Here is a 106,008-nt window from a genome sequence, read left to right on the forward strand (position 1 = left end):
TTCATAGTGTTGAACTTGACTTCGCACCCCAGAATGCCTCACTCTTGGTGAATGATTGTACCATTGTAGTTATCCAGGTCATTAAGGTCTTTTTTTGTGTAGTTCCTCTGTGTATTCTTACCACCTCTTCTTAATATCTTCTGCTTCTGTTAGTTTCATACCATTTCTGTCCTTTATTGTGCTCATCTTTGCATGAAATGTTCCCTTGGTATCCCTAATTTTCTTGACGCTATCTCTAGTCTTTCCTCTATTTCTGTTGGTTTTCTCTAGTTCTTGGCACTGCTCACTGAGGAAGGCTTTGGTATCTCTCCTTGCTATTCTTTGGAACTCTGCATTCAGATGGCTATATTTTTCCTTTTCTCCTTTGCCTTTAGCTTCTCTTCTTTTCTCAGCTATTTGTAAGGCCTCCTCAGACAACCATTTTTGCCTTTTTGCATTTCTTTTTCTTGGGGATGGTTTTGATCACTGTCTCCTATACAATGTTACAAACCTCCGTCCATAGTTCTTCAGGCACTCTGTTGATCAGATCTAATCCCTTGAATCTATTTGTCACCTCCACTGTATAATCATGAGGGATTTGATTTAGGTCATACCTGAATGGCCTAGTGGTTTTCCCCACTTTCTTCAAGTTAAGTCTGAATTTGGCAATAAGGAGTTCATGATCTGAGCCACAGTCAGTTCCAGGTCTTGTTTTTGTTGACTGTAGAGAGCTTCTCCATCTTTGGCTGCAAAGAATATAATCAATCTGATTTTGGTGTTGAACATCTGGTGAGATGCATGTCTAGAGTTATCTGTTGTGTTGGAAGAGGGTGTTTGGTATGATTGTGCGTTCTCTTGGTAAAATTCTGTTAGCCTTTGTCCTGCTTCATTTTGTACTCCAAGGCCAAACTTGCCTGTTACTCCAGGTATCTCTTGACTTCCTACTTTTATATTCCAGTCCCCTATGATGAAAAGGACATCTTTTTTTTTTTTTTTGGTGTTAGTTCTAGAAATTCTTGTAGGTCTTCATGTTCAACTTCAGCTTCTTCGGCATTAGTGATTGGTGCATATACTTGGGTTACTGTGATACTGAATGGTTTGCCTTGGAAACAAGCCAAGATCATGTTGTCATTTTTGAGACTGCACTCAAGTACTGCATTTTTGACTCTTTTGTTGACTATGAGGGCTACTCCATTTCTTCTAAAGGATTCTTGCCCACATTAGTAGACGTAATGGTCATCTGAATTAAATTCACCCATTCCTATCCATTTTAGTTCACTGATTCCTCAAATGTTGATGTTCACTCCTGCCATCTCCTGTTCGATCACTTCCAATTTACCTTTATTCATGGACCTAATGTTCCAGGTTCCTATGCATTGTTGTTCTTTACAGCATCAGACTTTACTTTCACCACCAGACACATCCACAGCTGGGCATTGTTTCTGCTTGGTGTTCATGCCTTCTGGAGCTATTTCTCCGCTTGTGGTCCATTGGAGATGGGAAGGAAAGTTAAATGAGCTCCATTCATTTTAATCCTCTCGGTTTTTGTTCTTGTATTCTCTACAGGAACCACTAGATGGCGCCACGTCATAGAGGAAAAAAAAAAATCCCACCTTTCATCTAAGTTCTTATTAAACTGGGCTAAACTTATACGAACTTAAGCACTGTAATTCAAGTCTTTCAGTGGATTAACCCTTGGAGTAAATTTTAAGAAGAATATACATCATACTAAATTGAGTTTATGTCTGTATTATGTGGGTTTTTGCAGAGCAATAAGCAAGGATTTTATGAGAAACTGAAAGATGAACTAAATTCACCTTCAGTTCTGCATATTCACTGACTGGTGAATTCACTGACTTCTGCTGATATTTAAGGAAACAGTCAAGTGTGTGGACAAAAGTTTCCACCAAGAATGCCTACCAGAGCATGATTTATAAACCTGAAAACAACCTAAGTGGCCAACCACAGAGAGATCATCCATCAGGGCATGTCTGCCCTTGAGTGAATGAACAAATAATTCATGAGCCTCCACCCCATGCCAGGCGCTGTGCTGAGTATTGAAAACACAGTGCTGAACACAATGGACCAGGTCCTCACTGTCCTAGAATGGAATTGTTAAAGGTGTGTTATTTTCAGAGTTGGGAAAACGTTCATTATATCATGCTGCTGCTGCTTCACTTCAATAGTGTCTGACTTTGTGTGACCCCATGGACTGTAGCCTGCCAAGCTCCTCTGTCTATGAAATTCTCTAGGCAAGAGTACTGGAGTGGGTTGCCATGCCATCCTCCAGAGGATCTTCCCGACTCAGGGATCCAACCCAGGGCTCCTACATTGCAGGCAGATTCTTTACTACTGAGCCACCAGGGAAGCCCTCATAATATCATAATCAGAAGCAAAACAAAATTTTTAAAATGTTTATGCAGCATGCTGCAAACTTATTTAATGTACATTATGATAGAGTATGAAATGTTTCAGTCCCCAAATTCATGTTTGTAAAAAAGTGAACACTTCTTTATTTTTCATCAATTCAGTTCAGTCACTCAGTTGTGTCCAACTCTTTGCGACCCCATGGACTGCAGCACACCAGGCCTCCCTGTCCATCACCAAATCCCAGAGTTTACTCAAACTCATGTCCATTGAGTCAGTGATGCCACCAACCATCTCATCCTCTGTCATCCCCTTCTCCTCCTGCCTTCAATCTTTCCCAGCATCAGGGTCTTTTCAAATGAGTCGGTTCTTCCCATCACATGGCCAAAGTATTGGAGTTTCAGCTTCAGCATCATTCCTTCCAATGAATATTCAGGACTGATTTCCTTTAGGATGGACTGGTTGGATCTCCTTGCAGTCCAAGGGACTCTCAAGAGTCTTCTCCAACACCACAGTTCAAAAGCTTCAATACATCAGCGCTCAGCTTTCTTTATAGTCCAACTCTCACATCCATACATGATTACAGGAAAAACCATAGTTTTGACTAGATGGACCTTTGTTGGCAAAATAATGTCTTTGCTTTTTAATATGCTATCTAGGTTGGTCATAACTTTCCTTCCAAGGAGTAAGCGTCTTTTAATTTCATGGCTGCAGTCACCATCTGCAGTGATTTTGGAGCCCCCCAAAATTAAGTCTGTCACTGTTTCCACTGTTTCCCGTCTATTTGTCATGAAGTGCTGGGACCAGATGCCATGATCTTAGTTTTCTGAATGTTGAGTTTTAAGCCAACTTTTTCAGTCTCCTCTTGCACTTTCATCAAGAGGCTTTTGAGTTCCTCTTCACTTTCTGCCATAATGGTGGTGTCATCTGCATATCTGAGATTATTGATATTTCTCCCAGCTGTCTTGATTCCAGCTTGTGCTTTATCCAGCCCAGCGTTTCTCATGATGTACTCTGCATATAAGTTAAATAAGCAGGGTGACGATATACAGCCTTGACGTATTCCTCTCTCTATTTGGAACCAGTCTGTTGTTCCATGTCCAGTTCTAACTGTTGCTTCCTGGTCTGCATATAGATTTCTCAAGAGGCAGGTCAGGTGGTCTGATATTCCCATCTCTTTAAGAATTTTCCACAGTTTGTGGTGATCCACATAGTCAAAGGCTTTGGCATAGTCAATAAAGCAGAAATAGATGTTTTTCTGGAAGTCTCTTGCTTTTTTTAATGATCCAATGCATGTTGGCAATTTGATCTCTGGTTCCTTTGCCTTTTCTAAATCCAACTTGAACATCTGGAAGTTCATGTTTCACATACTGTTGAAGCCTGGCTTGGAGAATTTTGAGCATTACTTTACTAGCATGTGAGATGAGTGAAATTGTGCGATAGGTTGAGCATTCTTTGGCATTGCCTTTCTTTGGGATTCCAATGAAAACTGACCTTTTCCAGTCCTGTGGCCACTGCTGAGTTTTCCAGATTTGCTGGCATAATTAGTGTAGCACTTTCACAGCATCATCTTTTAGCATTTGAAATAGCTTAACTAGAATTCCATCACCTCCACTAGCTTTGTTTATAGTGATGCTGCTTAAGGCTCACTTGACTTCACATTCCAGGATGTCTGGCTCTAGGTGAGTGATCATACCATTTTGCTTATCTGCATCATGAAGATCTTTTTTATATAGTTCTTCTGTGTTTTCTTGCCACCTCTTCTTAATATCTTCTTCTTCTGTTAGATCCATACCATTTCTGTCCTTTATTGTGCCCATCTTTGCATGAAATATTCCCTTGGTATCTCTAATTTTCTTGAAGAGATCTCTATAATCTTTCCCATTCTATTGTTTTCCTCTATTTCTTTGCACTGATCACTGAGGAAGGCTTTCTTATCTCTCCTTGCTATTCTTTGGAACTCTGCATTCAAATGGGAATATCTTTCCTTTTCTCATTTGCTTTTGGCTTCTCTTCTTTTCACAGCTATTCGTAAGGCCTCCTCAGGAAGCCATTTTGCTTTATTGCATTTCTTTTTCTTGGCGATGGTCTTGATCCCTGTCTCCTGAACAATGTTACGAACCTCTGTCCATAGTTCTTCAGACATTCTATCAGATCTAGTTCCTTAAATCTATTTCTCATTTCCACTATACAATCGTAAGGGATTTGATTTAGGTCATACCTGAATGGTCTAGTGATTTTCCCTACTTTCTTCAATTTAAGTCTGAATTTGGCAATAAGGAATTCATGATCTGAGCCACAGTCAGCTTCCAGTCTTGTTTTGCTGACTGTATAGAGTTTTTCCATCTTTGGCTGCAGAGAATATAATCAATCTGATTTCAGCGTTGGCCACCTGGTGATGTCCATGTGTAGAGTCTTCTCTCGTGTTGTTGGAAGAGGGTGTTTGCTATGACCAGTGCGTTTTCTTGGCAAAAGTCTATTAGCCTTTGCCCTGCTTCTTCTTTACACCAAGGCTAAATTTGCCTGCTACTCCAGGCGTTTCTTGACATCCTAGTTTTGTATTCTAGTCCCCTATAATGAAAAGGACATCTTTTATGGGTGCTAGTTTTCAAAGGTCTTATTTTTCATAAATCAACTTAATTTTACCTCTAAGCCCTAGTCCTGCAAAGACCTTAAGAAATTTGGCTTTGGTTGGGCTCAGCCCTTCCTCCACCTGCCATCTAGGGTTTAGTCAAGGTTTTCACCCAGAACCCCATGGTCTTTGCTCATGTGTGCACAGCATTATCCCAAAATGCCCATTGCCAAGGCCCTGTTTTTCTGCCAGGTCAGGTGCTCTGGTCTTTCTGACCAGAAAAGTTACAAGTCTGGGTGACACTTATGCCAAAATTCTCGAAAGTAACCTTGACACCTCGTAGGCCCCACCTCTCCAGGTGTGGTCTGAACCAGCAGCATGACCATCATTTGGGTACCACGGGATCAGAGTCTGCATTTCAACCAGATCCTTAAGTGATTCATGCGCATATTATGTTTCGGGCCTTAGGGCTTCCCCATGGCTCAGATGGTAAAGAATCTGCCCATAATGCAGGAGATGCGGGTTCGATCCCTGGGTGGGGAAGATTCCCTGGAGAAGGGAATGGCAACCCACTCTAATATTCTTATTCTTGCTTGGAGAATTCCATGGACAGGGGAGCCTGGTGGGCTACAGGCCATGGGGTCACAAAGAGTCTAAAACAACTGAGCAACTAACAAGAGGCCTTACCATACCTGCCTGGTATAGCCCAGGTAGAGCTCAGGTTGGGGTCATTCTGGGAACCCCAGGTTAATCATCACTAGTCTGAAGAAGTCCCTCTTTTCTTCCATCAATGAAATAAAGACAGCAAAGGAAGGGTCTTGTAGGCAACTTAGCCAGCCTCCCTGTCCCGGCACAGGGCCCTTCCCCAGTCACAGAAGATCAGGGCCCTGTACATGCTTTAATGTAGGGAAAGCAGGAGAAAAACTTAGGGAGGGGGTGTAAATTCTAGTCACAAACATATCTTGTTTTTCATAAAATCAAGACTAAAATGAAAATATCATAAAGGAGGTAGCAGTACTATCACTTATTTTATTTCTTTCTTAAACTTTTCTGTATTGTTTTCTACAATGAATATAATTAAGTTTACAAAGAGAAAAAAATTAAATATCCTTCAAGCAGGCAGGCAAATGTATGGGGGTGTTTATTTCAAGGAAAACTGACGAATACCAAAGCAAGTCGGCACATTTGGCCAACTCATTCTTCCTTTGTTCAAGTCATTGTTAATAAGTTGAGAAGAAAGAGAGCTTTTCAGATTCTGGCCCTGCCTGAGCCTAGCAGATTTCCAGCTCATAAATGTTTAGCTTCATCATCCTACATCATCCACTGAATTAACGTTTCTTTTGAGCCTCTACTGTGGAGTGTAAAACCTCCCCATTTTCCGCCATCTCACAGGAACTTTCAATGAACAACATTCTTAAGCCTCTGAAACCCACTTCATAAAGTCAGAAGACTTTCATGAATGAAAACACATTCTCGGGCACAGAAATCAAGACGAGAGCTATAGCTTCAGTTTATGCTCTTGCTATCAAGGTGACATTGAGGCTGATTAATGATGGCTTTAAACAAATAGAACAGTTCTTGCTCTCAGGTAAAAGTCCAGAGGTGGCCAGGTAAGGTGGCTCTGTGCCCATAAGTCCTTAGAAATCCAATTTCTTTTCAGATTCTTATCCCTGAACTACAGCACTAGTACTCATGGTCCAAGATGTTGGCTGGAGCTCCAGCCATCACAGTTATCTTCAGAAAGTAGGGTGGAAGTAAAAAACAAAGGGCATTCACCAGGGAGTGTTGTTGGAAGCTACCACACAAAGCTTCCATTCCCATCCCACTGGCCAGAATTTAGCCACAGGACATACCTAGCTGCAAGGAGGACTGAAAACAGAATCTTTGCTCTGGGTCGCCATGTGTAATCTTTTTATTATTATGGCATGGTAGAGAGTAGATATTGAGGAAGGCAAACCAGCAGTCTCTGCAATCGTGTGTCTGTTTGAACTTAGATGATTATTAAGAAAGTATTTGATGAATTAAAACATGCTCATCACTTTAGTCCCTGCATTCTGAGAATCATTTAAAATTTGATGGTGACTTCTCACATTCCATTCCCTCCCCACCCCCTGGGTATAAGAAGCTTTGTTCATGGTGTCACTCACTGGCTACTTCTGCAGCCAAGTCCTCTTGAAGTTTCCCAGCTGGAAAGATTCTCAGGGCTGCAAGGAGCCTTGCCTGCTGCTCTTGAACAAATTTAGCTATCAGTGGAGACTGGGAAACACAAGAATCAGTGAATAAAAGGGAATAGCAAAGTTAGCAGAAGCAGCAAGAAAAATCACAGGGAGGCCATGGTTCATTGGAAAGTGTGAATCACTCATCTCATGAGCTTTTTCTCAAAGGGAAAAGCTTCAATTTCCTCAAGGTTTAATTACAGCAAATCCTAGACCTGAGGAATATTTGATCCAAGAAGTTGAATCAGTACATTACCACCAGGGCATCTAGAAAATTAGCAAGTCAAAGAGGAAACACGGCATCTTTGGGGTCCTATTAGGCATCCGTTACCTGCTTTATAGGAATTCCCAGGTTGTACTCTGGCCATGTAATATGAACAGCCAACTCATTGGAAAAGACCCTGATACTGGGAAAAGATTGAGGGCAGGAGGAGAAGGGGGCGACAGAGGATGAGATGGTCATCACCAACTCAATGGACATGAGTTTCAGCAAGCTCCAGTAGATGGTGAAGGGAAGCCTGGTGTGCTGCAGTCCATGGGGTTGCAAGGAGTCAGACATGACTTAGTGACTGAACAACAACAGGTGGTTCAGTGGTAAAGAATCTGCCTGCAAATGCAGGAGATGCAGGAGGCACAAGTTTGATTGCTGGGTCAGGAAGACCCCCTGGAGGAGGAAATGACAGCTCACTCCAATATTCTTGCCTGGAGAATCCCACGGACAGAGAGGAATGACGGTCTGCAGTCTGTGAAGTCGCACAGAGTCAGACATGACTGAACAACTAATCAAGCACCTGCTTTATAGCTTGAGAAGTTGCTAGTTATTACCAGGAATTTCTGGATCAGATGATCTTCTCCAAAACCAGATGATCTGATGATCTAATAAACCATAAGAGACCAGAAATAAATGCATGCCTAGACCTGAGTTTGTCCACCTGAGCATGACCGGAATCTGGAGCTGGATGATTCTCTGCGGTGGGTGCTGTGCTGCGTATTGTGGGATGTTTAGCAGCTTCCCTGGACTCTGCCCCCTCAATGCCAATAGCACACTCGCCTAGTTGTGACAATGAAAGTATCTCCAGTCGCTGATAGATGGCCCCTGGGTGCGAAAGAGACTCCAGTTAAGAACCACTGGTCTTGATTTTCTTTTAGAATTTTGTAACAGAGACTCAAAACTGGTAACTATGGATTCAGGTTTTATGCAGAAACCATTGCATTCCTCCAGTTTAATATTTTCACTCCCTTGTTCTTTCATTCATTCCAGGCCACTCATTTAGTGCCCTTGGGGCTCAGGAGTGGCGAAGGAAGGGAAGCTTATTCACCTGGCACTCAGCACACACTGGGGCCTCAATAAGTCCTGTGCAAGGATTCTCATGTCACTCCCACAGCTGCCCCCAAAGTCCTTACTATTGTAATCTTCATTCCACAGATCAAATGGCTTGAGGTTCAGCAAGATGGAGTCACTTGCCTAAGGACACACAGCTAGGAAACATCTGATTGCAGGAATTTGAACCTATATGACCTGAACCCAGAATGTGCACTTTTAACCATCAATTTATTATCAACAACATGTCAAGCATTGTGCTTGGTGCTTAACATTATCTCTAACAACCTGAGAGGGAGGGGTTATGGGCCCCATTTCATGATAAAGAGTCCTGGCTCCCTGTCTGCCTCTCTGAGTGACAGACAGGCTGCCGTGAGAGTCGGAGCCACTTTATGGTAAGAAGTCCCTGGAAACTGGTTGCAGCAAAGCAGCTCTGCTCAAACCAGCTTGGAGCTGGGTTTAGGTCATTTCAGGGTTCTGACTTTCAACAGTTTGGCTGCATTGTCAGAGAACCTGAGGTGGAGTTAACTTAGTACAGGAAATAAACGGAGGAAAATACCCCCATTTACCCCAGCAGCATCAGCAGCAAATATATAATATGTAGAGAAAATTTTAAGGAATATGTAGAAAATGTCAGTTTTATTAAGAGGTATTAAGATGGTGAAGCATAGTCTTTTAGAATGGAAATCTCAATATTATGAAGAGGTCAGATGTCCTTAAACTCAACCATAAATTTATCTACTATAAAAGATCCTTCTGGAGGCAAACTTTACATAGTCTTGTAACACTTTGACTTCTGGAAAACCTGCCAGAAATGTACTTTCTCCCTTTAGGAATGTGACTGAATGCATAGCACTGGGCATTTCATCACGTCCGCTTGTGCTGTGTTACCCAGCAAAACACATCACTGATCCCCAAAAGGAAGAAAGCCAATGAAAGTAGATGATTGGAGAAGCATGAGGAAAGCAGAGGTTGGGAGCTAACATTCTGCAGCTGCTAACTGGAGACAACATCTCAAGGACAGGATTGCAAGCCGGACCTGCACGCACGCAGCCTTCACAGTTGCTCTTGGGCATCACATGCTCATGTGGAACGCACCCACTTGGACATGAAGTCAAGCCTGTCATGTTATAGCTGTCACCTGAGTGCTCCCCACTGGGCAAATCTCAATTATCAGAGAAGCGTGGGCACATCTGAGGGAAAACCTAGACTATTCATCATTGACAGGAACCCAGTCTTTTTTTTTTTCCTTTGAAAAGAATGTTTCCATAAAAGCCTTGACTTAAAAAAAAAAAAAGCCATTTGTAGCAAAGAAAACATTCATGTTGCCATGGTTTAGATCACATCAGAGAGCTATTATTCTCCCTCTGCTTTAGGGAGAAAGGTTCTGGTGGCAGAACAGTCACCCTAACTGTCCTTCAAGCACTTAAGCTCCTCTTTCCCATTCCATTTTATGTGAGATCAACATCTGTTTTTGTCAACCAATGTTCCTTGAAATTATGAATTCAGTGAAACAGGAAAACCTTCATGGTCAACCCTCGTAGGACTCTGAAGGATTCTACCTGTTGTAACTCTTGTATCTTACTCAGTAAAACTTACGTGGGTGTGCCTGAAAATTACAAAATCTTTTCTCAGAGGAAAACCGACCAAAGTCACAGAGGAACCAGGTCAAATGGTCAAAATTAATTCCTCTAACCCAGTCTCAGGGGCTTATCAGGTAGTACAGCGGTAAAGAATCTGCCTGCCAGTGCTGGAGATGGGAGTTTGATCTCTGGGTGGGGAAGAGACCTTGGAGGAGGAAATGGCAACCCACTCCAGTATTCTTGCCTGAAAACTTTCATGGACAGAAGAGCCTGGTGGGCTACAGACCACCAGGTCATGGAGTCGGACACAGCTGAGCACAGCACAGCAACCTGGTCTCAGCTATTACATTTTTACAGCACTTGGCACACTCTGTTGTGTATATTATGTGTTCTGCCACATATACCACTTCTGGGCTCCTCAAGAGCACAGCATGCAGGGAATATGGACAAGAAGTGTGTCCCGGGCAGGGTGATATTACCAAAAAGTATTGTTGGGGACTTCTCTAGAGGTCCAGTGGTTAAGATCATGTTCCCAATACAGGGGGAATGGGTTTGATCCCCAATCAGGGAACTAAGATCCCACATGCCATGCAGAGTGGCCAAATAAATTTTTTAAAAAGTTATTGCTACTGTGTTGGAGTCACAGAGCAAGCACATTTGACACATGCAAACACAACTCCATGTGTTCTGGAATGTTCTACAGAGAGAAAGAGAAGCCATCTAATAGTGATGGAGATTCTAGCCTGCACAGCTGTCAGTAAGTATAAGCCAGATGCCCATGAGCTGAAAGCCATGAATCTTCCCTTCCTTCTGTTGGTTTCTGTCCTCTTCTGGTGGGAGTATCTCTCTGGGGTTTGTCTTCTTGTCTGGTTTTAGAACTTGAATCTTCCTTAGGCGGACCTGACAGAAGGAGGCAGATTATGGTGTGCTCTTAGGCACTTGCATTGTATAGATACAGACGGGGTTGTGATGAATGGGCAGGCGTGACCCACAGTCCCCCTCCCTCTCCAGGGTCGAAAGAGCCTTCCTCAGCTGTGGGGAGAGCTGGGGGCCAGAAGCAAGCAGCCAAGTCCTTCTCTGAGACTCACTGGTCATTAGCTGAAGTGGGACGTCTGCATGAGGCTGTGTGGGCAGGGGAATCCCACACAGACGATCGTTGGATGCTGGGGTGCAAACTCCCAGGTCAGTCCGGCTCTGCCAGCCCTTCCAGCTCCGGGCTGCTGCAGGACTGGCTGAGGACCGCATTGCAATGGCAAGTTCAACTCTCCCCTCCACCCCATCCTGCTTCCTCCTCCCCACACAGTCAAGCACTCCTCCAGAAAAGTTCTTGCCCGCCCACCTCCAACCTGGAGAACCCAGCCTGCCACCGGGTTCTATAGGAAACCCTGATTCTAGAGAAGAAGAGAGAACAGGATGTTCCCCTCATCTCCCCCCGCAACCCTGCAGAACGGGGTAGAAGCTGATGAAAGCAGTCAGACCACACCCTCGAGTGGAATTCACTCAGAGCTGGACACCATCCTCAGTGAGGGTTTCCTTAAAGTGGAAGACAAGCACTGCCTAGTCTGGGAGTGTCCGTGTGGCAGCTGAAGGACTGATGATCTGACACCTCCAGAGCCTTCTCCCCCTCCTCAGGTGCTCCCCTACTCCACCCACAGCTCTGACTCTCAGTTTAACCCCAGAGGGTGGATGTACAGTCTCTGGAGGATTCTGACCAAGGGCAGGGGAGGAAGTTCACTTCCCCCCCATCACAAGAGGGTTATCTTTCAGAGGCTCCGGGCACAAGGGCCTGGCACCTGTCCCCATGGGAAGCAGCATGGAGCTACCACAGCAGGTGATCTGTCCCTACGTCTGGACTTCTGGCTGAGAGAAATGCAGGGATGAGGTTAGAGACTGGGACACGACTTAGCAACTGAACGACAACAGATGGGTACCAAGAGGGAAAGGCAGGGAGGGATAAATTGAAAAGTTGGGATTGACATATACACACTTCTGCTGCTGCTGCTGCTAAGTCGCTTCAGTCGTGTCCGACTCTGTGCGACCCCATAGATGGCAGCCCAGCAGGCTCCCCCGTCCCTGGGATTCTCCAGGCAAGAATACTGGAGTGGATTGCCATTTCCTTCTCCAATGCATGCAAGTGAAAAGTTAAAGTGAAGTCGCTCAGTCATGTCCGACCTTTAGCATGGACTGCAGCCTACCAGGCTCCTCCGCCCATGGGATTTTCCAGGCAAGAGTACTGGAGTGGGGTGCCATTGCTTTCTCCGATATACTACTATATTTAAATAAATAACTAATAAGGATCTACTGTATAGCACAGGGAACTCTACTCAATACTCTGTAATGACCTATCTGGGAAAATAATCTAAAAAAAAGAGTAGCTATATGTATTTGTATAACTGATTCACTTTACTATACAGCCAGAAACTAACAACATTTTAAATCAACTATACTCCAATAAAAATGTTTTAATAAAATAAGATATTAAATAAATAAAAAACTTAAAAGGAAAAAAGCTTATGGGTCTAGAGATGGGAAGTGATCCTAGATTACCCTAGTGGACCCAGTGTAATCACAGGGGTTCCTGTAGTGAGGGAAGCAGTAGTGTCAGGAGTTACAAAAGGAGATGTAATGACAGAGGTCAGAGTCAGAGGGAGATTTAAAGACATGACAAGGTGGGCTTTGAAACAGGGGGAAAGGGCTATGAGCCGGGACATGCAGGTGGCCTCTAGAAGCTGGGGCATGCAAGAAAACAGCTTCTCTCCTGTCACCTCCAGAAGGAATGCAGCCCTGCCAACCTCTTTTGGATTTTTGATCCAGAACTAGGAGAGAATACATTTCTGATATTTTAAGCTGCTAAGTTTGGGATGGCTTGTTAGAGCAGGAAAAGGAAGCTCATACAGACTGTGATACAGGGATGTCAGAGCACAGTGTGCGGGCTTCCAGTCCTGTATCAGCTCTGGTTGTTCAGTTGCCGAGTCATGTCTGACTCCTTGCAACCCCATGGACTGCACCATGCCAGGCTTCTCTGTCTTCACCATCTCCTGGAATTTGCTCAAATTCATGTCCTCTGAGTCAGTGATGCTATGTAACCATCTCATCCTCTGCCACCCTCTTCTCCTTTTGCCTTCAGTCTTTCCCAGCATCAGGGTCTTCATCACCAGTATATCCCAGAACTCTTTTTCCAAGTGGGATGAAGCCGTGGATTCTTCACTACCCAGCCCTCCAGGTAGTCAATACCTATTGACCCCAATTGGATTGCAAGAGTGGGTCAGATTCTTGGTTCTAAGTAACGAAACCCACTCTGGCTAATTTAAACAGAAGAGAAATTTACTAAATGATATTGAGTGGCTCACAACCTTTCTGGGGAGGTCAGAACATTGAGCTAAGAGGCCACACAACAGGAACGATGCCTGAGTTATGCTTCTGGGCAACCCCCTATGTGACCGACACTGGTCACACACCAAGTCCAGCAACTGGGGCATCCTATCCACTGGGCCTTTGAGAATGGGGTGCTCCTTTTCCATACCAATAGAGTGAACTCCACACATAGCTGGCTCTCCTAGCACAGCTTCTCCATCTATGTCTGCAAATGATTAGATCACTTTCCTTCCTACTCACAGTACAGTCCGTGGAACAGCATCAGCATTGCCTGGGTGATTCAGATGCACAGCAAAGGTTGAGAAGCTCTAGTCTGAGAGCATCTGTCCTGGTGTGAGACAACTCAGTGGCATAGTCCCCAGCCCTGTAATGTCATCAGAGCAATGTCCCTCCTCACCGAGAAACACAACACTCAGAACATAGGACTCAGGTGCTAAACAGGCAAAGGTAACAAGAGGAGGTGAGGAACGTTAAGGGCACTTAATTCTATGATTGAAAAAATAGTATAACTACAAAGTGCTAAGACTGATTTTTTTCAACCAAAAATATAGAGAGATTTTGTCTGTATACCATGGAGGGCTTTAATTCATCACATCTGGTCCTTTAACCAGAAGAACTGGGAACAACATGGATCTTTTGTTTTTCTACCTCAGAAAACTGCTTTTTATGCTTAATTTGACTCAGTTGCTACAATTGTCAAACTAACCATAGGAAAACGGACTTGGAGAAGCAAAACTTTACCCTAAGTTTCCAAAAGAGGTTTCAGCAGAGAGCAAAGAACGAATGTTCTTTTTAAAAAAGTGAGTGAAAGTGAAGTCACTCAGTCGTGTCCAACTCTTTGTGACCCCATCAACTGTAGCCTATCAGGCTTCTCCGTCCATGGGATTTTCCAGACAAGAGTACCAGAGTGGGTTGCCATTTCCTTCTTCAAGGTCTTTTTAAAAACCACACACAAAAAAAGTATCTTGATCTGTTCCTTGCACTGAAGTGTTCAGAAAACAGAATAACTCACTCTCTATTCATAAGATCTTGAAATTCAAGAGAGTAAGAGGAAGAGGTTTGTGTTTCGTTGTTTTGATTGTTCTTACTTTACCACTTTTATACTGAATTTTAATACAGAAGAATTTATAGTTGGGTTTTTGTTGTGGCTTTTTGTTTGTTTTTTGAAGTATAGTTAGTTTGTAATATTGTATTAGTTTCAGGTGTACAGCAAAGAGATTCAATTATATATATTTTCAGATTATTTTCCAGTATAGGTCATTATAAGATATTGAAGATCGTTTGATGTGCTACATAGTAAATCCTTTTTGCTTATCCATTTTAGGTATAATAGTATATGTTAATCTGTATCTGTATCTGTTAATCTGTATCTGTATACTGTATCTGTATCTATATCTGTATCCAGTATCAGTATCTGTATCTGTATCCAGTGTCTGTATCTGTATCCAGTATCTGTATCTGTTAATCCCATACTCCTAATTTATCCCTCCCTGCTCCCTTTATGCTTTGGTAACCGTAAGTTTGTTTTTTATGTTTGTGAGTCTGTTTCTGTTTTGTAGAGTCATTTGTATTATTTTTTAGATTCTACATTTATGGAATATCTTATAATATTTGTCTCTCTCTTGCTGACTGACTTCACTTAGTATGATGATTTCTAGGTCTAGTCACATTCTGCAAATGATAATATTTTGTTCCTTTTGATGGCTGAGTAATATTCCATTGTATATAAACATCTTCTTAAGCCAGTCATCCGTTTTTGGGCATTGGATTGTTTCCATGTTTTTACTAAATAGTGTTGCTATGAACACTAGGGTAAGTGTATATTTTCAAATTAGAGTTTTCATCTTTTCCAGATATATGCCCAGGCGGGAGTGAGATTGCTGGATCATACAGTAACTCTGTTTTTAGTTTTTTAGGGATCCTCCACTTTGTTTTCCATAGAGTTGGCTGGTTCAGTTTACATTTTCACCTACAGCTATTGGTTTTGTTTGTTTGTTTTAGAATTTGAAACATGAGAAAGTCAGAAAATGGAGGGTTTTGTGATCCAAAAGTTAAACACAGCCTCGATGAGCATATTTTTTACTGTCACATAGAGATAGAAAGTAGATTAGCAGTTGTTAGAGACTGAGGGAAGTAGCAAACGAGGAGTGACTGCTAATAGGGATGAAGTGATAAAAATGTCCTGGAATTAGATAGTGGTGTTGGCTGGGCAACTTCGTGAAGATGCCAAAAAACAAACAAACAAAAACCCACTGAATTGTATATTTCAAAATCATGAATTTTCTGGTACCTATAGCTCAATTTTAAAAAGGTAAAGCAAAATTTACAGGCATAAAAATATTAGGAACCTTGAGTATAAGTAAAAATGAATCTTAGGGAATTCCCTGACATTCCAATGGTTGAGATACTGCACTTCCACTGCAGGGGCTGTGGGTTCAATCCCTGATGAGGGAACTAAGGTCCCATATGCTGTGTGGTATGGACAAAAACAAAATAAAAACAAAATAAATAAGTAAATCTTAAAAGCAGTTATGTAATAAAAGTTTCTTCAAGTCATGGGATTCAAATATTTGGACAAATATATGATATTGCTTATACGTGGAATCTAAAAAAATGGGTGCAAATGAACTTATTTACAAAATAGAAGTAGAGTCACAGAAGTAGAAAACAAACTACAGTTTAAGTTTAAAAGTAGCTGTGTCTGTGCTACTCCCCCAGGAAAGCGGAGAGTGGAGCTTAGAGGAGACCAAATCAACACTCTTTAGGTGTGAGGGTGCGGGTCCCTCCTGCTCACTCTCAACGATGCTCATAAACAGAGAACAGAAGCAGAGAAAGATGGTCGGTGCTCAGCCCAGGCCAAACACAGAGCAGGGCAAAAATCTAGTAGTCTGATCTTCACAGGTAAGATGCTGCTGCTGCTGCTGCTGCTGCTAAGTCGCTTCAGCCGTGTCCGACTCTCTGCAACCCCATACACGGCAGCCCACCAGGCTCCCCCATCCCTGGGCTTCTCCAGGCAAGAACACTGGAGTGGGTTGCCAATTCCTTCTCCAATGCATGAAAGTGAAAAGTGAAAGTGAAGTCGCTCAGTTGTGTCAGACACTTAGCGACCCCATGGACTGCAGCCCACCAGGCTCCTCTGTCCATGGGATTCTCCAGGCAAGAACACTGGAGTGGGGTGCCATTGCCTTCTCCCACAGGTAAGATGCGGGCCCCCGAAACCACAGACAGGACAGTATAAATACACCTCTGGATGTGACCCAGGGGGTGAGGAAGAGAAACCTCCACAAGGATTAGGACTATGTTTTCTGCAACCTGGAACATGAGAGGTTTAGCATCAGAAATGAAGTCACTTTGCTGAAAATCAGTAGAAGTATTTCTCATGCCCCTCAGTTCACAGACTGAGATCCACACTCAGCTGCATTTCTTTTTATTTTAGTAGAAACTGAAAATGATGAGACTATCCACAAACACTGGAAATGCACGAGAGTGTTCTTCTCCCAACACCCTCTGCTGAATTTGATATCTTTTCCACCCTTGTCAATCTGAAGTTTGATTTGCATTTCTTGGATTCCCCAGAAGACTGAATATCTTTTCATAAGTTTATTAGCCACCTGCACTTCCTCTTCAGTGAATTCTTATCCCTGTTTTTTGCCCCGTGTTCTAAGAGGTAAATCATCTCTTTCTTATTAATGTGAGAGTATCCTTTGTATTGAAGAGACAGTAATCTTTGCCTATGGAAAGTCTTTTCTTCCTGTTTGTCTTCTGACTTTGGTGACATTTTCACACTTAATTACTGGTTGCCTCTTTTTTTCTTTAAAAAAACCACTTTTTATTTTGTGTTGGGATATAGCCGATTAACAATGTTGTGATATTTTCAGGTGGACAGCAAAGGGATGCAGTCATCTATGTACATGTAGCCATTCTCCTCCAAACTCCTCTCCCATCCAGTTTGCCACATGTGACTGAGCAGAGTTCCTTGTGCTTTATGGTAGGTCCTTGTTGGTTATCCATTTAAAATATAGCAGTGGGTACCTGTCCATCCCCAATTCCCTAACTATCCCTTCCCCCATCTGGTTGTCTATCTTAAGACCTCTCCACCCCCGCAGTTTCATAAGTATTCTAAGTTATTTTCTATTTCATATGCACATTTCTTCTATCTAATACACACACAGTCACACTCACATACACAGTTAGCTGACAGTTGGATAATCAGAACATCAGTCTACCTGTAATTGATATGCAGGTACAGGGCCAGGAGGGCCAGGGAAGCAGACTCATTGTGTCCAGAGTTTACATCATCCTCCTGTCCAGCATCACATCTGACATGAACTAAGTATCAAAGTCAGCTGCTAAATTCTGCCTTCTATTGGGTTGGCCACAAAGTTCGTTCAGGTTTTTCCATTAGATGTACAGAAAACCTGAATGAACTTTTTGGCCAACCAATACATTTTCCATCTCTGGTCTTCCTCTTACTTAAGAAGGAAGCAGAGGTGTTCCCTGCGCTGTCCCAATCCATCACGCTCACATCTCCAGAACCTACCACCCCAAGCATCTCTGTCCACTCCTTCCATGGCCCCGTGGCTACCTCCTTGCTTCAGGCCACCATCATCTCACTGTGAATCTCTGCAGCCCTGGCCCCCCAGGCTCCTGACTCATCCTCTCCTGAGGCAGTCCCCATCAGGCAATGAGGAATCTTTCTAAATTGCAAACCCCACCTCCTCTCTTCCACAGCCCCCTGTTGGCTTCTGGATACAGTCCAAAACTCCCACACTCGGCTGAGACTGCCTTTCAGGATCCTGGCCTTTCTCTACTTAGGAAAAGAAAAAACTGCAGGCTCACTTCTCAAATTATGTCTCCTGGCTCCACACTCTGGCCAGAGAAAACTAAAGTCCTTCAGAAGCACCAAGCTTTCTTTTCCATAGATCTCAACCTTCTTGGCTATGTCCTCCCTCACCCGCTAAGAAGTGAAGACACACCTACCCACCTCCTGCCCCTGGTGATTCTGATTCAGGAGGTCAGATGCGATCCCCGTGACTACATCCTACAGACGACTTCTTCGTCCAGGGTGCAGAAACACTGCTTTTAGCCTGCAGGCTGTAAGCATGTTATTCCCTCTGCTGGGAATCCTCTTCTACCTCCTTCGACCCCAGCCCCCGCCTCACCACTGGGCATCTTCTCTGTTCTTTGAAGTCATAGCTGAGAGGCTTCTTCCTCCAGGAACTTCCCTTGACCTCTCAGGTGAGGGGGTCCCCTCTGAACTCCCCCAGCCCCTGGCATTCCCCGATTCAAGTATGTATCCCCCTATAATAAAACTGCTGGATTTCTCGTCTTCCACCCCAGACTCTGAGTTTGGAAGAAACAAGGATGTTCCTGCACGGGGCAGAAACTCGACACATGGTAGGCATTTAGTAAATGTTTGCCATCTAAAAAAAAAAAGAATGAGCAAATAAATGGATGAAAAGATGGCTGTGGCTGTTTTCAAGACAGAAACTGCTCAGCCCAGCCAAAGGAGAGATGAACAGTCTGGCCTGTAGAGGGCACCAGGCTGCTTTTGAATCTCCAGGTTCAAGCCCTGGGAGTCAGCACTGCTGTCAGTCAGAGAGGCGCCCAGTGCTCACTGGTCATTTTGCTGCACCGAAGATTAAGTAGGAGGTGTTTGCTTCCAGCCAATGTGTATAAACTGAATGTTCAACCCTCACTCCTAACAACAGGTACCACATCCCATGACTTACAATGAAAACTGCCGTAACTGTACCAGCCATTGGCTGGGTTTCTGTTCCCAGATGGGGATGTGAGAGGGGAAAAGAGAGAGAGACGGAAGGAAGGTAAGAAGGGAGAGAGAGAGAGAAGAGTTTCTATTAAAACTGCTCATCCTGGAGAAGCAGAGGAAAGTACTCTACGTTTCCAAGCTGACTTTTTCCTCTCTCTCCCTATTGTTCTCTTTCTCTCTCCCTTTCTCCATCCTTTTATTCTGGGGAAGAACAAAATCCAAGAGTGCACTGGAAAAGCATCTAAAAGAAGAATGTGGAAGGAATTTTTTTCTTTCCTGAAATCAGCAGCAACTGCAGCCTCAGGACCCTGCTGGAGTTCCCGCCCCGATCAGCCAGCCTTCTGTGAGCAATGGATGCTTCGTGCTATCTGCACTCTGCTCAACCATCACACCTACCAGCTCAGAGCATCTCGCAGCCCCTAACTTCAGCAATCGGAGCAGCAGCAGCTTCTACGAACAGGTCTTCCTCAAGCCTGAGGTCTTCTTGGCCCTGGGCATTATCAGCCTTCTGGAAAACATCCTGGTCATCCTGGCTGTGGTCAGGAATGGCAACCTGCACTCCCTCATGTACATCTTCCTCTGCAGCCTGGCCATGGCTGATATGCATGTCCATCAGGGCATGTCCAATGCCCTGGAGACTCTCACGATCCCCGTGGTCAACAGCGACTACCAGACCTTCAAGGACCAGTTCATCCAGCACATGGACAATGTCTTTGACTCCATGATCTGCATCTCCCTGGTGGCCCCCATCTGCAACCTCCTGGCCATTGCAGTCAACAGGTACACCACCATCTTCTACATACTTCGCTACCACAGCATCATGACCATGTGGAAGGTGCTGGCCCTGATTGCGGCCATCTGACTGGGCTGCAGGGTCTGCAGTGTGGTGTTCATTATCTACTCCGAGAGCAAGATGGTCATCGTGTGCCTGCTCACCCTGTTCCTTGCCATGCTGCTGCTCATGGGCACCCTCTATGTGCACGTGCTCCTTTTCATCCTGCTTCACATTGAGCACATCACTGCACAGCTGCCCGCCGATGGGGTGGCCCACTGGCCAGCAGCACTTGTGTATGAAGGGGGCAGTTGCCATCAGCAGCCTGCTGGGGGTCTCCATCTTCTGCTGGGCCCCCTTCTTCCTCCACCTCGTCCTCATCATAACCTGCCCCACCAACCCCACTGAGTCTGCTACACCGCCCACTCCAACTCCCACCTGGTCCTCATCATGTGCGCTGCCATCATCAACCTGGTGATCTATGCTTTCTGGAGCCTGGAGCTGCACAACACCTTCAAGGAGATGCTCTGCAGCTGCAATGGCATGAATGTGGGATAAGACATGGGGCCATGGGAAGAGTACTCAGTCTGGTCACCTTTGACCCTCCAGCCAGCCCAGGTGTTTAGCAGGAAGGGAGAAAACTACTTAAAAGACATAAAAAATGTGTTATTAGCCATGATCCTCTGTGTCTTTTGTTTTTAAGCTTGCAGAGAGCATTTTGAAAGGGAAACATGGATATAACAGGCTCTCTGAAAGGATGCCCACGTGCTGAGCGATTGTGTTAAGTCACTTCAGTCATGTCCGACTCTTTCGTGACCCTGTGGACTATAGTCCACCCGGCTTCTCTGTCCATGGGCTTTTTCAGGCAAGAATACTGGAGTGGTTGCCATTTCCTCCTCCAGGGGATCTTCCTGACCCAGGGATTGAACCTGTGTCTCCTGTGTCTCCTGCATTGCAGGCAGATTCTTTACCGGCTTAACCATGAGTAAATCACAAACTCTGATTTCTTGAATAGTCACTGGTAGGGGGGAGGACCTATGGGGATCACTCGGGTGCTGTCTGAATTCATTTTCATGCATCCAGAGTCTGTGATGGTTCCCACTCACTCCTTTATGTTTCAGGTCAGACGGACTGAAGGATTTGCAGTAACAGTAAGAGTGGCTGGAATCTCCCTCAAGCAAACCTGTTACAGATACTAACACCTAGCTGCTGGCTGCTCAAATGGCTTTGCCCTCATCTCTTAAGAGACTGAGTTTCTTGTCTATTAATCTATTTACAGTAAAACAACTTCCTAAAACCAGCAACCTCTTTGTGGAAGAAGTAATACTATGCTGTTTGCCCCTCTTCTTGACTCCATCCGCCCTCCTCCCGTCCAAATAGCATGGGAATGGAACCCACTTCTATTTTTGTGTTATTGTTTTTGTTGTTGTTGGGTTTATAATCATTCAACACAGGGCAGCTTGCAAGACTCTAATGAAAGAGAAGTAAAGTGCTTTGGAGAATCAGAACATACCCATGTACAAAGTATTTTGATATCTTGCTATTTTAAGGCATACATTTCCCTATTTCAAAAAGGCGATTTTTCCTATGATTCCTTTTCTGTCTTTAAAACAAGAGAGGGAATCATGGGTGGGAGGACATGTGTTTCAAGAAACTGCTGGACTGTAGTTTCAGGAAGTTAGACTCTGAGCTGCCTGTAGTTTTCTTGGAAGCTGTTTTGTTCATAAGAACTGAGTCTCTAGCACAGGTTTTCTATTTGCCAGGAGAAATAGCAATAACCTCAGATATGCAGATGACACCACCCTTATGGCAGAAAGTGAAGAGGAACTAAAAAGCCTCTTGATTAAGGTGAAAGTGGAGAGTGAAAAAGTTGGCTTAAAGCTCAACGTTCAGAAAATGAAAATCATGGCATCCGGTCCCATCACTTCATGGGAAATAGATGGGGAAACTGTGGAAACAGTGTCAGACTTTATTTTTCTGGGCTCCAAAATCACTTCAGATGGTGACTGCAGTCATGAAATTAAAAGACGCTTACTCCTTGGAAGGAAAGTTATGACCAACCTAGATAGCATATTCAAAAGCAGAGACATTACTTTGCCAACAAAGGTCCGTCTAGTCAAGGCCATGGTTTTTCCAGTGGTCATGTATGGATGTGAGAGTTGGACTGTGAAGAAGGCTGAGCGCCGAAGAATTGATGCTTTTGAACTGTGGTGTTGGAGAAGACTCTTGAGAGTCCCTTGGACTGCAAGGAGATCCAACCAGTCCATTCTGAAGGAGATCAGCCCTGGGATTTCTTTGGAAGGAATGATGCTAAAGCTGAAACTCCAGTACTTTGGCCACCTCATGCGAAGAGTTGACTCATTGAAAAAGACTCTGATGCTGGGAGGGATTGGGGGCAAGAGGAGAAGGGGACGACAGAGGATGAGATGGCTGGATGGCATCACTGACTCGATGGACATGAGTCTGAGTGAACTCTGGGAGTTGGTGATGGACAGGGAGGCCTGGCGTGCTGTGATTCATGCGGTCACAAAGAGTTGGACACGACTGAGTGACTGATCTGATCTGATGAAGGAGGATGGTTTCTAATTCGCAGTTCCTTTTGTTTGACATGGTGTGGAAGTTGGGTGACCCTGTTATCAAGGTCTATACTGTATCAAGTAAAGTGATTCACTCCTGTGAACTCAGGGCAAGCTTTGCTGATGAACGCTGTCCAAAGCTGTGTGCTGCATGCATCCATCAGACCCCCTTCCACCCCAGGGGACTTTGGACTGTACTTTCTGGATGTCCCCAAATTCCCCTCTCCCATGAATTCTTACATTATGCTGTGTCTTTGGTATACAACTGTGTATTTTTCTTGTGCTGTAATGTTTTGGGGTTTTTGTATTTTATCTGTGCTAATGTGAACAATATGATTTGTGTCTCGCTTTGGTTGTGATGTTTGGAAATAATGAAAGGCTTTCGTGGCTGATAAACGTGTGTCACATTGAACTGTACCACCTGGAAGCATCCTCCTGCTTCTGCTTGTGGCCATTGTTCGTGACGTTGCAATTCCATGACTATTTTGTCAATGGTGCAAACATCCCATTGACCACACTGCTGATCTTTTCTAGGGTAATGCTTTTTAGCCAAACTACAAAACTCTCCCATTTCGTTTCCAAACATACGAGGCTGAAATTCCTGGGCCACTCTGCACTATTATAATCGAGACACCAAAGAATAGGTCTTTGCCACTCAGCAAATTAATGTGGAAAGTGGGAACTGAATTCTTTGAAAATGGTATTGACAGCCATACGGATTATGATGCCTTTTTTCTATGTAAACAAGATAAAATAACATACTTTGCACTCTTTTATGTTAGTTTTCACATTAAAGTCTCCAACATAGGTGAATCACCTCACAGATGAAGAAACTTCATCCTAGAGGGGTTATGTGACTGCCCCAAAATGCCCAGCTAAGTCAGGGTCACTGTATATTTTGTGCCCTGGAGCTGATGTCTTTTTGCACCAACATGATGCGGCCAACAGGTTTCCATAATCAAAACGGACCCAGCTGCCCTTTCTATATACATTTTAGCTGAGAGCATTGCTTCTGAACAGGAATGCCTGCTGGAATCACCCTGGATCTTGTTCAAGTGCTGAAGCTCATTCAACGGGTTGGGAGTAGAGCCTAAGATTCTGAATTTCTTTTTTTATCCTTTATTTTTAAATGGAGTATAACTGCTATATGATGTTGTGTTAGTTTCTGCTGTACAACAACGTGAATCCGCTATAAGCATATTTATATCCTCCCTCTTGAGCCTCCCCCCATCCCCTCCCATCCCAGCCCTCCAGGTCATCACAGAGCACCATCCTTGTGCTAGACAGCAGCTTCCCACTAGCTATTGTACATGTGGTAGTGTATATACGTCAATGCTATTCTAGATTCTGAATTTCTGACTCTGACAAGCTCCCATAGGATATGGCTGCTCGTCTGGGGACATCCTTTTAAATAGCAGGGACACAGAGCACTTATACATAAGTATAGTGCAGAGCCAAAAATACACATGCAGGGCTGACCCCATGCCAGGAATTGGGCTAAGTTCCTTGCAGGCACTCACTTCTTTGATCTCTGCATGACCTCTTGAGGCAAACACGAGGCTCATCCTTATTTTACAGATGAGGCATCTGAAACTCAGGAGTCTACAGAAACTCAGCTACAAGTGGAGAAGTGGAGATTCAAACTTGAGGTGCCTACCCACATCCCCAAGTCCAACCTGGACACCCTAGCACCTCTCCTGAAAACAGCATCATTGAACTGTGGCCCAATGGCCCCAGAGGGGCATTGCTGCTGTGGAGGGAGGCTTTAAGGACTATTTCTACAACCAGGAGTCCATATGTTCATAACAGAGCTTCCATCAAGCTGTCATAAAAACCAAGAAAACAATTCATCATTTTACTTGCTCTGCTCTTCCAAAGTCTGTGGGTAGCCCTGGGAGTGCAACCTTTTCTGGAGTGAATGATCCTGGACATCATGCTGCCACTGTCTCCTCCATGACCACTTTCCCAGACCTTCATGAGGAAATCCACTGTGCATTTTAAACAAGGGGACAGTCAGGTTCAAAAAATGCTTAATTTTTGGAAATAAAAGTACATTGTGATTTTCATTCATTTGTTGGGCTCACTTGCACCCTCTTTCGCCAAGGCAGAATCACAGCAGGTGTTGACTTATGGCACCCCTAGAAATCATCACCTGTGGTCCTTATTTAAGTTGAACTTTTCAGCTTAATTGTGTTGACTTTCTATAGGGCTTGGGGTCGCAAAGAGTCAGACATGACTTAACAACTAAACAACAGCAACAACATCCCAGAACCAACATAAATCCAGAAACTGGGAAGAAACAGTTGACAAAACGCAGAAAACAAGCAAACCCTTCAAATGAAGAACTCAACCTTTCTCACATAAGAACACTTAAGTGAGAATCAAATAAGTGACAATAATAATAAAATGCCTTACCTGACATTATTATGTGCCAGACATTGGACTAAGCACTTAGGTATATTAACTCATTGAATTCTCAGGAAAACCCTATGAGGTAATAAGAACCATTAAAATCTTGTCCTGTAGAAAAAGAAACTTATTAAAAAGTAGGTTAATCATTCAGACTCGAGCTACTCAGAATTCGAGGAGCAGAGCTGGGACTCAGCCCACAGTCAGGCTCCTAGGTCCATGGGTCGCCCGGGTACCCGTTGTGTGATGAAGCATGTGGCCTGTGGTGATACTCTTCAGGTTTGAAGGGACGCCAGCAGCTCTCAGACCCAATAGAGAACTTTGTGTACTTTCTAATGGAAGTATTAATAATGAATATACAGAAAAATCCTTACAAATTCTCCTTTTTGCCATCTTTTCATCAGGTGACACAGAAAGCCTCTTTACCCCCAGAGCCAGCAGTTGAGTGGAAGTGGAAAGCAACTAATGATGTGAGTTGCTCAAGCCAAAGAAATGCATTTCCCATGAAACACCTGGATAATTGGCTCATTTCCCTGAATGTTATATAGAGCACAGGTCTGACCTGAAAAATAGATACTGAGAAACAAAGAAGAAAGGAAGATTCTTTCTTGGTTTCTAAGTGCAGGAGGGACAGAATCCTTCCCTATGCGTATTCCATTCATGTGGGACATGCGCTGGGTTTTAAAAGGTTGGCACTCTCATGCATCCTCAGAGGGAACAGAATAGCAATGTCACTGATGGTCTCTTAGGGTGGATGCCACAAGAGGTGCTTTGAAGATCTCTGTTTATCAGGAAATAAAATGGTTTGTCCCTCTCTGAAAACACTGGGGGCGTCAGCGGAGGAAACGGAGCTGAAATTCAGTGCTTGGGACCCAGTGTGTCTCTAGTCTGGTGTGGCCGTGAGCAAGTCTGTCACCGTCTCTGGGCTTCAGTCATGTATCCCTGCAGCTAGCAGAACTGGACTCGATGGGAGGTTTTCAGCTTTGCCCCTGTCCACGGCGGTCCCAGGTGACTGCTGCCTCAGGACTGCAAATCAGGTGACTCAGACCCCTCTCAACATCAGCCACAGGGAGGTGCCTGGTCCATGAGTCCTCCACATCTGGGGAACAGCAGCCACATGTGACCCAAAGCAGCCCAGGGAGACTCTCAGAACTTGAACTACTGAGAAAGAGCGGTCCCCCTTCCCGTGGACCATTGGGTACCAAGTTGCGCGGGGCTGTAGGAGTGGTATCTGAGGATGAAGCCACCATCAGAGAAAGCAGGAGGCAGACGAAAGAGACAGGATGCCAGCTGTTCTCATTTGCGCACCTGCCTCCAGCTATGCCTGAAGCTAGTCCTATGCCTGGACTTTCTGTTAGGAGCTACTGTCATTTGTAAACAATATCATCGTGACAAATACAGAGGTCTATGGGGGTGGGGTGGAACACGAGGGGGAGGTGGGTCGGGGAAGGGGAGAAAAGAGGGGCAGAGACTGAGAAGAGAGAAGGGCTTCGAGCTCAGGGAGACAGATTCTCCTATGATTTGGCTTACATATTGGGTTTACATATAAGATGTGATGTTAACATCAAAAAGAATTAGCTAGAAGTGAAAACAAAAACCACTAGAGGAGATAATTCAAGGGAACTTGAGATTTGCCTTCCTGTTCTACTGAGGATAAGGCAAGCAGAACTCCCTGGAAATGTTTCTTAATTAGGGTATGAAAAGAAGCAGAAATCTAGACAAGGAAATCAACATTTCCAGTGCTGTGTGTCGCTCACCCCCTCCTTGACCCCTTGATCTTTAGATGAACCCAGATTGAGCACTTTGGTCTGATTCCATAACTAGAGAATGCAAGGATGCTAACACAATTTGGGTTTTCTGGGTAGTCTCGTCCGGAGGGAAAGATGTGCCTTTGTCAGCGGATGATGGGCAGCTAGATGTAGGCCATGCAGCACAGCCCACAATAAACAAATAAAATTAATTTTAAAAAAGAAGTTAGGCCTCAAATATCCCACTCAGCACATAAAATATGTACTCACTTCAAAGTCTACCTTTTCTTCTTCACATCTCACTTCCTCAGTCTTCTCTTCTGTCATCACAAGTATCTGTCCAGTGTTTAATGTAGACCACATACTGTATGCCAGGGGCAGGGGAGGCCACGTCCTCAGGAAGCCTAGGGGGCAGGTGAAGAGACTGCCCTGGACAAGCAAGGTCTGGATCTCCTTTCAAAGTGAGAGACTGCAGGGAAAGAAACAGACTGCAAGGAAAGAAATAGATAGCTCTGGGCAGATCGATCTTTTTAGTGTGTCTCTTTGATCTAATTATCTCACTATCCCAAGCCAGTTTTTCTCATCTGTGTTACAGGAGTGGGTCTTGTTCTTATCAGCTTCCGTGAGGGGGTAAGGAACTCTTCACCAAGTAGATTTTAAATTGCTCGGACTTCCATCCCAACCTTAGATCACCTCTTCAGCAGAGGAAGAGAGAAGGAAGCAAAGATCCAGGGAAAAGACAAACAAACCTCTCCCTGCGTTCAAAGACTCAGCCAGAAAACACTTGAACAAATAAGAATCTGCTTCACCTCTCTTAGGAACAAGAGACAGCTTGTTACTCTCGTGTTTTTAAATTGAATTCTGATGACCTCAATGTATTCCAAGCAAGAGGAGAGTCAAGACTGAATTGCTGACAACAAAAACCCATCTCTAACTGGCTTTTTTAAAAAAAGAGGGAAGAATTTATTAATATTTGTCCTCCTACATCCGGGGACTGAAGAGGTACCATCAGAAATCTCTGTCTCATGAGACTAATTTCCTCACCTTTGGCTTCTTTCTTGGGCAGCTTTATTTTTTTCCTTCCACAGTGTGGACCCAATAGCACCAGACTTCTATCACATCACTGACTCCAGTAGAAAACTGGCTTCTCTGTCCCAATCCTCTCCCTATCCATGCGCCACCACTCAAAAGAGAAGAACTTCAGACCAGCTAAGTTAAATCATAGGCCCACCCCATCTCTAAGCTAATCACTGTGGCAACTGCATGTGCTCAGGCTTGGATGAAACTCCCACCTGGGAGCTGGGGCAGGGCCATCAGCTGTGTAGGGGGTGAGAGTGCAGGAGGAGGTCCCACACCAGACACCTGAGTGCTGTTTCCAAAATCAGGCACTGTCCACTCCCCACTCACCCTCCAGCCCTGTCCCCAGTACTTTTGTAGGCTTGATTTGCAGAATCCACTCATTCTTGCCAGTTTCCTGGATTCTTGTCCTTCCCTTAAGATACACTTGACAGGGATTTTCCTGGTGGTCCAGTGGCTGGGGTTCCACACTCCCATTGTAGGAATCTTGGGTTCAAACCCTGGTTAAGGAACTGGATCCCACATGCTGCAGCTAAGAGTCCCCATGCTGCAAACAAAGATCCTGCATGCCACAACTAAGACCCAGCACAGCCAAATAAATGTTTTAAATATATACATACTTGATCATTTCTAGGTAACTCAATACATTTCTGGGCTTCCCAGGTGCCTATATGCCTGCCTGCCTAGTCACTCAGTCATGTCCAACTCTTTGTGACCTCATAGACTGTAGCCCACTAGGCTCCTCTGTCTATGGGATTCTCCAGGCAAGACTACTGGAGTCGGTTGCCATTCCCAGGTGGCTCAGTGGTAAAGAGTCCACTTGCAATGTAGGAGATGCAGGTTCAATCCCTGGGTCCGGAAGGTCCCCTGGACAAGGAAATGGCCCTTCTCCAGTATTGTTGCTTGGGAAATCCCATGGGCAGAGGAGCCTGGTGGGCTACAGTTGATGGGGCCACAAAAGAGTCTGACACGACTTAGTGACTAAACAACAGCAACACATTTTCAAGTAACTCTTAGCACATTCATTCTAAACTTCTCAAATATCCTTAAAAGACCTTATGCAAAAACACAAATATACATGCCAGAAAAGAGACTTCATTTTGTATCAGGCCAACCTACAGTTTGCTTTTTCTAGTCCTTTGCTTCTAACATTCAGGGCTTGCATAAGCTAATTTGCTGAATTGCTTGTCTCTTATCTCTAGTCTTGTCTTTGGTTTTGCAATACCAAGAGGGGGCAGCTTTAAATTTTCTGGGCCATGGCCCTCCTAAGAACTAACGGAGTGGATGAGTATTATGAATCAGACAGAAATATATGTAAATAGCATCTTAACACTTAAAACAGTAGTGTGAACTGACACATCAAGCAGAGCAAGCCAAGTCAGCACTCAGGGACAACCCAGAGGGATAGGGTAGGGAGGGAAGCGAGAGGGGGGCTCAGGATAGGGGGGACACATATATACCTGTGGCTGATTCATGCTGATATATTGCAAAAACTGTGACAATATTGTAAAGTAATGATTCTCCTGTCAGGGAATGTTTAACAGGAGGATTCCTGTGTGCTGTTATCTGTCTCTCACAAATCCTCTGTTCCTTATCAGTTCCTGGTAACAGGAATGAGTGGAGCTGCACGCTGCTCCCAGGACTGAGGTCATGGGATGGAATGCATGCATGGATTTCCTTCAGTAAACTTCTCCTTATGACAAAACTGCCTAGCCATGACCCTCTTTCCTGAGGTATGGATTGTCTTCTGACCTTATGACCATTGTTAATTCCTTGGTAGCAGTTGCTGTACATTTGGTTTTCTGATCTCTATCATTGTCAAAAGAAATTCCTTGTACAACAGCCTATATATACGTACTGAAAGATCATTAAAGTGCCCTGGCTCCACCAGAGACTTGGGTCCCTGTGTCATTCTTTCTCTCTTTGTCTCTCTCTCTCTCACCCTCTGGCTAATTCTCTGGAGCGTGGAAGCCTGCTGAGCTCACTTTCCTGCCCGGGCTTTCAAGACCTCTTCAAGAGGACACCCTGTGCCTACGTGAGTGGTACAAGCCCTGTCCTAGGGCTTTATTGGTTCTGTGCATAACCCAGGGAATATTAGCCTCTTTCTCTCTTTTGCTTTCTTACCGTCAACTCCAGACCACCAGGTTCCGGTCCATTAAAGGACCACAACATTCTCCAATTAAAATAATTAAAAAAAAACAAAGAATCATGACCTAAATATCACTTTCATTTGAAACTTTTCTCCTCTGTACAGATTATTATTATTAAAAATACATATTATTCATGTAAATATTCTAGCAGCCTTGTTTAGTGTAGCCCCAAAGTGGAAAAGAACCAATTAGAATCCTGTATGGAACAACTAATTGCTTCAAGATTGAGAAAGGAGTATAACAGGGCTGTCTGTTGTCACCCTGTTTGTTTAATCTATATGCTGAGTACATCATGAGAAATGCTGGGCTGAATGAGTTATAAGCTAGAATAAAGGTAGGCAGGAGAAACATCAACAACCTCAGTTATGTGTATGATATCACTCTAATGGCAGAAAGCGAAGAGGAACTAAAGAGCTTCTTGATGAAGGTGAAGGAGGAGAGTGAAAGAGCTGGCTTAAAACTAAATATTAAAAAAAAAAACAACTAATATCATGGCATCCAGTCTCATTACTTCATGGCAAATAGAGGGGGGAAAGTAGAAGTAATGACAGGTTTTCTCTTCTTGGGCTCTAAAATCACTGCAGATGGTGACTGTAGTCATGAAATCAGAAGACATTTGCCTCTTTGTAGGAAAGCTATAACAAACCTAGACAGTGTGTTGAAAAGCAGTGACATTACTCTGCTGACAAAGGTCTGTATAGTCAAGCTATGGTCTTCCCAGTGGTCATGTACGGTTGTGAAAGCTGGACCATAAAGAAGGCAGAGTGCCAAAGAATTGACGCCTTCAAACTGTGGTGCTGGAGAGTCCCTTGGACAGCAAGGAGCTCAAACCAGTCAGTCTCTGGATTCAGTCAACTGTGAATACTCTCTGGAAGAACTGATGCTGGGCCTGAAACTCTAGTATTTTGATCATATGATTCGAATAGCTGATTCACTGGATAAGTCCCTGATGCTGGGAAAGATCAAGGGCAGAAGGAGAAAAGGGCATCAGAGGAAGAGGTGGCTGGATGGCATCACCGATGTAATGGACATGAACTTGGGCAAACTTTGGGAGATGGTGAGGCACAGAGAGGCCTGGCTTGCTGCAGTCCATAGGGTCACAAAGAGTTGGACATTGACTGGGGGACTGAACAACAACAAAAAGTGGAAAAACCCAAATGTCCATCAACTAATAGAGGGATAAACAAAAATGCAGCCCATTCACACAATGAAATATTAGCCATAATAAGGGATGAACTACATTTATAACATGGATGACCTCAAAAATAGTATACCAAGTGAAAGAAGCCAGACACAAAACATGAGATTTTGTATTACTCCATTAATACAAAAATATCCAGAAAAGGAAAATTCATAGAGATGGAAAGTAGATCCATGGTTACCTGGAGCTGGAGCTAGGGATGAGGATTAACTGTAAAAGACACAAGAGATCTCACTGGGGTGACAGAAATACCCTAACACTGGATTGTGGTGTTACTGGATATGATATAAGAAATCAATATTTGGTCTTCATCCCTGGTTCCTGGGACATGATTCCTAAAATCCTTGGAGTCTCTGGGGTGATGAGAGGTCTACATGGCTTCAGGAAGGAGTCCAGTAGCCAAATGACTCATGTTGGGGGCCCCTAGATGGCTTTATGAAGGAGGCTAGTAAGCATGACTAGAGGGTTGTGCTGACCTCCAGAGAGGACAGAGGAGCTAACAGTGAGTTAGTACTGGCTATTGATTTACTCGATCAGAACTACGTAATGGATGCTCCATAAAACCCCAAATGTCAAGGCTCAGGGAGCTTCCAGACTGGTGAAAACACCAAGATGTTGAGAGAGTGACATGCCCAGAGAGAGGTTGGGAACTCAGCACCCCTCCTGCATACCTTGCCCCTATGCCCACATGATCGCTCCTGAGTTGCACCCTTTACCATAAACCAGTCATAGTAAGTATTTTCCTGTGTTCTCTGGAAGTCCCAAAGTATAGCTTGTCAGTGAGAAGTACAAGTGACAACCTGAGATTTGAGACTGACGTCTGACATGAGGACTGTCTGTGGGGCTGAGCCCTGGCATCTGTGGGGTCTGCACAAACTCTTACAAATTTTTTTTTTTATTTCAGATCCATGTATCCTTTATTCCATGACCAACCACTGTGTTGCATCCAGGCAACACCACACAAACAGGCAGTCACCTGCAACCCAGCTGTACAACAATCGGAGGCTTACAGTACATTTAAGGCTTTTAAATTTGGGGGGGAAAAAAAAGGTTTTTAAATAAAACCGAAGAACTCTCAAACCCAAATCCCCAACCAACAGAAGTAGTGTAACAATTTTAAACATCTTACATTTCTGTTGGTGCAACCCCAGTGTCAAAACCCAAATAACTCCTAAATTAAAAAGATTAGTTTTGTGAAATTTTAATTACATAAATTTTTCAAAGCATAAACTTGTCATTTTTTTTGTCTTGGAAATGTTATAAAAAATTTAATAGCAAAACACAGGAATAAAAACATATTAACAAAATGTATTCAATCACTTACATTACAAACAAGGAATCTGCAGTCACAGATTCTGTGGCCTGACAGAAGAAAATTACTCAATAGGAATCTATGCACAATGTGATTGCAAATATGTACAGTACTTTAAAAAAGCCTACAAAAGAGGAAAGTTGGCTAGGTTCTTTGTTAAACCAACCAGACAATCCAAATATTAAAACTGTGGACTAGTGTATTAAACTCACACTTTAAAAAAGTTTCATTTTGTTTAAGAATATTCCAGTTATATTTATATGGTTCCAGTTGATGAAGCCAATCACCATAGTTCCAGTAAATTACCCTTTAATTGATTTGTTTGGGGGAAGATTGGCATGTCAATAAAAATGAAGGAATTTTCATCACAATGGTTTCCAGTTAAACTAATCACAGCTTCACAAATAGACTGAACCCATGAATCCAGTGGCTGAAAGAGAGCTGCAGGTCAAATACTGAGAACACGGGAGGCGAGAGGTTGAAAGTGAAAAAGTGAAGTCGCTCAGTCGTGTCCGACTCTTTGTGACCCCGTGAACCCATGGATCCAGTGGCTGAAAGAACTATGGCCAATCACTATAGTTCCAGTAAATTACCCTTTAATTGATTTGTTTGGGGGAAAAGATTGGCATGTCAATAAAAATGAAGGAATTTTCATCACAATGGTTTCCAGTTAAACTAATCACAGCTTCACAAATAGACTGAACCCATGAATCCAGTGGCTGAAAGAGAGCTGCAGGTCAAATACTGAGAACACGGGAGGCGAGAGGTTGAAAGTGAAAAAGTGAAGTTGCTCAGTTGTGTCCGACTCTTTGCGACCCCGTGGACTGTAGCCCGCCAGGCTCCTCTGTCCATGGGATTCTCCAGGCAAGAATACTGAAGTGGGTTGCCATATTCCTTCTCCAGGGGATCTTCCCAACCCAGGGATCGAACCCGGGTTTCTTGCATTGCAGGCAGATGCTTTCTCCTCTGAGCCACCAGGGAGAGCCACCAAGGAGAGAGGTTGAGTCCTGCATAAATGAATTCTACATGACGGCTAAGGTGGAGAAAGGGGTGTGAGCATCCTTTCTTACAGCATGAGAAAGTGGTCCCCCCACTCAGCTCTCATTCCCGCCCTGCAAGGCAATGAAGCTGGAAGTTACAACTATTCCGTTTAACATGATGTGTGAGTCGGTAGACTCTCTGGATACGAAAGACCGAGAAGTCTTCGGCTGTCTGATGAGGATGCCGGAAAAGCTGGGTGCTTCCTTGTGGTGATCATGCCATGACCGCCGTCCAGTGAAAGTATATGTAACACGGAGGACTCGTGCTTACAGTCAATGAGGTAATGTCAAGTCGTCGTCTTCAGGAATTGGGAAGTTTGTGAGAAATGAAGTTTTAGTCTCCCTAGGTACTGTGCGTAAAGCTTTATGTCACTATGCCCGGCCCGTTCGACCCCGGGCGGCTCCACGGCCTGGGGACAGAGCTCGTACATGGCCAGGCGGTGGGAGAAGTCAATGACCTCGTCCTCTGTGCCGTGAATAACTAACACGGGAGAGGTGACTTTGGAGATCTTTTCAATGCTGGGGAACGCGTCAAAGCAGTACGTTTTCCTGCCGTCGGGAAAAGCCACACGCCATGCAGAGGCGAATGGAGAATCACGGCAGCATACTCGTACCTGGAGGCCAGGTCTACCGTGGGGGCCGTCCCAACGCTCTGGCCGTACAAGATGACGTTCTCGGGACTTGACGCCGTGTATGGGGCAATCCATGCTCCAAAGATAGTAAGATACCAGAGCACACCAGGAAAAGCTAGTGTCTGCAGCTAGCTCATCACAGGCTGATAAAGACAGCAAGAAGATGTTGCTGGGAGGCAGACAGCTAAGTTTTGTGCATTTCAATGATGCAGATTTTTCCGGGTGCGCAGCGCCTGCCACGTGGCGTCGATGTCGGCATAAAGGTTCTTCTTCCGGGGGCTTGACGGAGCTGACGCCGTAGCCGGAGTAGGTAGTAGGAGATGTTGCAGTTGATGCACGAGCCCAGACCGATGTAGAAGTTGCACATCTGGCTCAGGTCCACGGCGTTGCCGTGCGAGAAGAGCAGCGTGTAGTGGCTGGAGAGCGCGCAGCGCACGAACATGCAGCTTAGCTGGTTGTTCCCGGCGGTGCACGAGAAGACCTCGACCGCTTCCAGCTAGCGCTGCGAGCAGTCGGCTCGCTTGCTCAGGTGCAGGCTGCACGCGCCGGGCCCCGCGCCCTCCTCCTCGAACTGCTGCCCGCGGCGGAGGTGGAGGAGTGGAAGCGGCCGAGGCGGGAGCGGGAGTGCCGGGGCCGCGCTGCTCGGGCGGCAGGAAGGCCAGCTTGGCGGCGATGGGGCTCGGGCAGGGCGGGCAGCAGAAGAGCCAGCACAGCTAGCCCAGCGAAAAGCCGTTCATTCTAGGGCCTGGCTCCGGCATTGGGGCGGCTGGAGCGCGCCGCCGCCGCCGCCTGCATAGCAGGCAGGCAGGCCCAGCTGGGAAGCGAGGGAGGGCGGGCGCGCGTGGCTGGAGTAGGCGGGGGCAGGCCCCGGGGCGCGCGGGGGTGCGGGGAGGCGGGGCTGGCCCGGCGGGCGTGGCGCTAGGAGCCGGGGTAGGTCAGCAGTGGCCCAGCGGGCCGGGCGAGGCGCCAAACTACAAATTGAATTGATTTGCAGGACACCCTATTGGCGCTGAGCGCCGAAGGATTGATGCTTTTGAACTGTGGTGCTGGAGAAGACTCTTGAGAGTCCCTTGGACTGCAAGGAGATCCAACCAGTCCATCCTAAAGGAAATCAGTCCTGAGTATTCACTGGAAGGACTGACGCTGAAGCTGAAACTCCAATACTTTGGCCAGCTGATGTGAAGAACTGACTCATTTGAAAAGACTCTGATGCTGGGAAAGATTGAAGGCAGGAGGAGAAGGGGACGACAGAGAATGAAATGGTTGGATGGCATCACCGACTCAATGGACGTGACTTTGAGTAAACTCCGGAGTTGGTGATGGACAGGGAGGCCTGGTGTGCTGCAGTCCATGGAGTCGCAAAGAGTCCGCCGACACGACTAAGCGACTGAACTGATTGGTTTCTAGTAAGTGGGAGAACTGATTGGTGTGGGGAGAAAACCCACGTATCTGTTACAAGTAAAAACAGCTCATTGCACAACTCAGCAAAATGACTAAAACTCAGTGACCCACTTAGAATGGGTGAATTTTATGGTATGTAGATTTTATCTAGATAAAATTGTTAAAACTGGTTTCCCTGATGGCTCAGCAGTAAAGAATCTGCCTGCCAATGCAAGAGATGTGGGTTCAGTCCTTGGGTGGGGAAGATCCCCTGGAGAGGGAAATGGCAATCCACTCCAGTATTCTTGCCTGGGAAATTCCATGGACAGAGAAGCCTGGTGGGCTACAGTCCATGGGGTTGCAAAGAGTCGGACATGACTTAGTGACTAAACAACAACAAAGTTGTTGAAAACGGGAAGCCTGCAAAAAGAATAGACGTGTAAATAGGGTGTGATGCACACCGTCCCAGGTGCACTGCCCAACGACCCAGCCACCTGGATGAGCGAGAGTCTAAAGCACCCCCAGAAGATACTGGAGCACCTACACTTTCATTGGTGTCAGGGACAGAGGACCAGTTTCACTTAAACCCATCTCCAAGAACGCTTTCAGTTGGCAAGTTTTGCTTCAGGCAGCTTTTCAGGCACCTGACAAGAGGCGGAAGCTACAGATTCCAAGTGATAAAAGGACCATGTGTTTCAGATTTCGCATCTTTACTCATAAAGGGCTCACTTGCTCCATTGGTTTGTACGCTCCTGAGGTCCATTCCCTGCATAGTGTGTACAGGACGTGGCAGAAGAAGGTGCCAGGTGCTCAGAGTAGCTTTTGAAATGGATCAAAACACTGAAGGCAGAACTTCTCTGGCTTAATGTTAAGCTAATGGCCCATGTGATGGCTTCACAGTGTAGGACAGCCTGACCTTTTGTTTGGGTGGAGAATGAATAATTACCGGAATTTTTTCCCCAGACAGCAACAATCATGTCTTGTCCCATTTAATTTCATTAGTTAAGTTTTTGGTGTACTGAGCATCTAATTATTATCCAGTCATAGAAATGTACACTCAGACAGACTTTGGTCTTTTTCTTTTCAGAAAAAGAAATTTTAGATTTTCAGAAGTTTGGATTTTTCCATTAAAGAGGTATGCCCATCTTATCAAAATCTATTCTTAAACGTTTTAGACTTTGAGGATTGGTAATTTTCTTTTTTTAAAAACAAATGCTAGCTTTTCCTTTGGAAATGGCTTAAACTTTAAAATCCTTAACAGATTATTTTTATTATAAAATGATTGTTTTTTATTATGAAGTGATTGAGATACCACAGCAAGTGCTTGAATAAATTATGACATATCAATGCTATGAAATGCCCATAGTCATTAATAAGAAATGTGAACTAACACAGAAAGAACTACAAGATAAGCAAAAATAAATAAATTGCAAAATAATCCACCTTCTCTGATTTTTCCCAAGAAGACTTTGAAAGGACCAAATAGAAGGCATTGGCAACATTTACAGAAGTGGCCATGAATTTTACCTGGGGCAGCAGGGACTGACAGATGGCTGACCACAGGGGCACGATGCTGGGGACTTATAGACCCTACTCTCCACTGAGCACCAAGATAGCAAACCAAGGACTTTCCTGGTGATCCAGTGGTTAGAACTCCATGCAGGGGCACAGGTTCGATCCCTGGTCGGGGGAACTAACATCCTGCAAGTCAAGTGGCTCATCCAAAAAACAAACAAACAAAAAGACAGCAAACCAGATGTGATCTGTAAGTTGAAACAAGGAGGAGAGCTATGGACAAAGGAGTGAGAAATGTGAGGTAGGTGCTAACTGGCAGGTTCCCTCCCAGAACCTGAGAGGGAAAAGATTTGTATGTGAGATTTCTGTAATATAAAGAGCTCACCTTATGGCAAAACTAAGGAGCCCACCTTCTGGTAAAACGTTTATGAAGATGTGTCTATTCCTTCATAACATTGAAAGACTCATAAAGAACAGCTTATGACTTTTTTTGAAAAGATGATGACTTGACAGACTGACAATAGAACAGGTGAGCTTTCCACCCCAGAAATGTTCTCTTACAGGAAAATCCAGACCAAGGTGAGAATGTTGGAAAACGTGTTGGTGTGAGGGCTTCCCTGGTGGCTCAGTTAGTAAAGAATCTGCCTGCAATGCAAGAGATGCAGGTTCAATTCCTGGGTTGGGAAGATCTCCTGAAGAGGGGCATAGTAATCCATTCCAGTATTCTTGCCTGGAGAATCCCATGGACTGAGGAGCCTGGAAGGCTACAGTCCATAGGTGTCGGGAGCCGCGTTAGGCATTACTGACAAAATAGAGGCACGGCCCTAAACCCCCTCCCTTTGTTCTGTAGGCACGGACCCGGAATGAAGGAGTTAGGCTTTGTGATTCTGACTTGTTTTTCCCTTTCCTCGGCTGAATTGACTGAAGAGAATATTAAGGTGCTTATTGTTTTTGAGAGGGGCATGAGAAGGCATAAAGCCTTCTGCAGCTGTGCTCAAAGAATAATCCATAAAGTTAATCACTGACATTTGTTCAAGGACTTTTACAAAAAAGTGTTCCAGGGTGAGCACACAGGCCGCAGCTTGAGGCCATGGGAGGGATTGCTATCTGAAGCCCATTTGTGAGAAAAGTTTATGGCAAAGGAGTTTGCTGAATTTAGGGCTTAGGAATAATTAAAATAGTTAGAAGCTAAAGATTTAAGGATTGCTGTAGTGTTAGCATATTCTACTATAGCTTATAGAAATTAGGGACTTTAGAGATATTATTAGGTAGAAGCCCCTTCTAAGAAATAGTGAGCTTAGGATACTAGGGGCAAACAGGACTTAGAAAGACAAGAATTAAACTGAGGAATGTGGTATGCAGCCCAGACATTAGCATGAGTTACAGTGTATTCACAAGGACACATGAGAAAAAGTAGATAAGGGAATCACTGAGGAAGGAACTCCTTTTGAGGGGCAACAATGATTTTTGGAGAAAAATAAATCTAGGTCCATGGGAACTAAAATATCAAACCTCTGACCTAATGCTTTTGTAAAAGTATAAAAGAGAATCATAAGCTTGAAATAAACAGGCAGTCCAAGAAAACTGAGAGGCTGCCTCAGTTTCTCTCTCACCGACACCGCTTACCCCTTCAGGTTGAATCCCTGGCTGCTGGAGCTGGACTCTGGCATATAGGGTTGTAAAGAGTCAGACACAACTGAAGTGACTGAGCACACACGCATGCACCTGTTGGTTTAACCTCCATACTTCTCTAAAAAATAAATCCCCCATCAATGTGATGCACTTAGAATGAATTTGAATCATAATCTAGATGTGGTGGATCATGAGGCAAATTATACGTGCATGAAGTCATCTGCTTGTAACAAAGATGAAAGATGGTTCTGTCCTGGTTCATTCATGTTGGATTAAAACCCTGAATATAACCACTGAGTGAGAGCTTCCAGTCAAAATTCAAACTTCATCATACACCTTGGAATTCCCTGTGAAGACATCTGCTCTGAAAGTAATGAATCTGGGGTTGGGGAGGAATCAGTGATAGCTCACCTCTTAACCAAACAAGGATCCATACCAGAATGAGAAGTCCTGTGAACACCATCAAAGTGAGAAGCCTAGAGCCAGAAGTCACATCTCATGAGTGTCATAGCATTCATACAGGGCAGAAACCTTATGAATGTAATCACCATGGACAACCTTTTTTAAAAAAAAGTTATACACCTCATGGTATATCAGAGATTTTATATTGGAAAAAATTCTTTTGAATGTAATCAACATGGAGAAACCTTTAACTACAATTCAACTCTCAATAGATACCACCATGAATTTCACACAGAATAGAAATTCAGTGAATGTTTTGAATGTGAGCAATTCTCCTTTCTTAATGTACATCAGAGCCAGCGTGGATGTTTATTATTTGCAACTGAGTCAGACTCCAGCAGAAAACAGAGGGACTTCTCAAATCAAGATGACTCAAATATCAATAGGAGGTACTTGAAAAGGTTTTATTCAAAAGTGTAGATGTGAAGAAAGCACAGGGGATGGTGCAGTAACTCAAGACCCTAAACCCAAGAGGTGATGAGGCTCAAATGGTTAAAAGTGCAGAAATTAGAGAAAGATGATTTATAAGGAGCTGTGGCTTTCTGAGGGGTGGGAGGCAGTCCAGAAGAATCCAAACCTCCAACCTCACTCATCTCCCTGTCTCTGAACTCTCCCCAGTGGGCCAGCAGCTGAGTCCAATAAGATGCCAGACAGCAAGGGAGCCTGTGATATGGTCAGCCTTTCAGAACAGACAGACAGATGAAGATGGATCTGGAGGGGAAATGGAAGATACCCAGCCCAGCGAACAGGAACCCTAGCTGACACACCTCCAAGGATCAACCTGGGTGCCCTGTTCCCACTGTAGCCCAGAGCCTGGTAAAGAGCCTGGTCTAGAACAGGCATTCGATAGAAATTGTTGAAATTAATAAAGGACCAGCAGAACAAAGGCAGACTCTTATTCAGCAGGAGAAAACGCAGAACTCCTCTGCCTGACCATCTTTTCCAAGGCCCCTGTGGAGCATAGGAAGGAGATGCTTTTGTAACATACATTTCCTGTTACCAGACAATAACAGAGCAGAAGACTAGGAATTCAGCAAGAGCTGATGACCTTGAAGAAAAGAGGGAAAGGTAAAAGGAAAGCTGGGGACACTGGACTGGAAGCTTTAAGTGTAATACCTGTAACAGGAAGAATCTTTGTATTCTATTACAAGTTAATCATTAAAGGGATATGGTCTATAAGCTTAAATTATGCATAATGGCACATCTCTGGGAGCCCTGCCTTCAGAGGAATGAGCATTAAGCTAAAATACCTTTGTTTAACTCTTAGGAAACATCTTGACCAGGCCTACTTGTGAATAGCTGTCGGAAGGAAGAAATTAACACAGCCCAAATGACTACCCACTGCAGTATTCTTGCGTGGAGAACTCCACGGACAGAGGAGCCTGGCAGGCTACAGTCCACGGGGTTGCAAAGAGTCGGACACAAATGAGCAACTAACATACGCACACACATAGGAGGTAACAGGAACCCGGAAATTTTCAACTTTAGCGCCTCCCCTCTGAGTATAAAAGAAGTCTGAATTCTAATTCAGACAAGATAGTTCTTTGGGATAGGAGTCTGCCCTCTCCTTGATCTGCTGGCTTTCTGAATAAAGTTGCTATTCCTTGCCCCAGTACTCATCTGTTTATTGGCCTGCCATTCCGACAGGGAAGGATGAGAAATGATATGGTTGAATAGCATCACCAACTCAACAGATATGAACTTGAGATAACTCTGGGAGATAGTAGAAGACAGAGGAACCTGGGTGTGCTGCAGTCCATGGGGTCACAAGAGTCAGATACAACTTAGTGACTGAACAACATGCAGTGAGCGGTATGAACTTGGACTCCGTAACATATCTCAGCAAACCCTCATAATTCTTCGTGATAGTTGTTACTTCTTACACTCAGCAGTTAAGAAAACTGAGGCTCAGAGAGCTTAGGTAAGTTTCCCAAGGCCACACAGTAACTTGGAGACAGGATTTGAATCTGGATCTATCTGCAACCTAAGCCTGTGGTTTTTCCACCCAGCAGGGCACAGAGTAAACTCCCCCATGGGTGTCAGCTCTAAAGAATAACTTCATGGCTTAAAGGCAAAAATGCCTCCACTCTGCTGATGTATCACAAATAGTTATTAACGTGTTTTCTTTTATGACATCCTGAAGTCAGGAAAGGCTTTATTTCATCAAATAAAAAAATGAAGTTTGTCAGGGAGCTAGGAAAAGCCAAATAACTTTCTTGGATTTCCGATAGTGAAGAAGGAATTCATAGGGCCTGGACTCCATCTTAGGCCTGTTCATGCTGATCATGCTCAGCCACCTTTCCAATGGACTCTGAACTCTGTGTTTAGTGCCTATGAAAACAACGACAGAAGGAAGGATAAGACCCCCTCCAGACAGGGGAACCTTGAAGATCGTATCTAAGTTACTCATCGCCTAAGAGAAAACGTACATTAATCACACCTTCCTCCAGACAGGCAATAAATTTTTCTGTGTCAATCGGAGTGTAACCTCGGGTTTATTGATTATTGGCTAACTGTTTGACTGAGCACATGAGCACATAGCACGTGAATGATGGGGTTATTGGGATTGTATTTTCCTTGGTTTATGTAAGTCTCAAGGAATTTGGAGTGGTGGGTTCAGACACGTACACATGGGGTATAAAAGATTTTCACAAATGCTGGTCGGGGTCCTTGGCTAAGAGGAGACTCTGCCTTGGCCCTGCCGGTGTAATAAACTGCACTCCACTATCTGCATTGTCCTTCTGAGTGAGTTTGTTTCCCAGAACGTGTGGCTACAACAATAGCCCTGACTATTTAATCACAGCCATTTTTTATTGATTCTAAATTCCCTGATTTAGGAACAGACTGTGGCCATGTTTCAAGGATATCAGGATAGCAAAAGACTGACAAAGAGGGGTTAATGTTTGTAGAAGCAGAATGAGTTTTATCTGTGCCATAGTATTCATAGATCATTATGAAATGATATTTATTTTACCAAACAAAAGATTTAAAAAAACAAATAGAAATCACTTAAAGGCAAAGAAATTCACATAGTCTATTATCAAAAGCTGCATTCCAAGAAAATTTTGTTCTCTTAACAAAGAGAGAAAACCAAATTCCAGTCTGTTACAAGCTTATATTCACAGTGAAATAGTAGTTATTTGCAATAAAAATATTCAAAGGCAGTTCAATATATTAGAAAACTTTTCTCGGGGTCCACATTCCACAAACTTTTTTTTTTCACTTTCTGTATCCACCACTTTGTCCATTCAGAGACAGCCACCTGTGAGACTTACTTCCTTTGCCCTTAATAAAATGTAACTCCATTTCTTATACCTCTTTATTAAAAACATACATCTTACTTTCCTTAAGCAAACATGAACTGTCCTTTATGCCAGCACTCTGTAGATTGGGAAACAAAAATCACCCAAAGTTCTTATCTCATTTACATTTTCTTTCTTTAAAAGTTGCTTCACACTGAGTTACTTCCTTTGCTGACAAATTTGTAACAGATACAATAAGATCATATTTAGTCTACATTAAACCTAAGCACAATAAAAGTATTACTCAATGTTGATGAACCTTAAGACATGTCTATATTAATTAGATTAACAGACAAGCATTAATACCAGGTATTAATTTAATACTGATTATTTCCCAGTTCATGTGAACCTGAAATTCATTTAGTTTAATTTCTCTTGAATTTAGAATTGTTTGATTTGCAAGTGCTTACTTTCTTTAGGTCAATTAAATTAGAGCTTGTCTACAAATTAACCTTAGCAGTAGTATCCAAAGACAAAGACACACGCTGAGACATATATAAATCCAGATAGACAGATATCATGTAGTTTTCCACTTGAGATTTAAAATGTCCCTTTGTTTTTATTTTTTGTTTCTTGGCTTGAAGTTCTACCAATTTGCCCAAGGCTGAAGACTCGGGCAGAGTGGGTTGTGTATCTCAAGGATACGATGAGTCAATTTCAGGCTATTTCCTAGTCTAGAAAAGAATTTAACAAGTCAGCTTTTTCTAACTGCACAAGCAAAAAGAACAGGTTTTGCAATTTTAAAAGGATTTCATTTTTACCAGTTTTCTCCTGAATCTAAAGAGCGTCATGGCCATCCAGTGTCAAATAATTCATCTCCCTTTTTTATATTCATAGTTCTATAGCTAAAATATAGACCAAATGGTGCTCAAATTGGCTTTGATGACAAGGACAGACTGACTGATAAGATGTTGTCCCAGCAGAGATTGTCCCTTGCGGGAACTGAGGTCTTAGTTTGATCAGAAGAATCTGAAGGAATAAGGGAACTTGCAAAAGTTGGGGAAGCTTGGTTTCCTTCCCATTTTCTATCCCTCTACCTCCCTGAGAGATAGGGAAGTTAGAAGGGGTTTTTTTAGAATGTTTAGGAGAGTTTTTTCGGGCTTTTGATTACAGGAAAAAGTCCTGGGCCAAAGGGATGAAGGAGAGGGAGAAAGAAGGAGGGTTGAGGGGATAGGGTGGCAATAGAAAGACACAGGCAACGTGAGTCCCTCAGATTTGGATTCTGACTAGTGTCATAGGGTTTGAGCATAAGGAATGACAGAAGAAATCAAGTTGGAGGATTGTGTTGTAATTTAAGAGTCCATTTTTCTTGGTTCCCCAATTCGTACCGACTCCAAGTTTCATTGCAAAAGACTACAAGTCTCTTCTTTTCAAGACTTTCAGGGTCAATTTTTTTCCAGTTCCTGAGAATACAGCCTAGAGGGGAGCCTGAGGGAGGTTCTTGAGATGTACCTAAGCCCATTCTTAGGATGGGGGTACTGAGAGTTCACTGGCCACAGAAGACGTCCCAACTGTCCCAATATACCCTCTGTGTGCAACTGAGACCCTGTACGTCTAATGGCACAAGTGACCAACCGTCCCAACAGTCACATCCGACGTGAGAGGTGCTGCCCGAGCATACGACGGAGAGCGGCACAGTGAGAGGTGCTGCCCGAGCATACGACAGAGAGCGGCACAGTGAGAGGTGCTGCCCGAGCATACGACAGAGAGCCGCACAGTGAGAGGTGCTGCCCGAGCATACGACAGAGAGCGGCACAGTGAGAGGTGCTGTCGGAGCATACGACAGAGAGCCGCACAGTGAGAGGTGCTGCCCGAGCATACGACAGAGAGCCGCACAGTGAGAGGTGCTGCCCGAGCAAACGACAGAGAGCCGCACAGTGAGAGGTGCTGCCGGAGCATACGACAGGGAGCGGCACAGTGAGAGGTGCTGCCCGAGCAAACGACAGAGAGCGGCACAAACTAGACTAAGCACACCCCTAGGCACAAACAGTGTGAAAATGCATCTGCGGGGTGGGGCAGGCAAGGACAGAAAAGAGGTTCCCAGACCAGCGTGACTTGGTGTATGGTGATTTCCTGAAATGTGGAAGGCACTCTTTGCGATGACTCAGAAACAACTCCTAGGCTAAATTTGGAATGAGGAAGGCAAAGTGAAAGTAGCGGGAAGACAGGCTGAGGAATCTGCCTTGTAGTCCTACCTGGAAGGCAGTGGCTAAGGGAAGTGGGCTCAGTGCTTGCTTGAACCAATATGCGTCTGACATTGCACAGAAGTTTTCTTGCTAGTAACAGACCTTCTAATAGCCTGGCCCATTCCATAATCCCCTTATCCTGTCATGGGATAAGTGGTGGTCACCCTAACGGCTTTTAAGTTCCTGACAACTTCTTTGGTGGCTCAGCCGGTAAAGAATCCACCTACAATGTGGGAGAACTGGTTTTGATCCCTGGGGTGGGATGATCCCCTGGAGGAGGGCCTGGCAATCCACTCCAGTATTGTTGCCTGGAGAATTCCCATGGACAGAGGAGCCTGATGGGCTACAGTCCATGAAGCTGCAGAGGGTTAGACACGACTGAGCACAGCACAGTACAATGAACATGCAATTTTAATTGGTCTGGTCCTCAGCTTAAAAGACAAGGAGGAAAGGCACCCTCATCCACTTGGGCGCCAGTTATTGGGATGCAGTGTGATGTAGGGCCTTTGCAACATGCCAGAGAGTAACCCTGGCCAGAGTTTCTCAATCGGTTCCATAATCACTTGCCTGTTCACAGAGAGTTCGAGGAAAAAGAAGCAAGAGAGGAAAAGAGAGAGAGGGAGAGCCCCATAAGAGTCCCTGAATGGGCCACCAAATGTTGAGGCTGTTCGAGTGCCAGCTGGAAAAGAATTGCCAGACACAGAGCTTTTCAGATGGGAATGAGTTTAGTAAGAGCAAAAAATAGAGACAATGTAGGCGCTGTGAGTGTAGAAGGCCAACCTCTTGACAGATCAGGGAGAGTCAACAGTTTTTGTGGATTAGTAGCCAGGAAATGGCAACCCACTACAGTGTTCTTACTTGGAGAACCCCAGGGACGGGGGAGCCTGGTGGGCTGCCTTCTCTGGGGTTGCACAGAGTCGGACACGACTGAAGCGACTTAGCAGCAGCAGCAGCAGCAGCAGCCAATTTTTATAGTCTCAAGACAAGAAAATTCCTGCTGGAATGTTGGCACTAGATGATTGGTTAGGGCACTATTGAGTGACTACTGAAGGAACATTTTTGCCTAATTTGGGTCAGGAAGCCTGCTGGTGATTATCAGGAGGATTTTGGTAATGGTTACAAAGGATTTCAGTCAGCTTCAGAGGTGACCTTGGTTCTGGGCTCTACTTCTGTGGCCTTTGTACTAGACCTCACATTTGTGGCCTTAGGGCAGGACTTAAAATTTTGGAGGAATTTCTCCTGACAGATTTCTCAAACTTGGTGCATTTGTATTCTATTGCTGAACAATGTATTACCACAAATATAGGGGATTAAAAAAAAAAACAAGTCTGTTATTTCAAACTTTGCCCATGAAATCAGGAGTTAAGGCACAGCTTAATTTAGCTGTCATTCACAGAAAGAAGATGGTGTGAAGACACAGGAGAATGCCATCTACAATCCAAGGAATATTTGAGGTATCAGGAGCTGGGAGAGAGGCCTGGAAAAGATTCTCCTGAAGTTCATAGCACCTTTATTTATTCTTGCAAAAACTTGAAAACAACCACGATGACCCTCAGTAGGTGAACTGGAAAAGAAACTGCTAGATGCAGATAGTCAAATACTGTTCAAAACTAAAATGAAATGAGCTCTCAAGCCCTGAGAAAATGTGGAGGAATCTTAAATGCTACTAATAATTGAAAGCAAAAATCTACATGCTGCGTAATTCCGACTATGTGACATTCTGGGAAAAGGCTCTACCCTCATGACCTGATTTCTTCCCAAAGACCCACTCCAAATATCATCACTTTGGAGATTAAACTTGAACAGATGAAGTTTGGAGGGATGCAAACATTCATTCCACGACAGACTTCCTTAAGTTTTATACAAAGTTCTTGTCCTTTCCAAGATCCCACGCAGGATACTGCGTACATTTACTTGCCATGTCTCCTAAGGCTCCTCTCAGCTGTGAATCTTCTCTGACTTTCCTTGCTTTTGATGATTTCAACAAATTTGATGAATACCAGTATATTTTAGTATGTCCCTAGATTACAGTTTTTCTGATGCTCTTCCAGTAACTAAACTGAAGTTATGGGTATTTTGGGAAAAATGGTCTTAGAGGGAAAGTTCCATGTTCATCAAATCAACAGAATAATTTATGCCTAATAATGTTGGTTTATGGTTATTGAAAAAGTGGCTCACTTGTATTTGTCAGGTTTCTCCACTATAAAGTTACTCTCTTTTCCTTCTTCCATTTTGTCCTCTCTGGAAGGGGGTCACAATGTGCAGCCCTTAGTTCAGGAGTGTTGAACTGGGTTTCCCCTTCTTTAGAGTGAACTGTCTATACAAATTATTTGGAACTTTCCTGTACAAAAGATATTTACATATTCTCCTCCATTTATTAATGTATTCAGTTACTTGTTTACATCAATAGGGAGTCATAGATATTTATTTTATTTGAGGTTATAATCTGTCTTGGTCTATTTGGGATGCTATAACAAAATATCACAGACTGGGTGACTTGGAAATTTATTGCTCACAGTTCTGGAGGCTTGAATTCCACTATGACTGTGGCGGCATGATGGTGTGAGGGTCTTGTTTTGGACTGTAGATTTCTTATGTAATCTCATTAATTTCATGGAATCTCACATGGCAGAAGGAACTAGGAAGATCTTGGGGTTCTCTTTTGCAAGGGTACTAATCCCATTCATAACAGAGAATTCCCCATGAACTAGTAGTGTTCCAAATGCTCCAACTTCTAACATGGTCATCTTGAGCATTAATATTCTGAAATGTGAATTTTGAAGGGACAAAAACATTCAGAAATATATGTACATATGTGTGTGTGTGTATAAAAATATATCTCTAACATTTGATATATTTGTTGCTCAAATTGTTTCAGCTTTCTCCATTGGGAGATCTTTCTGTTGGTTCCTGAGCCTCTTTGACAAACTCCTCTATCAATGGTTTTCGCTTTTTCATTTTGTTTTCTTTTAGCTTTTCACTTCCTTATTTTCTGAAGGATATTGAATTTTTGATAGGATTTCTAAACACAAAGAAGAAAGATTAGCCTTTAATGAAAGGCCTTTAGAACAGAAGAGCCAGGTGATTGAATTAAATCATTTTTATTTTGAAATAAAGCATTTAGTAAAGACAAATTCACTCACTGATTAAATTAAACATTAATGGCCTGATATGTGGCAGTAAGTGATCTGGCAACTGAGGATTCAGCCTCTTCTCATAGAACTGATAGAATTTGCATCTTGTTTGAGGAAGAGACAACACATACATCGGGGTTCATTTTTCATCATGCAAGACTTTCAGTCTAGTTAAATAACATCAGTCTTGCAACACACAGTTCAGATTTCAGTTACCACAGAAAACTGAATAATTGCATAAAGTATGACTAATAATTGCATAAAGCTGCTTACTCTACTTCAGCCCACAAATCACTGTGTAATAACAGATGCTCATCATGATCAATAAACATTCATATCAATTCTCTGAAAGTCTATACTTTGGTCACTGTGACTCTGTTACTCAGTTTAGGCAGAAACAGCAGGATGTGTAGTTGTGTTGTCTCCTCTCTTCCAGTGATGAACCCACATGACATTTACAAAATGAGTAATTATAATAGGGAATTGGCATCAAGGATGAAAGTGCATTGGGAAACAATGATGGGACTGGAAGTTATATTCAAGAGGAAAATAAATGGATTACAGAAGAAATAGCTGACCATGGAGTGGTAACTTGATACTGTTGGAAAGATTCCAGATATACAATCAGAAGAACTTAGTGAAGGCAAACTTATAACATAAATGAGGAAAGTGGTGGTGAGGAAAAGGGTGAAGTTTTCTCAAAAGAAGTGACAGCAGCAAATACTTCAAATTAAAGAAAGTTTTGAAAAGATTTCACAACATTGAGAGTACAAGGCATAAAATGTTGGAAACTGATCCAAAGGAGCATAAGTCACTGGATTATAAAAAAGATACTCTTATATTGTAAATTAATCTGCCTTTTTAACATACAGCTTGTACACCTGGAAGTCCTCGGTTCACATACTGCTGAAGCCTAGCTTGAGGGATTTTGAGCATAATCTTGCTAGCATGTGAAATGAGTGCAATTGCATGGTAATATGAACATTCTTTGACATTGCCTTTCTTTGGGACTGGAATGAAAACTGAACTTTTCCAGGCTTGTGGCCACTGTGGAGTTTTCCAAATTTGCTGCCATATTGAGTGCAGCACTTTAACACCATCATCTTTTAGGATTTGAAATAGCTCAGCTGGAATTCCATCACCTCCTCCAGCTTTGTTCATAGTAATGCTTCCTAAGGCCCACTTGACTTCATAATCCAGGATATCTGGATCTAGGTGAGTGACCACACCATCATGGTGATCTGGATCATTAAGAGCTTTTCTGTACAGTTTTTCTATGTATTCTTGCCACTTCTTAACCTCTTCTGCTTCTGTTAGGTCCTTGCCATTTTTGTCCTTTATTGTGCCTATCTTTGCATGAAATGTTCCCTTGGTATCTCTAATTTTCTTGAAGAGATATCTAGTCTTTCCCATTCTATTGTTTTCCTCTGTTTCTTTGCACTGTTCATTTAAGAAAGCTGTTTTTTCTCTCCATGCTATTCTCTGCAACTCTGCATTCAGTTGGGTATATCTTTCCCTTTCTCCTTTGCCTTTCACTTCTCTTGTTTTCTCAGTTATTTGTAAGGCCTCCTCAGACAACCATTTTGCCTTCTTGAATTTTAAATTGCCAACATACGCTGGATCATAGAGAAACCAAGGGAATTGAAAAAGAAAACAAACCCACACATCTACTTCTGCTTCCTTGAATATGCTAAAGCCTTTGACTGTGTGGATCACAAAAAACTGTGGAAAATTCTTAAAGAGATGGGAATATTGAACCACATTACCTGTCTCCTGAGAATCCTGTATGTAGGGCAAGAAGCAATATTTAGAACTGGACAAGGAACAACGGACTGATTCAAAATTGGGAAGGCAGTACGTTAAGGTTGTGTATTGTCACCCTATTAATTTAACTTACATGCATGAAATGCTGGGATGGATGACCTAGAAGCTGGAATCAAGTTTGCCAGGGGAAATATCAGCAACTTCAGATATGCAGATGATACCAATTTAATGGCAGAATGCACAGAGGAACTAAAGAGCCTCTTGATGAAGGTGAAAGAGGACAGTGAAACTCAGCATTCAAAAAACAAAGATCATGGCATCTGGTTCCATCACCTCATGATGAATAGATGGGGGAAAAATGGAAACAGTGACAGACTTTATTTTCTTGGGCTCCTAAATCAATGCAGACAGTGACTATAGCCACAAAATTAAAAGGCACTTGCTCCTTGAAAGAAAAGGTATGACTGTTGGGTAAGGGAGTTAGAGAAAGCGAGGTTTGGAAAAAGAACGAGACTGGCACTTTACAGGAACAGAGCACCCTTAATGAGGTGAGAAAGGACAGCAGTCAGATTAGTGAGCTGCTGCACTAACCCAAGAAAAGAGTAAGTATATATAGGCATGTATGTGGAAAGCTATTGTCTGAAGGGGGCCTGTTCTTCTCCAAGGTTGTTTGGAGTAGTTATCTCTTAAATGGCTGGGGCAAGGAATTCTGGAGATCGGCCAGAGGTTGGACTGCCTGGGAACTGGGTGTAATCAGCCTCAAAAAGTAAAAAAATCCAGTTTTTTTTTTTTTTTCCCCTTTGGGTGAGAGAGTTCTTTGTTTTGCATAGAATGGTGGGGAGGACCTGGAGGGGAGTTTTAACTCCAGACTATTTTGAGCCACATAACTTTCTTTCAATGACAAACCCAGACAGTGTATTAAAAAGCAGAGACATCACTTTGCCTACAAAGGCCATATAGTCAAAGCTATGGTTTTTCCAGTAGTCATGTATAGATGTGTGAGTTGGACCATTAAGAAGGCTGAGCCCCAAAGAATTTGATGCTTTCAACCTGTGGTGTTGGAGAAGACTCTTGAGAGTCCCTTGGACAGCAAGGAGATCAAACCAGTCAATCCTAAAGGAAATAAATCCTGAATATTGTTTGGATAGACTGATGCTGCAGCTGAAGCTCCAATTCTTTGGCCACATGATGGGAAGAGCCAACTCATTGGAAGAGACCCTGATGCTGAAAACCCTGATGCTGGGAAAGATTGAAGGCAGGACGAGAAGGGGGTGACAAAGACTGAGATAGTTTGATGGCATCACTAACTCGGTGGACATGAGTTTAAGCAAACTCCAGGAGAGAGTGAAGGACAGAGAAGTCTGGCATGCTGCAGTTCAAGGGGTTGAAAAGAGTGGGACACAAATAGCAACTGAACAACACCAACAATGTTGTAAATTATACAAGAAGAATGTAAATAGGGTGCTAGCATTTTTTATATGTTTTTACAAAGAAATGTTAATAAATTACTTAAATTCTCAATGTTTCTAATTTGTCAAAGTACAAGTAGTAATAGCTGACAGAGAGTTTATAATGTTTTGAAACAAATTTAAAACATCATAGAATGAACATTATCTTTCCTATTGATTACTGAGCTCACTGTCAGTTTATTCAGTAATTTTTATAGTCCTTTTCTACCATGCAAAGTGAGGACTGCATACGCTTTGTAAGTCAGATGGTAATATGCAGGGAGCCATATACCAGTATTGCAGGTGGGAGGTCTTGTACCAATGCCACAGATGCAGAACCCAGCACAAAAGTCATCTCTAGAACTGACTGACCCTCTTGCCAACCTTTACCTTGACTCCCATCCCCACTCCTGATCTAAACTGGCCTTCTCCCTGACCCCACATTAGGTAAAAATACCTATCCTAACCAATCACCTACTGCCATCCTTTCAGCAGGAATTTTATTTTCCCTGAGGCTGTTAAAAGTTGATTATTGACCCATGAAAGGCATGGCTCTCCTTGAGCCGGCCCACTGTTTTAACAGTCATCTCTCTGTGGTCTGTCAGAAGTTGGCCCCTTTGCTTCCAGTGTTCTCATTATCTCTGATCTTTATTCTTAGTCAACTCATTCCTTTCTGAAATATTCTGTGTTTAGAAATTCTTTTCCAACTTCTGTACAGACCATCAAGACAATAAGTACTTAAGAAACAAATCAACCAGGTTAAGGGCTCATGGAATGCCAGGGTAAGAGAACCACTGACATTTTATACAGGGTAGTGTATGAAAGGTGCCTTGGATAAAGTGAAATTTGAGCAGAGGTTGGAAAGAAGAGAGGGAGAGGTGCATATGTGTGGGGGTGGGGAGCAGAGGAGTGGTAAGATTTGACTGACATTCCCCAAAATTCACTGTGCCTGAAACAGGAAAGCCAGTTAGAGATCATAGCAATGATACAGGAAGAGATGATGATGGCTGAGACGAGGGAGTGATGGTGGGATGAGAATGTGGACATTATGGAGAGTTCAGTGGTGTGCTGGAAGAGGCTTGGACTGGCTCATGAGACTTGATATTTTGAGGAATTTTGCAAGCAAGTTGTTAAACTGATGGTAACCTAAAATTGACCACATTGGGGGTATTTACAGAAAGAATTAGCATGTACTACCAATCAGGCTTTTTTTTCTTTTTTTGGAGTCAGTTGTTGGGTGGGATGATTTGAGAGAATAGCATTGAAACATGTATATTATCATATGTGAAATAGATCGCCAGTCCAGATTCGACGCATGAGACAGGGTGCTCAGGGCCGGAGCACTGGGATGACCCTGAGGGATGGGATGGGGAGGGAGGTGGGAGGGGGTTCAGGATGGGGAACACATTTACACCCATGGCTGATTCATGTCAATGTATGGCAAAAAACACTACAATATTGTAAAGTAATTAGCCTCCTATTAAAATAAATTAATTAATTAAAAAAAAGAATCAGTTGTTAAAGGTTTACTATCTCACTACTGGACTTTACCATTTTGAAGGCAGAATTGAAAATGAGCTATAAACTGTGGAAAATTCTTAATGAGATGTAAGTACCAGACCATATTACCTACCTCCTGAGAAATCTGTATGCAGGTCAAGAAGCAACAGTTAGAACTGGACATGGAACAACAGACTGGTTCCAAACTGGGAAATGAGTATATTAAAGCTGTATATTGTCACCTTGCTTATTTAACTTATATGCAGAGAAAAATCATGTGAAATGGCTGAAGCACTAGCTGGAATCAAGATATTGCCAAGAGAAATATCAACAACCTTAGATATACAGATGACACCACCCTAATGGCAGAAAGTAAAGAGGAACTAAGGAGCCTCCTGATGAAGGTGAAAGAGGAAAGTGAAAACTCTGACTTAAAACTCAACATTCAAAAAACAAAGATCATGGCATCCGGTCACATCACTGCATGGCAAATAGATGGGATAAAAATGGAAACAGTGACAGACTTTACTTTTTTGGGCTCCAAAATCAATGTGGACAGAGACTGCAATCAGAAAATTAAAAGATTCTTGCTCCTTGGAAGAAAAGCTATAACCAACCTAGACAGCATATTAAGAAGCGGAGACATCTCTTTTCCAGCAAAGATCCTACTAGTCAAACCTATGGCTTTTCCAGTAGGCATGTACCAATGTGAGAGCTGGACCGTAAAAAAGGCTTAGTGCTGAAGAATTGATGCTTCTGAGCTGTGGTGCTGGAGAAGACTCTTGAGAGTCCCTTGGACAGTGAAGAGATCAAACCAGTCATTCCTAAAAGAAATCAACCCTAATTATTAATTGGAAGGACTGCGCTGTTGCTGAAGCTCCAAGACTTTGACTACCTATTGGGGGGAGCTGACTCATTGGAAAAGACCCTGATGCTGGAAAAGATTAAGGGCAGCTGGAGAAGGGGGTGACAGAGGATGAGTTAGTCGACATCATCAAATCAATGGACACGAGTTTGAGCAAACTCTGGGAGACAGTGAAGGACAGGGATGCCTGGCATGCTGCAGTCCATGGGTTTGGAAAGAGTCAGATATGATTGAATGATTGAACAACAACAACAGCATAAAAGAAAGAGAAATCAAGGATGAATTCAAAGCTTCTGGACACAGCATATTTCCCATGAGCAATTCATAAGGATTGTGAAAGATTCAAGTTGATGGAAAACTACTCTTTCCATTGCAGAAAGAGAACAAAACACTAATTTCTGGGTTTGAGAAGTAGGCTATCTAGACAAATGGAGAAGGAGAAAATTTTTTCTTAAAACCAAGATGGCACTTGGTTTAAAACTAAAGAGGCACTTCAATGGTGGGGAGTTAAGTGAAGGCAAGAATCCAGAAGACAGAATAATTTCTCCACAGGGTATCAGTGTATAGTCCGTGGCTAAGTCCAAGGTGATGGATGATCTGTATTAGTTGGACTCAAGGAGATCCAACCAGTCCATCCTAAAGGAAATCAGTCCTGGGTGTTCATTGGTAGGACTGATGTTGAAGCTGAAACTCCAATATTTGGCCACCTGATGGGAAGAGCTGACTCATCTGAAAAGACCCTGATGCTGGGAAAGATTGGGGGCAGGAGGAGAAGGGGACCACAGAGGATGAGATGGTTGGATGGCATCACCGACTCAATGGACATGGGTTTGGGTCGACTCCGGGAGTTGGTGATGGACAGGGAGGCTTGGTGTGCTGCAGTTCCTGGGGTTGCAAAGAGTCAGACACGACTGAGCAACTGAACTGAACTGAATTCTCATGTCCAAGGGAGATGTTGTGAGTCAGTCTCCAGAGCTACTCCCCATGATCTCTGCTCAGGATCACATATGAAGATTCAGCTCTGGGGGTTTCATGAACATGTGGGCAGGCAGATCTCCATGGACAGAAGACTTTTGGAGCAGAGTTGTGGAAACTTTCAGCTGGGTCCTTCTTGTGGGCTGGGCCCTCAGTGAGGGAAGGAGACAGTAGAGGCTGGCGGTGACACCTAGCAGGGAGGAAGGAAGGAGCTGTGGGAAACATTTTCATACTTAATTATCTGCTCATCATTCAGGAAAAGTTCTCTGCATGCCTCCCACATGCCCAGGTATACTCCTCCTGGGATGCCAGGCCTGAAGGGATGGACAGCCCCCGAGTTAGGACTGTGACCCCTCAGCCTCCTCCCCAGGTCCTCATACTCCCTCCTCAGGCCTTCCACTCTGTCACACAGAGGTCACAGTTGGAGCAGCCTTCAGAGGAGCTGATCTGGGACTAATCAATATTACCTTAAGTGTGGATACCTGTTGTCCCAGGGAGCGCCTGAGTTCAGTGATCTAGAAATGGTCTCCAAGGGAGCCACCCACTCAGCTGCTCCTCATTCAGCACACTCTGCCTACCTCCTCCACAGAAACACCAGGAGAAACCCTTTGAAATCCCTGATGCAGTCCACCCCCTCCAGGACCTCACCATCTCCTGGGAGCTGGGCACCTCTTAGAGGGAAACATGATACTCCTGAGGGTACCGAGGGAGGTGTGCCTCCTTCTCTTAACTGCGTGTGAGCCCTGCCCCTGTGTGGCCTGTGGGTGGCCCCCCTAATGACCGTGTGTCTTCTAGATTTTGTCCCTCCCTCATCCATAACTTACAGTCAGGCTCGACACTTCCTGTGGACAAAGATGACAGAGACACTGAGCAGCAGCAGCACCTTAGGGACTAGGAAGGCAACTGCCCAAATAGAAGACAGCTCTGGACCTGGAAATCAGGGGACAAGGAGAGTGGTTAGATGCGCCACACAGGAGCCATTCCCAGGGGCCTCCACTTACTCCATCTGAGGCTGCCTAGGCCCATCAACATGCTATGGCTTTGACCTGCAACCTGAACTAAGGCTCAAGGCAGAAATTAGGGTACAGAATCCCCTCATTTTTCCTCTTTCTTTTCTCAGGCTTCAACGGTCCTATTATTTGTAAAGAAAATACCAGGATTGAAAATAACTGTGAGACAAGAAAAATTCAGCAAATCTTTGTGCACAATCTCTCATTAGGCTGTAATTCCATCCTTGGCAAAGCATCAGGAAAATGCAGGAGAAACAGGCAAGGCAGCTAGAACAGGTGCCTAGAGTTATTTGGAATTATCATCATCAATATTAAATATATCTAAACTTTGAAAATATTGGGAAAATTTCCTAAGAGCACAGACTATAGGAAAGGGATTCAAGGTAAGCCTGATTTTAAAGGATTGGCATAGAATCCCCAGGTTCTATGCATATGTTACCTTACATGTCAAGAAGGATTAGCAGTAGTGATTTGTTAAGGATCTTGAGATGGGCACACTAAATTAGATTTTCCAAGCAGAGCCAATGTAGTTATGAAGATTCTTGTAAGTAAAAGCTGGAGGCAGGTCATTTGGAGAAGCGGATGTGATCAGAAGCAGAGGTCAGAGTAATGTGGGGCCCTTTACCAAGGAGTGTGGGCACCCTTGGAAGCTGGAAAAGGCAAGGAAATGGATTCTTCTCTAGAATCTTCAGAAGGAACACAGCCTATTCACCCATTATAATGTCTGACCTCTACAACTATATGATAATATATTTATCTTGTATCACTAAACATATTAATTACTCACAGTGACTATAGGAACATAACTTAAGGAAGACAGATTTGACTCTATGGACAGGCATGATTTAAAATGCATACCCTCTGTGTAGAAAAGGCAGAAAGAGAAAAGAAGTGCTATTTGGCAATTGAGTGGTAAAGAGAAAAAGAAAAAGGTAGGGAGAAGGGATTTCAGATACTGGTTCCTGAAAGATAAAAGAGAACCAAAGAATTAGAAGACTCAGAACCTTTTTCTATCAAACCAACCAGCCAACCAGCCAAAAACTCCATTACTGTATGGTTTGTTTTACACTGTGGGAAGAGAAGTCCATTAGGATAGGAATTTATTGTAAAACACCCAATGCCATAAAAACAAACAATAAGATGTCCATCCTCCCACCAGACTGACTGGACCCAGCACTGCAGCGGTTGGAGTCCTCAGATGCCCAGGGTAGGTTTTGGGTCTCGGTAGGAAAGTCACATCAGCATCTTACCCTTCTCTTCAGCCTGATAACCTAGATGCCCCAAAAAACACACTAGCAGGCCTGCTGAGTCAGGCACCCTATAGCAGCCCTGGTTGAGCCCATCAGGAGATTGAAGACTAAAAGCATTTCCAGGCCACTGCAGACAAAATGGCATGGGCTTTTCTCTCCTATGCTCCCTGTTAAGTACAACTTGAACCCTAGAAAGAGCACAAGAAACAAGCATAGGAGGACTCTGAGGTGGGAGAGGAGGAAGACTGTCTAGGGATCTGAGATCTGGAGGAAGAACACAGCAGTCAGTTATCCAGGCTCACTCTCCTAACTCCGAAGTACAAGAGGAGACTCAGGAGTGGCACTAGAAAAAAGAAGTCTAAACCAATTACCTAAATTCCTGCCTCAAGAAATGAGAAAAGGAGGAGCAAAATAAACCAAAGGCAAGTGGAAGGAAGAAAATAATAAATAAAGAAAAGCCAATGAAATTGGAAACAGAGAAGCAATAGAGAAAAATCACTGAAAGAAAGAGGATGTTCTTTTTAAAAGACCAATAACATTGAAAAATTTCCAGTACAACTGACAAATAAAAAAGGAGGAATGGCACATTTCCAGTATTAGGATGAAACCAAGGATGTCACTAGATACTGGAGACAAAAGGATAAAAAAAAATGTCATGAACAACTGTACAGAAAGACATTTGACAACTCAGAGATGGTGGAACAAATACCTCAAAAAAAAAAAAAATTACCTCAGCTCATTCAATATGAAATGAATAATCTGAATACTCTTAAATATTTGATTCAAATTAATTTTCAGAAGATTCTCAAGGCCAGATGGTTTCATGGGAAAATTTTGCCAAGAACTTACAAATGAAAATAATTTTGGTGCACAGAAAACAACAATAATAGTATTTTGGAATTTGAATTTATGCTCCATTTGAAATGGTGTTAGTCAATTAGAATTGATTATATTAAGTGTGCACTTGTATGATTTTTATAGAAAGTCAATATACTTCACCAGATAACCACACTATTGTGGACACCATTGACTGGTTGTGCACACAGGACTAAGTTAAAGTGGACGTTATTATGAAACTGTTCTATATCTATTATTCAAGGGAAGTTGTTCATTCTCCCCTACCTCTCTTTATCCTTCCAGCAGGCAGGCACATGGACACTCGGTGACCCAGTATTGACCCAGCAGATGAGGACAACACCATAGACTATGTCGGAAGAAAAGTGGGCCTTTGATAGGTCTTCTGGAGTAATGATTCCTGGAACCTGACTTGACCCTCTCTTGATGTTACATGAAAGCCTACAAGATGTTTTATTGATAGAAAGGGGGACTGTCCTTGAGACAAGCCCCAGCTGAGGGGGGAACCTGTCTCTAATTAGCACATATTTATTATATAGACTGGTGGTCCCTGTCCTCAGAGACTCAGATTCACCTTGATTGTCTTAGCCCAGTCATCTGGACTAAAAGTGACACATTTTCAACAACATCACGCCCTCCCTACTTCTCCATGAGTCCCTTCTGTAAAGTCCAAACGCTTTGGGTGGCTAAAGCAGGAAATGAACTGAGAGCTACATTTAGTAAACGTGCAGTGAGTGACTGTGATCACTGCTGGTCCACTGTCAGAAACCAAAGGACAAAGGAGCCCTGCGCAATGACCACTCACGGTCAACTGTGTGCCAAAACCAGACTCAAACTTCGTGTCCTCAGGGCTCCTCTTCCAGAATTTCACAGAGTAGTAGATGCCGACGTCTACTGGGATGATGTTCCTGATGTGGATGGAAAGTACAGGCGGGAGACAGACTAGGCAGAGGTTAGAAAGAACAGGGAGGAGGGAAGTGGGCGAACATGGAATGGTGAACATAATTACTAATAGCTGAAGAAAGCGAGAAGCAGGACAGTATGAATGAGATGATCTCCTTCCATATCTTATTTCATTCTTTAATTATATTTATGTCAAAAGTCATATAAACAATGTACCAACCTGTTTTAAATTGTGACTGTTGGAGTATGAAATCTGGGGGAGAGGCGCTCACTTCAAAATTCTACTTTTTATTTATAGACTTTTACACTCTTCTATAATAAACTTGAATTACTATTCTTAATAAGTAAAAAAGATAAAATTTGAAAAGCCCTGTGAGATGTAATGGAAGCCTCACCAGGAAGTTCATGGGTGCCCTGATCCTTCTGGGGAGCAGAGACCTCCAGGGTATGGTTTCTGGAGACCGCCGGTTGCCCGTCGTGCTCCACCTGGCAGGTGAGCACCACAGCATCCCTGTGGGCAAAGGAGTTCACCAGGAGCCAGCTCGTCTGGTTAAAGGTCCCGTCCTTGTTCTCTACGAGGACTGAGGCTGCTTCTGTTCGGAACATGTTTCCCTTCTCCAGCCAGGTCAGCTGTAGGTGCCGGGGGTAGAACTTGTTCACCTGGCAGGTGACGTTCACCTGGTTGTCCGTTGTGGGGTATGCAGTAAGCTCCAGAGTGGGTGGAACTGAAACAGCACAGGAAGAAGCTCTGACCTTATAACACACATCACCGTGGGAGAGGGGCTGGAGAACAGCTCCCAGCACAGCAGGGGTCACCCAGGACAGAGTCAGGCATGCAGTAGGTGCTCAAACACTGAGGGTCTATTTGCATATGAATGAAGTCACTGAATACAGTGAAAGTACACTGCTCAAGGACAGGGACCTCCTATTAGGGTTATAATGTGTGAAATCAACAAGCTCAGCCTCTGGCATGCAGTTGGAATATAAGACTGCAGCAAAATAAACGAAATCACCAAGCACATAGGGTCCTGGGCTTAGCATAGGTGCTCAGTAATTGGAGATACTCAGATGGTAAAGTGTCTGGTTGCAATGCAGGAGACCTGGGTTCGATCCCTGGGTCAGGAAGATCCCCTGGAGAAGGAAATGGCTACCTACTCCAGTACTCTTGCCTGGAAAATTCCATGGACGGAGGAGCCTGGTAGGCTACAGTCCATGGGGTTGCAAAGAATCGGACACAACTGAGTGACTTCATTTTCACTTTCATTAATAAAGAAAACTACTTATCATAGTGCTTGGCACATGGCAGTTGTACATTTGGCACTTTCATTAAAATAGAGTGACCACCTCTTCTAGGAGACCTTTCTAGAAGGGCTAGATTGGACAGGACTGTCAGGAAGTAGATTTCAGGCAATTCAAGGCCTGAAGCAAAAGGCAGGGAGGAGGAGCAGACTGGGGGGAAGGAGGAGTAGGCTGGGGTCTTGGGAGGCAGGTGTGGGCTTGGGCTGACATAAGGGACATCTACCTTGGATGGTCTCGGACAAGTTGGCAGTCCCACGGAGAGGAGGGCCCCCCTGCAGGGTGACGTGGGCCACCTCGCAGATGACCTGGGAGTGAACGTCTCCCGTGGCCAGCAGCACTTTGGTTGTGCTGTTGATGCTGTAGGAAACGTTGTCGTTCTCTAGGTCCACGCTGGTCTGGGAGGCTGAGAGCTCATTGCCATCTTTGAACCATTTCAGGGAGATGTTTCTGGGGGAGAAGCCGTGGGATGTGCAGGTGAAGTTCACTGTCTGCTCAGGTGTAGCCCTCACTGTAGGGCCGGATACCACGGGAGGAGAGGGCTTGGCTACGAAAGGAACATTTATAAACACTGAAAACCATTGTGATTATCATCACTAATGAAAAATATGTAACATAGTTAGGAACTATCACATATATTATTATTTTAATTCTTCAAATAGTTCTGGGAGGGCACTGCCATCATCCTCATCTTAAAGGAGACACACGGGTTCCCTGGGGTGACTGAGTCAGGAGTATGGAATTCCAGGTCTGAGTGCAAAGTCCACCTTCTTTCCTCTGCAAGGTGATTTCCCACCAGTCTGGGAACAGGAACAAAAAGTGCTAACTGGTCTCAGACATTCTTCCTATTTGCTATTCCTAGCTGGGCTCTCCTGGAAAACTTAAGTTCAGAGAAAGCATTTATAGAAGTGAATGCAAGGGAAGTAAGGGCACAGTGGGACCACATGGAAGCTTAGCCAGGCTGGCCATCCAACGAGAGGTGTGACCGAGGTACTTCCTAGCTCCTCCTCTATGAAGTGGGACAGCAGGCATTATTCCTCCTGGGGCTCCAGTGGGAGAGTTAAATAGTCAGTGGAAGCATTTTTGCCATGAGTAAAACACAATATGCTTCACCAAACTAAATAAACACAGATTTCTCTTTAACCCAGACTATACTTATATCCAGAGAAGGAAATGGCACCCCACTCCAGCACTCTTGCCTGGAAAATCCCATGGACGGAGGAGCCTGGTGGGCCGCAGTCCATGGGGTCGCTAAGAGTCGGACACGACTGAGTGACTTCACTTTCACTTTTCACTTTCATGCATTGGAGAAGGAAATGGCAACCCACTCCAGTGTTCTTGCCTGGAGAATCCCAGGGACAGGGGAGCCTGGTGGGCTGCCGTCTATGGGGTCGCACAGAGTCAGACACGACTGAAGCAACTTAGCAGCAGCAGCAGCAGCAGCAGCATACTTATATCCAGAGCTGCCCCTTCAGGTACCTATGAATTTACTCCATAGTTTTCACTCTTTCCACAAATATTCCAGTAAGACTAATGTGTACCAATCCTTAAATTTGAAAGAAAGGGAGCAAACAGATACTTTTCTGAATCTGGGTTCTTCTCCTAGATCAGTTTTGGGTTGAAACAAAGATCGCCGAGTGCTGAGAAACCAACGGTGGTTAATTTCTTAATTGTTATTAAATCAGAAGACACACAGAAACAGGCTTATGAAGCAGCAGAAGCACTTTTTGTGTCCTGAAAATATACACAAATCAGCAGGTCAAAAGTGAGGGCAGTTTCTCCCTTTAGAAAGGTCCTGTGGGGCGTCTCCAAATTGTCCATAACTACCTAACACCTCCTGTAAACGTTGGCAGATAGCAACTATAGAAATATCTACACTTGTAAATATTTAACTTGCTTCTTAAAACTCATCAAACATTTTGAGGACATGGTAAAGAGCTGTTACTTGAGTAAGTCAAGTCATAAAATCATCAGCATCCTGAATGTAAAGGGAGCAGATGCTGTGATTAGTTACCACTTATCAAGAGTTTCTTGGGAGCCTGACACTGGGCTGATCCCTCTAGGAACCTCAGCTCTTTAATCCCTCCACCAACTCTGAGAGGGAGGGCTGAGTGTGGCCCCATTTACAGGATGAGGCCCAGGAAGATGCATTACAGTATGAGGCCAAGAACACCCAGAGAGTAAGTATCAGAGTCCATCTCACTGCACGTGGGGCTGATTGATTTTAGCGTCTCTGATCTTTACTCTTAAGCCTCAGTGACTCTAGACAAAGCGGATAAAGCACCACCTGGTAAGATGAGTGAGGGTGAATATAAAACAGAGAGCCTGGCATATAGTAGGTGCTTAAACAATCATACCCAAGATTGTTATCATATCTGGTCATTCCTAGGTCTGACCAGGTCATACCTAGGTCATTCCGAGGTATTTATTCTCTAGGCAGTAAGAAGGCAAAACAAAAGTGTTGTGGAAAAAACAACAAAAGTCTCAAACCTTGTTCCCTGCAGTTGCCATGAAAGACTTGCATGAATAAAGGAGTAGAAAACCACCAAGTTAGGATCCTTTCCCTCTTTTCAAAACTACCCCCTCAGGAAAAAAGTTGGGGAAACTGGCTTTCAAAACACACAAGGCATCACAGGTGTTTTCCTACAGATCAGCTCTTTTCAGAGCTGGAAGCATTTTGAAAGGACAGAGGGCAGATTTCGTCAGTGTCACTGTGGTTGTTGAGGCAGGAGGGCTCTGGGCTGAGCATGGAGTGCTGTTGGGGATTCCAGCACCTGTTTAGACACACTCATGTTTAAAGATGGGAAGATTTCCCTAGCAATGAAGCCCAGGTATGAACAGGTGGTCTGAGTGGGCAGGAAGCCCCTCTCAGCCTAAGTGAGTTCTGTTGGAAGTGAGGGGTGTCCCTGCCAACCCACTTAGGCTGACTTTCTTGGGCCTCCTAAGAGCTGTCACCATCACAGACTATTCTGAACACCCCAAAGATCTGTTCTTACAACCCAGGCACCAAGTGGAACCTACCTTTTTCAGGGAAAAACTACAGCTCTCCCTCTGTGACCTCAGAGAACACGTAGCTCAGGGCTTCTCTACCCTGGCTAGGCACCAGCATTCTCTGCAGGAGTTAAGACACTCAGCTGCCCAGACCACATCTGCACACTTAAATTAGAATTTCTAGGGTGGACCCAGGGTCCTTGGAGCTTGTCACCATCTCCCAGGTGATTCCAATGAGCAGTTGAGGGTAAAAGTCACCTAGTTCCACCCCAACCCATTACACTTAGTCCTGGAGGGAAAGTGACTCTTTCAAGGTCCTTTGGCTCTGGGACACCAGAGCTCACATTGGTGGAACCTGTCCCACGTGCTTGGCTCTGCTCTAAGCTCTTGACGTGTGTCCTCATTCAGTCCCTGCAGCTACTCTGTGAGGCTGGGGCTGTCACCAGGGGACAAGGACACTGAGCCCCAAGGTGGGGAGGGACTCATCAGAGGTCGCAGAGCCAGAACGGGGCAGAACCGGGGTGGGGGCCCAGGCAGGGGGCTCGACCACTGTGCACTGAGCTCAGGAACACCCTAACCCACCCTATCCAGAGCTTCCTAGACCCTCTCCAGTCATCACAGAGCCTTGCAATGGTGTGATTCCCACCATTCCACAGATGCATAAACTGAGGAGCAGGGGGAACTGAGATGTGCCCAAGATCACAGAGCCTGAGAGGCCAGCACCATCGCTTCCTGAGGGGCTGTCCTGTCACCAGGCCACTATACTCCTGGAGCGCCCTGCAAAGGCTGTGTGATTATCTTCTTTCTATAGGTGAGGAAACGGGAGCCCAGCACAGGGAATTGGGTCTCAGCCTGGAAATAACACCTTTAGTTAGGAGTCCCTATTCTGTGCTGGTGATTTAGACAGCCAATAAAACTGAGAGTGATTTCTCCCTGTGTAGTGTGCTGGAGGGTGTCTCCAAATTGTTCATTATCACCCTACGTCTCCTGTAAAAGTTCACAGACAGCAAATGTTACAGATATTTTCATTTTTAAGCATTTAACTTTCTTCCTAAATTGCATCAAACATTTGGGGACACAATGAGGAGATATTACTTGAATATGTTGAGTCATAAAAACACCAGCATCCTGGATGCCTCCAATGGGAGAAGATGCTGTGAAACTTATTGACAGTTTCTTCAGAGCATAAAGATGGGCTGATTTCTCTAGGACCCTCAGCTATTTAACCCTTGCATCAGTACTGAGGGGGAGGGCTGAGAGCGGCTCCACTGATGGGACAAGGCTTAGGGAGGAAGCAGCTGACCAAGGACACTCATCAAGGAATGTTCAGAGCTCATCTCAGCAGGACTGATTGATTTTAACGGCTTTGTTCTTTATCTTTGAGCTTCAGTGTCTGATTCCATACAACGTGGACAATAGCTCCACCTGGTAAGATAAGTGAGGATGTTTGTAAACCACAGAGCCTGCATATAATGCGTGCTTAATCAATAGCACCTATGATTGTTATCATAACATCTGTGTGTGTGTGCTTAGTCACTCCAGTCATGACCAACTCTAAACCACACCATTCCAGGCTTCCTAGACCCTCTCCAGTCATCATAGACCCCTGAAAGGTAGTACGATCACCACCATTTTGCAGACGGGGGAACTGAGGACTAGAGGGAACTGTGAGACGTGCCCAGGACTGCACAGGTGGGAGGCCAGCACCATCGCTCCCTGAGGGGCTCTCCTTTCACCAGGTCATTCTGCCCTCAGGACACCCTGCAAAGGTTGTGTGATCATCCTTTCTACAGGTGAGGGAGGGGGTGCCCAGCACAGGGAACTGGGTCTCAGCCTTGAAATAAGACCTCAGTTGTGGAATTCCCTATGCTGTGATGATTTAGACAGAGCACCTCAAATCCTTCCAACTCTCCTAAAAGGAGACCATGAGGATCACCATTTTATAGATGAGAAAACCGAGGCTGAGAGGAATGAAGGGACTGTTTCTTCAGTACCACTCCACTGTGTCCCAGGAGTATCTCCTGCCACCTCCGAGGTTTCATGTCCACCAGCAGAGCAAGTGCCCACCTTCAGGAGCCTCCACACTGACCACCACCCTCCCCTTTTCCCTCAGATTCCTGACTTCCAGTGACTACAGGGAGGAGAGACCTCTGAGGGCCAAGGGCTGGGGGCCCTGTAGCAACAAGGAAAGACATGGGCTCCTGACGCCTGAGTCTAGAACAGGAACTCTTGCTCACCCGGGGCCCTCATTACCCTCGAGGGAACACCTCCCCCTCCTCATCCTCAGTCTGCAGAGCCAGGAGTGGGCGTGTCCGGTGCTGCTGGGTTTGCAGTGGCTCCGCTGGACTCTGTCCACACTCACCTTACCGGACCTGCTCCACAGGGGCCTGGTGAAGGGGCACCATCACAACAGTGGGCAGAATAAAAGATTCCTGATGCTGCTAAGTGTGCTGAGCCCTGACTTTTAGGAATATTTCAGCACATCATGAGACACTGCAGCATTTATCTAATCTGATTTGTAAAGCTAGCCATGCTTCCCACGTGAGACTTTTAAAAAATGCTTATTGCTGAAGAAGAGAAAAATACAAGAGTTAACAGGAGAGTTTTCTCCACACTTTGACAGGCGCAGCAGGGGGTGCAGATAGCAGAGCTGTGAGTCAGGTGCTTAGGGTTCAACCCTGGCTCCCCTACCTGCCCACCAGCCAGGTCCCCTCTCTGAGCCTCAGTGTCCTCATCTGTAAAGGGAAAACAGATGAGCCCCTCCCCCAGACACTGGTTATAAGAAGTAAACACCACGAAGAAGATTCAGCACCTGATGGGCTGCGGCTCCCCTCCCCTCCCTCCTTTCTCACCCAGGGAATCATCTGGGCCGGCGGCCTGGGGAAGAGGATGAGCAGCCCTGGGAGCCAGCAGATCTGAGAGGTGGGGGAGCCACTTACTAGCTGTATTGAGGCTGAGCAGGGGACCCACCGTCTGGGAAGTGTAGTAATATCTTCAAAATCAGGATAAAGCCACCTGCCCTGCTGATGTCTGGAGGTTTGGGGAGATTCATTTGCTACCATGACTAGGAGGGAAATTAGGCAATATCATCACACAAATTAAAACCCACATACTCTGATCTAGCAATGCCACTTCCAGTGGGTATTTCTCCTCTGAGGAGAGTGACACAGGAAAAGGTTATCTCTTCAGCGCTGTTTCAGTAGCCCAAGGTTAGGAACAACTTAGTGTCCATCAACAAGTACGGTAAATGATGCTGTCTCCATACGCTGAGTATTAAGTGACTATTGAAGCACAGGGCAGCTCTAGGTGCTGATATGGAATGAGAGATTCGAGATCATGTGGCTGGAAGTAGGGAGAGTTTTCCAGTCACCTCAGGCTCAGGGTCTGAATGTGAGGGGCTGTCTGAACCTTTAGGAAACAATGCCTGTTCCATGATTAATTCAAGGAGCTTTTATTCTGCAACTTCTATGTGCCAGGTTCTTCCATGAAACGAGTTCCAGTGCTGGCACGGGAAGGAGACTGACCTTGAATCAGATTGGGCTCCTGATGGATTGCCCTCACTGACCATGTGGTTGTGGTTTGGGCCCCTGTCACCTCTTTGTATAGATGGGGATCTATACATGTGGGCTTGGGAGGATGGTAGTATCTAAAGGTCCTTCCTCTGCTGACAGTCCAGGATTCAGGAGTTAGAGAATCCAGGATCTTTGTCAGAACACTCTAAATGAGCACCTTTGCTACCTCAATGGGGCTTCTCCTAAGTCACCCACAAGGGGAACCTATTCCCTGGGGAGGGACATTCTGGGATGACGCAGCTCTGCTGGGAGCCTTCAGTGACTGTGTGTGTCAGTCCCTGAATCACAGGAGGGTTTTCGCAACAGATTCCCAGGAAACACCCAACCTCTAGGCTTCTCCTCCAAGCAGGGCCATCAGAGTAAACACTGAGCCTGTGCCATCGGAATTCTCAGTATAGCATTCTGAAGAGAAAATAAGGAAACATACTTCCCCTTCCTGCCTTGGATGGATTTCTCCTCTTTAGGAGGGAAGAGTACATAAGCTTCATGAGAGAAGAGCCCCTGTCTGTTTTGTTCACTGCTTATTCCACAGCATCCAGAGCAAGGCCTGGCACACAGTAGGTGCTCAGTAACTGCTGAATGAGGAGAAGACTCTGCGACACTGAGGGGAGCACTCTCTGGAAGTGCGAGGTGATACTTGGCCTGTGGCAGGGCAAGTCACTCAGACTCTCAGTTCCCTCATCCCTGGAACCAAAGCCTTGACAAGATGGAGAAGACTGTGGGCTGTGGAGCCAGGCAGACTGGCCTTCTGCCTTTCCCGACCTTTACCAGCCATGGGGCCTTGAGCAAATAGCACGACCCCAACAGGCTTCAACTTCCCTGATCTGTAGAAGAGAGTGAAATTATACTATGTCCAGAACATGAATAAGCACCCACTGCTGCACCTGATTTTTTTTTTCCCCAAAAGAGTGGAGAGCATTTCTATTGATATTTTATCATAGTCCAGGGGACAAAGGCCATACTCACCGCTCACAGTGAGATGAGTGCCTGGTCCAGACTTAAACTCCACGTCACCACGTTCTCCTTTCCGGAACTTCATACAGTAGTAGACACCAGTGTCTGCTGGGGTGATGTTACTGATGTGGATGGAAAAGTCCATGTTGTTTCTCTTTGTGGCATCTGCAACATTTGTTACTCTGGCGAAGGGGGCTTCTTTTTGACTGTAGATGAACTCCCGACCTGGCCCAGTTCCCCTGAACCACTTGGTGGGACCCACAGGGCTCAGGGAGGTCACGGTGCAGTGCAGAGTGGCTGTCTCTCCTGCTACAACTGACACTGACCTCTCAGGCTGAATCACCTGCAGCTCCCTGTCACCTGCCACTCCTAGAGGAAGAGACAAAGCAGTTATTTATTCATCCTGATGTGATCCTATGTGTTTTCTTCAGTATGTATCAACAACAGGTTTTATTGACTTAGTGCACCATGAGCCAGCCTTGAACTCAGCTCGTTGCATGTACAATTGCATGTGATCTATACCATGAGCCTGTAATGTAAGATACTAACATAAGAGAGGAACCGAGGCACAGAGGGGTCAAATGATGTGGCAGAGAATGGGATTGAGTACTTGAGCCCTCTTTGGATGTGTCAAGCTACACCAAATATTTCTGGCTCTTCTTTTTATGGCCTCATGGAGTGTCACACTTCTAACCTTTGCATTAACTGGAACCACATGTCTTTTTTAGACCACTGAGTTGTGAGAAGTGATGGATGTATTTTGTAGGCTATTTATTTATTTATTTTTCTTTTATTTATTATTATTATTATTTTTACTTTACAATATTGTATTGGTTTTGCCATACATCAACATGCATCCGCCACGGGTGTACACATGTTCCCCATCCTGAACCCCCCTCCCACCTCCCTCCCCATACCATCCCTCTGTGTCATCCCAGTGCACCAGCCCCAAGCTTCCTGTATCCTGCATCGAACCTGGATTGGTGATTCGTTTCTTATATGATATTATACATGTTTTAATGCCATTCTCCCAAATCATCCCCCCTCCCTTTCCCACAGAGTCCAAAAGACTGTTCTATACATCTGTGTCTCTTTTGCTGTCTCGCATACAGGGTTATTGTTACCATCTTTCTAAATTCCATATATATGCGTTAGTATACTGTATTGGTGTTTTTCTTTCTGGCTTACTTCACTCTGTATAATAGGCTCCAGTTTCATCCACCTCATTAGAACTGATTCAAATGTATTCTTTTTAATGGCTGAGTAATACTCCATTGTGTATATGTACCACAGCTTTCCTATCGATTCATCTGCTGATGGACATCTAGGTTGCTTCCATGTCCTGGCTATTGTAAACAGTGCTGCGATGAACATTGGGGTACACGTGCCTTGTAGGCTATTTATTTAATGAGAAAAGTTTTATGAAACAACTTCTTTCTTCCCCAGAGATCCACATTCTCATGATGGGGTTGGCTCCAACAACCTGGTTACGTAAGTGACAGTGATGAGCAGAGCTCCCAATACAGAATGCACATTTAGTTCAAGAAGAAAGTAAAACATTGTTTGAAGTCCCTGGGATTTTATCCCAATGACATGAGTGAGTGAGTGAAAGTTGCTCAGTCATGTCTGACTCTTTGCAACCCCATGGAATAGTCCATGGAATTCTCCAGGCCATAATACTGGAGTGGGTAGCTGTTCCCTTCTCCAGGGGTCTTCCCAACCCAGGGATTGAACCCAGGCCTCCCACATTGCAGGCAGATTCTTTACCAGCTGAGCCACCAGGGAAGCCCTCCAATGACATAGTCATGTTAAATTAGTTACCTTAGGCTACTGTAATAAACTGTCAAAAATTTAGTGTCTTAAAATGATAATTCTGGATGTCAAAGACCAAAAATGGTATTACTGGACTAAAATCAAGGAGTCAGCTGGGTTACATTTCTGGAGGCTGTGATCAGTGCCTCTCCAAATTCTTGAGATTGTCTACACTCCTTTCTTCATGGTTTCCATCCTCTTATGACTCTAGTAGTGCTTCCATTGTCCCTTGTCCTTCTCTAATTTTGGATTTCCTGTCTCCTTCTTACCAGATTATATTAGGCTCACACTGATAATCTAGGATATTCTCCCCATAGCAAGAGTCTTAACTTAATTCACTTTCACAAACTCTCTTTTGCCACATAAAATAAAATGGTCATAGATGAGTATTAGGACATGGATCACTTTGGGGAACACTATTCTTTATTATTTGTTTACTTGATTTATACCTTTTTAAAACTGCTGTGGGTTAGGGTTAGCTTCCTTGATGGATCAGTGGCAAAGAATCTGCTGGTCAAGCAGAAGATGCAGAATTGATCCCTGGTTGGGGAAGATACCCTGGAGAAGGAAATGGGAACCCGCTTCAGTATTCTTATCTGGGAAACCGGACGGACATGGGAGCCTGGCAGGCTATACAGTCCATGGGGTTGCAAAAGAGTCAGATGTGACTTAGTAACTAAACCACAATTATTGATTTACAATGTTGGGTTGATTTCTGCTGTACAGAAAATGACTCAGTTAAGGCAATGCCAAAGAATGCTCAAACTACCGCACAATTGCACTCATCTCACACGCTAGTAAAGTAATGCTCAAAATTCTCCAAGCCAGGCTTCAGCAATATGTGAACCGTGAACTTCCTGATGTTCAAGCTGGTTTTAGAAAAGGCAGAGGAACCAGAGATCAAATTGCCAACATCTGCCGGATCATGGAAAAAGCAAGAGAGTTCCAGAAAAACATCTTTTTCTGCTTTATTGACTATGCCAAAGCCTTTGACTGTGTGGATCACAATAAACTGTGGAAAATTCTGAAAGAGATGGAAATACCAGACCACCTGATCTGCCTCTTGAGAAATTTGTATGCAGGTCAGGAGGCAACATTTAGAACTGGACATGGAACAACAGACTGGTTCCAAATACGAAAAGGAGTTCGTTAAGGCTGTATATTGTCACCCTACTTATTTAACTTATATGCAGAGTACATCATGAGAAACGCTGGACTGGAAGAAACACAAACTGGAATCAAGATTGCCGGGAGAAATATCAATAACCTCAGATATGCAGATGACACCACCCTTATGGCAGAAAGTGAAGAGGAACTAAAAAGCCTCTTCATGAAAATGAAAGTGGAGAGTGAAAAAGTTGGCTTAAAGCTCAACATTCAGAAAACGAAGATCATGGTATCCAGTCCCATCACTTCATGGGAAATAGATGGGGAAACAGTGGAAACAGTGTCAGACTTTATTTTTCTGGGCTCCAAAATCACTACAGATGGTGACTGCAACCATGAAATTAAAAGACACTTACTCCTTGGAAGGAAAGTTATGACCAATCTAGATAGCATATTCAAAAGCAGAGACATTACTTTGCCAACAAAGGTTCGTCTAGTCAAGGCTATTGTTTTTCCTGTGGTCACGTATGGATGTGAGAGTTGGACTGTGAAGAAGGCTGAGCGCCGAAGAATTGATGCTTTTGAACTGTGGTGTTGGAGAAGACTCTTGAGAGTCCCTTGGACTGCAAGGAGATCCAACCAGTCCATTCTGAAGGAGATCAGCCCTGGGATTTCTTTGGAAGGAATGATGCTAAAGCTGAAACTCCAGTACTTTGGCCACCTCATGTGAAGAGTTGACTCATTGGAAAAGACTCTGATGCTGGGAGGGATTGGGGGCAGGAGGAGAAGGGGACGACAGAGGATGAGATGGTTGGATGGCATCGTTGACTCGATGGACATGAGTCTGAGTGAACTCCGGGAGTTGGTGATGGACAGGAAGGCCTGGCATGCTGCGATTCATGGGGTCACAAAGAGTCAGACACGTCTGAATGACTGATCTGATCTGATCTGATACACATATATACATTCTTTTTTTTAATATATTCTTTTCCATTTTGGTGTATCACAGGATACTGAATACAGCTCTCCATGCTATAGAGAAGGACCTTGTTGTTTATCCATACCATACACAATACCTTACCATCCCCCTATGCTCTCCCCCTGGCAACCACAAGTCTGTTTTCTACTCCAGCATGTCAGTTGCTGTTTCACAGACAGGTTCTCATTTGTGTCATTTTCTTTTTCTGGCGTGGCTTTTGGGATACTAGTTCCCCGACAGGGGTCAAACCTGGGCCGTCTACAGTGAAAACTCAAGAGTCCTTGCCACTGGACCCCCAGGGAATTCCCCGTGTCATCTTTCAGATTCCACATGTAAGTTATAAGGTAGTTGTCTCTCTCTTTCTAATTTAGTTCATTTAGTATGATAATCTCCATTCCCTTTTTCAAGGGATCTTCCTGACCCAGGGATTGAACCTGGGTCTCCTGCATTGCAGGCAGATTCTTCATCATCTGAACCACCAGGGAAGCCCATGATAATCTCCAGTTGGTCCATGCTGCTTCAAATGGCATTATTTCATTTTTAGTGTGGGTTTGAGTAGTATTTCATTGTATACACATACCACACTTCTTTATCCATTCAGCTGTTGATGGACTTCAGTGTTGTTGCTGTATCTTAGATATTGTGAATAGTGCTGCCTTGAGCATACGGATGTATGTATCTTTGTGGATTAGAGTTTTGTCTGGATATATGCCTAGAAGTGGGATCACTGGATAATATGGCAATTCTATTTTTATTTTACTGAAGAAACTTCATACTGTTTTCCATAGTGACTGTACCAACTTCCATTTCCACCACCAGTGTAGGAGGATCCCTTTTCTCCACATCCACTCCAGTATTTATTATTTGTAGAGCTTTTAATGATGACCATTCTGACTAGTGTGACATGGAACCTCATTGTAGTTTTGATTTGCTTTTCTCTAATAATTAGTGAGTGTCTTTTCATATACCTATTGGCCATCTTTATCTCTTTGGAGAAATGTCTACTTAGATTTTCTGCCCTTTTTTCAATTAGGTGTTTTGCTATTTTGTTGTTGAGTTACATGAATTGTTTATCCATTTTGGAAATTAAGCCCTTGTCAGTCACATCATTTGTAAATATTTTATCCCATTCCATATGTTGTCTTTTTGTTTGGTTTATGATTTCTTTTGCTGTGCAAAAGTTTATCATTTGATTAGATCCTACTTCTTTATTTTTGTTTTCACTTGTACTGCCTTGGGAGACTGATGTAAGAAAACATTGCTACAATTTATGTCAATGAATGCTTTGCCTGTGATCTGTTCCAGGACTTTTGTGATGCCATGTATAATACTTAAGTCTTTAAGACATTTGGGTTTATTTTTGTGCATGGTGAGAGGGTGTGTTCTAATTTTATTGACTTACATGCAACTGTCCAACTTTCTCAATGCCACTTTCTGAAGAGACTGTCTTTTTCCCATTGTATATTACCTCCTTTGTCAAAGTTTAATTGAATGTAGCTTCATAGGTTTATTTCTGGGCTCTCTATTCTGCTCCATTTATCCATATGTCTGTTTTTGTGCCAATACCATACTGTTTTGATTACTGTAGCTTTGTATCATAGTTTCTGATGTCTGGGAGGGTTATACTTCCTGCTTAGTTCATCCTGTTTGGTTGTTGAATTCTGTCAAATGCTTTTTTTGCGCCTATTTGGTAAAAGTCTTTACCAAAGAAGAATCCCAATCCAGGGATTCATCGGTCTTGTCAAAGCTGATATTGGATAAAATGGAACCAGATTCATCAATGGTTGACAGTCTTTTGTTCCCAGCATTGCCACTGGCTGGTTGGCCTCTGTTGAGAAAAGCCAGAGCCAATTTTTGCTCTTCACTTAGTTGAATGCTGCCAGATGTGTCACACATGAGCATCTCTCGAATCAGCTGAATCTGTCTTTCCAGCTTTTCACAGTCAGCCCAGCTCACTGTCTCCATTTGATCTCTACATCCACCTGATCATGTGGCTTTTGTGTTTTCTTTTATGATGTGGTATATCACATTGATTTATTTGCATATGTTGAATCATTCTTGTGAACTTGGGATGAATCTCATTTGGTTGTAGTATATGATCTCTTTTATGTGTTGTTGGATTTGGTTTTCTAATATTGTGTTGAGAATTTTTTCATCTATATCTATCAAAAATATTGGCTTTTAATTTTCTTTTTTGATGGTGTCTTTGTCTGGTTTTGGTATCAGAGTGATGTTGGCTTCATAGAATGTCTTTGGAAGTGTTCCCTTCTCTTAATATTTTGGAAGAGTTTGAGAATTATTAGTAAAAGTTCATCTTTGTATGCTTGGTGGGCTTTACCTGAGGCCATCTGGTCCTATACTTTTATTTGTAAGGAGTTTTTTTTTTCTTAGATTAAAAAATATATATTTATTTTTATTTAATTTTTTTGGCTGCAGTGGGTCTTTGTTGCTGCATGCTGGCTTTCTCTGGTTGTGGCAAGTAGGCTACTCCTCCTTGTAGTATGTGGGCTTCTCATTGTGGTGGCTTCTCTCGTTGCAGAGCACAGGTTCTAGGCATGTGGGCTTCCATAGCTGCAACACATGGCCTCGTGTTACAGCTCACAAGTTCTAGAGTCCTGACTTAGTAGTTGTGATATGCAGGCTTAGTTGCTCTTAGAAGTGGGATCTTCCTGGACTAGGGATGGAACCAGTGTCCCTTGCATTGCAAGGAGGATTCTTAACCACTGGAGCACCAGGGAAATCCCCAGGAGTTTTTAAATTACAGATTCTATTTCACTTCTAGTAATTGATCTATTCAAATTATCTATTTCTTCTCGGTTCAAATTTGGTGGACTGTATGTCCATATGTTCTAGGTTGTCAAATTTGTTGGCATATAATTCATAGGATTATGAATTCATAGGATTCTCTTATGTTCTACATATATATATATACATAAGATATATATATGTGTATGTGTTTGTATATATATATATATAACTGATACTGCAGTATCCGTTGTTATGTTTCCTTTCCCATTGCTTATTTTGTTTATTTGGGTTCTCCTTTTTCTTCTTGGTGAGTCTGGCCAGAGGTCTGTCAATCTTCTTTACTCTTTCAAGGAATCGGCTCTTGGTTTTATAGATTTCTTCCATAGTTTCTTTAATTTCTATTTTATTTATGTCCTCTCTGACCTTTATTATTCTTTTCCTTCTGCTGACTTTAGATTTTGTTTGTTCCTTTTTTTCTAATTCTATTAGGTTAGGTAGGTTAGATTTCTAACGAGATTTTTCTTGTTTTTTAATGAAGGCCTATGATACTTCTCTCTTAAGAACTGTTTTTGCAACATCCCATAGATTTTGTGTGGTTGTGTTTTCATTATCATTTGTCTTAAGGTATTTCTAACAGAAGCAGAAGATTTTAAGAAGAGGTGGCAAGAATATACAGAAGAACTGTACAAAAAGATCTTCATGATCCAGATAATCACGATGGTGTGATCACTCACCTAGAGCCAGACATCCTGGAATATGAAGTCAAGTGGGCCTTAGAAAGCATCCCTATGAACAAAGCTAATGGAGGTGATGGAATTCCAGTTGAGCTATTTCAAATCCTAACAGATGATGCTGTGAAAGTGCTGCACTCAATATGCCAGCAAATTTGGAAAACCCAGCAGTAGCCACAGGACTGGAAAAGGTCAGTTTTCATTCCAATCGCAATGAAAGGCAATGCCAAAGAATGCTCAAATTACCGCACAATTGCACACATCTCACACGCTAGTAATGTTCAAAATTCTCCAAGCCAGGCTTCAGCAATACGTGAACCATGAACTTCCAGATGTTCAAGCTGGTTTTAGGAAAGGCAGAGGAACCAGAGATCAAATTGCCAACATCAGCTGGATCATGGAAAAAGCAAGAGAGTTCCAGAAAAATATCTATTTCTGCTTTATTGACTATGCCAAAGCCTTTGACTGTGTGGATCACAATAAACTGGAAAATCCTGAAAGAGATGGGCATACCGACCACCTGACCTGCCTCTTGAGAAACCTATATGCAGGTCAGGAAGCAACAGTTAGAACTGGACATGGAACAACAGGCTGGTTCCAAATAGGAAAAGGAGTATGTCAAGGCTGTATATTGTCACCCTGCTTATTTAACTTATATGCAGAGTACATCATGAGAAATGCTGGGCTGGAAGAAGCACACACTGGAATCAAGATTGCTGGGAGAAATACCAATAACCTCAGATATGCAGATGACCCCACTCTTATGGCAGTAAGTGAAGAACTGAAGAGCCTCTTGATGAAAGTGAAAGAAGAGAGTGAAAAAATTGTCTTAAAACTCAACATTCAGAAAACGAAGATCATGGCATCTGGTCCCATCACTTCATGGGAAATAGATGGGGAAACAGTGGAAACAGTGGCTGACTTCATTTTTCTGTGCTCCAAAATCACTGCAGATGGTGACTGTAGCCACGAAATTAAAAGACGCTTACCCCTTGGAAGGAAAGTTATGACCAACCTAGATAGCATATTAAAAAGCAGAGACATTACTTTGCCAACAAAGGTTCGTCTAGTCAAGGCTATGGTTTTTCCTGTGGTCATGTACGGATGTGAGAGTTGGACTGTGAAGAAAGCTGAGCACCGAAGAATTGATGCTTTTGAACTGTGGTGTTGGAGAAGACTCTTGAGAGTCCCTTGGACTGAAAGGAGATCCAACCAGTCCATCCTAAAGGAGATCAGTCCGGGGTGTTCATTGGTAGGACTGATGTTGAAGCTGAAACTCCAATACTTTGGCCACCTGATGCAAAGAGCTACTCATTTGAAAAGACCCTGATGCTGGGAAAGATTGAGGGCAGGAGGAGAAGGGGATGACAGAGGATGAGATGGTTGGATGGCATCACCGACATGGGTGATGGACATGGGTTTGGGTAGACTCCAGGAGTTGGTGATGGACAGGGAGGCCTGGGGTGCTGCAGTTCATGGGGTCGCAAAGAGTTGGACACAACTGAGTGACTGAACTGAACTAAGGTATTTTAAAATTTTCTCTTTGATTTCATCATTGATCCATTGGTTTTTTAGTAGATTGTCATTTGCTCTCCATATAATTGTTTTTTCTCATTTCTTTTTCTGTGGTTGATTTCTACATTCATGCCATGTAGTCAGAAAAGTTACTTGAGATAGTTTCTATACTCTTAAATTCGTTAGATCTTGTTTTGTGCCCCAATATGTGGTCAATCTGAGAAAATGCTCCATGAATACTTAAAAGGAATGTGTGTTCTGCTTTTGGGGGGATATAATGTCCTGAAAATGTCAATTAAGTCTAACTGTTCTTTTATATAATTTAGGATCTCTGTTGCCTTACTGCTTTTCTCTCTAGAAAATCTGCCCATTGATGTGACTGGGGTGGAAAGTCTCCTACTATTCACATCAGTTTCTTCCCTTGTATCTGATAGTATTTGTTTTATGTATTTGGGTGCTCCTATATTTAGGTGCATATATATCGATAAAATTCTCTTTTATGTTGATTCTTTTACCATTTTATAGTGTCCTTTATTCCTTTGTGGCCTTTGTTAAAATCCAGTTTGTCTGATATGTGTATTGCGACCCCCACTTTCTTCTCATTTCTATTTACATGAAATATTTTTTTCCATCCACTCACTTTCAATTTATGTGAGCCCTTTGCCCTAACTTGGTTCTCTTGTATGCAGCATTTTGTAGGCTCTTATTTTTTTTTATCTAATCTGTCTCTCTGTGTCTTTTGATTGGACCATTTAGTCCATTGACATATAAGGTAATTATTGATAGATGAGTATATATTTATTGCCATTTTAAGTTTTTCTTTCCCATTTATTTTATATTTCTTCTTTCTCCCTTTCTTTTTCTTTTACTTTTTTCATTTGTGGTTTTACGATTTTCTTTTGTATTATACTTATGTTCTCTTCTTTTTGTTTTGTGTGAATCTATTGTGTGTTTTAAATTTGTGGTTACCCTGTTTTACGAGTATGTCAATCTCGCCTATAACTATTTGTCTAAGAAAGAAAGAAAGGAAGGAAGAAAGGAAGGAAGGAAGAAAGACAGAAAGAGAGACAGAGAAAGAGAGAAAGAAAGAGAAGTCATTCAGTCATATCCAACTCTTTGCGAGCCATGGACTGTAGCCTGACAGGCTCCTCCATCCATGGGATTTTCCAGGCAAGAATACTGGAGTGGACTGCCATTTCCTTCTCCAGGGGACCTTCCCAATCCAGGGATCAAACCCAGGTCTCCTGAATTGCAGGCAGACTCTTTACCTTCTGAGCCACCAGGGAATCAGGTATTTTGCCTCAGACTGGAAGTCATATTGGCTCAAACGCATTCTAGGAAATGAAGAAAAAAAGTACATTTTCTTACTCTATTTTCCCACATTTTATGATTCTGATGTCCTCTTTTACATTTTTCATGTTCATTTTGGCTATTATCATTTTCATAGATATTTAAAATGAAAAAAAAATATGTGTACTAGCTTATTTAGATGATTTGCTTTCCAATTGTGATTTTTCTCTTTCGCATATATTCTTACTTCTCTTGTAGTTAGAGAAGACCTTTCAGTATTTCCTTTAAGATAGATTTAGTATGGCTATTTTTCTCAGTTCTGCCTGAGGAATTCTTCATCTCTCCTATTCTAAATGATAATCTTGATAGAGAGAGGATCCTAAGTTGCAGGTTTTTATTTTTCAGGACTTTGAATATATTTTGCCACACCCTCTGGCCTGCAATGTTTTTGTAGAGAAATCAGCTGATAGTCTTACAGGGTTCTCTTGTAATTAACTCTTTTTCTCTTGCTACATTAAGAAACCTCTTTTTATAATTTTTACCATTTTCATTATAATATGGTTTGGTGTAGCTCTGTTTGGGTTTACATTTTTTGGGACCCTCTATGCTTCCTGTACCTGAATATATGCTTCCTTTTTAGGTTTCAGAAGTTTTCAGCCATAATTACTTCAAGTACATTTTTAATCCACTTTTCTCTTTCTTTCCCTTCTGGAATCCCTATTATGCATAGATTGATGAGCTTTATATTATCCCATGGGGGTCTTATATTGTTTTCATTCTTTTCCTTTTGACTTTCTCTCTGCTGTCCTGATTGGGTGATCTCCAATATTTTATCTTCCAGATCACCTGTTTGTTCTTCTGCATCATTCATCTTACTATTCATTGCTTTTAGTTCAGTTTTGTCTTGGCAAATTAGTTTTCTAATTTCTCTTGGTGTTCTCTATAGTTAAAGGTTTCTTTCTTTCTTTTTTTACAGCAGTCTATATTCTATTTATATTTAGTTAGTTCAGTTGCTCAGTCGTGTCCAACTCTTTGCAACCTCATGGACTGCAGCACGCCAGGCTTCCCTGTCCATCACAAACTCCTGGAGCTTGCTCAAACTCATGTCCATTGAGTTGGTGATGCCATCCAACCATTGCATCCTCTGTTGTCCCCTTCTCTTCCTGCCCTCAATCCTTCCCAGCATTAGGGTCTTTTCCAGTGAGTCAGTTCTTTGCATCAGGTGGCCAAAGTATTGGAGTTTCAGCTTCAGCATCAGTCCTTCCAATGAATATTCAGGACTGACTTCCTTTAGGATTGACTGGTTTGATCTTACAGTCCAAGGGACTCTCAAGAGTCTTCTCCAACACCACAGTTTAAAAGCATCAATTCTTTGGTGCTCAGTTTTCTTTATAGTCCAACTCTCACATGGCTACTGGAAAAATCATAGCCTTGACTAGACGGACCTTTGTTGACAAAGTAATGTCTCTGCTTTTTAATATGCTGTCTAGGTTGGTCATAGCTTTTCTTCCAAGAAACAAGCATCTTTTACTTTCATGGCTTCAGTCACCATCTGCAGTGATTTTGGAGACCAAGAAAATAAAGTCACTCACTGTTTCCATTGTTTCCCCATCTATTTGCCATGAAGTGATGGGACCAGATGCCATGATCTTCATTTTCTGAATGTTGAGTTTTAAGCCAACTTTTCACTCTCCTCTTTCACTTTCATCAAGAGGCTCTTTAGTTCTTCTTTGCTTTCTGTCTTAAGGGTGGTGTCATCTGCATATCTGAGGTTATTGATACTTCTCCCGGCAATCTTGATTCCAGCTTGCGCCTTATCCAGCCCGGCATTTCGTATGATGTTCTGCATTTAAGTTAAATAAGTAGGGTGACAATATACAGCCTTGACGTGCTCCTTTTCCTATTTGGAACCAGTCTGTTGTTCCATGTCCAGTTCCAACCGTTGCTTCTTGACCTGCATAAAGATTTCTCAGGAGCCAGGTCAGGTGGTCTGGTATTCCCATCTCTTGAAGAATTTTCCACAGTTTGTTGTGATTCACACGGTCAAAGGCTTTTGTGTAGTCAACGAAGCAAAAGTAGATGTTTTTCTGGAACTCTCTTGCTTTTTCAATGATCCAACGGATGTTGGCAGTTTGATCTCTGGTTCCTCTGCCTTTTCTAAATCCAGCTTGAACATCTTGAAGTTCACAGTTCACATACTGTTGAAGGCTAGCTTGGAGAATTTTGAGCATTACTTTGCTAGCATGTGAGATGAGTGCAATTGTACGGTAGTTTGAACATTCTTTGGCATTGCCTTTCTTTGGGATTGGAATGAAAACTGACCTTTTCCAGTCCTATGGTCACTGCTAAGTTTTCCAAATTTGCTGGCATGTTGAGTGCAGCACTTCAACACCATTGTTTTTTAGGATTTGAAATAGCTCAACTGGAATTCCATCACCTCCACTAGCTTTGTTCATAGTGATGCTTCCTAAGTCCCACTTGACTTCACACTCCAGGATGTCTGGCTCTAAGTGAGTGATCACACCATCACAGTTACCTGGAGATCTTTTTTTGTGTAGTTCTTCTGTGTATTCTTGCCACCTCTTCTTAATATTTTGTGCTTCTATTAGTTCCATTCCACTTCTGTCCTTCATTGTGCCCGTCTTTGCATGAAATGTTCCCTTGGTATCTCTAATTTTCTTGAAGAGATCTCTAGTTTTTCCCATTCTACCATTTTCCTCTATTTCTTTGCATTGATCAGTGAGGAAGGCTTTCCTATCTCCCCTTGCTATTCTTTGGAAGTCTGCATTCAAATGGGTATATCTTTCCTGTTCGCCTTTGCCTTTAGCTTCTCTTCTTTTCTCAGCTATTTGTAAGGCCTCCTCAGACAACCATTTTGCCTTTTTGCATATCTTTTTCTTGGGGATAGTCTTGATCACTGCCTCCTGTACAATGTCATGAATCTGTCCATAGTTCTTCAGGCAGTCTGTCTATCAGATCTAATCCCTTGAATCTATTTGTCACTTCCACTGTATAATGTAAGGAATTTGATTTAGGTCATACCTGAATGGTCTAGTGGTTTTTCTTACTTTCTTCAATTTAAGTCTGAATTTGGAAATAAGGAGTTCATAATCTGAGCCACAGTCAGCTCCAGGTCTTGTTTTAACTGACTGTATAGAGCTTGTCTATCTTTGGCTGCAGAGAATGTAATCAATCTGATTTCGGTAATGACCATCTGGTGATGTCCATGCGTAGAGTCTTCTTTTGTGATGTTGGAAGAGGGTGTTTGTTATGACCAGTGTGTTCTTGCTATGACTAGAAAGCCTATTCTATTCTTAATTCCTTAAATATTTTCATCATCTCCTGTTTGAAATCGGCATCTATTAGACTAAAGAGGTCTGTTTAATTATTTGTTTTTTCAGGGGAATTCTCTTGGTCTTTTAATCAGCAGTGGTTTCTCTGATTCTTCATTTTACTTATGTTTTTCTTATTCTGTGTGTTTAAAAGAAGCAATTATCTACTGTTTTCTTGGAGGGCTGTTTATTCATGGGAGTGTCCCTGTGTAGCTTGTGTGGGTTTAATATTCTTGGTGCAATGACTATTTTTAGTATGTGTCCATGTCACAGCTTTCCTCCATGTGTGTTGGTCGTTATTCCCCTTATAGGGGGTATGATGATGTAGTGGCTGGTGCCCAGTTCTGGGGTTCTTAGCAGTGGTGGTGGCTCGTGTGCACCCCTCAGAGCATGCAACGGGGTGAAGGCAGCTTGTGACCACTCCTACACAGTCTTATTCTCTACAGCTTGGAATATATATTTTCACCACCAGACACATTCACAACTGAGCGTCATTTCAGCTTTGACAAGCCACTTCACTCTTTCTGGAGCTATTAGTAATTGCCCTCCACTCTTCCCCAATAGCATCAGTTCAGTTCAGTCGCTCAGTCATGTCCGACTCTTTGTGACCCTGTGAACCGCAGCATGCCAGGCCTCCCTGTCCATCACTAACTCCCAGAGTCCACCCAAACCCATGTCCATTGAGTTGGTGATGCCATCCAACCATCTCATCCTCTGTTGTCCCCCTCTCCTCCTGCCCTCAATCTTTCCCAGCATCAGGGTCTTTTCAAATGAGTCAGCTCTTCGCATCAGGTGGCCAAAGTATTGGAGTTTCAGCTTCAACATCAGTCCTACCAATGAACACCCAGGACTGATCTCCTTTAGGATGGACTGATTGGATCTCCTTGCAGTCCAAGGGACTTGCAAGAGTCTTCTCCAACACCACAGTTCAAAAGCATCAATTCTTTGGCGCTCAACTTTCTTTATAGTCCAACTCTCACATCCATACAAGACCACTGGAAAAAACATAGCCTTGACTAGATGAACCTTTGTTGGCAAAGTAATGTCTCTTCTTTTTAATATGCTATCTAGGTTGGTCATAACTTTCCATCCAAGGAGTAAGTGTCTTAATTTCATGGCTGCAATCACCATCCGCAGTGATTTTGGAGCCTAGAAAAATAAAGTCAGCCACTGTTTCCACATCTATTTGCCATGAAGTGAATTGGACAGCTTCTGACCTGTGGGACTCATCTTCTGGTTTCATTTTTTTTTTTTTTTTCATACTGCTCATGGGGTTTTTGCAGCAAGAATCCTGCAGTGGTTTGCCTCCTCCAGTGAACCACGTTCTGTCAGAACTCTTGACTATGACTCATCTGTCTTGGGTGGCCCTGCAAGGATTGGCTCATAACACTGTTGAGTTACGCAAGCCCCTTTACCATGACAAGGCTGTGATCCATGAAGGGTATGTATAATGTATGTGTGTGTGTGTATGTGTGTAAAGTGGAATATATTTGTTGTTATTGTTCAGTTGCTCAGTCACGTCTGACTTTTTGTGACCCCATGGACCCCATCCACTATCTCCCAGAGTTTGCTCAAACTCACGTCCATTGAGTTGGTGATGCTATCCAACCGTCTCGTCCTCTGTTACTCCCTTCTCCTAATGCCCTCAATCTTTCCCAGCATCAGGGGCTTTTTCAGAGAGTCAGCTCTTCACATCAGGGGCAAAAGTATTGGAGCTTCAGCATCAGTCCTTCCCGTAAATATTCAGGGTTGATTTCCTTTAGGATTACGGCTTTGCTCTCCTTGCTGTCCAAGGGACACTCAAGAGTCTTCCCCAGAACCAAAGTTCAAAAGTATCAATTCTTCAGTGCTCAGCCTTCTTTATGGTCCAACTCTCACATCTGTACATGACTACTGGAAAAACCATAGCTTTGACTATGTGGATCTTTATCAGCAAAGTGATATCTCTGCTTTTTAACACTCTGTCGAGGTTTGTCATAGCTTTTCTTCCAAAGAGCAGGTGTCTTTTAATTTCATGGCTGCAGTCACAGTCCACGGTGATTTTGGAGCCCAAGAAAATAAAGTCTGTCAGTGTTTCCATTTTCTTCCCCCATCTATTTGCCATGAACTGATGGGACCAGATGCCATGATCTTAGTTTTTTGAATGTTGAATTTTAAGCCAATTTTTCCATTCTCCTCTTTCACCTTTATCAAGAGGTTCTTTAGTTCATCTTAACTTTCTGAGGTTATTGACATGTTTGGATTCCAGAAATCTTGATTCCAGCTTGTGATTTATCCAACCTGGCAATTCACATGATGTCACTTGGTCACGACTGAGTGATTTTCACTTTCACTTTTCACTCTGCATATAAGTTCAATAAGCCATGTGATGATATATACTCTTGACATACTCCTTTCCCAATTTTGAACCATTGCGTTGTTCCATGTCTTGTTCTAACTGCTGCTTCTGAACATGCATATAGCTTTCTATTTATAATGTAATATTGCTCAGCCGTAAAAATGAAATTTTGCCATTTGCAGCAAAATAGATGGAGTTGGAAGGCAAATGAAATAAGTAAGACAGAGAAAGACAAATAGTGTATGATACAACTTATATATGGAAAATAAAAAATACAGCAAACTAGTTAACATAACAATAAAGAGACAGACTCAAAGATATAGAGGACAAACTAGTGGGGACAAAGAAAGGAAGAGGAAAATATAGGCTAAGGGGTGAAGAGGTGCAAATAATTACATATGAAATAAGCTACAAGGATATATTGTACTACACCAGGAATACAACCAATATTTTATAATAATGATAAATGGAATATAACCTTTAAAAATTGTGAATCACTATATTTTACACCTGTAATTTACAAATTATTTTACAGCAACTATACTTCAATGTAAAGGAAATAGCCCAAAATTCCATCAATAGATGAATAGATAAATTAAATGTGAGAGAGATATATATATATATATATATATATCATAACATATCATATCATATATATATGATATCATATATCATATATATACATATCATAACATATATATATATAATATTTCAGCCCTAAAAAGCAAACATATCTTATATCATATATATACATATATATATACATAAGCAAACATATCATATATCATATATATACATATCATAACATATATATATATATACACACACACACACACACACACATATATATATATATATATATATATATATATATAATATTTCAGCCCTAAAAAGCAAAACATTTTGACACCTACATCATGGCATGGATGAACCTTAAAAATACGCTTAGTGAAATAAGCCAGATAAAAAAGGACAAATAGATGATTCCACTTATGGTACATAGAATAGGCAAATTCACAGAGAAAAAGTAGAATAGATGTTTCCAGTGGTTGCAGGGAAAAAGAAATGAGGAGTTACAGTTTAATGAATAGATTTTCTGCTGCTGCTGCTAAGTCACTTCAGTCATGTCCGACTCTGTGCAACCCCATAGATGGCAGCCCACTAGGCTCCCCTGATCCTGGGATTCTCCAGGCAAGAACATTGAAGTGGGTTGCCATTTCCTTCTCCAATGCATGAAAGTGAGAAGTCAAAGTGAAGTCACTCAGTCGTGTCCGACTCCCAGTGACCCCATGGACTGCAGCCTACCAGGCTCCTCCATCCACGGGATTTTCCAGGCAAGAGTACTGGAGTGCGGTGCCATTGTCTTCTCCAAGATTTTCTGCTACAGATGTTGAAAAAGTTCTGGCAATATGTACTGTAACACTTCACAACACTGTGAAGGTCCTTAGTGCCACTTTGTATCCTTCAGTTGAGTTCAGTTCAGTCGCTCAGTCGTGTCCGACTCTTTGCAACCCCATGAATTGCAGCACGCCAGGCCTCCCTGTCCATCACCAACTCCCGGAGTTCACTCAGACTCATGTCCATCGAGTCAGTGATGCCACCAGCCATCTCATCCTCTGTCGTCCCCTTCTCCTCCTGCCCCCAATCCCTCCCAGCATCAGAGTCTTTTCCAATGAGTCAGCTCTTCGCATCAGGTGGCCAAAGTACTGGAGTTTCAGCTTTAGCATCATTCCTTCCAAAGAACACCCAGGACTGATCTCCTTTAGAATGGACTGGCTGGATCTCCTTGCAGTCCAAGGGACTCTCAGGAATCTTCTCCAACACCACAGTTCAAAAGCATCAATTCTTCGGCGCTCAGCCTTCTTCACAGTCCAACTCTCACATCCATACATGACCACTGGAAAAAACATAGCCTTGACTAGACAGAATTTGTTGGCAAAGTAATGTCTGCTTTTTAATATGTTATCTAGGTTGATCATAACTTTCCTTCCAAGGAGAAAGCGTCTTTTAATTTCATGGCTGCAATCACCATCTGCAGTGATTTTGGACCCAAAAAAATAAAGTCTGACACTGTTTCCACTGTTTCCCCATCTATTTGCCATGAAGTGATGGGACCAAATGCCATGATCTTCGTTTTCTGAATGTTGAGCTTTAAGCCAACTTTTTCACTCTCCTCTTTCACTTTCATCAAGAGGCTTTTTAAAAAGTTCCTCTTCACTTTCTGCCATAAGGATGGTGCCATCTGCATATCTGAGGTTATTGATATTTCTCAAAGTAGCTAAAATGGTAACTTTTATGTTTTTTATATTTTACTGCAAAAAAAAACCAAATGAGATCTGAAACATGGTGATTGCCCCAAATAAAGCTTTTGAACTGAACCAAATGGTTCAAGGAAAAATAAAATGTGTGATTCTACACTTGATCTTAGCCAAAAGGCCAAGGAGTGATAAATGTGTGATTCTAAATGTTGATACATTTGAGGAAACTACAAGTGAATAGGAAGGTAGAACCATGGGGACAAGCAAGCAAGGAAACAGCAAATTCCAAAATCATGTTTTGAAAAGAATTGCAGGTGGCTGACTACATTTGGACAATGAGTTACAAGTTAAAGGGACACAAGTCACCATGGGGCCAATTATTTTACTACAGGTGCAAATTTACCAGATTGATTTCACTGCCTCCTTAACTACCCAGTGCGGGGAGCGAGCTCCACCCGTGGCAAAGGTCATGAGGAAGGAGGCTCGGCATACGCAAAGGCGGGATCGAGCCTCAGGAGTCCCCCTGGAAATTCTCGAGCATCTACCCCCAAAACCAGAGTCTGCCTACTTTCTGCTTTGTGCTTTCACCTACACCTCTGACTTTACGGGGGGCTGTGCCCCAATACCTCTCTCTGAAAAAAGAGTTAGCTTACAGCTCCAGCTAATAGTTCCTGGGTGTGACAGTGTTTAACCTACAAACTCCTTTGGAAATCCTCTAGCCTGCCTGAATAGGTTTTTCCGGCCACATGTGATTGTTCAGAGCCTCCCAACTCCTGTGAGAGGCAGGAGATGTTCTAAACTGTCTAAATACAGATTCCTTTGAGCAGTTAAAAGATTTATTAGAAATTGTATTGGTGAAGGGTTTTTCACTTATTGAGCCAATGTTTGCTGCTAAGTCTCCATACCCCTTACCTACTGTGTCCTTGGCACTGTATTGATTGATATAATGGGTGTATAGAAATGTAAGTAGTAGCCTCAGTGTTTGTAACCTTGGACTCTTGAGTTAATTCTTTTCTTGATTGAGCCCACCTCACCTTTGCCCTATAGGAATGCAGCTTTGTCCAATGCTTTTTTGGAGGCTGGTGCCTGACTTTGGAATAATCACCTTTAGAGAAAGATAAGTTTCTTAAAATGTTAACAGGCCTCCTGGCCAGAAGATGATGTAAATCACCTGAACTTTTGCATATGATAAGTTTGAAAGCCTGGCTTCGATTAGAACCAGGAACTGCTGTCCTTGCATGACTCCACCCCTTCCCCCATTATCCTCTATGCACAACTTAAGGTATAAAAAACTATTTTGGAAAATAAAGTGCGGGCCTTGTTCACCGAAACTTGGTCTCCCCATGTCTCTCTCTCTCTCCCAAATTCTGGCTGAGTCTCCATCTGGAGCGCGGAACCCGCCATGCTTGCTAATTATGCCTGGGCTTCTAAGATCCGACCGGGGAGGCCTCAGTGTCTCCTCTCCTTTGGGAGAACGGAAGGACGCCTGCGGCCTACGTAAGTGGTGCAAACTTCTTGTCTTGAAGTTTTATTGGTCTCCCGCGTAAATCAAGCTACTCAGCCTCTTTTCTCCACTGAATTTTCTTACTGAGCTATCCTCATCCTATTACTCTTTATATCTTTGATAAAATATTTAAATAAATAGGTCGCCGACGCCGTCCCCGCTTCGAATACCCTGGATCAGCCGGGGCTGGTCCCCGGCAACCCAGTTTCTGGAGATACAGAGAAATACAAACATATTACTTATCTGAAATGTTCTATTAAACAGGCAAGGGTCTAATTACAGGGGTATAAATCAGAGGAGCAGGATGTTTTGGTGCCACAAACAAATTCTGTGTTCTTTTCTGTTTCTTCCCTACTCCTTGAGTAGAAAATGTGTGGTTCATCTTTGCGGAGTGTGAGCTGGTAACCCACTCACTTCAGTTCAATTCAGTCACTCAGTCATGTCCTACTCTTTGTGATTCCATGGACTGCAGCATGCCAAGCTTCCCTGTCCATCATAAACTTCCGGAGCTTGTTCAAATTCCTGTCCATCGACTCAGTGATGCCATCCAATTATCCCATCCTCTGTCATCCCCTTCTCCTCCTGCTTTCAATCTTTCCCAGCATCAGGGCCTTTTCCAGTGAGTCAGTTCTTCGCATCAGGTGGCCAAAGTATTGGAGTTTCAGCTTCCGCATCAGTCCTTCCAATGAATATTCAGGACTGATTTCCTTTAGGATTGACTGGTTTGTCTCCTTGCTGTCCAAGGGACTTTTAAGAGTCTTCTCCAATACCACTGTTCAAAAGCATCAGTTCTTCCGTGGTCAACTTTCATTGTGGTCCAACTGTCACATCCATATATGACTACTGGAGCTTTGACTATACGGACCTAGGCACTATTTGTAACCAATCATGCCTCCTAAAGAGGGGGCATGCTATTACAGGGTAAGTACCGTGATGTGCCAACATCATCAAATGGTTTAGGTTTTTAAGTCTAGACAAGATTGAGGTTAGGGAAGTTGAACTGTTAAGATAAAAATTGGAAGAAATAGGAAAGAACATTGGAGGGAGGAATGGAAGGAGAGGAGGAGAGGGAAGAGAATAAGGGTCAGGAGCCAAAGAATTAAAAAAAAACAAAAAACACTACTATCTGTGAATCAAGAATTATTCTATTTATATCTCTGCTCCAGGCCTTTCCTCTGAACTCTGAATTGAATGTCCAACTATATACTCATCATGTTCTTTGTATAGATATAACCATCTCACAGTTAAAACATCTAAAACTGGACTGAATTTCCCCCCACATTCTCTGTATCTCAGCTGAGCCCCTCTTCTTCTTCCAGATTGTTAAGGAAATTAAGTAAATAGTCTTGTTTAAGCTTCAGAGACAAAGCAGAGCAGGCCTGTGGCCTTGCTTCTAACCTGCCTGGACACTGCCCTGACTGTGAGTGCCCTGACTTGCCTGCTGTGAGTGCAAATCTTGTAGCACCGTGGATAAGAATCTTAAAATTGTTGAGCCCCTGGAGGGGCCCTGGCTAACCAAGTCACAGGCTCAACATTCCAAGTTTTACATGACAAAAAGCATTAACATGAAACCAGAGCTGCAGTTTGCTAACAGATTGATGATGATATCAGTTTGCATTCTGTGATTATACCTGGGAATCCCGAACTGCAATTTTTGAACTCTCACTTACAGAATGGACATGCTGCCTGGGACCTTTTCCCAATTGGGACTCCAGATGTGCTGTGTCATGGGGACTTCCCAATGCTGTTTGAGTCTGGATGTTGGTCAAAACCCAATTTGTTGATGTATCCTCTGCTGTTGCTATTTCTCTCTCTCTTTTTAATGTTAGTATATTGAAAGTAAGCTAGATAATGCTCTAATCAGTTCAGTTCAGTTCAGTCAGTTAGTCGTGTCTGACTCTTTGCGACCCAATGGACTGCAGCAAGCCAGGCTTCCCTGTCCATCACCAACTCTGGGAGTTTGCTAAAAACTCATGTCCATCGCGTTGGTGATGCCATCCAACCATCTTATCCTCTGTCGTCCCCTTCTCCTGCCTTCAATCTTTCTCAGCATCAGAGTCTTTTCCAGAGTCAGTTCTTCACATCAGGTGGCCAAAGTATTGGAGTTTCAGCTTCAGCATCAGTCCTTTCAATGAATATTCAGAACTGATTTCCTTTAGGATGGACTGGTTGGATCTCCTTGCAATCCAAGGCACTCTCAAGAGTCTCCTCCAACACCACAGTTCAAAAGCATAGATTCTTCAGCGCTCAGCTTTCTTTATAGTCCAACTCTCACATTCATACATGACTACTGGATTTGTATACAATGAGTAGCTTATTTTGTTAACAAATCCTTGGAACCTGGGACAAAAGTGAAAACTTTCACCAAAACACAGATGCAGAAGTCTCAAAACCTTGGAGCCTTTTTCTTCTACCTCAAATCCTATGCATCAGAAAATTCTGTTGCTTCCTCATCAGCATGCATCTGGAATCTGACTTTTTTCTCTTATCTCTACTAGCTCCTGCCCAGGTGCAAGTCACTTTTACAATTTTTTTTTTTTTTTTTTTTTGCATGAATGTGATTGTCTCAAATGCTCTGCTTGTTTCTCAGTACTCTTGCCTGGAAAATCCTATGGACAGAGGAGCCTGGTAGGCTGCAATCCATGGGGTCACTAGGAGTTGGATACAACTGAACAACTTCACTTTCACTTTTCACTTTCATGCATTGGAGAAGGAAATGGCAACCCACTCCAGTATTGTTGCCTGGAGAATCCCAGGGATGGGGGAGCCTGGTGGGCTGCCATCTATGGGGTCTCACAGAGTCAGACACAACTGAAGTGACTTAGCAGCAGCAGCAGGTACTTGTTTCTATATTATGTATAGTCTGCTCTCAATCAAATAGTAGAATAAATTAAAACTCATGTCAGATTATGTCACTTCCCTCTTCAAAACTATGAGGGCTGAAAGTAGGAATAAACCTACCTAAGGAGACATAAGAGTTGTATACAGAAAACTACAAGACACTGTTGAAAGAAATCAAAAACACTATAAATAGATGCTCATATTGTTCTTGGACTGGAAGAACCAATATTGTGAGAATGACTATACTACCCAAAGCAATCTCAGATTCAATGAAATCCCTATCAAATTACCATTGGCATTTTTTTCATAGAACTAGAAAAAAATTCACAATTCATATAAAACTACAAATACCCCGAATAGTCAAAGTAATCTTGAGCAAGAATAATGGAGCTGGAGGAATCAACCTTCCTGACTTCAGACTGTATTTCAAAGCTCATCATCAAGACAGTATGGTGCTGACACAAAGACAGAAATATAGACCAATGGAACAAGATAGAAAGTCCAAAGATTAATCCACACACTTATATACACCTTATGTTTGACAAAGGAGGCAAGAATATTCAACGGAGAAAAGATAGTCTCTTCAATAAGTGGTGCTGGAAAAACTGGACAGCTATATTTAAAAGAATGAAATTAGAACACCTCCTAATACCATATACAAAGATAAACTCAAAACAGATTAAAACATAAATGTAAGATGAGAAACTATAAAACTCATAGAGGAAAACATAGGCAGTACAGTCTTTGACATCAATCACAGCAAGATCCTCTATGACCCACTTCCTAGAGTAATGGAAACAAAAAAATAAACAAATGGGACCGAAGGGACCTAATTAAACTTAAAAGCTTTCACACAACAAATGTAACCATAAACAAGATGAAAAGACAATCCTCAGAATGGGAAAAAAATAATTGCAAATGAAGCAACTGACAAAGGATTAATCTCCAAAATCTACAAGCAGCTCATGCACCTCAGTATCATAAAAAGAGACATTTCTCCAAAAAAGACATACAAGATGGTTCAGAAACACATAACAAATGCCCAACATTGCTTATTATTAAATACATGCAAGTCAAAACTACCTCATCCCAATAAGTTGGCCATCATCAAAAAATCTATAAACAACGAATGCTGGAGAGGATGTGGGAAAAGGGGAACACTCTTGGTGTTGCACTCTTAGTGGAAATATAAATTTTTAAAACAATTCATTTATTTTAATTGGAGGATAATTACTTTACAATATGGTGATGGTGCTTGCCTTATATCAACATGAATTGGCCACAGGTATACATGTGTCCCTGCCATCCTGAACCCCCTCCCACCTCCCTCCCGACCCTATCCCTCTGGGTTGTCCCAGAGCACCAGCTTTGGGTCCCCTATTTCATGCACCGAATTTGCACTGTTCATCTGTTTTACGTATGGCAATGTACATGTTTCAACGCTCTTCTCTCAAATCATCCCACCCTCACCTTCTCCCATTGAATCCAAAAGTCTGTTCTTTATATCTGTGTCTGGGAACATAAATTTACATGGTCACTATGGAGACCAGTATGGAGATCCTTTAAAAACTTGAAATAAAACTACCTTAAAAAATAAATAAATAAAATAGGGCACGCTCCTGGAAAAGTTTGTGTCCAATAAACTAAATGAAATCTTAAAAGAAAAAACTGCAATGGCAACCATTTCACTCACAGCAAAACCAAATCCTTCAACACAGGAGGATGATTCTACTCTCAGGACTTTTGTACATGCTGCTCCCTGTCAGGAAGTCTCCTCCACCGGATAACCACATGGCTCACTTCAGAATTTTCTTTTCAACTTTGCTCACAATTCCCCTTCTCAGAGATGCCCACCCAAGATTACCAGGCTTGAAATACATTGCACCCAACATATTCTCCCAATTTGTTATCTAGCTACTCTTTTAAAACACTTATCACTTTCTAACATACTATGTTATTTAATTAAGTATAAGTCTATTGTTTATTGCCATTTCTTCCACTAAGCTAAATATCCATGAAGACAACTTCTTAGTCTCTTTTAGTCACCAAAGTACCCCAAGTTCCTTCCTGCAACATAGAAAGTATCCAAAAAATATATGTTGTTTGAATTGCCCACTGTGACATCTCCATGAGACACTGAATTCTATTTTAAGTGGACATTTCTCTGGAAATTATTAGTATATCAGAAGTTGAGTTGTCCACGTAGATCAGTTTATGAAAAACAAAAGAAATTTGCGTTTATACAGGAGAAAGAAGAGCCCAGGAGAAGAAAACCACAAACCTTCTTTCCCATACTCCATACTTCTCCACACCCATTAGCAGAAGCTGCAGAAATATCATAGGATGGAAAAATAACACAGTATCAAGAAGAGCCATGGTTAAACTCATGAGCTCAACTACCAGGTTGCTTGAGTTCAAATCACACCTTTATCAGGTACCTTGAACTGAGTAACCTTGAACATTCCTTGCTCAGTTTCCTTATCTTTAAGGTAGGGGTTCACAAGAGGATCTAGCTTGGATATAATGATCACATGAGTAAATGCTGTGGGCATTTCCAGCATTGCCTGGCACATGCTGAGTGGTCAATAAAATGAATAGTTATTACTCATTAGCTTTCCTGAGGCATGGAAGCTTCAGATAGCATTAGATTTTATATATATATATATATATATATATATATATATATATATATATATGTATATGTGTCTGTATATATATATATGTTATAGATATGGATATGGTTATAATTATAGATATGGATATGAATATATAGGTGATATAGGCAAGATTCTTGTGTCTTTTATCCCTCCTTTCCTCCTCACGTCTATCCAGCATGGAAGCAGAGACTAAGATAACAACGCAGGAAATTCTACCCTTTAACCAAGAGAAAAGTTTTCTTAAGAATTTGAGTGAGGGTAAGGGGTAGATTTATAGAGAAGTAGAAAAGGAGAGATGTTGCTAAAGACCTCAAAAACTGAACCTTCCATGTAGATTGAAAAATGTTTTAAGGGGAAGAACAGAAAAAGTCTTCTTGAAATACCACGTGTCTGGAAACACTTCCTCATACCCACACATACATACACGCACATACACACACATAAACACATTCACCCACAAACATGTATTAAAAAGTACGCTAGCAATCTAATGTACAAGCTGTTTTGAGCATTAAAAGAAATTATAACACATATTAAAATCTCAGTTAAAATGTCATTGCATAGGACCCATGCAATATACTGAAAAATTTGAACTCTTCTCTGAGTGGCATGATGGGTGATGACTAATATATTGTTTGCTTCTTGGTATTTTCTGATATTTCTGCAATTGGGCTCTTCTGAGAAGCTGAGCAGCACAATATTATTCAGAGAATCAACTCTGGAGCTGGACAGCCTGGATTTGAATCCTGTGCTCCACTGCTTTAGATAGGTGACATTGGACAAGTTACTCTGTGCTTCAATTTCTCCATTTACAATTGGAGTAATAGTTATCACACAGGGATGTTGTGAGGGATGTTTAGTTAAGTAAATATGCACAAAGCTGTTAGAGTTTGAAACATCCTCTGTTTGGAAGCCTCTGGTAACCAGCTGCATATGATGGATCTACAGAGAAAACTCAGATCCCTGATTTCATGCTCTCAGATAAGGCCCAGCCTTTGGCCTTCTGTGACTGCCTCGGGTAGCATACCCATGTTTACATGGAGACCTTAAAAGCACAGGGACAGGGGGAAAGTCCAGGGGACAGGGAGAGGGGATTCTACTCTAAGCAATGCTCACCTGTGAGTCCCAGGAGTAGAGTAAGCAACAGGCAAGAAGGAGGCGGCCAGAAATAGCAGGCAGAGAATGTCATTGTGGAGGCCTGCGGAGCTGCTCTGTCCAGACGTGTCAGTTGGGAGAACTTGAATTTCTGTGCTCTGTGGAGAAGAGAAAAGCTCCACCTACCATTATATAAAAGGAAGTGCCTATGATGGGGTAAAATGTCTATGAGAAAGTTATCTGCTTCTGGATTCTTGTAGTTCCTGTTTCTAGACAATGAAATAGGACTCGGGGAAAAAACATAGGTACAAGTTATGAATTTTGTGTTTTCAGAGAGATTGGACAAGCCTAGCAGAAATAATGCTTCCTCCCTACCTGGGGTCTCTGCTTTCTCCTCTGGGTGCCTTGCCCCATTCATGGTGACCCTTCTTTGAAAAGCACCAGGCAAACTCACATATCCCAAGAGTATCTGTGATTATGGTCGATGTCCTAAAGACACAAGCCCAGGACCCTAGGATGTGACTGGTTTGTGGTCTCCTTCTGTACTTGCCTCAGCAAAGACATGCTGTTTGCTGGAAAAAGGAAGAGGGTTCACCAGGACCTTCTCTATTTTGGGATGGAACCAGATCAGCACCTGAAATGATTTCCTATTCCAAACCTTTATTGATGTCGCTAGTGAAATTTAGCCCAATTGCAAAGTGCAATGTGGACCTAGACTGGTACGGCCAGCATCCAAAAAGGGAATCATTTTCCCCTTCTTTTGGGAGAAGAAGTAGATTATATGACTCAGAAATTATACTTCCAGGCATTTATCTCAGAGGAGTGAAAACTCTGTCCATACAAAATCTGTGCACAAATGTTTTAAAACGTTTCTTTTTGAGTCAAAGCAGTGGAAAAATCAAAATGTCTAATAAAAGGGAAGAGTTTAACAACCTTTCTACATGAGGAAATACTATTCAGCAGTACAAAAAAAATGAGTTATATACGAGTACAGCTTTGTCTCTCGAAAGCATTATGTTGACTGAACAAAGCCAGTCTCAAAGTATCACTCCACTTGCACAACATTATCAAAATTTTATATATATATATATATATATAACTGAATGGCATTTGGCAGAGGTTTGATTTGGTGGGGATGTGTGTCAGTTTGTCATGCTAGCACACGGGAGACTCTGTGGCTATGGAATGTTCTGCAGCCTGCCCATAGTGGTGGTTATACATACACAAAAAAGGATCAACATAAACCAAAATTAAGAGTGTTACAAACTCAACTATAAATAATAATCTCATAGTAATAATAACATGGACACTACTAAGCTATCCAAAATTATAATTATATTAGAGTAATAAGGAATAATATGTGCATATGTAGCATAGGTCAGGAGTAACAGAACACTGCATCCTCATCTTCCACACTGGGATGTCTATAAATAATGCCTAAGAGTGAAAAAAATCAAGAAGTATCAGTAAGCATACCATGTGACATTTGGCAGTGAAACCTAAAATCATCAGTTTAAAGAGTTGAAAGTGGTTTTGTCTCAGAGGTGGAGAATGGCAGGAGGTTAGAGAGACTCCAGTTTTCATATGTATAACTTGTAGAACTACTGGACTCATAAACTACCTGCATATGAAACTTTAATAAATATAAAGATGATTGGGTTGATGTCAATAGAGTTACACGTAAAAAGAATGCCCTTACTGTTCAGCAATGCTAATAACTTTCAAGCTTGCTGGACAAAACATTGATGATCTACATCAAATACAATCTTATAGTCAAAACTACTGAAAGCATTAATAATAATTTTTAAAGATTCCATAAGCTAGAAAGTATTGAAGACAGCTTTAACTAGAGATGAATAAGACCATTCGTGGTAAAAACAACTGTAAAATTGTGAATTTAGAATCATTTGAAAAACTAAATAAACAGAGGCATATTATATCCATGAATGAGAGAACTCAATATTGGAAAATTTTCAATATTTCCAAATTCATATATAAATTCAATGCAATCAAGCAATAAATCTAAAATAGTTTTTCATGAAAATGCATTAGGAGACTGAAACTGAGGAGATGAAAAAGTGATGTCATACAAATGGAAATGCCAATAAAACAGGTATACTAATACTCATATCAGAAAAAATAGACTTTAAAGCAAGGCTATACAAAAGACGAAGGCAAGGGCACCCCAGTCCAGTACTCTTGCCTGGAAAATCCCATGGATGGAGGAGCCTGGTGGGCTGCAGTCCATGGGGTCACTAAAAGTCGGACACGACTGGGCGACTTCACTTTCACTTTTCACTTTCATGCATTGGAGAAGGAAATGGCAACCCACTCCAGTGTTCTTGCATGGAGAATCCCAGGGACGGTGGGGCCTGGTGGGCTGCCGTCTATGGGGTCATACAAAGTTGGACACGACTGAAGCGACTTAGCAGTAGCAGCAGCATACAAAAGACAAATGAGGCATTATATAATGGTAAAATGATCAATATAAGAGGAGGCTATTAAACTCATTAACATATATATACCTAATACAGAAGCATCTAAATATATAGCAAATATTAACAGACATTAAAGGAGAAGTTGGCAATAATACAGCAATAGTAGGGGACTTGAAGACCCCTTACATCAATGTATAAATTATCCAAGAGTAAATCAATAAGGTGGTCTTAAATGACAGAGTAGACTGGTTGGAATTAATAGATATATACTATAAAGTAGTAGAATATACACCTTTTCAAGCATACATGCAACATTCTCCAAGATAGTTTGCATGTTAGGCCAAAATTCAAGTCACGGTACATTTAAGAGGATAGAAATTAGATCAACTATTTTTTCTGACCACAATGGTATGAAAGTAGAAATCAATTACAGGGAGAGAAATGCAAAAGAACAAACACATGGAGACTAAAACACATGATACTAGAAAACCAATGGTCAAAGAAAAAAATCAAAGAGGAAATCAGAAGATATCACGAGACAAATGAAAATCCAGAATGACACTTTTCAAAATCTATGTGATGCAGCAAAAGTAGTTTGAAGAGGAAAGCTTATAGTGATACAGGCCTACCTCAAGAAACAAGGAAAATCTTAAATAAACAACCTAATCTACCATCTAAATGAATTAGAACAGGGAGAATAGACGAGACGAAAAGTCAGAAGAAGGAAGAAAATAATAAAGATCGGAATGGATATAGATAAAAGAGACAAAATACACTAGAAAAGATAAATGAAACCTGGTTTTTTGAGAGCTGGTTATTTGAAAAGATAAACGAAGTTAATAAACATTTAGCCAGGCTCACTAAGAAGAAAAGAGAGTGGCTTGAAATAAACAAAATAAGAAATGACAGAGAAATAGCAACTGATATTACAAAAATACAAAAAAAAAAAAAAAAGAAAATACTAGAAAAATTATACCAACAATTTTTACAAAGTAGAAGAAATGGACAAGTTTCTGGAAATATACATCCTTCCAAGACTGAATCAAGAAGAAATAATCTGAACACAGATCATAAGTAGTGAAATTGCTGTTGTAATTTAACAATTCCCAGCATACTTAAAGGCCAGGACCTGATGGCTTCACAGGGGAATTCTATCAAAACTACAAAAAAGGTTTAATGCTATCCATCTCAATCTATTTCACAAATTGAAGAGGATAGAATACTTCAAAGTTATTCTATGAGGCCACAATTACCCCAACACTAAAATCAGACAAACACAATACAAAAAAAGAACATTAGAGCCCAATATACCTGATGAATATATATTTAAAAATACTCAACAAAATATCAGCAAACTGATTCAACAATATACAAAATAAAATCACATATCATGATCAGGTGAGAGTTATCCCATCGTTCAATATTCATAAATCAATCAATGCAACATATCACATTAACAACTGGGATGAAAAAAATCACATAATCATCTAACAGTCACAGAAAAGGTCTTTGGCAAAATCCAACATCCATTCCTGATAAAAACTCTCATCAAAGTTGGTATAGAGGAATATATCTCAACAAAATAAAGGCCATTTATGACAAACCAACAGCTAACATCATGCTCAATGGTAAAAAGCAGAAAGCCTTCACACTAAGTTCAGGAATAAGATTAGGATGCCTGCTGTTACCAATTCTATTTAATCTAGTATTGGAAGTTTGAGAGGGAAGAAATAAAACTGTCACAATTTTCAGATGACATACTACTTACAAATAATCATAAAATCTCCACAAAAAATATTAGAGCTTAAAAATGAACTCAGTAAGATTTCAGAATACAAGATTAATATGCAGAAATCTGTTTCTATACAGCAACAATGAATGGTCAGAAAAGGAAAACAAGAAAATAATCCCATTTAAGACCTCTTCAGTCAGCTCAGTCATTCAATCCAGATGCTCAGTCAGGTCCGACTCTTTGCAACCCCATGGACTGCAGCACACAAGGCTTCTCTGTCCATCACCAACTCCTGGAGCTTGCTCAAACTCATATCCATCAAGTTGGTGACGCCATCAAACCATGGCATCTTCTGTCATCCCCTTCTCCTCCTGCCTTCAATCTTCCCCAGCATCAGGGTCTTTTCCAATGAGTCCGTTCTTCACATCAGATGGCTCAAGTATTGGAGTTTCAGCTTCAACATCAGTCCTTCCAGTGAATATTCAGAACTGATTTCTTTTAGGACGGACTGTTTTGATCTCCTTGCAGTTCAAGGGACTCTCAAGAGTCTTCTCCAACACCACAGTTCAAAAGCATCAATTCTTCTGTGCTCAGCTTTCTTTATAGTCCAACTCACATCCATACATGACTACTGGAAAAACCATAGCTTTGACTAGATGGACCTTTGTTGACAAAGTAATGTCTCTGCTTTTTAATATGCTGTCTAGGTTGGTCATAGCTTTTCTTCCAAGGAGGAGAAACTTCTTAATGATAAGCAAAGTCGAGCAGTTTTTCACGTGTTTATTAGACATCTGTATGTCTTTCTGGGAGGAATGTCTGTGTAGGTCTTATGCCCATTTTTTGAGTGGGTTTTTTGCTTTTCTGATATTGAGCTGTATGAGTTGCTTATATATTTTGGAGTTTAATATTTTGTCAATTTCTTCATTTGCAGGTATTTTCTCCCATTCTGAGAGAAAATTTTCATCTTGTTTATTTTCATCTTGTTTATTGATTCCTTTGCTGTACAAAAGCTTTTAAATTCAATTAGTTCCCATTTTTTTATTTTGCTTTTCTTTCAGTTACTCTAGGAGATAGTTCACAGAGGACCCTGGTGCTATTTTTGTCAAAGAGTGTACTGTCTACGTTTTCATCTAAGAGCTAAGTTTTCAATCCACTTTGAGCTTGTTTTTATGTATGATGTTAGAAGTGTTCTAGTTTCATTATTTTACATGTAGCGGTCCAATTTTCCCAGAACCATTGATTGAAGAGGCTGTCCTTTCTTCACTGCATACTTTTCCTCCTTTGTCAAAGATAAGGTGCCCATAGGTGCATGGGTTTATCTCTGGGCTTTCTATTTTGTTCCATTAGTCTATGTTTCTGCTTTTGTGCCAGTACCATACTGTCTTGATGACTGTAGCTTTGTAGTATAGTCTGAAGTCAGGAAGCTTGATTTCTACACCTCCATTATTCCTCCTCAAGATTGCTTTGGCTATTCAGTGCCTTTGTGTTTTCATACAAATTACAAAATCTATATGGAACCACAAAGGACCCTGAATTCACAAAATAATCTTGCTAAAAAGGAAAAAGCTGAAGGTACCAAATCTTCTTCTGTCAGAATATACTACAAAGTTACAGTAATCAAAATAGCATGGTACTAGCATAAAGCAGGCATATAGTTTGGTGTAACAATAGAGAGCGCAGACATAAGCCAACACATTTATGGTCAATTAATCTATGACATGAAATGCAAGAGTATACACTGGTGAAAAGGCAGTCTCTTCAATAAATGGGGCTGGAAAAAACTGGAAAGCTACATTTAAAAGAATAAAATGAGAACAATTCTACCTACCATACACAAAAATAAACTGTAACTTGATTAAAGAACTAAATGTAAAACAGGAAACCATAAAAATTACAGAAGAGAACAAAGGCAGAATCCTCTTTCACATTATCTGTAGAAATACTTCTTTTTATCTTTCTCCTAAGAAGAAAGAAACAAAAGCAAATGTAAACAAATGTGACCTAATTAAAATTAAAGCTTTGCACAGCAAAATGAAAAGGCAAACTACTGAGTGGAAAAAGATATTTTGCAAATTATATGACCAATAAGGGGTCATACCTAATATATAAAAATAAATCATAAAACTCAATAACAAAAAAGCCTTATTAAAAATGAGAGGAAGTCCTGAGTAGACATTTCTCCAAAGAAGACATATAGATGGTCAACAGGCACATGAAAAGATGCTCAATACTGCAATCATCTGAGAAATGCAACTAAAACCACAGCAAGATATCACCTGACACCTCTCAAAATGGCTATCATCAAAATTTTACAAATAACAAATATTGGTAAGGATGGGAAGAAAAGGGAAACCTCATGCAGTGTTGGTGGGATTGTACATTTATGTAGCCACTATGGAAAACAGTATGGAGGTTCCTCAGAAAATGAAAAATGAAGCTATCATATGACCCAGCAATTGGATTCTATCCAAAGAAAACAAAAACACTATTTAAAAAAAATGCACATGAATGATCATCAGCATTATTCATAACAGCTTAGATATGGAATGGATAAAGAAAATGTATACAATGGAATATTACTCAGCAATTAAAAATAATGAACTTCTGCCATTTGCAACAACAGTGTGAATTGACCTGCAGGGTATTATGCTTAGTCAAATCTGTGAGACAGAGTAGGACAAGTACTCTAGTTATCACTTATATCTGCACTCTAAAACAGAAAACATATGAAAATATATAACAAAATAGAAACAGTCTCATAGATATAGAGAACAAATTAGTAATTACCAGTGAGTAAAATGAAGGGGTTAGGGGCAAGGTAAGGTTATGAAATTAAGAGGTACATACTACCATGTATAGTATAAATAAGCAACACAGATATTTTGTATAGTGTAAGGAAATATAATCATTATTTTGTAATAACTTTAAGTGGAATAAAACCTATAAAACTCTTCAATCTCTAATTAACATAATACTGCAAACCAACTATACTTCAATTTTTAAAAGCAGAAAATAAAGTAAAATAAAATAGCCACAGCAGTTTTTTAAATTTTAGTTGAAGAATAATTACTTTACAATATTGTGATGAGTTTTGACATACATCAATATGAATTGGCCTTAGGCATACAACTCTCCACTCCCTCCTGAACCCCCTATCTTTTCTCCCCTTCTCCAACAAGCAAAAATAGGAAGATTTGCCCAATAGAAGTATCAAAACTTATTATAAAGCATCTCTAACTACAACAGTGTAGTTTGGTCAGAGAGATAGACAAACAGGTCAGTGGAATAAAAACCTTACTGAAAGAATAAGAAATTTATGGAAACCTGATACACAGCAATGTGGCAGTGTAGATCAGTGAGTGCTGGATAATTTATCATTATGGAAGAAAAAGATAAGATCCCAATCCCCAACTATAATAGACACGCACACACAGACACACACACACACACACCCACACAATACAGTGAGCCATCAATGGAAAGAGCAAACCTTGATCATGAATTGAAATCCTTTTCTTCTTTTATAACAAAAGCACCAACGATACCAACAGTCCACTTTAGGTACCACACCAGAGGAAAAGGGACTCTCCTATATGTGCCAAGGAAGCAAAGATAAGAATAGTTGTGTCAAATTGTACTAGCAAAACAAACTTCAATATCTATGACAAGAAGAATCAATACATTGTGATATACATTTAACAATAGAATCTGTAGAGCAGTGGAGATTAATAAAATGGAGCTACATACATCGGTATAAACAAATCCCATAAACTTTGTGAAGTATGAAAAATAAATGCTGTATACAGTCTGATAGCATTCATATGAAACTTAAAACATGCAGTCCATGGGGTTGCAAAGAATCTGACACGACTTCAGTTCAGTTCTGTTGCTCAGTCATGTCCGACTCTGCGACCCCATGAATCGCAGCACGCCAGGCCTCCCTGTCTATCACCAACTCCTGGAGTTCACTCAAACTCATGTCCGTCGAGTTGGTGATGTCATCCAGCCATCTCATCCTCGACTTAGCGACTAAACAATAACAATAAGAACTGACTCAAATTCATTCATTTTAATGGCTGAGTAATATTCCATTGTATATGTGTACCACACTTCTTTATTCATTCATCTGTTGATGGACATCTAGACTGCTTCCATGACCTAGCTATTTTAAGTAGTGCTGCAGTGAACACTGGGGTTGTGTCTTTGAAATTATTTGAGTGTTCTATCACATTTCACAGAGGCCTCTTTTAATCAAAATGTTCTCTTTTCTAGTGCTCAGAGGTCATTGGTATCATAGATAATTTTTCTTCTTTTTCCATCTTTAAATGCTCAGAAGACAACCTATGATCCCAGCATTTCCCCAGCATCATTTGCATCAACTTCTTGAAATACACTTTGCCAAATCTCTGATTTTGCTTTGTGATGGGTGTGGGATTCTAATTACACAGTATGGTCTAAAATTTGCTACCCATCATTAAAATCCTAAAGCAGAGGGTTTCTGGGCTCCCTACCACCTCTTGAATCCACCTGATCTCAGAGCAGCAGAGCTGGGTGATGCCATGTCCCAACTCAGTTTCCTAAACCACTTCCTCCATGAGGCTCCTCTGCCTGGGGATTTCTCCACACCCATGAAACAAGCCTGTCCAGGCACATTCAAGTCTCTCTTCTCCATGGGACAATCCTAAGAAATAGTCTACACAGTTCCTTAGAGGGTCCTCAGTGGCATTTAGCCTCAGTTGTCCACAGGGATACCCAATTCAATAATTCACCCATTTAGGGGTTTCCCTCATTCCCTCTCTCACTTTCCATATGTCTTATCCCCGTTCCAATGGATTACCTTCCAATCACCTACATGCAAGACCTAGTTTTAGGCTCCGCTTTTTAGGAAACCCAAATAAAGAGACCCATGAGTTATTTCTGTCATGGGAAACCCAACCTGAGATACAGGCATTGTTGAACAGGGGCTAACTTCATAGGTGATCAATTCATTTGTGAAAATCTGTGTTTTTGACAATATTTGCCTCTCTATACAACTGTCCTAACACATAGTGTTTATTTAATAAATATTCATATAAGGAAGACCCCCTGAACTATAATTCTTCAACTTACAGTCAAACATACCACAGCTGAGAGACCTTAAGTATCAAGCAAGAGGTACCATAACTGCTAAACAGCACCGTCTAAAGCCTGAATTCATGTCAATGTTCACTCATCCACCTACTTTACAATCTCAGGCAGCCTTCACTTCTTGAATCGAATTCCTTCTGGAAGTGAATGGGACAAACAAAATAGGGCAGTAATACACATTAAATAAGTTAACCCATTCAAATGTATTTTGCTGACCCAGTGCTGGGCTGACTTGAGATATGATTCTTATCCATAAGAATGAAGTGATAATAGCACACAAAATGAAGGGGAAAATATTTTATAAACTTTCAAGTCTGATATGTACATAATTAATATTAGTGCTGTGCAACCTTGGACCCCTCACTTGCTTTCTCAGGATTTTAGGGTCATAAGCAGAGGGATGATCACTAAGATGCTCTTTAGGCATGATACCTTATGACCTCAGTGAATTACAGACCTACTAAGCACCAATATAGGCCAGAAATTCAACCAAAAATCAGAATGAATATAAAGTCTTTACCCAGGCATGACTAATGACCTAAGACATCATAGTCCCTAAAATTTAAAGTTCACAATAATCTTTATATCCTCTTCATATACATTAATTTCAAAATGTTGATATTAAATTGGTATGTTATTTTATCTCCATTTTAAAAATGGGAAAGGAGACTGAATTCTGAGGGGTGATGTGAATAGTTAATAAGAATGACTAATAATCACCACTTCTGTGTGGTTAATACAAATACTTTATACACTGAGTACTTTACCATTGTAAAGTATGGTATCCTTGCCACAAGTGAGGGATGTCCCGTTTTTCAGATGAGGAAACAAGTTCAGAGACATCACAGCCTAACTCTACATTACATCTCCTGAAAATGTCCAGACTGATGGTTTCCTGGGAAACCAGTGTGGATCTCTGCTTGACTGGTAGAGAAGGGTGTGCCCATCATCACCCTGCAGAATGAGAACACTGCTGGTCACATTCTAGGTTTCTCCTCGAGGGTGGACACTGATCTCTAGTAGCCTCTGGTCTTTTTAAAGCCAAGTCATAGTAACCTGGCCTGTGGGGAATCTATGGAATATGAAGGTCAGTTGGATGATAATGCCCAGCTCAGATTGCTGAAGGGGGCCTTGCAGGGCCGAAGACTGGCTGCTCCCACCTGTAGTAGAGACCCTGCCTGTGAGAGGATGTGGAGGAGCCCAAACCCAGTGTGAGCAAATCCTCAGCATCTCCATGGAGGAGTCATATTGCCTCCTCTTCCATAGTGTTTGAAGATTACATTCTCACAGGGGTTCAATTATGAAACTGATATCAGAGGCCAGACAATGAAGCTATAGGGACTACAGGGTTTGTAAAGAGGCCTGACTCCCACCCACACCTCACAACCCCACTCACAGACCCTAAGACCTAATCCACTGAGTTCTGACTGTACCCTAGAATAGGGAGCTGATTTTATCCCCATTTCACAGATGAGGACACTGAGGCCAGAGCCTCGGTACCTTCTCCAGGCTCCTCAGTAGGTCAGTAGAGCTGGGATTCTTAACCAGAAAATAAGTTCCCAGAGTCTGTGCTCAGTGACCAGGTTCAGCTCTGCCCCCAGTCCCTGGACAGGGAAGGATGTCTGAGTGTTCCCAAGACAGATCATATGAAGGGAGATAGCACAGGACCAAGGTAGGGGCACAAGCTTTGTGGTCACACTCAGCCCAAGTTTGCACTCCCAGCCCCTTTTGTGCATGAGCCTGGACAGGTCAACTCTAAGACTTGGTTTCCTCATCTGTAAAATGGGGATGATTCTTAATTCTTGGTTATTTAAGAAATTCAGTAAAGTAACTCACATATATCATAATATATGGCACATAGTATTCACATTATAAGTTGTAACTATTGTCAGGGTAGACCCACTATAACTACCTAAGAAATCTTTATTAATCATATTCTAATGGGCTTCCCTGGTGGATCAAATGGTAAAAAATCTGAGACCTTGGTTTGATCCTGGGTCAGGAAGATTACCTGGAGAAGGGCATGGCTACCCACTATGATATTCTTGCCTGGAGAATTCCATGGACAGAAGAACCTGGTGGGCTACAACCCTTGGGGGTACAAAGAGTTGGACATGACTGAGAGACTAATGGGAGAAGGCAATGGCACCCCACTCCAGTACTCTTGCTTGGAAAATCCCATGGATGGAGGAGCCTGGTAGGCTGCAGTCCATGGGGTCGCTAAGAGTGAGACATGACTGAGCGACTTCACTTTCACTTTCCACTTTCATGCATCGGAGAAGGAAATGGCAACCCACTCCAGTGTTCTTGCCTGGAGAATCCCATGGACGGAGAAGCCTGGTAGGCTGCAGTCCATGGGGTCACACAGAGTCGGACACGACTGAAGCGACTTAGCAGCAGCAGCAGCAGAGAGACTAATAAAGTTAACATAGGAGAGGGTTAATGACTCACCCAAGGGCCTCACAGCAAACAGAACTTGCATTCCAACCCAGGAATTCTGACTCCAAGTCAAGGGCTCTTTCTATTACACCACAGCTGCCTCTGTTTCTCCACAGTTGTCCCCATTATAATCAATGAACTTCAATATTTTCCGGCTTTCAGTCCAGCTCTGGGCTGGGCAGCATGAAGACTATATACAGTCATCACAGAGTACCCACTGTACACTACTGTCTGGATGCCAAGCAGGATTCAAGGGAAGGATTCCTTGAATGGGAATAGCTGTTTGAGACCCCCCACTCTGCTGTTTGAGACCCCTGAGATCTGATCCCTCTGCTGCCTGACCCAGCTGTCACATGTCAGACAACATATGTGAGGGTGGCTGGTACACAGTAAGTGCTCTACAGGTGTCAGAAAACATGACCAGAGGCACAGAGGTAGGGGTGTATAAGGGGCGGGAGCTGAAGAAGGGGTTTAGGGGTCAGGCTGCAGAGGTGTTGCTGCAAAGGCACACGAACACCAAACGGAAGGGGACCTGATGCCAGAAAAGGAAGTTTCCCTTCCCCACTGCAGACCAGAGGGCACATCAAGCAGCTCCACAGGTGGTGATAGAATCAAAGGGATGTTCTTAGGGGATTAACCTTGCAGGACTGGGACAGATCCATGTATGCAGGCAAAGGAGAAAAATAAGACAGAGGAAATACTGAAGGTGAGTCATGAAAGAAATAATGTACCTTGCTTCTAATCCAAAGTTAACAGTTTGGAATTTTTCAGCCAGATCTCTGTATTTCACTTTATAAATGTATTATATGTTCATACATTTTTCTTATTTCTGCTGGATTAAAAAATATGTCATTGAGAGTTGAGAGGTAGTGGAGTCATTCCCCCTGCATATTTCTAGAGCAGGCAGGAAAGGCCAGTGCATTCGGGGAGAGATGGAATGCAAGGTCAGTGTCCCTATCATGAAGATGTGT

General features: G+C 42.5%; 1 protein-coding gene and 2 pseudogenes across 1 annotated transcript; 1 reads left to right on the forward strand and 2 right to left on the reverse strand.

The window, feature by feature from the left end:
* Window positions 1-18,179: 18,179 nt before the first annotated feature.
* Window positions 18,180-20,788, forward strand: LOC113902807 (annotated as a pseudogene).
* Window positions 20,789-33,336: 12,548 nt separating this feature from the next.
* Window positions 33,337-34,858, reverse strand: LOC113902808 (annotated as a pseudogene).
* A 19,357-nt stretch (window positions 34,859-54,215) lies between these two features.
* On the reverse strand, window positions 54,216-93,410 carry LOC113903306 (tyrosine-protein phosphatase non-receptor type substrate 1-like). The gene is made up of 6 exons (XM_027559261.1): window positions 93,323-93,410; window positions 67,107-67,463; window positions 59,804-60,124; window positions 58,677-59,006; window positions 55,088-55,193; window positions 54,216-54,453 (listed from the first exon to the last, which is right to left on the reverse strand). The coding sequence occupies exons 1-5, from the start codon at window positions 93,393-93,395 to the stop codon at window positions 55,090-55,092; spliced, it is 1,185 nt and encodes a 394-aa protein (XP_027415062.1). The 5' UTR covers window positions 93,396-93,410; the 3' UTR covers window positions 54,216-54,453; window positions 55,088-55,089.
* Between the last annotated feature and the right edge of the window lie 12,598 nt (window positions 93,411-106,008).

The sequence above is a fragment of the Bos indicus x Bos taurus genome, chromosome 13 (genome assembly GCF_003369695.1).
Source record: "Bos indicus x Bos taurus breed Angus x Brahman F1 hybrid chromosome 13, Bos_hybrid_MaternalHap_v2.0, whole genome shotgun sequence".
Classification (NCBI taxonomy): domain Eukaryota; kingdom Metazoa; phylum Chordata; class Mammalia; order Artiodactyla; family Bovidae; genus Bos; species Bos indicus x Bos taurus.

Coding starts and splice junctions, on each gene's coding strand:
- LOC113903306 (XM_027559261.1), bottom strand. CDS start 93,395: ATGACATTCTCTGCCTGCTATTTCTGGCCGCCTCCTTCTTGCCTGTTG. Junction 59,007..59,803: donor CTTGTCCGAGACCATCCAAG/GTAGATGTCCCT, acceptor GTGCTGTTTCAG/TTCCACCCACTCTGGAGCTT. Junction 55,194..58,676: donor GGGCACCCATGAACTTCCTG/GTGAGGCTTCCA, acceptor CCTGATTTCCAG/GTCCAGAGCTGTCTTCTATT.